Genomic DNA, 144,179 nt, shown 5'->3' on the forward strand with positions numbered 1-144,179 from the left:
CAAGCGAGTTCAGAAGCCAGTACACTACGCACTGCGCTACCTCACCCACATGATTAGCTTCACCCAATTGCAGGTTTTCTTAGTTTATCAACATGCAAATGAATATACTTAGCATTTTTACTAGCTCCTTCAAGTATGATTTATTGTTATTCGGCTCTTTCATGTTTTTCTCCATACTCTTAGGCATAGCAACAATTCGTTTGCATATACGAAAGTAGGAAAGTGATTAGAAAGATGTTAGGCGCGTGCCTTGATTAGTTAAATGATGTAACAATCAGCTCTATCGTGTTTCACGTGAACAAAATAAACTGAATATCAGTTTTCCACTATTGTGAGTCTCTGGCGAAAAGTTTTGTTCACGTCCGGAAAACTCCCTGTATTGCGAACCTTTTTTAAGATAATTTGCGAGTTAGTCGACAGCTCTTTTTTCACTTAAATATGAGTGGCCAAGAGGATACTAGTTTAGCGTAAAATAGCTTTAAAATTCTGGACGAAAAATTTCGGGTGGAAAAATTTCCACATGAAATTCGTGAGTCGTTATGAAATTCTTGAATCTTAAAGAAAAAGTAAAACTCTACGAAAATGGATTTAAGGTACATACAATCTCTTCAACTTAAACCCAAATTGATATTTTTATAATCTAAAAAAGAAATTACAAGAAATCCTTAATTGCCAAGTGTTTGCTCTGTCAAACATACAGAATTGCGGAAACCAATTTTTCCGTACTCTAATGTCTGATTTTATAAGTTATCTTAATTTCGATTTTTTTAACTTTTCCTATAATTGTAAACTGAATTCCAAGTAAAACGAAAGATGCAAAAAGGACTCCAATGTCCGATTGGATTTTATGCTATGTATAAAACACCAATTTATTTTCAATAGCAAATACTTACGTCTTTTCTCCATAAAACAAACTGTGGTTACCGTTTACTAATAAAATAGTTCCACTTTACCCAACGAATAATAAAAAAAAAAACACAAAATTTACAATATATATCTTATCATTTCTTTTTTTTTAATTCTAGCAAACAAATAACTATACATTTTTTTTTTAAATAAAAAAAAATAATTAAGAAAAGAAAAAATAAAAATAATAATTAATAAACAACTACTAAATCAAAAGTCGTTAAATAAAAAAAAGGAAACAATTTTTTTTTTGTTTTAATAAAAATATATAGAACATCATTTTGGTCACTAAAACAAATGACTTATAATCGAAATTTTTTTTTTGTATTTGTATGTATATGTGTGTGTTTGTGTTTATGTGTGTGTGAGTGAGTTGAAGATAAAACTATTCCGTTTAAATATTTTATGAAAATAATGGACTGATTAAACTGACAATAAAAATAATTACTTTTTTTTAAATTCTATTATCTTTTTTTTTGTTTGTTTTGTTTCTGCAAATAAAAATATTACAATGCACATAATATAAATATAAAATTTTAATGTAGCTACAATTAATGGAATTTTATTTTTTTTTTTTTTATTTTTTAATTTAATTTTTTTTCTTCTTACAATTTAATTATTACTTTTTTTTGTTATTTTATTTTTGTAAACAACGACAACGACGACACGATGACGTTTTAATTTTTTATTTTGTTGTTGCTTATGAAATGGAATTGTTCATGTGTGTGAATTTAAAACTGCAATAAACTCTTGCGGTGGTATAAGTTAAATATACAGAAAAATGGGAAAAAATAATTTATGCATAATTTAGGTTTTTTTTTTAATATATATTTTTTTTTATACATATATAATATTATATATATAATATATATAATATTTACTGAGGAAAAAAAAAACAAAGCCTATATTCAAATGGACTTTATTATTATTAAAATAACTTTAAGTTAAGTTTGCTTAGCCTTTGATAGGACAGCTTCAGATTTGGAAGATTGTATCCGCTTTTCACAATACAGACTGCCAATTGGCTTGGACAGTGAAGCGGCCAGACTTTTTGTAAAAGTTAATTGACCGATATAGCTTACAGCCGCAGTCGTCGTGGGGTTGGGGGGGTTATTGGTCGTGTTCGAGCTTGTAATAGGTGTCGACGCTGTTGACGATGGTTGACTTTGACTCTGATTTTGGCCAATCACAATTGCAGTTATTTGTGATGAAGGATCACCTGTCGTCGTCGTCGTTGTCATTATTGTTGGACATGTCGATGTCGGTGTCGGTGTGGTCGAGTGAGGAGCCTCTTTTTTTCTTCGATCAGTAATAGGAAACTTATTTTTTGTACAACTCAAATCCAATTCGAGGGTATAAAAGCGACCTCTGGTGAATTTTTTATTTTCATTTTCAATAACAACTGCAGGCTGTTTGGTTAGGATACAGCTGCAATTGTTATCAATTGTTTTATTATTGCTGGCAGTGTTATTTGTTGTTGTTGTTATTGTTGTTGAACTGTTTAAAAAATCATTTTTTAAAACAGCAGTTTTCGGACTTATTAAACTAGATTCATAAATATTATTAGTTTTACTGTTTGCGGCATGATCGTTATTTAACGGTAACGGTGTGGTGTTTATCGTAGTAGTATTTCGGCTATTGGAAGGGTTTATTGATGATGTGATGGTTGTTGAGGATGAATTTGTTGTTGTTGTTTGATTTTCTGACGGCGATAATTTTGAGCTAAGTGATTCAATTAAATTCTCACAGCTGGTCTCATAGACACTTTCAAGGGGTGGGGATTTTATGTTTGGCTTGTAGGATGGAAACCAGCCGCCGCCGCCGCCGGAATTTGTTGGAATCACAGGTGGTGTCTGAGCAGTTGGTGTTACACTCGGAGACGATTGTTGTTGTTGTTGTGGTGGGGTAGTGTTGTTAGTATCATTCAGAGATGATGGTTGGGAGGAGGAGGATATTTCTTCACCAGGTTCAGTTATTTGCCTTAATGGCTTCGGAGGTGATTCTTTCAACTTTCGAGCTATAATATCACTTGGCTCAACGTTAAAACTTTCAAAATTCAAGTCTAAAAAGAGCTCTTGCAAGAAGCGTCTAGCATTCATGCGATAAGTACTACGTCCTAGGAATTTACAAACTTCAGAATACAGACAAATATCCTGAAAGGATTCTGGTTGTTTTTGTTTCAGTTCGAGTAGAGCAAATTTCGATTGCTTACTACTCACTGGATTAGCTAATCGCAAGACATTATATAAAATCACTGTTGTAAGATGATCTGGCATACTATCTTCACTGTGAATGCTTTCAGGTGAGTTAAATGATACTTCAGAGAGTTGAATCGATGAGCTTGGATAGGATTTAAGCTTCTTATTAAATAAGCAGTTATCACTGCATTTATTTGGCTTATTGTTGTTCGTACGGGAGCAACGTAAGCAATTACTGCGATTATGTTTGCCAATCCATTTTGAACGTTTACTCACTGAGGAAACGTCGGAGAAATTGCTTATTACAGAACTTTGGTCACACTCGTTGATGGAGTCATTGAAAAATTGCTGTTTAACTCCCATTAAATTGGCATCTACTAAATCTTGATCTTGTATGTCACGCGAAACGTATGTGGTAGTCATGTTACGCGTTGGAAAAAGATCAAGAATGTGTTTTGGAAGGCAAATTCCTAAAAAAAACAAAAATTCCATCATTTAAAAAATCGTTGCTTAAAAACTTTTATGAAACCTTTACCTGAGTAACAAGGGCCTTTTGAGTCATTTTGTAAGAGGAACTTTGGTGCTGCCAATGTTGGTAAAGGAACTTGAAGATCTTCAACAGTGAATTGTCTAGAAAAAAAAAAAAAAACGTTTGAATACATTTTAAATCTTTCCTTGGATTCTGATTAAAATAACTTACGAATAAACATTAAGCGAAGTATGACGGTCCAAACTTCTAACTTTAATCTTACGATGCAAATCACTAATTGAAGATTTTCTTTGACGAAATGTTGCATAAATTTCATTGCGATCTATTATTTCGGCAATTTCATCGGCTGCCGATTCGGATAGAACTGGTCGACAATGCCGTCGGAGGGTTCTTAATTTTGCATAACCCTCAAAATCCAAATGGCTTATGGGTGTTTGTAAATATGATGTGCCAATAATTGACGTTCGTCGAAGAGGAAGAGTTAGTCTGGACGGGATATCAGCGAGGTTAGACATTGAAGGAATCGGACTTAATTGGATTTGTTGGAAATCTCTGCAAAAAAACAGAATTGTATTTTTCTATCGTGTCAGTTTTTATTGATTAAAAAACATACCCAACAGTAGTTCGAGCTGGTACCGATTCACAACTGCTTACACCAGATGTATTCGAGTCAGTACATGAATTACGACGTATCCTATGATGATGTAAATGTGTACCAGCTATTAAACTTATAACATCAGTTGTCTTCGATTCAGATAATGATCGAGTGTGTTTGCCAGGACGAGTGAATGTTGGTTCGATCATTGTTTTTGATTGTGTAACGCTTCCTACAATCTGAAAAAAAAAATTGTTTAAATATTGATTTGGTATGAAAAGCATGAAAAATATAACTTACCTCATCTTTACTATCACCTTTACTTTCACCTGTTGTTGTTGTATCATCAGCTAATAATAAATTCCAATCACTTCTTGTGTAATATGATCCTTCAATTTGATCATCTAAACTTGGATAATTATATGAAGGAACATCTTCGCAGGGATGCCGTACAGGTGTAAAATTATTTGATATCCAGTCTTCAGGTTGATAAACAGGCCATATTGTATTTCGATCGTGTCGAACACACAGCCAATCTAAGAGAAATTAATGTCAGAAATTGTAATAATTGTAATATGTTATTGATATTGTAATGGACAACTCAAAGCGACTAAAACAGACAGAAAAGCACTAAAGCTGAAGCTATGTAATTAAAGAGCATCGTGGAAGTTTTTGAGTGTCTTGGACCATCTCTATAATTCAACAATTTCTGCGTTTGAGAGGAAATCAACGAACCATTTGGAATTAGAAGTGGGACTTAAAAAAGAATGAAATTCGATTCCCTTATTATTTGCCCTATTCATCGATGATTTAGAAGGGGTTTTACAAGGTGTGTGTGACCGTGTTTCTATGGGTCTTTTAATAAACACTCATGGAGACCGAAATGAAACGTGAAAATTTGGAATTTGAATTTGAAGCTGAAAACATTAAAGTCGTTAATGATAACACCGAGCATGGTGTGCGCATATCTAGAAACTTGATTTCGAAAAATTATATGGTTGATAAGTTGGCCAGATCCAAACACGCTTTGAACGCAAAATAGAAGATTATAAATCGAAATATCGTATTATATCACGGGGTATCTAACCGACCTCTAATCACCAGTTTTAAAACAGAAATATTTTCCGGACAGGAATGATTTGGAAGATATCTATGTGAACTATGCAACCTTACACTACAAGAAAATGCGCTCAATTTTGTTGGAAAGTTTCCTGTTTTGGTAGAAACTAGAAGGTTTACATTTGGACAAAACTATTTTAATGAAGAGGAAAGCGTAATTGTTTAAAATGAAGGTATGGGTTGGGAAGCGGGAGCCATGTTAAAGAAATGATAAAATTATTTAAACTTGTATGAAATAAAATCATTTGAAATCCTAACAAAAAATTTGTTTGTTTAGGTACCACCGAAATGAAGCTTTTTTAATATATAACAGTCAGGGTAGTTAGAGCTGAATTCATAGCCGTTACCAAAGTCGAGGTTTTTCTCAAGTGAATGTTTTGCTACTTCAGTTGCCCGTAACGCCAGTGAACTAAGGGTGATTTTGTTCACTAGAAGTTGAACATAACTTGGGGATTTTTATCTTCAACTTCTGAATTTTGTTTTGTTCACTCAAAGTTGACGTTTTCAACTTTCGATTTCAAACTCGAGAGTTGATAAACTTTCGGTTTTCTCAACTTCCGGAAGAAGTAGAAGTTTGCCAACCAAACTTGAGATTTTGCTTCGAAATTAATTTTTTTCTGTCAAAATTTAATTTTGCTGTTATTGTGAAAACAAAATTAATGTTCCAAAGTAACGAAGTTTCGAAAAAATAAGCCTATTTTTTGAAGAGGAATCGATACAAAATGTTGCATCGCTAATTTAAGAGCAAATTCATAAACATTTTTTATAAACAAAACAAAAACCAAAACAATTTTTAAAAAATTGAGAGAATTGCATTATATATTTTCTTATGTATTTTAATAAAAAAAAACTTTAAATAAGAACATTCTATTCACGAAAATATACAAGTATACAATATTTTCTGGTGGTATTTATCTTGCAATAAGGAATTTTTCAGGTTTTCTTTTAATGATTTTTTGATAAAAATTTCTGCTTAAGATTACTGTCGACGAGGCGGACGCTAGAATGTTTTCCACTTCCATCCAATTACATTTACTTTAGTTCAGTTATCATTACGCATTTTATATTTCTTTATAAATTAACCATGAATTCGAATGACGAAATTGATTTGATTTGGATTTTAGACTTTTGAAAAATTCGTCATTTTGAACACCAGCAATGCAAAATAATACACAAACTTTAATAAAATTCGAACCAATGACGTAAAACATTCAAAATATGATTTTAAGCTGTCAATATTTTTGTTTGTTATCACAAATATCCCAGGGATATTTTAAAAACTAAAAGTTAGCCAACTTTTGTTTTTTAAACTCGAGAGTTAAGAAAAAAATAGTGAACAAAATAGATTCTAAGGCAAAACATTTGTTTTGCTGCTTTTTTTGTTTAAAGAATACAAATTTAACTTACTTAATTTAAATAAACAATTAGCTCCAGCTGTTGTACATCCTATTAATCCAAGTACACTAAACGCTGTCGCTCGAATTGAATAAACTTCTGCTTTCGTTGCCAAGTATATAATTTTTTCATATATTCTGTAAATAAGTCAAATGAAGATTAATTATAAAAAAATATAATTAAAAAAATCATACCTTGGGAAAGACTCTAAAAACAATTCAATACCATTTGAATGTGTCGAAACATGCCCCAATGCCCATAATGCTGATTTCAATTCAAGACAATCATTTTCGTCATTCATTTTTGCTTTGTTTAAACAATCCACTAATCCCGGTAAATCAGCAAAATTTTGCAATGCCACTATACCCTGACTAGTCTGTGCCAGTTGTCCATATAAATGCGGTTGAATATAAGGTGGAATAACAATGGGTCTAGTTGAGCAATTCCTTCGACTATAATAGCCATCTTCGTTTTTGATGTGTAATGTTAAACTGGAATGCGTATCAGCTTCAACCAGAAGAACATATCTGTGAGAGCAAACAAAAAATATAGAAAATGTTTCAAGTTGAGTTTGAAATCTTCTTACCTTTTATTGTAACCATTCTTCCAAAATTCAACTTCTTCTTTGATTTTCGCCTTACGGTGATTCAGTCCACGATAAATTGAATAAAAACGTGACATAAGAAGACGTCCTACATCACCGAGTGGCTTAAAATTTGGCCAAATGCTAACAAGTTCTTCCAAATAATTCTAATAAGAAAAAAAAAAAAGTTTTATTTTAGATGTCCTGTTCGTCAGCAATATTAAAAAAAAAAAATACCTTTTCATAACATGCTTCATCAAGAGCATCAACAGCTGCTAAAACAATGCTTCGCTCTGAGTCTTTAGTCTGATTAATTAAAAGTGGTATACCCCACACTTCGAAATTTGGTATCCTAGCTCTAAGCAATACTAACAAAAATTGCGTTGAATAGAGACGACCACTTCGAGTTTTAGCCGATGTCAGTGCTTTTTCGAGAATTTTTCTCGTATAAGATTCGAGTCCATAGTCTAGGCCTGATACAATAAGTTTGACATAACAAACATGATCTGTACTCGAAACCAGAGTTGTCAATCTTTAAAAGAAAGAATACAATTTATTTCTTCTTTTTTTTTTTTAAATGTATCTAAAATTACTGTTCAAAAACTGCAGTATTTGTTAAAATACTAATTCCTTTCTCCTGGCGACACATTCGTCCAATAAAAAGAAAATACTGTTGGCACATTGTGTTATTCATATGCTGAGGGCTAAAGAGGCAGTCATGAGCTCTATTTGATGTTGTTATTGCTAGCAAGTGTTGACTTATATCCGAAAACAAATCCGTTAGCTGCCGCATGCTTTCCAACTAAATTATAAAAAATATTACAAAATAGAGGTTTCTAAGAGCAGATCAGTTAAACAAGAAACCTCATTGCTAGCTAGAAGCCAATCAATTAAATCGAGACCGGCTGTAACATAGGCTGGAACTGTTCTACCGTGCGCTAAGTCTTGATGTGAGAATCGATTGCTACTTGGCTTAAAGTAATGTACAATTCTCTTGAGAAATCTAGTTTTACTATCGTCAAGTTTTCCAATTGCATCCGTCTGACAGAAAATTCTTGGTTAAACATGAACCTTATATTCAAAATTTAGTAAGTCTTACTCTTAAAATAGTTGTAACTATTTCCCAATCCCAAGAATTACCATCAGCCAATACTAATACATTGGAATCCTTAGCTAATCGATTAAATTCACGCATATTTTCAAAAAATTGACGAAATTTTTTCTTCTTTAAGCGAAAACTTGAACGTCTCATGGTAGTTGTTGGAAGTGAATGAGATTCATCAGTTCCAGTTCCACCACCGCTAATACTTGACGATACGGAATCTAATCGACGCCTTTCGGAATTATCTTCGGCAAGTGCAGCAGCATTTCCGGTAGTTGTAGTTACTTCATAGTTGTTAATGTCTCGCTTGAAAAGTCGTGTATTTATAAGAGCTTTAAAGTAAGATTAAAAAATAAAAACTTTGAACGTTCAAAAATTTAAATCAAAAAACCTCCTCCTTGGATAATGCTATCGAGAAACAAACTACATGACACAGGTCGGTTACGCAGCATTTGATGATAGTTTTGTAGAGCTGATATTGAGGCTGTGGCTTGATGGTTGCCCTGCGTTGCATGTGTAACAAGTGTTGGTAGCGCTGGATATGTACTACATATATCGGCAGGTAAATGAGTATGCATTAGATGAAGGATTTTTCCTAAAATCATAAATATATTATTATAAAATTACTTTTATATGAATTTGAAAAAACTTACCAATTAAAACTGTTGCACGAACCGAAATGAAAGTATCACTTGATACTATAACTTCGACAAGTGCATTTAGTAAACCTGTTTCCAAGAAGCAATATAATAGTAAAGCTAGGTGCTGTTCACATATATTGGGGGCACGACTTGCAAGACTAGGTAGTATTGAACGTCCTTCCATTGCAACAAATCCATTGCTTAGTAACCAGGTATCCTAGTAAAAGTTATAATTTATTATTTAAAATGAAATTGAAGATGATCTATCTAAACGTTTTGTTTACCTGAAAATCTGAAGGATCTACCGCTGATAGAGCTACCGAATATTCATCAGTCCAAATGGGTTGCGGAAGACCCAAAAGTTCGTATAGCAAATCCAAAATTGCTTTCTGCAATGGAAGAATTTTTTATTTAATTTCTAATTGGACAAAAAAAAAAACAAAGTGCGTTTTCAAGAGAGGTGAGGTAACAATAACGGTTACTTTATATTGGAAAACTGAAGTATATATACAATTATATAAAGTACACCATCAACTTCAAACATCAACTGATACCTCCTAGCGGGCTTTATAAAAGTTTCATAAAGTTTTACGTAACACTAACACGTAAATTTAACCCCGAGTTAACTTTACTGTTTTCTTAACTTAACTCTAGATCAAGTTCTACTCTCTAATGTCGTTTTCCAAAATTATGGGAGTGAATCACTCCTTTTTCGTGCAATTTTGGAATTTGTTCACGAAGAATTTGGCAAGTGGAGTGATTTGACGTTTGCTTTGCATGTGTTTGTAATACGAAATAATGAATAAAATAATAACTCAATCTTTTAAATTCACTTTTAGTGATTTTTTACAATACTTTATTGAATTTTTTTTGTAAATAAATATAATTTCCTTCACAAAAAAAAGTTAAACAACCACCCAACAATTTGACAAGCAGTCCATGAAGTCAAATGTAGAAGTATTGGTAATCACTCCGTCACTCCTTCAAAATGTTGGGAGTGAAGAATTCACTCCAAAAATTCACTCCTTTTTCAATTTTGGAATTTGAAATCACTCCTTTTGGAGTGATTATATAGCTAGGAGTGTCACTCCTTGAATTTTGGAAAACGACATAAGTTTTCAAGCATTTCCGCATCCCTTGTTTTATTTGCTTCTTGAGTTAATTGGAATTAACTTAATTTGCAAGCTTAGTTCAGCTCTCAAAAACTGACCATATTCGTCTTTTATTTGTATAAACAAGTTTGAACAACGTAAAACAAAACAAACACAAATAACTTTACGGCAAATTGAACACTTTTGGATCAACTGTATCCCAGGAAGGAGAAGCGATTATGTTCCAGAACCACGATCTGACAATAGGCTCAGTCAATTTACTCTAATTTGAGGTTCAGAAATTTCAAAACACCTTCCTCTCAAGATTAATATAGAAAGTATAACAAATCATTTAGTCCACTAAGGAGGGATGAAATTTAGTAGACCCCAAATTGACTGAACAGCATAACTGTGCAAAGAGCCCTTAGTGCTTAAAGCAGCACTTACGGTAAAGCAGAACTGAGTAGAACTGGACGACCACAAGTAAGTAACTACATCATGTCAAAAATGCATTTAGTTACTGGGGATGCCTCTCAAAAATGAAGAATGAAAAAATAAGTGATCTTCAAACTTAAGAGGAATTCGATTGCAGGCTGAAGTTCTTAAGATAAGGATTATGTGTTTTAAATCGAAAACCAAGAGATACACTCGAAGCATTTAGTTGTCTCTGCCACGCAAAATAAAAACTTGGATATTTATTTCGTAGTTTTTAAAACCAAAATTGTCAAAACGATAACCCTCAACGTGATCGTCATACACTTGCTCTCTGTAAATCAATCACTGTCGTCATCGTTATTTGTCTTCTGTAGTTGTCCGTCATGTCTTATTATTTCTTCTTCTACTTTCTAAATTGCATACTTTTGTATAATTAGTAAAATAAAACAATACCAACAAAACATAAATGGTTTGCATTTGGTCTATCACAAAAAGCACTGAGATATAAAAGGGCACCACATTCTAAGCTCCGTTATTTTATGTTTTATGAAATTGTGATATTTTAAGTTTTGTGTCTCAGACACCACCAAACGAGACCTTTTGTTCAATGAAAAATATAGCGACGCCTTTAACTTTACAAGGTCAAGGAATAAATGATGGTAACCCAAGGATATCGAAAAATTAGGCGCGATAAATCATCACCAAAGCAACAAAACTTTTGATTTCGAAAAATGTTTACGACAAGGGTATCGCCTTGTTCATGGGTTATTGTGTGCCTTTTGTCCACTTAATTGCTGGCTTATGCTGAGAGTAATGACATCATCGATAAAATTGAGCCCTTCGTAATGCCTTACAATTTTTTTTCAGTTTATGATCGTCAACTTGGATTTCATTTTAGTTAACATAGAACATTTTTAATGTAGTACTCCGTGGTACAATCGGGTCTGAATTCGATTCCCAGCTTCCAACATCTAAAATAAAAATATTTTTGCCAGGGTTACTGCCTCTTGCGAGGAATTGACAAATAAATTGTTATGAAAAAGTGCATCTCTGTTTAGCACCTCGGACTCAGCGGTAAATTGTAGGTCACTCTAATTCTTGTAAATTAATTACACGCACATATGGAGAGTTGTTAGTTACTAAGCCTGACTCTTTCGTCGCATGTATGACATGTCGTGCCAGAAAGTGTTTTTATTTTTTATATCGTTTTATTACTTTTTTCAAACAAGTTTTTGTTATGTTAAGTTATGTTTATTTTTCTTGTTTGATTTTAAGCTTTGAAATACCATTTAACTTAAGCCAAACATATTCGGGGTTATTTCTATTATTTTGTTGGCCTTATTTCTTTTTTTAAATCGAAATAAAGCCAAATTTGTGTAAATTCGTTTTGAAAGACGAAATAAGACCAAATTTGAAATTTGGTGTTATTTCATTTGGCATTATTTTATATCACCGTCAAAAACTTCACTCTATCTGAATACAAGTTCTAATAATTTCCACAGTTCTTAGTCAACTATTTTCTACCAACAGTTTTATGCCAGAATTTGGCTGTTTTAATTTCTATAACTTTCTTCTAAATCTTCTCACAGGGATTAACAAATTATTGCGAACTTACCCTAACTTCTAATTGATTTAAATACAAAACATCAACTATAGCTTTTAGTCCTGAAGGGTTGCTGGGATTGCAAAATTCCAAAGTTCCAGCCCAACTGCGTAGAACAGAAAGCAATGCCAGTCGACTGCTTGTGTATCTTAATTCACGAGCATCTCTAAAAAATTCAAAAACAAAAAATAATTAATAAATGATCTTTTAATCAGTATTCTACTTAATACTTACTTATTTTTATCCATTATACCCAATCGATAGGTAAAATCGCAATATGGTGCCGCCAAACAATCTAATCGAATACCAGAAATATTTCTTGTATTTGGCCATTCAAGCAAATGCAACAAAACGCCACATAAGCTTTCAGCTATTCGTGGATTGTGACATTCCAATACATTTCTGGTAATTGCACCAACACCACCGCATACAACCATTAATGTCGGATTTAAAACACCGAATTCACATAGCGTCGCAAGGCAAGCCCTTAGCATATTGTCGCTATCTTCGATGCCATTATTCGCCAATGATACCAAACAGCGAACAATGACAGGACTCACATCTTCTGGTGATATAGCGAGAATTTTTCGAACCTAAAATAAAAGTTATTTGAAAATCAATTTATTGAGAAATAAAGAGTTTTAAGGGTTCTTACCAATTTAAGGCCCTGAACTCGTTCGTCGTCATTTCTCAAAAGTACATCAATACTCCGGCAAACCAAATACGGCAATTGCAACGAATTAAATATTTTAATGTCCTTTGGCGTTAATAATACATATCGGATAGCTCGCAGACCAGCTGCTCTAACTTGTGTAAATGAGTGTATAAGTGACACACTTAAACTAAAAAAGATAAACAAATTATTAAAAAATGTTGTTTTATTTTGAGAAAAAATAATAATTACCAATATAAAAATTCTTCTGTTGTAAAACCCAATTGTGATATTTTATTCTCTTGAAAGAGCGTTGCAAATCCATTAAGAAGAAACAAACGTTTAGCGTCTCTTGTTTCTTTAATGCACAACGATTCATAAATTTCAAATGCATTTTCTGCTGGAGATTTTTGTGGATCCAAACGAAAATAGTCTTCTGGTTCCGTCGAAACTGTAAGAAAATTGAGAATGTTAAACGGGATTCAAGAATAATATTGATTGTTGTTGATCGTTTCTGAACGATGTGGGTGATGGTAAGGTTTGAGGGAAGATGGTAATTCAAGGGCCAACTGCGTTGAAATGTGAATTACTGCTGGACAGCGTCATTTTGATACTAAAATTAAATTAAATTTTTTGAGATGGCCTGATAGCGTTTGGTTCCAGAACTATTTGGGGTCTACTACGTAATACGAAGAGAGCGGCAAGTAAATTATATTGATGTTAATTAATTATTATAGTCACGACAAAGAACGATTTTGATAAGGACAATCCCATTAAACGCAAAAGAACATTTTTTGAGTCATTCTGCCGGGAGACGCAATAATGATATTTAAACGAAAATGATAGTTAAACATTAGACATGGACTGAATGATTTCAGCCTTGACAAATTCAAACGCAACGATCGATTGAGGAATTATGGACGAACATTGTCTACCGAAAACCACATCAAAATGCATCTTGGTATTTGAATCCTAAAGAGTGGTAGTCGCAAGGGGAAAGATAACAAACTTCTTGTCATAATGGTTGGAATCTGTAAGTTGAATTTACTAAACTAAGGTACAATCAAGGGCACTTCAGAAGATCTTTTAAAAACTGGTCACGAAGAGACTGTCACAGATAACCCACGTCAACGAACTATCTTTTAAACTTGCCAAAGAACTTATAGCTGACGAAATCCTTCCAGATACTCAATGGGAGAATTTTACAGTTTGCCTCAAAGGAGTGTTCAAATTAGATGTTAGTATTTACTTAGTTTTAATTAAGAAGCTGTTGATTTTACTTCGAATGTATTAAAACTTTATAACCAACATTACTATCGACGTGATAGTAAAATTGTTTATTTAAATGGGAAGACAATGATGTTTACAATTTGGTCGGAATTCACCAACGAATAGAAACTCGATTTAGTAAGCTGATCTACAATAAGGGGGACTCTTTCCACTGTCCGAAATTAAAAGGTTTAAATCTTCAAACCAACGCATATAAAATGCTTGTGACTATTTTGTGTGATCGTCTTACACTTTTTGAAAACAAACTGATCGAGACCTAATTTGGTAAATCACCCATCGATCAATTTCTTAACACTCCGACAAATTTGGAGAAAAATGAAATCAATATACTAAACCTTTACCTTATTAATTTTTAAGGCTTCTATGATAGCATAAGGTTGAAGAATTGTCTAAGTCACCGAGAAGTATTCTAATTCAGAAAGAATGATAAAGGTGAAAAGTGTTCTCCTAAGACTAGAAGTTCGAAGATGAAGAAAAACTACCGAAAAACATGTGATCAAGATATCACTTATAATTTCGATGTGAATCTCTGTTTCGATATCAGATGAATGTCAGTTATAGAAATCCTTAGAAATACCCTCCATTTTTTTTTTTTTTTTTTTTTTTCAGGATAATACCTGCTAAATAAACAAACACGGCTGCAACAGCTTGTATGATCTAATATATAATATTATTTTTTTCATTTCACTTCATTTTTTTATTTAGCAAATTAAGCTATTTACAAAACTATTTTAAATATAATAATAATAAATAAATAAATTATAGAATTTCCATAAATGGGATCCCAGGGTATAACAATTGATCTACATTGATCCAATTATAATGGTAACTTGACTGTCAGCCCAACAATCTAACCTAATCTATTCTGTGTCGATGTGTGATCATAAGTAAGACAATTTTTAGAAGGTCAGTTATTAAGAACTTAAAAATATTGCTCATACCTACTGTCTGACCGATGGGTTTTTTCTTAGTCAACAAAAACTTTGTTAGTAATATTCTTGGAATTGTCATTTCTTAAGTGGATTGGTCACATGATTTTTCAAAAGGTAAAAAAGTTGATTTGCAAACATTTAAATGAGAAAATGAAATCTATTGCCGTTGAGTCATTCAGACTCAAATAACTAAAAAACCCATGGCGCAAAACAAGACTTAAAAGCAATTCACTTCTCAAAGTGAAGCTTTGCTAGAAGGCTCCTGGTACTCTTGTAGAAATGCGAGTTGCAAAATTTTCTAAAATGACCTTCATTCCAGGCTTTTGACTGCAATTGAATTGATAAATTGTGGAAATTATTTAAATGTTTTTTTTTTGTTTTTAGAGAAAAATCTACAAAATCTACAAGGCAATAGATTTGGCAGAAGAAAACAAAAAAAAACTACAAACTAGGCCAAAACACTATTAACAATTCAATTGACTAAAACAACAATAACAAAAACCAGAACAAAATAAACTATTAAAAATTGCAAGTGCATACAGTATAACTGCGGAGAAAGAAAGGAAGTAGATTATAAACACGGAAAAATAAAAACAACCCATCAACCGTTCCGAAACTATACCGACACCGCCAACATAGTCATTCAAATGCTACAATACCATGCCACATAATTTTACGGAGCATGTCTTTATTTCTTCTTCCTTCATATTTTTACCATAATAATACTAGATACTCTCTACGTCACCGTCATCGTAGTCATTGTCATCGTTAAAAACTACAACAACTTTGCCGATAATGTTCCAATTTAACTAACCAATTTTTATATTTTTTCCACCTTCGTCACTGGTTTTTGGCAATTATAAACATTTTTTTTTTAAAGAAACTCATCATCATCATGATTGTCATGAGTCACACGGGGGAGAATGAATGTTTGCGTAATTGCAGAAAAATAAAAAACAAACAAATGCAATTCAAGTCAAGGGATTCCTCCAGTTCCAAACCAAGGAACCAAATTGTCTATCTTAAACAAAGCAATAAAATGCGTGTTAAACAAAATAACAACACCCAAATAAAACGACTTGGAAAGGATTCCCACTAAAACAGGGGCCCTATCTACACGCAAATTTCAAAGAGTTTATCACTGTCGTCGATGTCGCATTGTCGTCGTCATGATCCTAAATACAAACAAATCCTAAACTAAAGAAAGCATAAATTTCTATTTCGATCTGTATTTAGTCTAAAAATAAATTGATACAAACAAATCACGGGTTGTTTTTTAGATGAAAATAAAATAATATAAATTTAGTCCAGTCAAATTAGCTTAAAAAAGGCCAAATAGCCAAATTAATTAGGTAAAAGCTGAAAGTTGATGGAGACCTTAATTAAAAAGGCATACTATTGAGTATAGTAAAAGTCCTGACCTCTACCTCCAAGGCCGAATCGGCAATTTTGACAAAAAAAAGCGCCATTTCAGTTTTTCCAACATATCTTTGTTATTTGCAATACGATCGTAAAGATCTAAAGCTTAGAAAATTCTCTACAAAAAAAATCTTATTAATTTTTTTCATATCTTAAGTAAACGCAAAAATATTGTCACTTGATAGTAGAAAATCCCGCCATAGGACGACCCACCATCTTCGTTATATCAGTTGGGAGTTATATTTTCTTAAAAAGACAGTATCTAAAGAAACAGTTTGCACATGGGTTGCCTGGCGACATCCTGTCAAGATAAAATTCAATTTAAAAGTTTATGTATTCAGGAATATAAGAATTTTGTCGTTTTAGTAGGGTAAACTGAGGTGAATTTAGAAAAAGGTCAAAAAGCTATTTTCTTAATAAAAAAGTGATAGAAAAAAGATTGATACTGAAATCGATAGATATTGTTAATAAAGTCACACATACAAATAAAAGTTGTAAAGATTCTGAGTTCAAATATATGCTATTTTTCAGGAGAGCGGTTCAAAGTTTTTTGATTATGTTTTGGTTATAACTTTTTTCTTACTTTATAGATTGCTGAGCTGAATACAGGGCTACCTTTGCGCCTCCAAAGAGGCGTTTTTTCTCTTTTTTTCACCCTTTTCCCTCCTCTTTTTAAAAACTGTCGAAAAATCCCTCTTTTTGAAATTTTGGTTCCTCTTTTTCCTCTTTTTTAAAATAATGTACGTTTGATTAAGAAAAATGGACATTTTTTGGAAAATCAAACTGACTTATACCACTTACAATTGTAAAAAAAAAAATATAGGTACGTAGGTAACTGTTGTTTAGTGCTGATTTGATTAAATAAGGTTATTTTTGATAAATTTTGTGTTGTTTCTTGAAGAAATTACGCACAGGTTATATTATTCGTATTACGTTCATACAATTTTAATTTTAAGAAATTGTGTTAAAAGGTTTGTGTTGCGGTTCGGGAAAGTCGCAAATAAGATATTTCGTGTGACTGTCGTACTTAACTTATCTATTTTCACATATTTTTGTTTGGGCCTCTTTTTTTTATCAAATTCCTCTTTTTTGGCCTCTTTTTAAAAATCTACAATCAGAAATCAGAATTTTTTATAAGCTTGCAACCTTTCGAGATATTCCCGTTATAAGACCTCAATAATATTTGCTACTTTTTAAGCATTTCCCGAGTATCTGTATCACCGAAACTATAGCTGCTAGAAAAAAAACTACGGGCAGATTTTTAAATCAGCGATGCCAAATTCTTTAAAATCAGTTTAGAAACATCATAAACAAATAAAAGGCTCAAATATTTTTCAGTAGAAAAGGAAATAATATGTTTCTTGTAAACTTATTCAAACTCTTGCAACGGAAATTTTTTTGGTCGGTGCTTGTTCTTTTTTTTTTCAGGGTTTAACTCTATTATTTTTAATCCATCATTGTAAAAGTATTTGTAGTTGATTTCGTAATGTTTATCACAAAGGTCAAGGGTATTTGGAACAGCAGAACAAGTTGGAACACTTGTTTAATTTTTTGTTTATTTTTTTAAGAACATTGCCTTTTTTGAAAGATTATTTACTTGTATCCATGGCGTAAATTAATTTGAAATCACTCGTTCTCAAGTCAGCTTATAGTTTTATCTCAGTAAAATTATATTTTTAACATTGTTTTTCGAACATTTAACGTTTGTACTTACTAATTTCATGGGATTTTCTTGGAAGATCATGTATTTTTCTTGCCCTAAATGCCAAAATTATTTTTTTTTTCAATAAACTTTATCGCTGAGTTAGGTCAGGAACAAATGTGTGCAAAGTTCCACCCAGACCCAGACATAAACATAGTAAGGGCTATTTTTTTCACTATTGCTCAACTTAAAGCAAACTCTCGAGTTTGCCAACTTGAGAGTTGACTATAACTCGAGAGTTAAAACGCAAGTTGTAATTTCTTTCTATTCACTAATTATTTTCTCAACTCTCCAGTTGAAGATCTAAAGGCTTGGCCACACCGAAGGGTATGCGGTAGCGGTACGGGTAGAGGTAACGGTACTTGTATGAAAAAAATTCCGAACTGACATATCAACGTTCAGATGTGGAATTTTTTTCATACAAATATCGTTACCGCTACTCGTACCTCTACCGCATACCCTCCGGTGTGGCCAAGCCTTAAAGTTGGCCAACTTCAAGTTTGAAAAATATCCCTGGGAAATTTATGAAATATGAAACAAAAACTGTCATTTATTTAAATTAAAATTTGAATCTGTCATATCGAAAGCATATTTTTATATTCTATTTTATGTTTAATTTTTCGATTTTTGTTTGCTTTTTCGATTTTTGTTTGCTTTGGAATATTAACTCGTTAACACAATAACTGCCAACAAAATTTTGACAGAAAAATTAAAAAAAAATCTGAAGCAAACTCTCTAGTTGGGTCGGCAAACTTCTACTTTTAAGGGAAGTTGAGAAAACGGAAGTTGATCAACTCTCGAGTTTAAAATCGAAAGTTGAAAACGTCAACTTGGAGTGAATAAAAGCGAATTCGGAAGTTGAGGATAAAAATTCTCAAGTTATGTTCAACTCCGAGTGAAAAAAATTGTATATACTTATTCCTATTTTAAACTGTTCGGTAATAGGAAGCCAATTTTAATGAGTTTCCTTTCTCCGTACACTACTGTTTGGAACTATGCAACTGCTACAAATTTTCTTTATATAATATTTTTTTTTTTAAATATTTATACAAATTTATAAATACCTATTTAAACAAAATAAATAATTCATTTCTTCACTTCATTTCTCCTCCGAATACAACCCACATCAACCAGCCGGCAGATGTTGGAGCTTGGTCCATTTTCTTCACTCGGAGTTGAACATAACTTGAGAATTTTTAATATACAAATTCTCAAGTTTTGTTCAACTCCGAGTGAAGAAAATGGACCAAAAAGGGCTCAAGAGTCACTGCCGAGCTTCAATGTGGTAATGTACCAGTTTAAAAGGCAACGAACATTGGAAAATTCCTAGGTGAGAAAAACAAACTTCTGTGGACTGTTGAGTACGTTCTAAAAAATAAAGACCGTTTTGGTTTTATACAAATGCATTGCGCAGATATGGAATTTATCCCTTCGACCCCAAAGCGGTCGACCATATAAAATGCATCCATAATAACTTTCTCTAATGTGCCTACCAACCAGTTATTAGAATGCACATCAAACGCCACAAAACGTTCATTTTAAAACCGTTCTTAAAGTTGTATCGGAAGCACCGAAAAAATTGAGCCCATTGAAGAGCCAGAACCATAAATGATATAGGCCCGTTTCCTATTTGGTTTATAAATACATAATATGTATAGAACACTTTTGTTAACCTTGAAGGTTCCATATTTTTGTTATTTAAATTAGGTAGTTGTAAAAGAGTTTTTATCTTAATAATAAAAGAAAATTGTAAAAATTTATGTTGTTCGGAATTAGGCACCTAGTGTTCGGCTTCTGGTGAAAACGACATGCCTTCGGTTTTTATTTTTTTATAAGAAAACCTTTGTACTCATTGACAAAATTTTATTTTTTTATAATAAAGTATTCTTACACCTTTCTCCATTAAATAATTTTTTACAGCGCTTTTACTTTTGAATTTCTGTTAACTGTTCGGATATTGGTACATCTACCCTACGAGATTAACCAAAACATCTACTATTAGTAGACTACCACCTCCAATGAGACAGGGCTATCGTTGTACTAAATCTCTCTATGTCGTGACTATCGTTATGTATCGTTGTTTTGTTTTGTAATACGAAATAGGGCCCCTGGGCTAAAAGGCCAGGGCCCCCAAAGAACTAGCTGCGCTACTGATCAAATAACTTATATTTTTATTAAAAATCGGTTGGAAATTCACGAAGCAAGAGTATTTGTAATGTTTGAAGGTTTAAAAAAAAAACGTTTTTTGTCTCTAAATCCAAATTTTGGAAATATTTTGAAAAACAAGATACCTATGCAGTTTTATAATATGGAGGGCTAAGAACTGAAGTGATCCAAGTCATAAAATGTGAATTCGGTGATATAACAAGTTAAAGTAAATACGTTTCCATTGAATCTTATGGTGAATATTTTTTTTCCAACAAAAGACAATTTGAATCGAAATACTTTTGGATCAAACTAATGAAAGATGTTAGTAGAGTCAAACCTTGCGCAAATTTTGGCAATTCATAATTCATGGATCTTTACTTTTTTTTTATAATTAACGCGCACTAAGGGGAGTTAAATACCCTTAATATGTTAAACACAGTGCGAGCTTCAGGAAAATAGGGAGGGATATAAAACGAGAAGCCGATGCACATTAGTTTTAAAGCTCTGGACAATAAAATGGCAGGGAAAAAAAAGGCGGGTAATATATTTCACATTCTTGTGGTGCGGCTAAAGAAAGAATCTCTGTATTTGACGGTACGTCCGAAATTGGTCTCAAGGGTAAACTGATGACCATTCCTAGAAGCGCTAGTATTACGGTTAAATTTTTTCATCTGAACATTGTTTATAAAAATAGCGATAAAACAACGAGAAACATGACATATTACGTCGGTGGTCTAGGGACGCAATTGTCTCAGTTATCGATCTATCATCTATCAATTTAAAAATCACGTTTTTGTATTCTGACCAAGAAACTCAAATACGTTATCGAAGCACCTGCCCAGATGTGACAATGGTATTTAAGTTTTGGTCGAATGTAAGCTTTATAGATTACAGCTAGATCAGAAGATGAGAAGAATTTCTTGCATCTTCGGAGAAAACCTAAACATTTCGCAGCGTTTTTGGCGACATCGAATATATGTGTTCATTCCACAAAAGGTGGTTTGTTACACTCATACCGAGAATGGAAAGTTTCTCAGTTTCCTCGATGCAAGTGCTACTCATTGATAGTGGCATGGGTGGAAGGTTCCGTTTTAATGATAGTAAGCAGCATTGTGTTTTTGATGCATTAAATTCTACACAATTTCTTATTTCCCATTGAACAATGCTGTCAAGATCAGAATTTAATGAGCTTATCATATTTTGTAGTTGAAGTTCCACATCCGAAAGACTTGTTGTGTAAATCCTCAAACGAATATGAAAAACTGAGGGTACTATCATCAGCGAGACAATTAGAAGTTTCAGAAAGCAGATCATTAATGAAAATGAGGAAGAGAGTCGGAGACAAAACGGAGCCCTGGGGCACACCAGCGTTTATTTTGTGGGTTTCACACTTGAAACGATCCAATACGACTTGTATTGAACGGCCCGAAAGGTAATTTCTAATCCAATAAAGAAGAGAATCATCGATACCAAATGCATGCATTTTCGATAAGAGAGCTTGATGCCAAACTCTATCAAATGCCTTTGAAATATCAAGCGCAATAATCTTACTTTCAAATCTTTCAAATCTACTATGTTCAATAGTATGCCTTAATTTATGTGTCCATCAATTTTTATCTTTTACCTAATTAATTTAGCTATTTTTTGCTAATTTGACTGGACTAATGCGGCAGTGGGCTAGAAACAAATAAAAATAAAAAAAAAAATAAGAAAATGTTTACACCCTGCGCGTCCTTCAATGATATTGTGCTGTGCTCGCCACCAAACCAAAACCAAACGACACCATCATCACCACCGTCGTCGTCGTCACCGTCACTTATTTTTTTTTTTTTTTGACCATCCTACGCACTTCACTTCGATTTCAAACAACACAAATAATATTTTTTTTTTGTGTGATTTTGCAATTATACAAAAGAATTAATTCATTTTACATTTTTTGTTGAGGGGGGACACAAAAATATTACCAATTTTTTCTAGGTTTATTTTTTTTTTATGGAGAATTTATGTTTACCTTTGGCACGAAACTTCCTTTTGCCTATTCGCCAGCTAGAAGCCATTTTCACTCTTGTCCTCACTCAAGAGTGTGTTGAAAAAAGTTGTAAAAAATAAATTTTATTTATTTTTTATAATATTTGGATTCTTTTTGTGATGATGATTGGAGGAAGAAAAAAAAAACTAGTAAATCGACGACGACGAAGAAGAGATTTCTTCGCATTCGCATTGCGGGGTTGTATCACACACAAAATAAAATATAAATTTTTTTGGGGGCACACTTTTATTTTTTTTTTTTTTTGGGTTGCGTTTCGAGACGCGTTTTTATTTTGTATTATTCTTTTATTATAATAAAATTATTTGAAAGAAAAAACACTTTTATATATTTAGTAAAATATTTATTTATTATTGAGTTTATATTTTAGTGCGTTATACCGAAAAATTTCCATTTTAATTTTTTTTTTTATTACGAAAAAGATTTTTGGTTGGTTCTTTTTTTTTTTTTTTTTGCTTTTTACTTGCTTCTTATCATTTACTTTTAAATTGACATTTATCCGCCATTTTCTTTGAGGTTTTTATTTTTTTTTTTTTTCTTGTGTGTTGGAGTAGAAGTGTAGAAGATGAGACATGAGAGAGAAAAAAAGAGAAGGCCGGCTTTGGCATTGCCATCGTTTTAATAGAAAATGGAATTTAATTGATCTAGTACATTCTATGTTTTTTGGTTGAGTAGGGGAATCGTATGTGAATCGCTTTTGAATTGAAAAATGAATCATATGGGAACTTAAGAAAAAAACCCCAACAAAGGTAGAAGTACAACAATAGCCCCGTTCCATTGGAACTGGTAGTTTACTCATGAGTAGATCTAGTACTAGAATTTAAACATGATCTTCTACTCGAGGAGATATGAATGTGTAGTTGTTGTACTAGATTTCTACTCACGAGTAAACTACCACCTCCAATGGAACAGGGCTAATGACCACTGAAATATTATGTACGTATAAGAAGCACTTCTTTTCCACTCAAAAGGGATAGACACTCGGGAAAAAACTCATGTCGTTTTCTACTGACGAGATTCAGAATGAGATTTGTGAATCTGACAGCTGAAGGGGGGTGGGGGGTGGGGGTGAGTAGAGGAAATAGTGGAAAAATCTCAGATTTAATGATCTATTTGCGGCTTGAGATTCAAAAAAAATGAATCTGAGATTGAAAACTCTGAATCTGGATTTTTATCAAGATTCACGCATTCAAACACACGCACTTTCACCTTAGAGGATATAATATATGGAGTGCTTGTTCCAATACCTAATACTTTGTAACGCCATATGCATGGATAGGGGTCGCTGCCTTCGTTTTTCAGTGCGAGTCCGGTTCCGCAGCTGTAAATAAACACGCTTGTTTATGACAGCCATCAAATGAAAATAAAATGGAGGCATGCACTCATCGAAAAACTTAAAGAAACTAGAGCCCCCTATAAAAGCTTCACGGAACTAACAGCACAAGCACTCCATATATTATATCCTCTAAGACTTTCACACACACTCCTCTGTTTGACATTTGTCTGAACATTTGTTGTTGCTTTATTTTTTTTTTTCGTACACAATTACAAAACTAGATTTCATATTTGCATTGGAAAATCTGAGATTTTACACAAAAATCTCAAAAGTCAATAGAAAACGACATGATGTCATACAGTTACAGAACATGCACCCCTATCGTGAGTTTCACGTGAACAAGATTCCACCCGAAAAAATTGAATTTCACTATTTCACCCCTATTGTGAGTTCCGGGCGAAAAGTTTTCCACGTTCGGACATCTCCTCGTATTTTCAATTTTTTAAAGTAATTTGTCAGGTATTAGACAGCTTTTTTCTCACTAAAACCTAGTTTATCGAAAAATGTATAGATTAATTCAATTCGGGTGAAACTCATGATAGCTTTTTAAATTCCGGGCGAGCAAAGATATTCCGGGCGGAAAACATTCCACGTGGAACTCACAATAGGGCTGATTATTTTGTTTGTGGTTGTGTTTTCAACCAAAACTACCGACTTTTGGTTTACAAGCTTCACTTCATCTACATTGTGAAGAAAAGTAAACACACTTGTTTTCACAATACTTTCCCTAAAATCTGTATTTATGAAGATCTCTTTTCAAAAGCTACTGTGGTTTGTGTGTGCGTTTTTCTTCCAGATTTGTCAGTGCAGAGACACGATATTCTTTCAACAGCAATTTATCCTTTGCTAAACTCGTTGAGATCCCAATTAACAATTTCACTACTACAATGATCCTGAGAAGCTTCTCATCACGATAAGTTTTACACCTGTAAGACTCGTATAAGACTCATAAGAATCAAAAAAGCGACTTTTTTTCACTCCTTTTGAACAGCAAAGATGAAAAGAATTTAGTGTGCAAAGAAGTGTACTGTAATGGCGTTTTTAATTGACAATCTGGAAGCAAAAAAAAGCAATCTGAATGAGTTCAATTGGGCAAAACTGACAGTTCTGATTCTGAAAAAAAATAGAATTTCTCTTCTGGTTTTAAAAACAGAATCAGAAGCAGAATCACCTCACACATTCACATTCTCCATGTTTGCAGCACAAAAACAAATGAAATTTATCGCGAATACACATATATGTCACACATGTCAAACTCAACCAATACATTCACACAAAACTTCCGAATCGAAGAACAATTCCGGATTGCCAATTAAAAACGCCATAAGACTCCGGTAAGTATTCTCATCAAGAACCGAAATTGGTTTTCGCTTCTACAAGGCTACCACAGAATACTTACTGCTATACTGCTATTCAATACGATATACGAGGAGGATTTATATTAGGGGTATTCACGAAACCGCGTTAACGTGGTAAAGGCTTGGCCACACTGGAGGGTATGCGGTAGCGGTACGGGTAGCGGTGAGGGTACTTGTATGAAAAAAATTCCAAACTGACACATCAACGTTCAGGTGTGGAATTTTTTTAGTACAAATATCGTTACCGCTATACCGTATACCCTCCGGTGTGGCCAAGCCTTAAAATGGTTAATCTATTAAATGAGCTGTCAAAAGGGTATTAAGTGTTTTCAGTTTCTAGCTCAAAATAGACCCCCAAATAAATCGCTTTCGAGTACATTTACACAACTTGATTTAAAGGGCGTTTTTGAAACGTGTATGGAAATCTTTTCCATTTTGCGATGTGTTAAAGTTTACGCGGTTTCATGAATATCCCTAATATGTTCTTCTTCCCTTCCATTTATATAGAGATGTCGGGACCTCGGGACATCCTCGTTTTTTTTCTTTTTTTTTCTGAAGCAGTACTGGGATGATTAAGGTCTTTGACAGGGCATCGCATCTTCGCCGTTTAGCAGTTTGGAAAAGTATAGTCCTTTAAATTTTCTGATATTACCCCTGCCAAAGCATCCCTTGATAGAATCGATCGCTTGTTTACCGTGTCTCTTTTTCAGTCTTAAAATTCAGTGTTTCTTTCTCCTTTTTTGAATGTAGATCTGACGGGTTTTTCTGTCTCAGCAGTTTTGTGACCGAATTACGTCAGCTATAAAATGGTATCATTTGATATAACAAACATGTATACAAACATACCCATACAAGAAACTATCAACATAATAAAAGAAAACCTCCATTCTACAGCAAAACTTAACAACGCACAAATAGAAGAATTAATATCATTGCTACATATAATCTTAAAACAAAATTACTTTACATTTAACAACAAATACTACACTCAAGAAGAAGGCCTAGCCATGGGTTCACCATTGAGCGGCCTAATAGCAGATTTTTATTTAAACAATTTTGAAAACAAGTACATATTATCAACACAAAACCCACAAAAATCAAAAATAATAACATATAATAGATATGTAGATGACACTTTCATTATATTTGACGGCACAGTAAGACAATTAGAAATTTTAAAGAAATACGTAAACAACATCAACAACAAAATTCAATTTACTTCCGAAGTTGAAGCCAATGACGAAATAAATTTTCTGGACTTAAACATTAAAAAGAACAACAACAAATTAAAATACAAAGTATACAGAAAACCCACCACCACCGACATCACTATCCACAAAGAATCACATCACCCGCAAACACAAAAAATGGCAGCATACCATGCATTTGTAAATCGACTTCTAACCATACCAATGGAAGAAGCAGATTACATAGACGAAGTACACACAATAAAATACATTGCAACAACAAATGGTTATGATCCGAATATGATCGACCAAATAATAGAAAAGAAAAAAGCAAAAATAAGAAAAATGAAAAACAAAAACAATTACAGCATCACATCACCAACAGAGCCACCCAAATACATTTCAATACAGTATACAAATATGCTACCACAAATTATTAAAAATACTTTTAAAAAACAAAAAATAACAATATCATTTAAAACTAATAACCATTTAACAAAACTTCTCCAACCAAAAACAAATAATGACAAAAAAACAAGCACAGGTGTATACAAATTAAAATGCGATGATTGCACCAAACACTACATTGGACAAACGGGGAGAACATTTCTTGACAGGTTCAACGAACATAAACCAAAACATAACACAAAATCTAACTTTGCCCTACACTTGATGGAAGCTAATCACAATTATACCGATTTCGACTCTAACCTCACCCCCCTTCACCGCTGCGAAAAAGGTAGATTACTTGATGCACTCGAAGAATTTGAAATCTACAAATCTAACAAGAAGAAAGAAGACGACCTACTCAACGACAAGTTGACATTGAAAACAAATTCACTATTCGACACATTACTCAAACATACCAACAGATAAAATGAGACAACCACACTTTACTTCTCTAAAACAATTACACATTACACTTAAACACAACCAAATATAAAGCTTAACGAAGTCAACAACAACAACAACATGGAAAAGAGACAAACAACATAAATCAGTTTGGAAGCCCGAAGATGGAATGTTAATTCCGAAACGCGTTGCCATAATTTTAAAATTAAGTTGTATTAAAAGACTGAGTTATAATAAAATAACCTTTTTAAATATTTAATTTATTTCATTTTATTTTATTTATTTATTTCATTTGACTTTGGCTCTTGTTGGCCTTGTCTTTCTTTTCCTTTTCTCATTTTTCACCACGATTCTCGTTCGACTTTGTGTTCATACACAAAAAGTTGCAAGTGTGTGAGTGCAAGCCCGATTTTCGCGGTCTGAGGTCGGAGTTTCTTTGTTGAACTCAGTTTTCTTGCTTGAAGGGTAAGTAAAAAAGACCGTCAATACGTAAACGTATAATCGTAATTCGTCCCTAGTTCTTGCCTGCAGCATGGTCAGTCTCAGTACCCAGCTAACAATGTTGGTGGCATAAAGCTTTACAGAAGCAACAGTTACATCTGTAAAGCTTTTTAGAAGCAAAATTGTTAGTCGGGTATGGGTCACTTTAATCAGTTATAGGATTTCTCGCAAGTTCCAAAGCTAGTTTTCCGGAGCAGGCTGCGGCGGACTCTTCAGATTTAAAACGTTAAGGGTTATCTTCGTGCGTTCACTTCGTTTGACAGCATATATGCTATGAGTACGTATGCGTAACTTAACTATTTGAATAAGATCGATTTGATTGCAAGTTCGATTATAGGGCACACCCAAGTGCCTTTGTAAATTGCGAGACAAAGAAATTCACTGCTGCTACGAACCATGTTCTTCTTAGCTACGTTGTTAATAAGTCTACTTTAAATTTTAAGCATTACAATCACACAAAAGAACCTTTACTTTACCGTTCTAAGGTAAGAAGCCCGTTGAAATATAATTCAATTGTTGTTTTGTTCTGTTTAGTTTTTTTTTTTTGGGGCTTCACTTTTTAAATTTAAAAATTACCGCATTATTTCTTCGGCTTCGTTTTTTCGTGTTGATGCCAAATTTTTTCAACACTTCGTATCGGCATTAATTGTTTTTGACTGTTTCACGATCGAATCGCTGGATGATCAATTAATGAATTCTTATTTTATTTACAGATTTTAACTTTTACCTATTAATATAATAATTCAACAGTTTTAATAAAAAAAGAAATGAATTGATATCTGTTTCGTTTACGTTACAATTATTTGCTGTGGCTAAAATCAGCTTGGCTTAGGTTTAATTACGTTTGTGGTGTGGATGTCTCGCCTTCCTTGATTTTTGTGATGGTTTATCAGACAAGGACGTTGTTTTTTTTTTGCTAGACCATCCTAGATGAGTACTTTATAATATCATTGATAAAGTGATACATAACATTAAATTAAATAAAAACCAAAAAATCATTTCATAATTATTATTGCTTTGTAAATTGAAACACTAGTTCTGCTTTATTTGGCATTTTGCTAGAAATATTAGTTTGTTTAGAAATGAAAGGAAAAAAATTCTATGCATTTAACTATTTTTTTGTTTGTTTTTTTGTTTAATATTAAGAAGGTTATCGAAACTAATATGCCAATTTGTTTTTTACTTTTTTTTTTTTGTTCGTTTATGAAAAGGTGAGTGTTTGTTTTTTGTTTTAGTTTTAATTATAAATTTGTTTTGCATATTCCTAATTTTTTTGTTTTAAAGATTCAATTAAAATTAATTTAACGATGGTACTTTCGAGCCACTCCAATTCACATCAATATTTGGCCATTTGGTCTGCAAACACGTTAACATCGGATTCGAAACGCAAACCGATTTTAAATCACATTCTAACATAACTGCTGAACCCCTATTAAAACGCACCTAAAATTATGCAATACAAATATTTAATTAATTTAAAAAAAAATTACAATTAAGTTTTGTAGAACTTACTTTATTGCCCTCGTTTGATCCAGGGATTCCATTATAATGCAACAAATCAAATGTATCTGGTGTGGAACGCTTTTCGAGCGGGAAAAACTCATCCATAAATGCATTTAAAAGTATGATGCCTAAATTCTCGGGATCTAGCTTTTTCACCATTATTTCGACGCTACAAGATTATTTTAATTAATTTTTACTTAATTCCGATTTTTTTGTATAAATCTTACTATTCTGGTTCACTGACTAGATCTAACGACGCCAAGACATCTTGAAGAACTGGCGCTGGAATAAAATTATTCCCTTCTGGGTCATAAGATTTAAATACTCTTCGAGCTATTTCTGAAGAAGTTTCTGGTGAAACTAATCTCTTTTCATGGCTAAACAATACTAAAATTCATAAAAAAAAAATGGTTACAAGTATTCTATAGAAAATACTCTGTTTCAAAACTTACCAGTAAGATGTGTTTCTGAACCCATTACCCAAACGGGATTTTTAGGGTTTTTATAAAAAGATCCGACAGTGCAATAGCGCATTTGTTCCATGAGAGTAATAAAACCAATTTCACTTTGCTCACTAATACCACGTAGTTCTAACAAATTAAATGGAGTTTATAATTAATTCATGTTACATTTAAAGCAAAAATTAAAAACTTACTTAGCCCACCAATATCTTCTTCGTGATCCCAAACGTGAGCAACAGCTTGACCGGTTAACATGAGATTAATAAGCCCTTGGGATCCATAACCATATGTATTATGTATGAGAGGTTCTGATGTGTCGGAAAGCTCTGAAGTAACATTTTCGAAACCCTAGATTTCCATTATAAAATTCATATAATGTAAATTTTATTCTTTTCAATAACAATCGTGTAATTTACCTTGGTTAAGAGGACACTATACATAAAAAGTAAAACACCATAATCGGCTGTTAAAGTCCGAAAATTTTCGGAGAGATATTTGGATACATCATCTATATTATCTAGGTTAATCACTGAGAGGCTGTTGTGGAAGTCTTCTGGTAGCCTTTCGTGCTCCTATTAATTAAAAATTTTAAATTGTGGTCAGTTTTAATAAAGAAACGAAATGCTTTAAAACGTGTGGTTGTGCGTCCAGCACCCAAATATGGTTTACAATGTAGGAATATATGAGAGTAAATTAACGGCAGCTGAAATAAATATGCTTTATATGACAGCAGACCTTGATCGATTTAGGTATACGCATATCCGATGAAACCAATAACTATGTTAAAAATACCATCTCCCAAAAATAGAACAGAACCGACTCAGTTGGTATTGCCCTGTTCAAAAAGGCAATTTCATACAACTTTTCAGTACTAAGTAAAAAAGAAAGGTACAATCAAATACGAAAACACCAGAATTCAGTTGGGTTCACAAATGGAATAATACAAAACAGGGAAGTTGCATCGCTTTCTATCATAGTAAGAGTGACGCGCTTCGAATTATTAATGCGATTTATTCAATTACATTTATGTTGTTTTGTCTTGTTGCGGAGCTTTTAAATAAGCAAAGACAAATAAATAAAAGAAACAAATTCCAAATCATACAAATATTGAAATCATTAAAAATCTCGTATCAAACCTTAATTTTAAGATTTGAACACTCAGAGCCAGTTTAAGTTGACCAGTTTAGATGTCGAATTTCTTAAAACAAAACGATTAGAAAGCGATCTTGCGAATTTTGTCATAAGCAGTATGCCGAATATGATTTATTGTACAAAAATCGCTTTGAAATCAATTTTTTTAAAGGGAATTCGACATAAAAGTAAGTTTTTACGCAAGGTCTGTCTTCTTATGTATATATGATTTCTCTAAGATCGTTTGAATCACTCCAAGCAACAAACAGGGTGTATTGATAGTTTTAGTCAGAGTTCGTCGTAATCGTCGACTTTTATTTTCAATTGGATTATCACTGAGAGAAACCACATATATTTAGGTTTAGGTCCGTGATTTATTTTTATAAAATCATTTTTTAGGTCTTTGGTTGACTTTTGGTTTTCCAAAAAAACTTTAATTTTTTTCTCTTACCGATTTTTTTTTGTTTGGAAACACATCGTCGGCACAAAGCCAAAACCACGAATCTACATAATTGTAGTTTTGAGAAAAACGGCTTCAAAGTTTTGGAAACTCATGCAAACTAATTGAAACTTGAGCAAGGACATTGATAGTTTAGGCTGCAAGGCAACAGATGGAGGATTGGGGTCCCCGTTGTGAATAGAGGGACCGATAATAAGTTGAAAGACGTATAAAATGAAAAAGTCCAAAAATACAGATTCTCGGTTTTGGCTTTGTGCGACTACCTTAATAAGAATAGCAAGCTCATCGTTTTTGGTGATCTTTAGCCAAGTAATTTTTATCATCGATGTCGTTTTAAAAAATCCCAAAGATCGACAGTTGTTGAAATTTAACCAAAAGATTCACTTTAGTGTTTTCTTTGCTACATTTTTTAAAGCGCCAATTTTAACTACTACGACTTTGATGATAAGACTGAATATTTTCATACACGTCTAACGACTTCTGTAGAAGTTGCTTTGATGAGGAAGAAGAAGAAGAAACAATCCAACATCTTCTCTGCTCATGTCCTACCCTTTCCAGTAGACGTAAAAAATGCTTGGAAAAATATTTCTTAGAAGATACAAGTAAAATAATTAATACTGACATCTTCAACCTTCACCGCTTCATCAAAAGCTTCATCTGGTTTAATTAGTGAGGAATTTCCTTGCAAAATCATGGTATCACAACGGACCAATAAGTGGTCTAAGTGTGTTAGTCGTTTTCCTGACAGCCATTTTAACCTAACCTATACACGTCCTTGTCATTCAGCTAGGACATTCTCTTCATTCTTGAAAAGAAATTAATGTGAGAAAAAGATCAGGTACTAACTTTTAGTTAACGCCAAGTACCAGGGTGGTTTATTACTTATTTAGAGAAATTGGCCGTTAAAGTTTAATAAAAACAAATTGAATAAGTGTCTGCTTTTAATAAATCGGATTTGATTGTAGAAATGTTTTAAAATAGGTATCATCTGACTAAAAAAATGCAATAAAATCATATTTTTGCTCCCTTACTTTGAGTTTCAACTATGATTTCAATGAAAACTGGACAGATAGTTAATTTAGTAGTTCACCCAAAAAAATAGTTTATATTTATAAATGCCGGTAAATCATTTCCCTCCAAGGTCATGAAAAGGTTAGTTAGGGGCTTTGTGATCAAGGGGCACGGTAGTGCCCAGCCAAGTTCTCTAGCAACTTTGGCACTACACCCTTATTTACAGGAAACAACTCAGGCCATTTTCGACCCCCCTCTAACTTCCACACCAAATATGCCAGACATTTCAAACTCGCTACATTTGTTGAGCTGGCTGAACCCAAATTCCTCACAAAATTTCAGCTTCTTACGATGAGTAGTTTCTGAGATATAGGACTTCAAAAATAGCGAAAACCGTAACTGACTCATTGACTCACTGACAGATCATCAAAATTATGGAGAACTTCCCGTTATCGTAGAAACTTGAAATTTTACATGGTGATAGGACTTGTGGTGTATACAAAGGAAAAAATCGAAAATTTGAGATTTTCAATTCAGGGGGCGTGGTAGCCGCCCATTTTCGCCGAGTTTTCATCAATTATTATAGAGCACTTCTCACTATCGTAGAATCTTGAAATTTAGTAGAATGGTAGAGATGGTAGTTTATATTAAGGAAAAAATTTAAAATTTGAGAATTTTCGCCAGGGGGCGTGGTAACCGCCCATTTTCGCTTAATTTACATCAAATATTTAAGAGCACTTCTGATTATCGTAGAATCTTGAAACTTGGTAAAATGGTAGATCTGGTAGTTATTACAAAAGAAAAAATTTAAAATTTGAGAATTTTAGACAAGGGGCGTGGTAACCGCCCATTTTGTCGGAATTTTCATCAATTATAGAGATTTTAATTTCTACAGCAAAATCTTGCAAAAAGAAGTGAAATCACAACAAAAACATTACTGTTAAAAAAAGAGCCAAGTTCTCCTATGTTGAAATTATGCTAGCACAAAAAGTACTGAAATGTAAAAGTGTACAAAGTTCTAAAGCTTGGCTTTAAATTTGTATAAATAAAATTTTGGTTGTTTACTTGGCAATTTTTCAAATAACTTTAAAAATCGGTAATTTAAAGTTAAATTGCCAAGGGAACAACCAAAATTTTATTTATACAAATTTAAAGCCAAGCTTTAGAACTTTGTACACTTTTACATTTCAGTACTTTTTGTGCTAGCATAATTTCAACATAGGAGAACTTGGCTCTTTTTTTAACAGTAATGTTTTTGTTGTGATTCAACTTACGAAAAGAAGAAACAAAATATTGAATAAACTAACATTTTTGTAATCATCGAAATAGTGATCTTCAGTGAATAAGAGTATTCAGAAAAAAAGATTAATTATTAAAATTAGCATCTTCACAGAACAGTTTTATTTTTCAATTTCAAACTTGTATCAAGACAAATGTTATTTACAAATCAACTTATGACTCATCTTTATTATAAAAAACCTACAACAATTCCCCCTTTTTACAGTGCGCCGAGTAAATAATAAAACAAAAAATATGCTAACTTCTAAGTACATGTGTACTTCCATCTACGAATTAAATTAAAACTTCTTACCATTTAAATAAACAAATATTACAAGTGTAAAAAAGTAGCAATTTGTACCTATTACATTATTACTACATAATCGAACTTAGAAACAAAACGTTGATCTATTTAAAAACACAATCTTCCTCACCACAACAATCAATAGCTTCTTTATAGAACAGTTAAAAGTGGACTAAAAATTTTTCAGTGATACAATTTTTCAATTTTATCATTTTCCCTTTTTTGCATTATAATAAACAAAAACTATTATGGTAATTTAATACTTACAGCTTCCGGTGCATCATCTGTATCTGCCGATGTATTTACATTGCCATCATCATCAACGGGTGCTGCTGCCGGTGTTACTGAAGAAGAAGAAGATTCCATCGCTTCAACAGCCTCCTCATGCAAACTAACAATTCGAAATTTTGTTTCTTTACACTTCTCAAGAATATTACATAGAGCTTGTATAAGAACTTGTTTGCATTTGTCATGAGTCAACTAGAAAATATGAATAAAACAAAACAAAAACAAAAAAAAAAAATTATTAATAACCAACAACATTATTCAATCAATTGTGATAATTATTACATCTTTCAGACAATGATTGGGGGTATCCATGAGAATTTTCAATAAATAAGCTTGCACTGGGGCGATGACAGCACAGGGCCCTCCCTGTCGCTGAACGAGAGCAGACGGTTCCACCTCACTGAACTCGAAGCCTGTAATTAATAAAGGTGGATTGAATTTTTTTTTTGTATATTGTATATATTTTGAGAATGATGTCAATAGCCGAAAAGGTATAAGTTAACGATTTTTCTTCTGTGATTGAGAAGTTAGTAGAACACACATTTTGTGTCATTTGGAAATGTGATTGAAATCAAAGCAATTGCATAACTTTTTGATAGACATTCTAAATAATTACAATAAAGTGTTTCTTATAAGAGTTGTAATGCAATAAATTAGTTTAATTTATATATACAAAATAAGAAAAAATCGAATAGCGTTGGGGTGGGTTAGTTTGGGGAACAAACCTTGTGACCATCGCCGAAATACATCCAATCGGATATTTTCACCCCATAACAGATTGCGAAATTGTTTTAATTCATGTTCATCATCTTTTGTTGAGGCACTTGAACTCTCACCCATATTTTTTTAATTCGGTTTTTTTTTAAATTGGTTTGTATATTATTTATATCCAATTTAACAAATTATTTTAATTGGGTTTTCTTCTCTAGCAAAGCAAATTGACAATTTTTTTGACAAGTGTGCAGTGCAGTTTTTTTTTTATATGTGTAGTGTAGTTGAAAAAGAAATGCCAAAATTCAGTTTTTAAACAGGGATGGTTTGGAGTGAATATGCGATGTTATGGGGGAGACAGAATGAAAATGGGTGCGTTCACGTACGCATTGGAGAGGCTATCCAATACTATGTTTCCACCCACCCTAAATCCGAGATTTAGCGAGGTAGATTTTAGAATAAATCTCGAAGTGTTTTCACTAGTCAAATCAGATTTATTTTGACATTTCCAAGATTTGTTTTGACGTCGTTGGCGTTATGACATTTTACAAATCTCAAAAGAAATTTATCAAAACTAAAACTTTTCGCATTACTTTTTAAAACTTTTCGTAATTTTTATTTAAAAATGAATTCGTAATTATTGTTATCAGATCATTTGTTAAATTTACAAAGCAATGTTGTTGTGAATTTTTTTTTACCAAATCTCCATCAAGAGTTCTTCTTCTTGTCGCCACGACTTTCTGTTTCGTTTCTTGGTCAGCATCTGCAATTTTTAAATTATTATTTCATTTTCATAATTTATAAATTAATTTTGTATGAGGATTTACCTATATTTACTAACAATCTTTCCGTCCGGCTGTGTTTAATAAATTTTAATTCAATTTCGATTGTCAAAAATTAGGCATGTTCCTTTCATTATTAGAGCATGGAATCATTCAGCCAAGTAGATTTAGAGGAGCTTTATTTTAAATCTACTTTTTAGGAGATTTAAATTTGTATGGTAAATCCCGGGATTTAGAAGTAGATTTAGCTCTAAATCTCAAAAAAGTGGATTTAGGTGTAGGTGGAAACATAGTACAAGAGAGATATTTTTCTCTAACTCAATAGGGGTATTCACGATCCGGTGTAACAAAAAAGTGTAAAAATGCAAAATTTTGTTTTCTACTACTACAACTACAATAGACAAATTTTGCACCATTGTATTTTCTTTTTGCAATAGGGTTGCCCAACTAACATTTCAGCTTCGGTTAAGGTATTACAAAAGCTACATTTCAGCTTCTTTTAAGCTTTAATAAGGTTGTTGGGCATGGAAAAAGGAGAACGTTATACAAGTTTGACTCTCTATAAGGATCTTAAACGAAGCTTTACCGAAGCTTTAAAATTTGACAGATAGCTTCGGAACAGCTTGTATAGCTCTTTAATACATGTCTTATCGAAATTAAAAAAGAAAAAAACAACTACAAAAACAAAAAAGAATTCTTTTTTAGCAGGTTTTAAATCATGAATTTTATCTTTTGACCTGATATTATATATAACATTCCATTAGTATTTAGTATATCTATTAATAATAGTTTGAAAAGTATATAACTTTTTTACCACACCCAGGAATCGAACTTCGTATCTGTTTGGTAGTAGTCCATCACTCTACCCACTCGGCCATCCTAGTATAAGCCTGGTACGCTGCTCGCGCTAAATTTTAGCTGAGATAAAATTCCCATACAAGTTATCGATAACTTGTATGGGATCCATTTTATCTCGGCTAAAAATTTTCGATAATTTGTATGGGAGCTAAAATTTAGCGCGAGCAGCGTACCAGGCTATATTCATTAATGAAATCCAAAACTTAATCAGTTCAAATAGCAGAAATGTCAAAGAAAAAAATGTCCGAGCTAAATTATTCAATGTCAAAACCAAAAAGTGTTCGAGCTAGATTATTCAATATCAAAACCAAAAATCAAATAAAAACTTGGTAATTTCTGTAAAGCCTCTATAAATTCACTAAGCAAGCTTATCCGAAAAACAAGCTTTCTTCGTTTAAGTTTCTTTAACAGTATTTAAACAACTTATTAGAAGTTATTAAACAAGTCCGAGCTTCTATAAGCGATTAAATTCTGAAACAAGCTCAATACAAGCTGTATACAAAGCAGAACCTGCGAGATCTCAATTTATAGAAGCTGTTGTGCTAGTTGGGTGGGGTATAGCAAAAGTGTAAAAGTGTAAAAAAATTTTAGTCTGTATATTTGGTTGTTTTATTTTAAGAAAATGTTACACTTTTGCACTTTTACAACGATACAAGACCATTTGCATCGGATCGTGAATACCCCTAGTATAAAAGGAGATATGGCGTTTTTGGGCCATGAGCGTACATTAATGAGACTAGTCTCAAAATGAAGCTGAAGGTTAGTATATTCAATCTTTGAATTTTTTTTCAAATCGTAAGTCAGGGTCTTGAGATACAGGGCTCCAAAGTTCGTTCTGATAACCCTTACTTATCCCTTTTATATGCAAATATCATGAGAACTACAAGTGGTATATTGATGTTTTTGATGTCAAATGAAAGGTTGTTTTAATGCCTTTTAAACAATATAAAATACATATTACACAAAACAAAGAAACGGCGAACAAATAAAGAAAAGTAAAATGTTATTTAAAAAAATCGAGTTTTGTTCAAAATATTTATTTATTTTCAATTTAAATATGCTTGCAATCAACACGCAGGTATAGTTATAAAACTGTTTGAATTTTTTAGAATGCGGATTAGAAGCTTGTTTATTTGACCAAATTATGTTAGAGAGACACAAAAACTATAATTACTTGTGATGAACTCTGGGCTACACTCACTTGTTTACATAAACTAGATTACAAAATACATACTAAAGAAGATTTTCGATAAATCCACTCTTGTCCCAGTTTTAGTTTAAAATATATTTCTTGGAGCTTTTTGAAACTATAATAAACTTATAAGTTCTTTGAAATTAATTAAAATGTTATTAAATACAATAAACCAATGTTCTAATAAAATTGTTCTTTACAATAACAACATCTTATTCGTTCCTTTTCTATAAGTGATCTACAAAGTTTTTTGAAATGTGTATTAACCGATTGGTTTTCCCCACATGACATAATTTGGTCAGATAAACAAAATTCTAAACCGGTTCTAATCGCATTCTACAAAATTAAAACAGTTTTATAACTACACATGCGTACGTGTCGATCGCAAGCATATTTAATTTGAAAATAAATGCCATTAATTTCGAACATGAATCGATTTTTTTTCTTCGTTCTGTGTAATATATATTTTATATTGTTTAAAAGGTTAGTCTTTAACTACATAGTACTTAAAAACCTTTCATTTGACATCAATATTTCTCTTGTAGCTCTCATGATATTTGCATGTAAAAGGGACAAGTAAGGGTTATTAGAACGAACTTTGGAGCCTTGCATCTCAAGACCCTGACTTACGATTTGAAAAAAAAATCATAGATTGAATATACTAACCTCCAGCTTCATTTTGAGACTAGTCTCATTAATGTACGCTCATGGCCCAGGTCCCATATAATTTTGCCCCATCTCTTTTATCATTCATACAAATTTTCTTACACTAAAATAACCAAATTACCAGACCACCCTTTTGGCGTTGTGCCGACGACATTTCGAATTAAGCGCGTCAGCAGCGTACTACCTGTCTAAAAATTCCCCGCTAAAGGCTTGGTCACACCGAAGGGTACATGCGGTAGCGGTACGGGTAATTGTATGAAAAAAAAAACTCCACATCTGAACGTTGATGTATCAGTTTGGAATTTTTTTTCATACAAGTACCCGTACCGCTACCGCATGTACCCTTCGGTGTGGCCAAGCCTTTAGCGGGGAATTTTTAGCCAGGTAGTACGCTGCTGACGCGCTTAATTCGAAATGTCGTCAGCACAACGCCAAAAGGGTGGTCTGGATATTTGGTTGTTTTAGTGTAAGAAAATGTTACACTTTTGCACTTTACCAACGATACAAAACCATTCGCATCGTATCGTGAATACGCCTACTATTTCAAGCATATTTGGTTGAGTTCCTCATTTTTTTATTCACATGGATTTTAATTTTCCCGTTTTTCCCACACATTCCTTCTACTGTCCGACGTGTGGATGACTCTTTTTCTATGTTTTTTTTTTTTAAATCCCTCTGCTTCTAATTTCAATAACATCCCTGTAATATTTTTTAACAAAATAAGTACAAAACAAACATCAAAAAACTTGACAAGATACGTCAAATTTTTTCTTTGTTGTGACACTTTTCGTTTACATACATATTTCTTATTTTGCTTTGCAAATTTCCTATGCAACTGAAGTAAAAAAAAAAATTAAAAGTGATAAAATCAGAAAATAATTCTAAAAAGGAATAGGGGGGTTCACATTGACCAACTTACCGGACAGACCCATTGTCATTTGGCCTGATGGCTGAATTATATTTTTCGTTCACACTCATCAGACAATTTTCATCAAAACCCATTTTTCATCTTATTTTTAATGTATCTTTCACCTATTCTGCTCTCAAATTCAAGAGAATGGATTATCACTGTCTGCCGGACAGACATGTCGTTCAATTGACTAACATGTTCGTCCGACCACCAAAAAATCAAAATTTTTTGAAAACCATCCGGCAAACCGGACAGGTCGTCGGATGGGTGTTCACACTATCAAAACAGCATCAGATCAGACCAAACGGCGGCTGGTCTGTCCGGTAAGTTAGTCAATGTGAACCCCCCTAATTGCATTCAAAGATAAAATGTATTTGTTGCAAATTAACTTTAAATAAAAAATGACAAATTCAAATCTTTTCAATTAAAAGAAAAACAAAAAAATTAATCATCAAATGGCTGAGTATCAATTATTTGATGAAACAAATGGATATCGGTTAGTTTTCATGATGAATCAAATTAATCTAATAATGAATTATTGAATAACAAATAATAAAACTTTTTTTGCTTTTATTAATTTTTATTCTTGGAACCTTGAAGCTATTCGTATTGTCGATTGCGTTTGCTTGTCGCTTTATATGTTCTAACAACAATCGCAGTTTTTGCCTATTGGAATGCCTTTTATACACATCCATTGGTCTATCCACCAAACTTATCAGGCAAATACAAAAACTACAAAATAATAATTTAGCCCAGTTGGAATAAACATTTCAAATGGAACAAATTTAATCGTGAAATGTTTGTTTCATAGAACGGTAGAGGGTCACTGGGAACTTAAAATTAGTTTTTCGGGAAAGAAGAGCTTGAGCCTAAGTAGAAATTTTTTTTCTACAAAGGAGAATGGGCAAATTGGTATGGAATGTGGACGTTCTGCTATGTTATTTAGATTGTCTGAATTTTATAACTTTAAGGTGTTTGAAGATCTTTACCTTTGATTTCCAACCAATAGAACCGAAAATATTGGCTTTTTAAAACAACAATTTCGAGCCTCTTTTGATAGTTTTTTCTTCAATTTTTTGTTGTTAGTTTGAATCGTTTGAAAACTCAAAAAAAAAATCTCCAAGTTGTTGGCTGTAAAAGCTAATATTTTGACTTCTAATGATCGCATATTCAAGATTGAGGTTTTCAGACATAGAAAAAATGACAGAGCATCATATTTCATACTTAAAAAATAAAAAATATAATTCAATTTGTCCTTCGCATATTGCACGATGCATTAAAAACATTAATATTGCAATATCTTTCATTTTAAATGCAATACGACAAAACGGACATAGTAAAAGTTTTTCCTACATTATAGTTCTTTCAATTTCTACCAATTTCATTAATGGCCGCCTAACGTTCAAAAAGCCCATTCTTCTTTTGTCTTTACAAATTTTTTTCTCAATGACTCATATTTTTTTTCGAGTTAATTTGAAAATACTTTTCTCTTACTGAGCTTAAGATGGTACTTTGAGTATAGATTTTAACAACTTAACTGTCCCCATAGAAACTTATAAAACCTGTCTACGTTCATCATTATTCTCATCATCAACTCTACGTCCAATGAAGCACATTGGATTTAATTTTTTAATAAATTAATTAATTTTTTCCCTTGCCGCCAGCTTCCCATGAATTATATATGATACATACACATTTTTTCATAAAACAGAATTTACTGTCTCGATAAAAACTCTTTCAAAATCATCTCTACGTCCCAGTACTTAAAAAAAAAACCAGTATACAAATTGTATGTAATGCAATTGAAGGGTCCAGGGGAAAAACAACATAATTCCATTCCAACTCATTTCGAGAAAAACGCATTTTAAAATTTCGTTCTTCATACAACTTATTACTAAAAGCACACAATTTATTTATTATTTCAGCAAGGCTTAAATTTGTTTTATAAAAGTAAGGATGCCATCAGATAGTGCTCAGTAAATACTACAAGACCTCATTATTAGTTTATTTTTGACAACAAGTGAACATGTCCCCTGGACCCTTCAATTGCAATTGCTTTCTTACCTGAGTACACCAATTAATCAGTTTGAAGTTTGGAATTTTATAACTTTTTAATGGTTCCAAAGAGGCTAGATTTAATTAAACGCTGAACAAATGAACATAATAATATTTTCTAACTAGAAACTTGAACGAAATAGTTTTGTATCCGTATAATTTGGACATGGACAGTGAAGATTTCAGTTCCGGAAGTTATACCATATATTGAAGATTTTGAATGAACACACAGTCAGCAACACTGAAAGTATGTATAAAAAAGACATTAAAAATCTCTTCTAGTGATAGCGAATATCAACCGTCTGCAATCGAATCAGACTCTTTTTATTAGCTAACTGAAAGTGAAGACGATTTTCTTCTTAGAATCCAAGTAATTAAAATTCAACAGGAATATAAAAATAATAAATATACTCACAGGCTGTGATTTACCATGGGATTACAAAAACACAAAGACAAAGGTATCCGGATACCTTAAGATAGACACGTGAATGCATCCATATCTTATAGAAAATTAAACTGTCTTTCTTTTTGACACACATAATGTTCTTTTTAAAGTTATACTTTCAGTTTGACAGTACTCCAAAATATTATTTTTTCAGCTTTTACTTGGGAATTTTTTTTTTAATAAAAAAAAGTATTCATTCTATAGGAAAAAAGAAAGATAATTTAATTTTATGTCAGAAACGTCTTTGCAAATTTTCTGTAAGATGAGTCAATCTCGAGATATTGATCAAAATGAGCAAGCCACATAAGCAAAACACATAATCAAGCATTTTCTAATTATTCTGGATTCAAATCTTGATGCCTCTACAACTTCCTAGTTTTTTTTTCAATCGATGGTGTTTTATTTGTCTTATTATATAATAATTGTATATCGTATTAAAAAAAAAGTTCCTCCAACTTCCTCCAAAATAAAAAAAGAAATCAAAGATTTTTTTATGATATATGTAACTATTTTTGATTAAATATTTCCAATTTTTTTTGTAATATGTATTTAATTCAACTTTAATATGTATTTCCTTAAAAGTTTTGAAATTTAGCTGGGTTCTTTCCTCTTTCATTACGTTGTTCATTATTCGAAAAAACTTTTTCTGGCGTAGCTTTCCAACTTGTCAAAAACAAGCTGGAACTAAAAACTTGACGAAATTTTTTTTTTTTAAACTAATGCTTTTATTCAAAAATTAGATTTCTTGTTTTCCGTACAAAGAATTTAAAATTTTGAATGCAAAAATCAGAGAATGTTGAAAAAAGGGACAATTACGGGACGTACTACAAAATACGGGACACTTATTCGTCCCGGGTTTCTTAAATAAACAACCCGGGACAAGCTATAAAAATACGGGACAGTCGCGGTTAAACCGGGACGGATGATCACCGTAGTTCTAATATACTTACTTTCTTTAACATTCCACTTACCGATTTTAGGATAGTGTCTTTTGTTTATAAAATTTCGGGAATTTTCAAAAACAAACATCGCAGCTAGATTTTTCATACTCAAAAACATAAGAAAACACTCCCATATTGCGTTGATCTTAAAATCTAAACTCAAAAGAGTTTATAACGTTTAAGCTCAGTTAGGATATAGTATTTTCAAATTAACTCGAAAAATGTGATTTTCCCGAGATAGTGATTTTAAGATCCCAGTGACCTCCACTACCGTTCTATGAAAAAAAAATTTCACCATTAAACTTTGCCATTTCAGCTTAATTTTTTGTACATCCCGACTGGGCTAATTTGTATTTATGTACTATATTAATCTCATGATTTGTTATATAGATGTCCCCGAATGGTGGTACAAACGAGCATTTTACTATGCAAACAATATCCACGAAACAACCAACATATCACATGATTTTCGAATCTATCAATTGAATCATTTCAAGAATTCTTCCTCAAAGAATTCATTGCACTATGATGTGAGGGATCCTGCTGAGTATGATGAGAATATCTATCAACCGAAAGAAACGACTGCTGTAAAGCGTCTTGTTTGCTATTACACTGTCCCGACTCCATTGAAACAGATGGATGCTTTGCGTTTGTCTGGAGTAGATGGATACCTTTGTACGCACATTAACATTGGCATTGCAGATGTTCAAAATAACTCCATAATCCTGACTGATGATTTGCGAGCTGCTTTGAATGAAAGCCATAGTCTTCGCTCAAAAAACCCCAATATTAAAATACTTCTTTGGGTTGGAGGTGCTGATTCGAATGGATTCGTTGAAATGGTTCGCAATCATGCCAATCGAAAGATATTTATACAATCGTTGAAGAAAATCTTAAGCAATCATTCATTGGATGGAGTCGATTTGGATTGGGAATTTCCAACAGCTTACAATAGAGAACGGCAACACTTTTCACAATTGTTGCGGGAAATTCGTCAAGAGTATATTCGGGAAAAGAAGAATTATCTACTGACTGTGGCTTTGGCTGCGGCAGAGGGAATTGCTTTGTTTGCTTATGATGCTAGAGAAATTAATTTGTATGCGGATTTTGCTAATATAATGACGTATGATTATCATTTTTATGCAAGGAGTACTCCATTTACTGGTAAGTATCGTTGAAAGTTTTTGATGTTGTATGGAAGATTAATATAATTTTAAAAAAAGTAAATATTTTGGATTCTAAAGTCAATCGAGTGTGGTCGATGCAATCGATGGATGGCAGCACCTAATTTGGTTCAATTGAAGATAGTCTGCTCGATTGAATCAAATTAGTGCTACAGGTCTTTAAATAGATCGTGTTAACCATTGTTTCAAGTAACGTCCTGATACACCCGTATTTATTCGCATGCATATTAAAATAAATACAGTTTCTTGAAAGACGTTAGAACAACAATAAACATTCCTAACCGTTTTGAATCAAAAACAAGTGCATAAAATCCTATTCCAAAAAAAAAATTTAAATAGTCATATTGAGTATAACTGAATGCTGTTCAAAACAAACATTTTCTGATTAAACACCAAAATGATATAGTTTACTAATCGAAGCAGTCCAAAACAGGCTCATTAAACAAAGAGGTAAGCTACAGATAGTACAAAGCCAACCCAACTGAGGAAAATCTTAAATAAATGAAAAAGGCTAGAAAACGCACCAATTCAACGTCCATATTCTACAAACCAAAATTTTGCATGATTTTTTTGCTATTTCATTTGTTAGAGTTTGGCATCGAAAATGCTTGCTGTTAATGAATCTCTTCTTAGAAATTTACTTTCAAATCGTTCAATTCAAGTTGTTTTAATGGATTCAAGTCTGAAATCTAAAACGCTTGTGTGACCTAGGACTCTGTTTTGTCTCCAACTCTCTTAATGATAGTTTTCATATTCGCCAAAAACTCTGTGAAATGCTTAGGTTTTAGGTACTTAGGTTTATGAATCATACATTTATCCAAAGCTCGAGTATTATTCCTATATCTAGGCAGGTTCTCATAAGACCTACTTCAGCTATTTGAACAGAATCCAAAATAGAGATTTAAATATGAAAGATGATACTTCCATTACAGATACAATCAAATCTATTGAGCACCACCGGAATCTATCCCTGTCCTTATTTTAAAGATATATTTTTTTTTTAATTTTCAAATGATATAGTTAGCTGCATTCCTCCCCTGTAATAATTCAACCGTAATAATTGTTCCTCAAGAATGATCATTAGTTTACGCATGATTTCGGACCGATTTCGGACGTACCGCCAAGTACAGAAATTCTTTCTATAGTCGTACTACGACAAAATTAATTTATTTTGAAATTTCCAAAGCTTCCAAATGAATGACCAAACAAAAAAAAAAATTTATGTGAAGCATTGTCTTACTGAAGTATAAGTTAATTGAAGAATGTGTAAAGATGAACATAAATGTTGGGATTCTGTTCGTATTATTTGTAATTCATAAACGACTAAGTTTATATTTCATAAAAGTTAAAATTAAAAAAAAAAATTGTTTTATTTTTCATTTTTAATAGGCTTAAATGCACCGTTATTCGCTCGCTACAAAGAACACTCCGTCTTGGGAACCTTAAACATTAATTATTCTGTAAATTTTTGGCTAAGAAGTGGACTCGATAGACAAAAATTAGTAGTTGGATTACCAACATATGGACATTCCTTTACGTATGTAATCTAATTTAGAAGTGAACTTACAAAAACTTAATACTAAACCCATATTTGCTTTCTTTTACTTCTAGTTTAGTTAATCCCTTCAACAATGGCATAGAGAGCCCGTCTAGTGGAATTGGTGGTGTTGGCAGTATGGGCTTTGCATCTTTTTCAGAAATATGCTGGTTCAAGCAAAATAATGTATTCCTTACAACAGTATTTGATGAAGTCACATGTTCCCCATACATTTATGGTGGAACTGAATGGATATCATTTGAAAACGAGAAAAGCGTTGCTTGCAAAACAAAATATATTACAGAAAACGATTTAGGTGGGGCCATGATTTTCTCCCTCAACACCGATGATTATGGTGGATTTTGTGATCCTAATATGGAACCAAGTGATCAGTCATCAATAAAAGGGAATAATTTGAAGTTTCCTTTGGTTCAAACGGTGAAGGCGGTACTTTTTGATGGGAAATAGAAAATGATATTAATTTTTGGAAATAAATCAATTTGTTATGCTATGGGTATGCTGTGTTGTGTATATAAATATATGTTATGTTTTAAATAATGTATTTTGAGTTATGGATATAAATAAAAGTGAAATTATTTCTAGTCTAGTTTATTGTTTTATCTCTAAATATTCCTTATTTTCATTTTCAACATCATGCAAAAGAGCAAAGATTGCTATTACATAATATTTTAGACCTTTTCTCATTTCATTGAGAATTTAATTCAAATTGCAGCCGGGTTCAATTCCATTTATACGAGTTGAAAAAATTAAAGGCTCAAAACAAAATCCGAATCTTTGTTAAAAATATTCGTACCTGAGACATGAAAAAGTAATTTGAAGCTTTATATTTTAAGATCTTAAGACGAAACATGTGATGTAAAATCCGCAATTTAAATGAGTACTGTTAAAAAAAAATGCTTAAGAAACTGAATTTTGAACGGAAAACGATCTTTTGTTTTTGATTAACGATCAGCCCTATTGTTATTTCCGATTCAATTGCTAAAGTACTCCAAAAACTTCTATCTTTCCATGACTAAGGGTTGTTCCTGAAATTGTCAACAAAAAACGATTTGTTTAAATGAACTTTCGTGGGAATCGAATAGCAGAATAGGACTATTTCAATAGTCAATGAAAATTGAAGGTAGATTTTTAAAACATGAATAAATTCTCTATGAGGGTTGGATACCGTTTATTTTTTTTTCACATTAGAAATGGTAGTTCTTTTGTTTTATTCGATTGAATTTATAATAATTTTTTTTTAACGTTTTCTTCACAATTTTATTTTCTCAGATTTGTTTAGATTTTTATTCTAGAGAAGGTTTAATATAACTTAAAAAAAAACATCTATCTTTCGATGGCAATGCATTGCTTCCTTTCGTTTTTGGAATTAAAAAAAAACCTATTAAAATCTAATTTTAATTGCCATTTGAATGCTTCTAATCAAAGAGTTCACGTGAATCGGATAACATAATAGGGCTGCTAGATTGAAGAAACTATATCTTTTTCTACAAGTAAACTTCGATTTAGGGCCGGTTTGTTCACACTCGATTATCTTTTAATCAAGGATTATTCCATACAAAAATCCTTGATACAGTGGAATCTCGCTAACTTGAACACATACGAAACCAGGCCTGTTCAAGTTATTGGATTGTTCAAGTTACTGGAAGATATAAAAAAGTCTTCGTTTTGTATGAATTCAATTTGTTATTATAAATTAATGTAAATGACACACAACACGATTACAAAAGTAGTATCCTATATTGAGGAAATTCAAACTTCTGTTGAAATACAATTTATTTGTTCAACTTAAAGAGCTTCGAATATTTAAAATATTCAACTTATAGAGTCAGCAATAAAAAAGTTCAGCAAAATAGGATGTTCAAGTTATTGGATTGTTCAAGTTATGGTATGTTCAAGTTAGCGAAAGTCTACTGTATATACATATGTACCAGAATTGGAGGGAAACCGACGAAGTTATGAATACCAGAGTTATATGCGACAGAGTTATGTGCGTCAAAGTTATAAAAACCAAAGTTATGAAAGACCGAAGTTATCAAAGTTATGAAAAACCTCAGCTATGAACACCAAAGTTATGAAAAGTAGTTTTTGGGTTGGCAACCATTGAGAGGAACGATATACGAGAGGAATATACCAAAAAAACTAGAGCGTGTAGGTTGAGTCATGATAAGAAAAAAATTGTATGGAACGGGGGTGCCTATTCCACCCCCTTTAGCCGGGAGGGGCAATTTTCTAAAAAAATGACTTAATTTGGAAAAAAAAAATATAAAAAAATCAACGGTTATATCAACACCAACGTACTGCATCTATACCCGTGCTGTAGTAAAAAAAATCGGAGCATTGCGGCCCCGTTCCGAAGTAATTTTCTTTAGTTACTCCAGTAAATAACTCATACGCCTCAGTGACCCTCTAGTAAATCATTCATTAAAGTTTGTTTTTTTTTTATATACATTATGTAGGTAAGTTTTAGAAAGTTGATTGATATTACTTTTTCATTGTCAATAGAGCTAAGACCTGCAGAAAAATTATATAGTGCCATTAAAAATAATTGATTTTCCTTTTGCTTTCATTGCATTGATTGGTTCAAAATAAAAAAGCAATCATTAAAAAAAAACACCAAAATTAATTCCTCCATACAAAACACCTTCATTTTCATACCTATGGTTTTCATAACGAATTTTAAACGGTATTACCAAAATTAAATAAATGTACCTACAATTTTGAGTACACTTATGTGAAATACTAATTCCACATCCTTCCAGCCTGAATATTTAGATGGACTCTCTCTCTGTCTCCTCTTTTTTTTTTAAAGCGGTGGCGTAGGTATACAAAGCAAATCGACACATTATGGGCGAATTTGGAGAAATATATGTGCTGATTGTGAAATTTTGTATCCTAATGCGTATTCTGTGTTCTTTATATAGACTTTAAGTACCAAGCTTGCCCGCAATCGGGCACTTATACATACATAATGTACCTACACATAACAAAATGGGCCATTCAAGACGTCTTTCACTCTTCACTTTTAAAAGTTAATGATGCGTCTTGGGTTATTTGGTACTTAAAACCTTTAATCTTCTTTTTCTTTATTTTTTTATTTTCGGTAATTTTATCAATTCAACCAAGGGACACTGACCTACAAAAACAGCATAAAAAGTCCATTAAGCTAATAATAATTACAGAAAAATGAAGATGTTTTAACGGTTTAATGGTGCAGAAAGGAGAATAAAAGAAATGCAACTGGTTTAAGGAACAACATGATTCCTGTCACTCCTGAAACCATTTTACACGAGGTTTCGTACATAATAAAATGTTGTGTTCAATTGGTAACTCAGTACTTATCTCAGTATAATTTTGCACGGGAAACAGCAAAAAATGATTGCTAAGGATAAACAAAAGTTTTTTTTATTTGTAGGGAACAGAGACAATTTTTTTTTTTTTCTAAACTTATACTTTTTTAACCCTTCAACAAGAATAAAGGAATATTAATAATAAATAAAAGTAGGTAATCGTTTATTTTTATTTACAGCATAAAATATTTACTCAGTAAAATATTGAGTACCAATAAAACACAGCAAAAGATGATGAAATCTTAAAAATAATTTAAATTCATTAAGAAGCACCGATAAATTCGCTAACCGATTGTTTTTCGATTGATTTAAAAAAAAATCTTAATGTTAGCCAAAATTTTTGTTTTAATACGCATCCTGGCCATTCTTTTTATATCTTATGTTTTCAAGTTCAAAATAACTTGTTTTTCCTCTACACAGTACAGACCATATCAAAGTCATAATAAAAAGGTATTGCAAATATTTTTTACAACTATAACAATCGTTTTAAAGCTTCTAAATTTAAACGATCCTGAAAATATTTATTCACAAGTCAAGATCGATCATTATCGATTTCTAGAACACCCTTTGTTTGTAAATTAATTCCAAATAATGTACCACGGTTTGGGTGCGCATCTCTGACTAACCAAATTCTTTTTTTAAATCCCTATACGTTATACCTACATATTTTACAAAAAAAAAATTAAAACCAATAAAGTGTTAATGTCGAAATTCACATCGATTAGTCATTCAAAAGCGCCAACGAGCAACAACACACACGCCTTTTATGCACTTAAAGAGAGTTAATATCAACCCAAGAGACGAGACGTTCGTTGCTATCTGATAAAAACAGCTTCACAATTACAACGTAATACTTTTTTAATGTTTTCATTGCAACAGGTTTGATAAAGAATTTTTAAGTTTCTCTTTTAATCAAACCCATTCATTATCCAGAACCGATATAGAATAAGAAATTCTTACTCTTCTTTAAATTCAAAAATTTTTATCAGAAGACTATCAGAGAAAAGAGGGTCGTATATCGTATTGAAAACTTACTATGGCTCAGATTCAGAAATCAAGTGAAAAAAAGCATAACCAAAATCACACTCTGAGAGTAAACATTAATAAAATCAGTGTTGTCGCCTTAGATATAAAAAAAAACTTTATGCAAACGAGTGATAACACTTATCTGTACTGTACACATATTTTTTTATAGTATTTTTTAAAGATAAGTTTTTAAAGGGTGTATGTTTTATGAGTGTAAAATATGCAAGGCGAGGGTATTGTGAGTAAAATTTTATTATTCTAAATGAAATCATCATAACTTTTCATGTTTAGTTAATTTTTTAAAACAAATAGACTGGGTAAACAATCAACATTAAATTTAATTAATTTTATTAAACTAACAATATTAATTTTTTATTTATTTTTGTTTTCGATTAATTTGACCCAAAATATTTCTCTAACCTCTGAAAAAATCGTCATATATTTTTTGGGTTAGAATGATCTCTTGATGCGAAGTATTTTTCATATTTTACATAAAAAAATTGTTGATTTTTATTCACACTTTGCTTGTTTTAAAGATTTATTAAACTATTTCATTTAAGAGCAACTAGCAAAATAAAAAACTACTTTTGCCCAGTTAGTAAAAATAAGCAATTTTTTAAAGTAAAATCTTAAAGAAAAAAAAATTGTATTTCTCTATACATTTATACAGTTATAACTACTATGTTAAGCCAAATTTTGTCCTTCTCAGTAAAGCTTACCATTTACGAGTTCTATTTTTTAAAATTGACTAATATTATAACTAATAGATCGTATGAAAATATTAGTATTTAAAAAAAAAGGAAAAAATCCTTGTTTTTTCTGGTTTTTTTTTTTGTTTTCGTTTGTTTTAGTTTTTATTTAATTTACACAAATCTGACAAGAATTTGTATATTAATGTTAAAATTATGTATGAAACAGTTATTTTTAGCCAAAAGAAAATAAAGATGAATAACATTTTTTTTTATACAAAATATTTTTCATTTGCAATTTTCAAACGCATTTTTTTTTTAATTACATTTTTGGATTTTTCAGAAAACAAGACACTAAGTTTTTTTTTCAAATTTTGCTTTACGTATAGTTATAAAAAACTTATCCAACGATTTTTTTTTTTCAAAAAATGCATGAAATCAAATTCCGGCCTTATTTTGTGAATTTTTTTATCTTTTCTTTTGTGTCATTCATAAAATAACACTTCTAATTTAATTTTATAAGAAACTAAGTCAGAACATAAAAAAATTATAGAAAAAATTGGCATTTAAATGCTTTTAACCTACAAAACAAGTATGCAATTTAATTTATAATTTGTAGAAAAATAAATTTCAAAATTTTTAGCCGTTTTTTCAAGTTTTTTTTTTAATTAATGAAAAATATCATGAAAAAAAAAAAATAAAAAAAATGGAGTTCTATTAAAAAGAAAATTATAAATCGCCAAAAAAAATTGAAGAATTCGATTTTTTTTTACGAATTCTTAATTATGATCATAGGTACTATGATAATAATAGTTAGTTTCTGCATTTTTAAGGAAAAATTAAACAATAAACTTATTTGTAAAAAAATAAATTGTAGTAGATTCAAAAATAAAGTCTTTCGCTCAAGAAAAAATTTTTAGTTTGTTTTCAAAAGGTAAGAAGATTTCAGTTTTTAAATTTTTGAAAATTCTATTTTCTGGTGTTTGTCGAAGATGAATAATGTTTTCGACTACGAAACAGTCTGTACGTGACGGCATTTTTTTTTTTTGTGTACGTGACGGTGGAATGCACTTTTAAGCTTATAAAGAATTATGACGCATGTTTTTTTTTTTTCAATTACTTCAGTACATATTCTAAAAGTTGAACTTTAAAAATGTCAAATTTTAAACAAAGTTTGAGAAAAAAAATATAATTAAAAGCTCAAATCTTTAAATTCATATCTCTCACTGAAACACCTTATATGTTGCATTGCATAGTACTCTAGTAAGTTAGTTATCATAATTGGACGTTAATGTTTTTTTTTTTATCATTCAACAATTAATGTAGTGCGTATTAATAAAAGTACTGATAGCATAGTGAGAGTATTAAAAAAAGGGGCATCACTGATGGCAGAGAGGCAAAAAAACAAAACACCTGTAGATCGTCGTCGTAGGTTCGGTTGTCGTCGTCGTTGTTGCCGTATGGTACGTGTCTTAATGAACAAAATACCTGTTAGCGGTAGTCACACGAGTTTAAATGCAACGAAATAACTAATAATCCGCGTTTAAAGAGCGTAGGTACAAGTTTGCAATATCAGTTTGATTCGATATTTCGCAGCGCGTAGTATTAAGACCTCTGTAGTAGAGTTTTGTACGTGGTAAACTTTTTAATATTATTTTATCGTTTTAATAATTTATTTAGAATTTTTATTTATAGAAAAAAAAAAAACGATAATTTTTAATTAATCTGTGACGTTGATATTAAAGTTGAAATTAACTTTTTTACGCGCCCATATAATTCACAGATAAAAATAATTAGTGCGAATATCAACCAGTTTTTTTTAATTTTTATATGAATTTTATAATGTTAATTATATTTTATATCCATAATGTATATGTTTTGGCCTCGTTGGGCTAAAATATGTAATTTTTTGCTTTTATGCGTGATTAAAAAAAAAATAAAAAAAAAAAATAGTTATAAGGAAAACGAAAACATGTGTGTGACTCTGTGCGACTAAAACGACAGAAAAAAAAAAATTGGTTCATATGAAAATCAGTTTTAAGTTTATTTTTGTTTTGCTATCGTGAATTTGATAAAGCGCGAAATGTGCAGTGAATCGGAGCCAGTTGTTTTGTTTGTTGTTTGTCATTCAAGCTCTGTTTTGTTGTACTATTATAACTTGCTATTACTTCCTGTTCGAAGTTTAACTCAACATGAAAACTAAAAGTGTCTATTGTAATAGATTTAACGGGCGGGAAAAATCAAATTATGCCCTTAACTAAGTTTCATCCAATGTTTCAATATTTGGGGATTTTTTTTTTTTTTCATTTAAAACAGTCTTTGTATTCATAAACTTGAATATTGTCTTCACTTAAGATCGTTTGGTTTAATTTTTTAAGACAGAATAAATTTATTGGTAACACATACATTATAGCCACATACTTAGATAGGTATAGGTTATCATGATTATTTTGATGGAAACACTTGTATAACCGTTATAAACAATAACTTCCGGTAGAAAACTGATTGCAAAGTAGAATATATGACTAAGATATAAATATGGAAGAATAAATGATTGGCAATTGAAAAATATTCTTGTACAAAAACAAAACAAAAATATGAAGAATTATTTGAAAAGTAAATAAAGAACACTTGAAGCATGCATTTAATTAAATTTTAATTAGTACCTACTTAAAATGCTATTCAAATTGTTTTTCCTTTAACGATTACAATGGAAAATCACCCTGAAACTTTTGTTTAAACCTTTAAAATGTAGGTAAAATAGTTGTGAAATTCTAAAAAATTATCCGTCAAATTTTAGAGATAATCCAATAAGAAAATGTACCTATCTATTTTTTTTTTTTTTTTGAGATTCATTAAAAATGTTTAAAAAGCAAAAAAAATTAGATAATGAAAAATAATTAGTGAAACAGTTAAAAATGAAAAGAAAATCTTTTTTCAAACAAAAAGTATGATAATGGAGTTAAATGCTAAATATAATTGGGTTGAAAAAATAGTATTATTTGTACTTTTAAGCATTTTAATGTTGTTGCCGAGATGAAAAAAAAAAACGATAAAATAGAGTTTCACTTCAAGTTTGACGTAAATTTAGAATAGGTTTGCCAAGTAAAATTTTTTTTTCAATAGCAATTTTATCTATCAATTCATACTAATTTTAGTACCTCAAGACAGAGGTACCTTTGAACAATATTTGGTTTTGAGGATTACATGAAGATTTTTGTTAAAAGTGTCCTAAGTTACCCCTCTCCCCTACTACTTTACAATGCTTGTATTTTACTCTTAAAATCGTTTAAGTTTGGTTTGCAAAATTTGTGAAATGTTGAATTTAATTCTACAATTTTCAAAAATCAAAAACAGTTTTACCAACTTTTTATGATTGAAAATTTAACCTTTTTTCGAATTAATGTTCTTCGAAGAAAAAAATATAAAATATATTTTTGAGATTATCGAAAAAAATGACCAAAATAATTCGTTAAGAAGTAACTAGAAAGTATGAATAAATCCGTTTACGTATCCCCTTCATCTTCTTTTTTCAAATTTCAAGTGAGGCCATGGTTGATGGTTTTTTTTCTGTGTCGATTACCTATTTCTTAAAAATGGCGTACCTATCAATTTTGTTTTTGAAAAATACCGATGTTGCCGTATTGTTAAATGATAATAATTACTTTTTTTAAATGGCTTATTTAAAAAATAAAAATACAAATTTTCTATAGGTAATACAAGAAATCAAAATGGCATACATAGTTTGGTGGTCTTTTAATATCATTTTAATTTAAGAAATTTAAAAAAAAAATTTTTGAAATTAAATACTTTCGTAACCAAATTTTAATTTTAATAAAAAAAAAAACAATACAATCTAAACAAGTTAAAGTATTAGTCGTGTTTTATTTTCCCCGTGATTCAGATGATCTGATTTGGATTATACAATGAAATTAAAACACGGCTATTACATTAGCCCAAAAAATTAAGGGAACAAAAAAAAAATCGTGATTTTTTTAGTGATATTCGATAGTCTGTATCTCAGTAAAAAATGATCGCATCATGACAAAATAAAAAGCGTGTAAAAGCTCTATTCTTCTAGTTTTAGGATTAAATGTTAAAATATTTTCTTTCTAACGGTAAAATAGCTAAATCGTTGAAACTGTTAAAAAACAAAAATTTTCCAATTTTTGTTTGTTTTTACTTTTCTCTTAAGAAAGTGGGAACATTTTTTCGGAAAAAATGATTATTATTTTTAGAAAGGCTATTTATTTGGCTTTAAGATTAATTTTTTTTTCAAACTTCTACGATTTTTTTTAACTGCAATATAAGTCATCAAACCAAAAACCATACTTTTGACTTTGACTATCAATATCTCAACAACGGATCACTGTACAGAATATTCAAGGACACATTTAAAAACTTAATTCAATTTTCTACAAAGAAAGTTTGCTTTGTTAAACAAATTGTTTTCTTATTTTTTAGATTAATTTAGAAAAGCTACCAAAATAGGCATTTTTACGTTTTTTTAGAAAATTTACCGCTATTTAATTTCTATGGGTGATAAGATTGAACTGAGGCTTAATTATTGAAGCTTAATATACCTGAAATTAATATGCAAAGTTTCAGACTTATTCATCAAGCAATTTTTCTGTTGTGAGGGTTTGAATTTTTGAGATGAAGTAAAACACCATATTTCTGCAGGTCTAAATGACTTACTTCTTTGAACTTTTTTATGAGCAAAATCAAATTCTTTTGAGTTTATTTGAACATTTTATAGATAAATATCGTTTAAATTTAGAATAAACCAAGATACGACTTCAGTTGTTTGGATGTGCGTGTTAAAATTCCGTTAAATACTTCATAATTATTTCAATTAAAATATTTCTTTTTTGTTTACCATCAACCCAAGGATTATGCATCTCTGGGAGCAAGTTCCTATTTTATCAAAAATGCAGCAAGGCTTTTGACCGGTATAGTTTTTCGTTTGATTTTTGGTGGCCTTCTGTACAGTTTTGAAGTTTCTATTCTTCGAGATTGTGGGTTTTTTTTTATTTTTAAATAAAAATGTATTATGTTTTACGAGACAATTTTATAAAAATTGTGTTGTCTGGTTTTTGCTACAATTCTGCTTTATAAACGGATATAAAAATACATGTCTTCATGCAAATATAAATGTCGAGTATACAATTCATATTAATATGCAATTTCTTACAAGTATTTCAGACGGCGACAGTAGTCAGTTGAATCATTTTTAAATGCTAATTTAAAGAAACAATTAACACCGGCAGTGAAAGTGAAATAGCTACATTCAAAATTTTTGTCTAAATAATAAAATGCATTGTCGTTGTTCTTGATTATAAGGAAGCCTGATTATGAACTAAAAAAACAAACATTTTTGAATGACAGTGAAACACGTATAGTTGAAACAGTTTATCAATTTAAAAAAAAAAAAACAAACAATAGACATGCATCAGCATTCAACATTACAATATAAAATATCTACTTGTGAGTAAATAAGCAGGTATCAACGTAAATAGAAATAAAATATATGACTTGAAAAAAAAAAAAAAAAATAAATAAACAATCTAATGCGGGTGCCGGGTATATTTACATTCTTAAAAAAAAGATATGAGTACCTAATTTTGTTTTTGAAGAAAAAATTGAAAGGGTTAACACCCAGCAAAACAACGAGCTTGGAAAAGTTTAAAAATATATTGACTGGACAAATATTATTGACTACAAGAATATAATATTAATTCTGGACTTCATAGGTCAGGAATCAAATACTCTCTACTCTAATAATATTGTTAGCTTTTCATATTATAATGCTTTGCAATCAGCTACTGCCACTTCACAATAATTGTTATCTTTATTCGAGAAAAACGTGTTAATGTTTCTCTCTGTTTTCGTTTTATTTTCATATTTTTGTTTACATTAAACGAAGTCGAGTAAACAGAGTGTTTCTTCCATTTTAGTCTTATTGTGATTAGAGTAGGAATTCAGTTAAGATAAATAATTTTTCATACACTAAACGCTTATCATCTTTATTACGTCACAAATTCGTCTAGGAAAGTTTACAATCTCTTCAAATTTTAACAGTTCGTTTACGTCAGTTAGTTCGTTTTCGAAGTTAGAATATATATTTAGAAAAAAAACACCCTGTACCATAAACTTAAAGTTTTAAACATATCCAGTTAAAAAAATCTATTCCAATTTTTATTTTTTTTTTTTCAAATAAAAGGGCAAGAATTTAAAGAAGAAATAAATTTAAATAAAAAAACACAAGAATGAAATCGTCACTGTTGGCCTCAGTTTTGATTATCATTGCAACAGTCACAATCAGTTCAGTGTATGGACAATCTGGTTCCAATTATTTTTACAAAAATCGTCACGGAAATTCAAATAATGATGAAGATCTTAATGAAGGCGGAGGAGATGGAAATACAAGCATTAAGTTACTGGAAGAAAATAATTTGGTAAGTTAATTAATTAAAAATTTTTTGGTTAATATAACTATAGAGTGTGACAAAATGTAATTTATAGGTTAAGGGTTTTACATTTCCATCTACCAAGATTATCTCTAATCTACCCCTTACGATGCTCATATCTTAAGATTTCTACTACTTGTTCTTATTTATTAGATTTGGTTAGAATGTTGATTTTTTATAAAAAATACTAGAAACACATAAATTGAAAATAAGTAAATACAAATTTTACTAAAAAGAACTCTCACATTGTTTTGGTAATGAACAAAATTGCTTTGGACTTATTTTAATAGAAATAGAAGAGTTAAATTTAGCTTATATAATTTTGCCTTTATTAATCAAAATCTTAAAAAAAATTTCATTCGGCAATTCTCGGAAAATTGATTGAAAAAAATCAACTTTTAAATCAAAATTTTTTTTTTTTAAATTGCTTTCTATTTAAATTGATTAAAGGCTACAATAAAAATTTTAACAATATTTTTTGCTTGCGATGCAGTTAGTTTATGGTTTATTTAGGAACTGGAAAAAAAAGGGCCTAGAAATTAAATTTTGGGTTATTCCCTATATTCTTAAAATTTTTTTATTACCTACTAAAACTAACGTTAAGTACTTGTCGTATGACCAAAATGAAAATGGTTGTTTTTCTCAAAAACAGTACTGTGTTCTACTTTTGAGATAAAAAATAGTTTTTGAATAAGTAAGGGGCATTCCATGAAAAATAGTAACTTTTTATAATTAGAAAAAAGAGTAATATATGGCAGAAAACTCTTTATCAAGAGTTAACAAGTGTTTGCGAACTTAACTTCTAAATCGATATTCACCTAGCCAAACTATTCATCAAGTTTTAAGTAGTAAAAATAAACGTTCAATATAAGTTCGTTATTATATATATATATATTTTTTTCTTCGTAAAAATAAACGCTTAAAAGAAGTTGATTTAATGTCGCGTACATTACGCAACATACATATGTATTAGGGTGGGTCAAAAAAATGGAAATTCTTTTTTTTTATTTGGTACTTCAAAAACTCGATTGCTAGACACCTCTAGAATATACTCACCAAATATGAGCTCTTTATCTTAATGGGAAGGTCCTCCGCTTTTCAATTTTCCATTTTTACATCAAGCTTCTCCTAAAAAAAAAATAATTATTTTATTAATTGACTTTTTAGCCATTTTTTTTACATATTCTTGTACACTTTGTTTCCTACAAGAATATGTCATGCGCGTTTGATTATTATAATTTTTCAATTTGTTACAAAATTAAGAACAAAAAACGAATTTTTAAAGATTTTCTTGCTTTTAGGACCTCAAATATCTACTAAACGGTTAGATAATTCAACAAAGTGTATTTAACCTTTTTTGTAGAGCGTTAAATTTTCTACAAGAATATGTAAAAAAATTGGCCAAAAAGTCAATTAATAAAAAAATTATTTTTTTTTAGTAGAAGCTTGATCTAAAAATGGAAAATTGAAAAGTGGAGGACCTTCCCATTAAGATAAAGAGCTCATATTTGGTGAGTATATTCTAGAGGTGTCTAGCAATCTAGCAAAATTTCGATTTTTTTGACCCACCCTAATATGTATCTAATTTATGGTAACTTTATTTGTTAAACTGCGACTTGTGGACGCTTCATTACATAGAAGGGATAATCTTAAATTATTTCTAAGTGTTCAAATCGATCTAAAGACTGTTACTGCACTTAAAATCTATTTCAAACACCAAAAAACATGCAAAAATTTCATATACGTGGAAAGCACCATTAACTGTAGTTGGGATACAACTTGTTTGCCAAAGAGCCTACAAAAATATCAATAAAGTTCTATACTTCTACTGTTACTGTACGAGTATGTAGTTTGCTTACAATAAGGAACGAAATTTAATCAGTAGTTTTGCTTTATAGAATTAGGACAACAAATGCAATTTGGCTTGGTTTCGTGTCAATTCATTTCAATAAGGCGAATTTGATTACCTATATTTTTAAAACAAAACGTGGCAACGAAGTTATTTATTCGCTGCTGTATATAGTTAAAGATTAAAAAGGTACTTTCGAGCTGAAATAAAACTTGTATGCATCCACACTATGTTGGTTTAAATATTATTTGCTGTCTATAGCACTCCCTTTAATTCTCATTTTTAGTTGTAGATTGTAGGTACAATAATAATTATGTGTCAAAAAAAATTATATTTTGATGCTAGAGTGCAAAAAGATTGATAAAAAACTTTTGCAAATTATTTAGTGCTTGATAAGCTGTGTCTAAACACACCTTTCTTTGAGTAAAGGTAATTAACAAACGAGAATGTTTTGACTATTAACCCTCTGTCGGCACACGGGTGCGAATTTGGCAGGACAAAAATAAAAAGTGGTCACAAAAAAGTGTCTTTATAAGGGTGAAAATACTTTTTTTTGGAATTGTGAATACAATATTTGAATTCCTCGGAAAATTCTACATCAATTTCATATATAATTCTCTATAAAATAGGGAGACCGAAAAAAGTTCTAGCGACATGAAAAAGTATAAACCAAATTCGCAAAAGAGGTGTGCCTACAGAGGGTTAATTTTAGAGGCGTAGTCAACAGTTTAAGTTATTAGTCTGAAGATGATGAGGTTGAAATTCGCCAAAGCCAAAAGTATCGCTAAGGTAGTGTCATTTTGTACATGCCGGGAAACCGACGAAGTTACGAATACCAGAGTTACGGGCGACAGAGTTACGAGCATCAAAGTTACGCGAAACCGAAGTTACGAAAAACTAGAGTTACGAATTCGTAAGTTATGTTAAGCTATGACATGTGATTTTTGGGTTGGCAACAATTGCGAGGAACGATATGGAATTATGGAAATACAAACAAGAGATTAACATTTTTCTCATTGTTCAGAACTAAATGAGTAAAGCGAAAATGGGTGTTATTTAATCTTGTAAAATTTTGATTGGATAGGTATAGATATACATATATGGTTTTGTTTTTGTGAGAAGATCGCAAAAACGTTGAAATAGAAAAAAAACATAAGTATACTTATGTAAGTTTGGGGGACATAATTGAAATTAACTTCTTATTTGTCCAACTAATATTGCACCTACGTATCGATATTCTCTTATTTATGTTTCCATAATTCCATATCGTTCCTCGCAATTGTTGCCAACCCAAAAATCACATGTCATAGCTTAACATAACTTTAGAATTCGTAACTCTAGTTTTTCGTAACTTCGGTTTCGCGTAACTTTGACGGCCGTAACTCTGTCGCGCGTAACTCTGTTATTCGTAACTCCGTTACCATTTCTGTACATGCCATATCTTGCAAAGCATAAGGTTCACGCACTTTAAAAATCAGGATTTTTAGAAAGGGGAATGCCCAAAAATATATTTAAGAAAATGCATTGTTATAGTGCACTTTACTTTTGGAATTAGCTCACTAGGCTCTGCAAGAATTTCACGTCCCAAGTAAAGACCCACCCAAGATAGCAATATTTTTATGTTATCAACCGGATGCACATAATGACTATGTGGGTACTTAGTCCATCATGTACCTATATAGATTTTGTATCTATCTACCGAATTTAATTTTAATCTTTAATTTTAGTTCAGCAATTTTTTAAAAGTTCACTTTTTTCCATTTCAAATATTAGGGGTATTCAACTAAACGCGGAAAACCCATAGAAACCGTAGAATTTTCTATCGGTAGAAATGAGCTTTCAAAAATTGTATGGGAAAAATATTCTGCAAATCATAGAATTTTTTCTCACAAATTTGAAGCAGAAACCGTAGAAAAAAAAAATCTGATAAACTTTGGGTGTGTTCAATCACCTATCGGATAGGCTATCTGGGATACCCGTATCTGGAATATGTTTTGGAACGTTGTTGTTTTCCTGCGATTTGCTCCCTTTTTGGAGACAAATTACATAGGAATTATTATTCTTTTTGATATGTATGTATATTTTAAACCTGATTTAGATAGAAACACATATTATTATCATTTGACAATCATAAAATTGATACTCGTTCATATAAAATTAATTTGTAAAATACCTAAATGTTTTTCGAGGTCTTTTTTGTTTATTTCTTATGGAAACTACATTGAACGTGAACGGCAAATCGAAAAAAAATCTTTATCATTTTGAGGTTTCAGCTCCAAGAGGTAGATGGCGTGGAAAGCTATTTCCCAATTCACAATATGCGAGGCAGTCGACAGTTCTTTTTCTCACTTAAATTCAGCCTTTAAAATTCCCAGAGAACAAAATCTTTCGTGTGGAAAAATTCCACGTGAACAAAATTGAACTTTATATTGTGGCAACCCTATTCCTTGACAAGATATTGCTTGACAAGCCATGTGCAAAATGTTTCTGTGGACACTATTGACACTATATAAATATTGCTTCAAACTGGTAAACCTACCGATGAGAAAAAGTTGTCCTTTGGCGGGATCTTACACTATGATTATTTGATTTGTTTAATTCTTTTGTATCTTTTTATTTACTTTAAAAAAGACATGTAGCGGAAAAGTTTACAAATACCAATTCATTGAGTAAAATTGAAAAGTCTTACTCAATAAGAAATGAATCCATTCTTCATAATATTCAATAGAATTTCCTAGGAAATGGCGAAGATAGCATCTGTATTTAACTTTAGAACGAAGAACATGTCACGCATAGAAATTCAATATGAACAAAAGAGAAAAAATTAGCAAACAACTTTTGAGATGCACTTCTGTTTTTATGCCCGTCGCAGTCAGTATTGAAAAAAGTAAAAACGAAAACCACTTTCAATATCACTCAACTTTAACTGACATCTATGTAAACAGTAGTCGTGGGTTTGGCTATACTTACTTCTACAGTAAATACCTACATTGAGTATGCAAATATTAATATTTGCATTTTTAAATAGTAAAGTTCATGATGCAGAAGCCTAAGCAAAGGTTATTAACATTTTAGTTAATTATAAAACCAAAAATCATGAGTTTTTAGAAGTGAGATTTTTAAGCAGAAAAGTCTAACCTAAATACATTTTAAAATATTATACCTACTTGGATTTAATACAAAATAATGGGAGTCATGTTTAGTGAAGCTTATCTATCATTCAATGATGCGTGACAAAACAATGTTTAGATATTTTTTGTTTAAAATTTACCATACGTTGGCTGGTGACAACTTAAAATGACTCAAATGTTTGACTGGATATTTTGCTTAGATATGAGCTTAGATTGAATAAAAGAAATTGTACATCCATACAATTCATCGCTGTTCTATCCAATTAATTAATTTGTTGGAAAATGTATTTACTTTATCTAATTGATTTTATCAACAAAAATGCACTTGCACACGGGTTATATGTACTGTTACTGAAGGTGAACTTTTTGATGATTCATTTGAAACCTACGTCGATTGGAGACATTCAAGAAATACTTGTTTCCAAATGGGAATTTAAAAAAAGAAAAAATGACAAATGGTCGGATCTGATTCATTTAAACTGTATCTCAAATAAACATAATAATTTTCTTCTTGAAAATATGGACACTTAGGATATTATGTACCTCTTAAGAGGCACGTAACTTAAATGCAGTACCATCTTTTATTGATGGCAAATAGTTTTTATTAATTTCTTTCACGACATAAAATAATGTCGTGAAAATTACACCAATTAGTAGAACGACTGAACTGATTTTTATGATCTTCTGTTTGGTAGATTCGTCTCCCCTTCCGCACCGACAAAATTCTTCGGGCATTGGAAAGTAAAATTAAAATCTGTTTACAGGTGCTGGTAATAGAAGTAGATGGCCTTGTGTGAATAATTATTGTCCTTTCTTAGATAGTTGCTACGTTGCAAGATAGATGATGTTGAATGACTCGTTCAGCGTAAAAAATTTCACAATTCAAATTAAAAGTGTAGGTCCATAATTTCTTCAGATTTTTGTATCCAACAAATTTGTTTGCCCTTATTGATCAGCTTAGCTTAGCATGCCATTGCAATATCGAAAGACCCCAAAAATTACCATATTTTTACTTGCGATATAGGTACTATAGGGCAAGTTTAGGATTCGTAAAAAAAAAAATCGAACTCGAGATAACAATTTTACGTGACATTACGATGATGGAGAATGCCAAAAAAGTGGGTCCGGCAATTTTGTCTGTCTGTCTGTGTGTCTGTCTTTAGGCTGGAGCCTAAACGAATGAAGTGATTTTCTTCAAACTTTTCAAAAACGGCTCTAACGATATTGATTAAATTTTTTGTGTGTAGTATTACACATAAAAGCCAACTTTTGAAATAAAAAAAATATTTTTTGTACCGTTATAAACGGTACCTGCCATAGAACTGTTTTTTTGGTTTCTAAATATCTCGTACAAGACTCACCCGATTTCAACGAAATTTTCTATACAAAAGCATTTAAGTAGAAATAATATTAAAATTAAAGAAAATGTTTTGGATTCTTAAAAAATATTTCAAATTTTAAAGTAAAATCAATTTTTTGAAAACGGGTTCACGAAAAATTTTGAAATTTCGTTTTTTTTTGTGTAAATTAATTATTTCTTCAAAATGGCATACCAATTTTTTTTTGAAAAATGTTAGAAAATTTGTATACATACAAAATTATTTTTTTTTAAAAACGACTCCAACGATTTTCGAATTTTTTTTTCTAAAAATACAAAATAAATATACAAGAAATAAAATGGCATACTTCGTTTTTTTGTATAAGATCATTTAAAACAGTGTTTTATTAATTATAAAAACAGATTTTATTTTTTTACACTACTAACTTATGAAATTTCTTCAAAATATCAAATTTTAAATTTCTTGAATAAAACGCTGAACATTAGAGTTACTTTAAGCATAAGAGCAAGTACGTGCGACCTCAGTCGTGCAATTTATTTTTTTTTCTGGACCAGGTCAAGGAAGGAAGGGTGATAGGTCAGCAAGCTGAACAAATTGAGTTTATGTCATTAAGCGATAGTATGAAACAACAGGTCCGAAATGTATCATTGTTCCATAATTTTAAACAGCTTTTTGACTTATATTTGGAGGGCTTAGATCTGAAGTGAACCAAGTTACAAAATGTCAACTCGGAGTTAAAGTTAATACGTTTCTATTGAATGTTATGGTGAATATATTTTTTGAACAAATGACAATTTGAATTAAACTATCAAACAATTTGAGTCAAACCTTGCACAGATTTTGGCACTATATTTCTTACTTTTTTTTACTTTGTCCGTTTCAACTATGAAACCTCCATTTTACTTCCTGCGCTACAAATTCCTCATTGATTTATGCTTTGGTTCTATTTCTAAAGTGATCTTTTGGACAATCAAAAAAACAACCTTTAACCCAAACTAGGTATTTGGTTCTCATTTATATGATTTATGAAACTTTCATAACAAGTATTTTGTGTATACGTTCATATACCGTGTTATTATGTTGTAGTGGTTACAATATTTTAAATATTCTTTTAATCTATTCAATGAGAACGGATGGGTTTTATGTGTTATTTCTAAAACAATTAGGTAGATTATTTTTCACTTAACAAAAAAAGCACTCATACGCCATACACCGTTTTTTTTTTTGTTTTTCTTTTTTTTTTTCAGTCAAACAAGAATTCAACTTCAGAGTGATGATATAAATGATTAAGTTGTTTATATATTTTTGTTTATAATTGCAAGATACGGGTTAAATAAAAAAAAAATACTTAAGACCCTTTACACTACTAACATACATGCATAAATAACAAATTTTCATCTGACTGAGAAAAGGTAAAATATCTTTTCATAAAAATTCAATTTAACAATTTTAGAAAAAAGTAACACAAGGTTCTATTTATAAACTATTCTTACAACAGTTATTCTAAGTTATTTTAAATTGTTCATTTCCTCCAAGAACTTTTATTTCCGGTAGTCTATTTTAATTTTTGTATTTCTTGTTATGCATACGTTAATGCAGAATAATTAAACTTCCACTTGCATTATTTCTTCTTAACTATTCTTAACAACTTTAGGCCTATCCAATCTGTTTATTATTATTTAAATGCCTATGCATTAATTTGTCTCGCATTTAACCTCGAAAAGGTCATCAAACTTAATAAATTCTTGGTAAAATAAAACATGATATTTATGTATAAATCTTATTTATTTTTATTTAAAAACCTTGAAAATGCACCACACGTGAGAATGTGAATGACAATATTCACACTCTGGATTAAAGCTTAAGAGCATTATTTGCAAAACAAGTTTCGAGTTGTTTATGTACACAATGTACGTAGGTTCATAGGTACTTATAACAGTCACCGCAAAAAGAAATACAACAACACTTAATTTTTTCGATTTTTCTCTTGCGGTTATTAATAAAACATGATTTTTTAAGATAATCCCGGCTTTTGATGAGTCGATTTCATGCAGCAAAGTTTTGTGACAAAAATCGATGCGTGAAAAACTGACTTCAGGTCTTACTTCTATATAGTTTAAATTAAAAATTATAGTTTTCGTGAACAACTCTTTGCCCAAGGAATAGAATAGGGCGAAGGTAAAATGCATTTTTCACTTGAAATTGTTTTCACGGGGAAAAAACAATAAGACTAATTAAAATTATTCAGCCCTATTGTAAGTTTATGTGCAATTTTTTTCCAACCGAAATATTTTGTCCGTCTAGAATTTCAAAAGCTTCGGCCAGTTTAACCCGAAAGAAATTAATATTCCCTTCTAAAATGTTTTGTTGTTCCCCGCCAAAATTTAAGTGAAAATAAATCTTTTGAGTATCTGGCATTCCAACAAAAATAAAATGCACGACTGGGTCGCACGAACTTGCTCTTAGAGTTCAAGTTGCTTAAATTTTTAAGACTTTTTATATAGAAATTTGGAAAATGTAGGAAAAATAGGTACAAAAAAAAAAAATAAATAAAATAAAATTCTTAAAAAAAAAAAATAAAACAAAATCGGAAATCAAATTGCCTTCCAAAACAAGTATGCAGTTTTTATTGATATATTATTAAGATGCATTTTTACAAAAAAAAAATTTTAAAATCGTTAGAGCCGTTTTTTTTTTTTAAACTAATTTTTTGTAAATAATTTGTTTGGAAAAAATGTTTTAAAATAAAATTATTATGCCATTTTGTAGAAATCACTAATCAACATCTTAAAACAAAATTGCAAAAAAATTCAATGTCCCTTTTTCGAAAATTTGATTTTTCAAAAAAAAAAAAAATTTTTCAAAATTTTATTAGAAAACCAAAAATTATTTTTTTTTTTAATTTTGTTTTTGGCTTATATTAAAATTCTTTACAAAAAGTTTCGTTGAAATCGAATAAGAACTTTCGGAGATAATCGGATTCGAAAAAAAAAAACGGTTCTATGGCAGGTACAGTTAATAATGATTTTCAATTTTTTTTTTATTCGAATATAGACCTTTTCTTTAAACTTACATTTGAATTTTTTAAACAAAATCGTTGCAACCGTTTTTGAGCAATTTCATTTTTTATCCAAAAAAATTAATTCCAAAAATACCTCTGGAAAGTCACCAAATAATGCTACATACCAAGTTTGACATCAATCGGTTCATCCGTTTAGGCTGTAGCTTCGTTTACAGACTGACAGACGGACTTCCGGGACCCACTTTTTTGGCATTCTCTACCATCGTTATGTCATGGAAAAATACTATCGCAACTTTTTTTTTTTGTACGAATGCATAACTTGATATTATGTATAGTACCTATATCGCAAGTAAAAAATAAGTTAAAGAATAGGGGTAATTTTTCAGACGGAATTTATAATAAGTTGGAATCTTAAGTTCATGTGAAACTCACAATAAGGCTCATGGCTCACATATAGCATTTAATGAATGGGATGGTTGAGACTGTTATCATTTTTTCAGACATTACTGTAAATGTTTCTAGATATAAGATACCTATGACGGTAACAACAATTCTTTCTTAACTAATCAAAATAAGTACAAGTTATTTTTATAAAAATGCATGCACATATGCAGATGTATGCGAACTTAGTTATATTTTTTATTCTCTTCATAAATACAACTTTTTTCTAGGCAAGACTTAGGTATACAAAAATATAATCTACATATGACAGCCATAATAAGATGATAAATTATTGAATTGTGGTTACACTAGGTGAATGCATTATTAGTTGGGAAATCCTGAGTAACAACTTACAAGATTATTCAAGGTAAATCATAAGTTTAGTATTCTCATCAGGGATTTAAAATTAAAACTTCTACAAGTTTGTTATTTATAAAATACATGCATTTATTAAGAACCTAATAAGCAGATTTCTTACTGAAGATCATGTTAATAACTTTTATCATCTGAAAATTAATTCAAGCTCATACTACTACATACTACGTTGTTAAATAAATCTGGGAAGGGATTCCCGATAAAAATGTATGAGTTTTAATTGCATTAATTAATTAATGTGATCTTCATTCTAAACTTATGTGCTTACAGCTTATTTGAATAATAATTTAAATAGTAATCTGGGCTAAGCATTAAATAATAGTCGACAGTGCACTTTGCGATAAAAGCATGAAATTTGTGATGTTCTCTCTAGGTACAACGTATTTAAGTCGAATTTTAAGGTTTTCCATTTAGATTTGGTCCTTAAAACTATTGGCGCAAAATTTCAAACAATTTAATAAAATTCTAACGTGATTTTATTAAGTTACTTAGTTAGAAAAAAGTCTGCTTTTTAACTTAGTAATTAAATGAACAATTAATTTAAAGCCATTATTTCGATTTCTAAGTAAAACTTTTTAGTCATTTCAAAATAAGACCTGGAAAATCTGTGAAATAGACTGAATTTGGCAAAATTAAGGCTTATCACGAATAGCGGCTGTCTAACCGGGAAATAGCTAGAGGATTAGATAGGTCCAATGGTGTGATTGATAATAACACTGGTTGGCAACGAAAATGGAGCTTGAACCAAACCATATTTTTATAAAGGACTTTTGTGTGCTGATTCCGAATCTGAAGTCAAAATTTCACTGACACGTCAAGTTTTCGAAATATTTAAATATTAACAGGTCAAACACGCGTTTTTGTGGTACTTTTGGAGTTGAATTTCATCACCGTTAAATTTTTTTTCGCAAAACTACATTATGCAATATTCAAAAGCCATATTTTATCGTCTTAAATACGTTTATTTTTATTTTCAAAATTATTTTTTTAAAAAGATATTTGGTATAGAAAGGTATGATATCGCAAAATCTTGGTGGTTAAGGTAACATATGGTTTTTGAAGCAGATTTGAAGTAAATTTCAGTTTTCGACTCCTGATTCGGTTTAAAAAAATAGCAAAATATTACGGAAAAATAATATTTTAAGATCAAATGTCAAAAAAAAATTTCATTTAAAATTAAGTTTTTGGGACTTTATAGCTAAAATTGTGATGAGCAGAGCTCAAAAACTAGACGTGATGAAAAAAATCTGTAAACTGTTTTGAATTCAGCACACTCAAGTTTATTAAAATTTCCTTACAGAGTTCTTGCTCCCGACTTTTTTTGTTTTTTTGCCGACCAGTGTAATTTTATTAACAAATGTGACAAGTATGTTTACCTTTAATGATCAGGAAGGAAGCCTTTGGTCGACGAGAGCCCCAAAAGTAACATTAAGGTCCAATTTATTCACTCTCCATTATATTTAAAGGCCCCATTAAAAATAAAAAATCTGTCAAATCACATACAAATTTTAAAATTTCCCGTTTTTAATGGAGACTTTAAATTTAATGGAGTGTGAATAAATTGGGCCTAAAAGTAGTATTTTTCGTGAGAATTTGAAAGAAAGAGAAGTTTTCGTAAAAATGGACTTGGAAGTGGGAGTACGATGAGTGCAGCAAATAATGAAGGTGGACTTAAGGGGCCAGTTATAGCTATCATTGGAAAATTTTTGAATGGCTATTTGACTATCTTGCTTTTTGATTAGAAATGCCAATTATGTGTTGATCGATTGGAAATCACACAAAGAATTTTTTTGAGAAAAAAAAGTTTAATTAATAGTTTAATAGTTCTTTTTGGCTATAAATGTGTTTTTCTTTTTCACGGACGGAAATTCATTTCCCTGAACAGCTGGTTTATAACATCAAAAAATAGAACGAATCGTTCCACGGATTTGTGTTTCAATTTCACACAGTTTCACTGATACATTTCTGACAGATAAAATTTATCGGCTGGATTTAAACCAGAAAAACTGAAATTTTCAATGATAAGAATTTTCAATGACAGAAATTTTCAATGATTGCTATAAACGACCTGTCAAAAAAATTCCCATGATTGGTTTCAATGCTGAAAACCAATGATAGCTATGCATAACTGGGCCCCTAAGCCATTCCTGCGAAAATAAATGAGGAAACCTGCACTCTTGCCAATAGATAAACTTCTTGTCTGCCTTTGTTTAGGTGAAAAGCATAAATTGTGGGATAAAAAACGGATAACCGAACGTAAAGTTTTCTCCATTCTTGACCTCAAACCTATGTTTTTTACTGAATCAAAGGCGGGCAAGTTTATCACAGTAAGGGAAAAGTGAAATACAATTTTCAGGAGTGGAATATTGTTCATAAAATGTATTCAAACATTCCACATTAGTTTACCTACGCCTTAGCATATCGTTAAAAGCTTCTCTTTTTTTTTTAGTAAAAACCTTTGTTCGTGCAAGTCAATCCCTGAACGTGATTATTTTATTTACTTTTGTTAATTGTAAAAATATATTTAAAAATATAAAAGAAGAATGAAGTAAAAATTAAACCTACCTACATACATATGTACTTGTATTCACAGAGATACATCCAAAGCTTCAGAGTCACGTTCAAATGAAGTGACGTCCCGGCTCCAGGCAATCGCCTTGAACAGATATTGTGACATTGAAACAATTTATTGTTACATTTAAGCAACGCCTTTATGTCGCCACCGGAAAGGGTTTGCTTCGCGAAATCAATCGACTACGTTGTAAAAACTTTAATTGGAACTTGATTTATTAAAATAGGATGCTAGATCCTTGGACCTTAACAAATCGATTAATCATTTAAATTATTTTAATGCCAATTAATTGACACCAGAGTACAACTGCTATTAAGGTGATATAGTCCTTCTTTCCAATTTTATATAAAAAAAACTTAAGTGGTCACTGTGGCGTATGCGTAACATTTTTTTTTCAAAAATTTAAAGTTTAAAAATAAATTTACATCAAATTCTTTTAGGAATTAAAAATAATCTATAATTTAGTGTATCTGAAATTCTCACAAACTCCTTACAAACGGATTTCGTCCAGTTTTTTTTCGACTACAAGGAATCCAATCTATTGACTTATTTCATAGTTTTTAACCTAAATTTATTTATATAACTATAAAATGAAGAGTTATTTTTTTTTTCTCTTTTTGTGTTGATGCCATTTCTTATCAATGAGTCATAAATAATGATAAAACAATCAAAACATACAAATATGTAGGAACGATAATATTTTTTTTATCTTAGGTCAATATGCAATTTATTTCGTCACATAAACAAACTAAACACTTGGAACTTCGAAGGCCAAGATGGTTATCTATTAATAATAAATTGCTTACTGAATTTTAATAAGTAAAACTAACGTGTGGTAAAAAATAAGCACATAAAAAGCTATTAGATAGTCAATCAAGCTGTATGCGATAGTAATGTACAATGAGTAACATTTAAAAAAAATCCATTGATAGGTTTTTTTTATTTTATTTATAAATTCCCGCATTGCCTATATTTTATTTGTTTTATACAGGTGAATCATTGTATTAATACGACTTGAAATCAGGATTTTACGATAAGATTAACCTTAAGATAAGGTGGAGTTATGTTGTAATACAATTGGTGATAAGAATACGTAAATTGACGTAAATTTCAATTGACTTAAATATTTGAATATCCAAGGTCATACAATAAACCCAATATTTGAAAAGAGGTTATAAATGTTGTTTATATTATTTAGGTCAGGGTTTATGGGGTTCTTTTAAAATATCAATCAGGAATTTTGTAAAGTAACTATTACGAAAAACGATCGACCAAAATCGTTTTGACAAAAAATACAACTGCTTATCATGTCTTTAGAAAGAGGTTAGGATTGTTTTACGAAATTAAAGAGGAAAGATTGATGTATTCCCTATTTTTAAAGAGTCAATAATTCAATTTGAATTTATTTTAATTTCTAAAAAAGTTTAATAGATAAAACTTATATCTTAAGTTCTATCGATTTTCATCGATTTTTAACGAAAAAAGAATTAACGTCATTATGTTTTTAATTTTATAACCTACTTGTCTTTAAAATTGATTAATTAATTGATAACACAAGCTACTGAAATTAATCATTTTAACATAAGTCAATTAATCTGTTTTTTAATTATTTTTTTTTTTTTCAGATACCACTCGAATTTTTGGAACGACTAGATAATGTTGAAGATATGAGTGAATTTATCAACAAATTCGTCACAACAGATGAGTTAGATCCACAAATTGGCATACAACGTAAGAATTTTTTTTATTAAATTTTTTAATTGTTATTTACAAAAATATTGGAAACTCCTTTTATATGAATCATAATATTGCTATTAATTAAATACTATATTTTTGCCCTTAACATCGTGGGTATGTTGCAAACAATGTTTGCAAAATTTAATTTCACTCTATAGCATTCTTTAATTAAATAAATTTTCTTATCACGGCAATCTCGTCGCTAGCCAGGTTGGCTAAGTGCATCAAAAGTGAGACAATTTTAACGCCATTAATGCTGACTAAGCATGCAAACAGAAATTACTATAAAATTTCGAAATTTCCTTGACATTGAAACGTAGGTTCTACCCTCAGGTGTAGTAATTTTAACAGAATGACTAGTTAATGTTATTATAATACAAAAAAAAGTCCCTAGTTTATGTAATGTATTAACAAACAAGTTTTCTGTTCTAAGAAATTTATTTACCCACATTTAAATCTTGAAAGCAGTTACTATATAATTATTAATTAGGGTTGTAGTTTTAATCTATTTTTTTTATTTAAATAAAGTACCCATTGGACTATGACGCCTCACGACAGAGATGCTGAGTTGAAATATAGCCTCCACAACCTACATATTTCTTTTAGGGGTACTTCCGAGGAATGAATGAAGGCTTCAAGATAATGATCATTATGACGTACACTGCAGAGCAAAAAAAAGGGGAAAAAAGGCTTAAATTGATTTTTCCTCGACAAAGACTCCCTTACAGCTATGAATTTCGTGATTGTTTCTTGTAGTATATTGTTTCAGCAGCCATGTGATATATTCCATAGTGCAGATTCCGATGAAGGGCATTGATCCCGGACCAGGTCCTCCCAAAAAAAATCTATTGGGTTTATATCCTGTGATTTCAGAGGCTATATCATGACTTGAAAGATTTCTTTGTCTTTTCTAAGGGTTAGTATCCTTTTGAAATACGAATAGTTTGCCAACCAATCTTAGTCTAGAAATCAAAACATTTTCTTCCAATATCGCCTTATACGCCTGTTTGTTCATTTTTTTCCCACTCCACTCAAAGAGAAACATCACCATACCATAACAAAACCGCTTAAATGCTGAGGCAGCAAATACCTCGAACTAGGATTCATCATAAAACTCTGATAAAGTCTTCCTTTGTCCCACTTTAAGCTCCAGACATTAAATGAAATGAATTGCTTTTGTTGGACTCAAACTTCTGGCCTGCTCTGTAAGTCACTTCCATCCTTGCAAATTTATAAAAAGCACATATCTCTAGGTGAAAATAAATGGGTTTTATGTTTAATGGCAATTTCTGCAGACCAACAGCCCTAAAACCCCCAGCCAGCGACATGACATGAAAGGTTGCAAGTCACTAGGTGTTGCTCTATTCAAATTGGCGCCATAAACTTATTAATTTGTATTTAAATTGAATGCAATTATAACTCCCAAGCAGTTCTTGGTTAATCCTTATTAAAACAAAATCCTTACTTTTACAAAAAATATAACATTTTCTTTTTATTTTATTATAATAACTTAACCAAATATACCAAGTTGTCTGGGTAAAAAATAAATTAATATAAAAAAAATAATAATCAATTTTTGTTTGTTAAAAAAGTCTTAATCTACGTCCGATTTTCCGCTTCTCCTTCTGTGAGTTTGTTGTTGTAGTTTTTGTAGAACTAGTAGAACCATTTTTATTTTCTTCAGCAGCCAGTCTTTTATGTGTAGCAACTTCATCAAATTCCGACATGAGATTTCTTTTTGACAATGCACTATATGAATGTAGATTTTTATAAATTATTAATGCAAATTGAACATCATTATCATCTAATCGAATTCTATAAGAAATTTGTATTTTTGTTTCACGATCCCAGCTTCCATTTGCATTTAAAGTGCTAGACAGACGGAAATTCTTGTGTTCAGGTTGTAAACAAGATCTAAGAATTCCAATTGCTTCGAAATACTTTAATTCGCTGTATTGGACTTGGGAAGATGTAGTTGCTGCAGTTGAAACGTATGTTGAGTCAGGAGTTTCAAAACAATTTCGTGATGATCGAGGAACAATTAATTTAACATTAGTTTCTTTTTTATCGAAATAATCTTCTACATTTAGCATTGGCGGTGAAATGCTTCGATTAAGATCTTGATCGAGCTTAACTCGTTTTGCACTTGATGGTGGAGTTATAGATCCACGGCGATCTTTTGTTGTTGTAAATTCTACAACATCCGTAGACATTGATACATCCTCTTCAATTGAGTTGGTTTTTTCGAGATCAAATGAACTGTTATTTAAATTTTTATCACTTTGAGTTGGTAAGGATTTTCTGTTAGAGAAAATTTCGATAAAAATGGGTAATAAAAAAGAAGAAAATTGAAGCTTACGTTTCCATATGTGTAGATTTACATTCAAAAGGTTCGCATGGTTCAGCATTTTCAAAAAAGAGATGATCATACTGCGAACATACTTCGTACCTGTAGGTAAAAAGAATTTAATTTTATAACAAAAATTTTATATTCGACTTAAAAGTAACTAGTTCAAAGCCTGTAAGTGTTCAATTTTTTTTTTGTACTATGTTGAATGATGAGAAGATCGCTTGGAACACAATTTCATATGAAGTTGCCAACAAAATTTTATTTTTTTCCTTTATTAAGTTAGTTCTAAGCGACGTGAAAGCATATAATTGGACACGAATCTAGTTTTACCGCAGTTAAATTTCTATTGTTTAATAAAATCGATATCAAATGGAAAACCCTCCTTTTTTAAATTAAAGTTAACTCATAATAACCAAATTTAAAAATAGTTTTTATTTTTTATTTGATTTTTATTGTTTCTGTGCAACGATTCATAAAATTAGGTGAAACTTGACGCACCTGTTATTGACGCATACAAAATTTCAGATAAATTTTTTACTGCTGGGTTCTTTTTAGCTTTCATTTTTTTTTGTTAAAATTAAAATCTCAGTTATTTTATTTGAAGTCATTCAACTTTTAATAAAGTATTTTTGTTTAATTCAATAAAAATATAATTTAATTATTGATTAAAACAATGATTAAACAAGACATAAAAACACAGTTTGATAATCAAGTTAAAGTTCGAAATGAAGTTAATTAAATTTCAACTTTATTGGAATTGCATTGTCAAATCAATTAAACAATAATATTGCTTTTTATGTATTCTTTTTTTTTGTCTCAGGTGATTAGAGTTTTGTTGCTCAACACACAACACACTGTGTGTTTACGATGAGTTAGTTAAGAAAAAAAGTACATATTAAGAGGCAGTAAGATTTTTTATGAGATGAAAAATGCGAAGATGCTCCGTATTGCATAAGAAGAATAAATGAGTGTGGTTAAATATTTTACAATTAATAAATACATTATCCACTTGCTTTATATAAAATTGCTGATATGAAAAAAGGCAAATAAATTATTTGTGTAATTAACTTTAAACAACATGGCTAATTAAGCTATCACTTTTTTTTTTTATTCGAGATGATTTTATTGACCAATTTTTAGTTTTAGAAATATGTTTTCCAACGCAAATTATTTTATTACTTCAGAGTTCAAATCATTAAATACTCATTCAATTTAAAGTAATCAGAATGCAGTTAATACAATTCGAATGAAATGAAATTCAGTGGCCAGTTTTAGTAGCATGCTTCTTGATTGAGTGGTGCTAGTAAGAAAGTATGCTGTTTTTTTCTCATTTATCAACAGTGTGAAGAAAATAGTAAACATGTGAAATATTGCAAGGCTAGCTCCCATTTCCAAGCGATTACATAGCACCAAGGAGACACAGAAACGCTTATTTGTGTCACTAAACGTCTGATTCTAGAAATATCTTTTCATAGAATTGACTGATAATCTTGATACCATAGTTGGACAAGGTGCAAAGAATTTCAGTTATTGTTTCACGGTCAATACCAATACCAGAGATAACATCGTGCAATTCTTGGGCATAGAATTGTGGCAGGGAAGTCAAAAGGGCAATAATAATAATAACATCTTCGAATTCGCCACCCACTTCCGAATTTAAATCCAAAATCAAATCCTTACCGTAGGAGGTCTTAAAGGACTCGGTAATTTAGAACCTTTGGTCAGTACCCCGACATCACTGATCGACGGTGGGTGGACGCTTTTGGTGCTTTTTTGCGTTAAAAATAATTTGACGAAAAGACTTGAAATTTGGTACACTGAAGGATACTACTGTGGAGAATACGAAAAAGCTGCCAACTTTTTTGTTTTCAAAATGGCGGCTCTTTAAATAAATAGAATTTTCTTTTTCAAAACAGTATATAAGCTAGAGATTTGGCTAAATTTATGTCAAAAAGGTGTTAGATTCTGAATTAAGGCATAACAGTGAGGTCATAGATTTTTCTTACTTCGGATTTGAATTTAGAATATTATCTATTAGAAAAGCATATTTTTGATTTGTTTTATTTAACATTCTAATTTTTATTCAAAAATCGCCCTTATTCAAAAAAATCCATGAAATGGCATTTTTCGGGCCTTGCTTTCAAAATGTTTAGATTTTTTATTTTGAAAAATTTGCTGTCATATTGCATTATGGAGGCTTTTGACCACGCATATCTAAAATTGTAATTTTTTTGCAATGGCATTATTTTTCTTTTTTATAACTTACCTCAAATAGTCATGAATTTTAGTATTTCCTTTGATGCTTCTTCCAAACCATTCAAGTACACCATTTTGTGCGATGAAAAACTTAAAGAAATTACTATGAGATGTGAAGAGCTCCAAATATTTGGCCAAAGCATTTTTAACTTCTGTTGGATCTTAAACACAAAAAATGAAATATTTTACTATTTTTATTTAATTTCATAAGAATTTTTATCATTCAAATGTCTAATACAATTAATTATTAAAATAATTTTTTCATTGCAACCTTATGTTTGTAAACAAAATAGATATGAACAAACTAGGGGAATATAATGATACTAAATTTACATATTTTAATTTTTTTTTGTAAAGGCTAAATACTGCAATTATATATTGCGAACAGGTCAGCCTGATAATTTACAATTTTTGCTTATTAATGTGTTGAAATAGTTAAGGTTGGTTAGTATATTTAAGATAGTCATATAAGCAGCAATTTATTTTTATACAAAAACAAGTTTTAAATGTTCCAATTTCTCTTAAATAATTGTTTTGTTTACTCTTTTTTTTTATTTTCAGATAAGATTGGAGGAAATTCAAATGTAGAAAGAGGTATAAATCTTTACTTAGTTCACAAAAACATTATAAATACTAATTGATTTTTTTTTGTATAGCTGCTTTAAACATAGCTAAAGCTGCAGGTTGTATTCCTGATAGTACAGTTGTACCTTTGGAACCATTGAATCCATCAAATGATCCATCAATTTTATACTTTCCTAAATGCACGAGAGTAAAACGCTGCAATGGATGCTGTTCGTCACCTTTATTATCATGCCAACCAGTTGAAACAGAAACAATTGACTTTACGGTAATTTATATTGTCTAAATCTTCTTGAAATCTTATTGAATCAAATTTTCTTTTTGTTTTTTTTTTTTTCTAGATATTCAAATTACAATATACAGGAAAAAGTCGAATGCCGCTCAGAGAACAGGAACATGTTTTAGTTGAACAACATAAAAAATGTAAATGTGATTGTCGTATTAGAAAAGAGGTAGGTCACATAAACTCAAAATGTTTTAACTTTCAATATCAACTGAGCTTGAAGAACTATTTATATCAACTCAGCTTGAAGATCTGTTTAAAGCTCTTTTTTTAATTTTTTTTAAGTGCATAATAGCCTGTTTTCACTACAGCCTAAATGAAATAACTCAGCACGAATTTCAAATTTAAAAAATTACTATACGACATTCGAAATGAGATAGTTTGCGAATTAGGTACCTAATTTGGCTCTAATGAAAACAGGATCTTTTTGGTAATTTATCAACGGAATTTTGGAACTGGATTTTTTTTTTTAATCTTTCATACAAAACTAAAGAAAAATTGAGTCCAAAAACTCGATGTCTTCAATCTTGCTCGCGCTGATCATTTTTGCAAACTGTTAGAATCGACTCTAAAATATATATTGATTAAAAGTTAGCACAGTTTAAGCTTAAAAAAGCCAGATCCAAAGATCCTTTGTTTATTTTATATCATAATTCGATGCAGTAACTCCTTAAACAAATCTCAAGTTTCAATAGACAATTGCAAAAGATATTGTCTAGATTCGGATTTTTTTTTAACCAAATCACACATTTACTTCAGCCAAAGCGAAGGAAATAAAAAACGTTCTTGCTCTCATTTTAAAAAGTACCTACTAAAGATTTTTAAAGATTCGTAAAAGAATATTTTTAATTAAATTAAACTAAAAAATATAAAATTTGTATTTAAAATTACAAAAACATCTCTTTAAGTTATTTCGACCTTTTTTTATGCTGTTCATCAAAATGAATGAAAATCTTCTTGTTTTTGAGAAAAACAACCTTTTTCTATTTTGGTCGTATGGCAAATACCGTTAGGCTTGTCCCTCAGAACAAAAATTTCTATTTTACCTTTAAGGAATCTCTAAAAACTATTAAGTTTTAAGTCAATGGCTTCAGTGGAATAGGCTGGAGCTCGAGACAGAGATAGACAGACGGACAGACAGAATTGCGAGCCCCACTTTTTTCGCATTTTTTACTATCGTAATGTCATGTCTATTTGTTATCTCGGTTTCGATATTTTTTACGAATTCTAAACTAGCCCTATAATACCCAAGTAAAAAGTGTCTAACTTAACGCCTAGAGATCTGTTTTTGTTTCGGTGTTGCAAATTTTGACTGAACCTTTTCAAACAAGCCGCTGTTCATCCATGACAAAAAAAACGGGCATTGTCTATGGGTGCGAGGTCAAATGACGGTTTTTCCTTGCGTGGATTGAATTACAAATTCGCAATTGAAAAAAAAAAGTTAACATTACGCAGTTGCTGTATGCTAAGGAAATTGACTTAACCTAAACTGTGTTCTATTAGCTGTTAGATTCTAATTAGAGAGTCGATTGATTTCATTCCGTAAAGTAGCTAAACACAAATAAAAATGTATGACTATGATTTATTTATTAGCATAAAATTCAAATTTTTATATTAATGATTCCCTTTTTGGTAACAAAAACAATTAATTGAACAAAATAAAAAAAAATTATTTTATTTAATAATCTTTTTCTTTTCTTAGGATTGTAATTCATATCAAGTATATGATGCGTCACAATGTAAATGTAATTGTACAAACTACAACGCCAGAGATAAATGTTTATTGGTAAGAGTTTTTTGTTTAAATAAATTGCATTTTAACACAAAAAATACTTCTTATTAATTTAGGAAGAAGATAAAATCTGGGATTATGAAACATGTAAATGTAGATGTCGGGAAAACCAACAATGTACAACAGGTACATACTTTGATGATCACCTTTGCAAATGTACTGAGGTAATAACCTTATAATTGATTAACTTTCCAAATCGACTTTTTCTATTAACTTCTATTTAGATGAAAATGTATTGAGTATAATGTATTTTTTTTTAATGTAAAATGTTGTAGTGTGTTCTCATGTATTTTCATTTCTTTATTGTTTACTTTTATTTATAGATAGACAATTTAGAACTTTTTTAATCAATCAATCGACACACACATCCACCTATACACAAATACCATCTGCTTATTTGTAATAAATTTAAGAAAAAATAAATAAACAAAGTAAACAAAAAAAAAACATCCTATTTTAGTGTGTAAAACTATTGTGTAAAAAAAAGAAATACTATTTTGTGTGAGTACATTATCTGTTTTGTAGTTATTTATATTATATGTATTACATATTTTTTTTTGTTGTACAAAAATATCCAAATTGAATGGGAGCTTTTATTGCTATTATGCTTTTATGGTCTATATTATTCTTATTATGTTTTTGTTACTAATAAATGCGCTGGCTTAATGGTTATGAATAGAAGTTAATATTAACAATATTATTTATATACAAAAAACAATGCATAATGATAATTTTATGCATGCATACCTTTTACTGAATTTCTTGTTTCATCCATGTGTTTTTTATTCTTTTCTGCTATCTAGGTAATTGGAGGTAGTTCCTCCAAAACACTCTTTGACAGGAGGCGGTTTATTGTTAAAGCAGTACCAGTTGATCAGAGCAATAAAACAATATATGATACTGATGGAAAATAATAAAAATAAATAAAGTTTATTAGTTACATAAATAAATAAAACAAAAAATTAGTGCAGCTTTCGAAATACGTTTAAATTAATTTAAAAAAAAAATAAACTAATGCGAAATTTTTAGATTTAGTAAATTGTGTAAATAAATGTTAATAAAATTATGTATCATCACAGTCCCCTTCAAGTTTTCAGTTGTTTTATTCTAAATAATACCTAGCCAAACAAAATAGGTTTGTATAATTGAAAGTTAATGTTAAATTAAATGTTTAAAATTTTAGAATATCAACACCCTTTCCTGTACATCTTAAAAGGTAAGAAAGGAATGCAAACAAGAGATATAAACAGATATTATCATTAAAGCAATAATCCGAGACCAAATCACATAGTGCTGACGATAAATTCTGTAAAACGATTTCAAGTTGCTCTAGCTGAAATGATACACCATACGCTCTGTTTTTTTCTCAACATTATCTTTAATAAGAAAATTAGGTTTGACTTTTACTAGGCGTGTTTTATTGGTAACTCAGTACTTAGCTCAGTAAAATTTTGCCCGAGAAACAACTTAATGATTGCTAACAAAAGTTTTTTATTTGTTGGTTTACAGAGACATTTTTTTTTCTAAAGGATTATTAATAATAAATAAAAGTAATTGTTTGTTTTTGTTAACAGCATAATATGTTTACTTAGTAAAATACTGAGTACCAATAAAACAAGGCTACTGTAAGCAAAGGCAAAAGCAAAATGAGGCAGTTTATGGTTAGACAATAAGTTAAGCTAAGACTGTTGCTACCAATGCACAGTGGGACGACCCATAGCAATAAATAAAAAAATCGAATATTATTGCGGTACTTTTGAGTGATTTGAGTATGTCATCCTAAATATATTTAGGTTCTTCTAACTGCATCAAAATTATTTGCATTTTCAAATTAGTGCAAAAGTTATAGAGCGCCAAACATTGTCTAGTTTATTTATTTTTTCGAGCTGAAAAATCAAGTTGTAATATGTATTACTCCCAAAATTTTTTGTGCGATAAAAAATTAATTTAATAATTGATAATAACACTCATCAAGGTATATTAATTAATATTTAACTACATACAAATTTTTGTTTTGTTGTTTTTTTTTTTTTATTCGTGTTGGTAGAAATTTTTTTACTTTGACTAAGATTTTCTTTTTTACACCTAAACGGCTCTCTGGGGTTTTTATGGTTTTATACCCAGGAAAGCGTCCTCTAAATGAACCAAGAAAAAAATCTTGCGTTTTTTTAGGTTCAACCCCCTATAACAAAAATGGCCAAAATTTAAGAACTTGGCTGGATAGTGCGTAAACAAGAAAATTTGATAGCTTGTCTTTGAAAATTCAACAACTTCTTGGCTTAGTTGATTCAACAGAAGAGGTAGAAGCTCAGATACAGGAAGTTACTAAATTTTATTGCATCAAGGTTAAGTAGAAGTGGGAGCAGTCTTCTAGAAGACTCAATCGCGTTCATGAGCGCTAACGAATAATGGCTGAATTCTAATCTGAATATAACTAAAGCTATACTTTATTTCGTAAGTGATAACATCAGTTTAAAGCAAAAAAATGCTCCCTAAACCAATATTATTTATAACATTTTACCGGTTTAATAAAAAATGATGGGATTTAAGTTTATAAAAATGCAAAAATTCTTAGCAGTTGTCAAATTTGCGGTCAAAAAGTTCACATATATTAAATTATGATCGAGATATTATGCAAATATTTATCAACAAATTATACAGATCTTAGTTTTCCCCTAGAATTTAACCCGGACGAATTAAGTAATACCTTTGAAATCGACACTGAATAAAAAGTTTTGTTTCTTTTTATAATGTTTTAATATCTATGCTATTGTTAGTTATATTTTACATAAATTAAAATTAACTAAAAGATGGGAAAAAATACTAATAAAAAGAAAATCCTAAAAAAAAGTTCGCTGCTCAAGTCTTTTAATTAAATAAAAATGAATTTCTTTGCTATAATATATTCATTAATCTGGTTTTCATGTTTAATTCAGGTGTAAATAGACGTTTTAATGCATATTTGCGTACCTAGTTTCAGTCACTTAAGGGGGGAAATCCCTCTGGACGACACCTTTTTAAATATTTTTTTATGAAAAACTGAAAGCACTTATTGAAATTTGGAAAAAGACAAGATATTACTGACATTATTAAGTATTGAAAAAAATTTTTTTGAAATGAAAAAATAACAAAATGGCGGCTCTGGAGCCTTTCAAAGTTGACGCCTCTAGTTTACGCCGTGCAATGCACAGGTCCAGGAAATAATCTAAAATCAAAAAGGAAATTTTTTTCCGTTAGATGATATTAGTACGCATTGCATGAACCTAAATTTATATTTTTTAAATGAAAAATAAAAATTAGAAATCAAAAAAACGAAAAAAACGATGTTTTTTTTACAAAGAAGTAGTTAAAAAAAATATTTACTGTACAAATTTTATTCAACTTTTAGGTTCATGTTGTGGCCAATAAGTTAAGGAGTAATTTGCTTCAAATTTCAAGTCGATAGCTTCATTAGTTTTTGAGTTATATTGCACGGCGCGGAAAAAAACTAGTTTCGAAAAAATTGCGTTTAAAGTTTTCGTTTTCGTACTATGGTAGGTTCGGAACGCATTGGTTTCGGGACTATCTAGGCACTTTTGAGGCTTCATTTAAGGCTGACCACTGAAAATAGTTTCTTCGGTTGATAAATAAATTTACTACGCAAAAAAAAAAATAATGCAAAAATAAAAAATTCCAGAGGGATTTCCCCCCTTAAACACAAGATATTAGAAATCCCGATTTTTCCATACATTCGTTACACTGTGCAACGGTTCGCTCCAACTTCATTTGATCAGTAATAATCAGGGATAGGATGTTGTGGAATTTGCCTTTTTTTCTTGCTTAATCGGACGACATTATAGATTAAATACAAACACGTTTCACGTCCCCCTCGTGCCAAATATATGTATTTTATTTTGCCTTTTTTTTGCCTTTTCTTTCGTTATTGCCTTTTTTGCCTTTTCTCTTGTTATTGCCTTTTTTTTGTCTTTTTCTATGTTTATTTATCTTTTTAGCGTCTTAAAGGTAATGTCTACACACAAAACACTCAAATATACAAACAAAAGCTAACTTACTCAGTATATTACTTACTCAATATATCTATTCTATATTAAAAAATTCACTAATTACCCCAAACAAACAAAATTCGAATAAAAAGATCTACCTATGCAACTTGTTTGTCTGCTATTGCTACCATTTATTGTCTTCTACGTTCTATTGCGCGGCCGACAACCGACACGTATCAGAGTTCAAAAACTAACTTACTCAATTTACAATACTCCATTGAAGAAGTTCTCCAGATTTTGGACATAATCCAGAGAGGTTTGGAAGCTGCGAAAGGGGCAGTCGCAAAAGATGTTTTTGAGAAATACAGATCAATTTTTTTGGCAAATAAGGGACTCGAAGGAGTTGAACAAATAAATTGCGTAATACATTGGAACACAAATCCAGGGGTCGAACTACGGCATACGTACGTTAACGTATTGACGCTTTATGTCTCTATCATTTTCTTCTAATTAAATAGAGAAAGCAATAGTCAAAACGGTAACGAACTTATGCCGTAGTTCGACTCTAGAGCACCCGGCAAATGTTGAAGTGGGCGATGTCGAGTTATTTAATTGGGGTCCAGTCGTCTCTACAGATGTAGAGAGATATTTTAGCTCCTTTAGGCTAAGCGCACACATGCGATTTTGATCGCGCGATTATTCAGTCGCAAATTAGATGACAAGAATTTCAATGACTGTAGACACAATTTTCAATTTTTTAATCGCGGGAATCATGTGTGTTCAGAGGCATTGAAATCCATGTGATCCATTTTTGCGACTGAATAATCGCGCGACTAAAATCGCATGTGTGCGCCTAGCCTTGGAGCACTCTTAAGCCTGTTACGCTGCTCGCGCTAAATTTTAGCTCCCATACAAATTATCGAAAAATTTTAGCCGAGCTAAAATGAGTCCCATACAAATTATCGATAACTTGTATGGAAATTTTATCTTGGCTAAAATTAAGCGCGAGCAGCGTACCAGGCTTTAAGGGACAAACGCAGGCGCTTGTTAACTGAAAATTTAAAAAAAAAAACTCATGATTGTTCAAAATTACTGCAATTAATTTTTATATTTCATTCTTTTCTCAAAAAAATGCCTTTTTATGCCTTTTTGGGAGTTTTATTTTTATTAAAGAAAATAAAAGTATTTCTTATTTTGCGGATAAAAGCATTAAAAATATTTTTTAGAAGTTATTAGCTGCGTTCCTTTGGAAATATTTATCTACTGCTTAGTACTTAAAAATACTTTTGCTATACTGAAAAAGTAGTTCAAAGCAGTAGATAAATATTTTCAAAGGAACGCAGCCATTAACAGAACCTATTATAAAAGTAGTTCTAAAAACTCCTGCCAATGCCACACGGCCGGATCACTAATTTACTTGAAAGAGTTATGATCCTCTCGATATCGAGATCATAAAAGCGCAGAAGGGTATTTTAAAATTTCTCTTTTTGATCAAATGGATAAAAAAAAAAAATATGAGAAACTATTAATCTTTTGATATTGGTGAACTTAAGAAACTATTAACTTTTTAAGATTCAATGAGTTTAAATTTTGCAGCTGCTTTCTTTCTAATGACCATGATTATAAACTACCCATTGGATTCAATGATCTTGAAAGACTCACAGGGATACTAAACAGCTGATAACAACAAGCTCTTATCTTTACATCTTTATTAAATTACAAATTGCTTAACATATTTAATACAGCTATTATACTTAAATGAAAAGTCTAATTTATGAGTTCGTTTCAGTAAAATAATATTTTATATTTGTTGCGATCAGAGTTGTAATTTTGGATGCAGTTTTAAGATCGTTTTTATTTAGATGAGATATTTTTACAATCATCTGATTAACTTAATATAAATATACTTACCAAAAGTATTTGGTGAAAAACTTATTAAAAAATATAAACAAATTTAATTTTGTTTGTTAAAAAATAGAAGTTTCACAAATATCATTCGTTTTTTTTTTTTGTAAGAGCGCATTCAGCTGTTTAAAAATTCAAAGCGTGTAAAATGAATGAGTCCAAAGAAAAAGTGGACCGACGCATTCAGCAAAGTGTTCCTACTCGAGGGAAAAAAAAAATCAATAGCACATTTCAATTAATTCAAAACTTCAAAAAAAAAAAAATCACCTAGATTCACACGAGTGAACTTACGTCAAAAATCGACTCGTGAAAAGTTGGCATACGAATTTCAGCCGATTTGTGAACAGATTCAGCTAGAAAATCACACTCTGTACATATTTTTATTTAATGCACAGAAAAAAAAAAATGAAAAATACAGAGATAAAAAAATGTCAGCTAAAACTTAGATGTATCTAGCCTTCAATATTGTTCAAGTAGGTAATAAATCGGGTATATGCGAAAGCTATCTACAACGAATGCCTTTTTAAAAAAAATACAAATTGCTACAACGCCAATTTAATAAAAATTACTTAACCGTCGTTTAAATATTGGTCCAACAAATATTTGAACCTATGGTTAAGAAGTTTTTAATTTATAAAATCTATACTAGTTCACCGAAATTTGTGAGTTAAGGCCAGTTGTACAAATATTTGATCCGTGGTTCAGCAAATTTGATCTTCTGAGGGCCAGTTGTACAAACGTGGTTCAGCCTCGGATCAGGATTTTAACTCGCTGATTTCGGTGGATTAGCAGTAGATCAACTTTGGTTCAAGGATGGATTTAGCTATTTCAACCTATATGGATCCAGTGCTAAAAATCAATTTTACCACCGAATTCAGAATATAAAAGTTGTTGAATCACGGATTAAATATTTTTACAACTGGCCCTCAGTGCTAGTTGTACAAACGCGGATCAGCCTTGGTTCAGGAATTTAACTCACCGATTTCGGCGGATTAGCTGCGGGTCAACTTTGGTTCAAGCATGGATGTGGCTATTTTTACATACATAAACATTAAACCAGTGCTAAACCTCAGCTTTATTACCGATTTTATAAACCCTACTAAAAATTTTGCTTCTATAATGCTTTACAGAAGCAATAATTGCATCTGTAAAGCTTTATAGAACCAAAATTGTTTGTCGGGAGATAAAAGTTGCTGATCCACGGATTAAATATTTGTACAACTGGCCCTTAACATAGTAAACGAACTGTCAAATACATATAAAATTTTGACACATTTATTACTTTATTAGTTTTACAAAGAGTTTACAACGTTTCATGAATACCCCTAGTATAAAACTGAAGTTCAGCCATCGTTCAATGTTCATTTATGTCAAAACAGCCAACTACATGCTTGAATCGAAGTCTAAAGGCTTGGCCACACCGGAGGGTACGCGGTAGAGGTACAGGTAACGGTACGGGTACTTGTATGGAAAAAATTCCAAACTGACACATCAACGTTCGGGTGTGGAATTTTTTTAATACAAATATCGTTGCCGCTACCCGTACCGCTACCGCGTACCCTCCGGTGTGGCCAAGCCTTAAATAATGCTACCCTACTAACAATTTTGCTTCTATAATGCTTTACAGAAGCAACAATTGCATCTTTAAAGTTTTATAGAACCAAAGTTGTTTGTCGGTTAGTTCACCGAATCCGGTGAGTTTAAAACGTGAACCAAGACTGAACCAAGACTGAACCACGTTTGTACAACACTGGTCTAAAAAGATTGTTGAACGCAGTACGCAACTGGTCTAAATTTCATTGAATGCTTCATTTCTTTTATTCGCTGACCGCTTCCATTCAAATGTCAAAACCGGAGTTCACGCTGATTTGACATATGCGTCCCTTTTTTTGAATTTTAAAATTTCAAACATTTATCAGCCAACAGAAGAAAAAAAGGAGTTTTAAGATTTTCCTACAAAGTTTTTTATTTTATTTTATTGTTTTTTAAATATAAATGCAATTTTTGTTAAATGTTTTTCTGAAAATTTGTTATTGTCGTTCAAATAAGATTTGATTAAGTTATATTTTGTTGGTATTTTTTTTTGTTTGTTTCTTATTTATTTTAATTATGTCGGCGGATAGTGATTGTGTCCGTGTTGCAATCCGCATTCGGCCGCTAGTAAAAACTGAAATTGAGCGCGGCTGCCAATCAACAATTGAAAGAATACCCGGCCAGCCCCAATTAACTGTTAATAAAACCGATGGATTTACATTTAATTATGTTTTCGATCCAAATGATTCTCAGGATGTTTTGTATAAGGATGCTGTTTATGAAATGACTGATAAGCTGTTTAAAGGTTTGTACATTAATCATCAGGCATCTAGTACTTTGCAAATTTCTTGTGCCTCACATAATTATACTAAAAATAAAATATTTTGTAGGTATCTAGCTTACCGACGGGCGGTTATACAAAAAAAAAATTTGTTCCTTGCAGAATGATTTCTTAAATTGATTTTCGCTACCAAGAGTACAAAAGAGATAAATTCTAGTTTAAATGAATTAATTGAAGGATTTGTATAATATTCAAAGTCTTTCCAAATAATCTAGGTACCCTAATTTAAAAAGAAGAGAGAAGAAATCAATTGGTGTTGATTTAATTAAACTAAACTATTTTATTGGATAATTTTATTGAATAACAAACCAAATCCATAACAATTACCAATTCCGACCCTCATATTTTAATATTTTATTTATAAGCAATCAGAAGAATGAAGTAGATATAATGTTGGGATTAGAAAGGGTGTTTTCATAGAACCATTTCACTTTTTCAAAAAAAAAAAAAAAACAAACGAACCTTCAATTACCTTATACCTCAATTTAATGATACATTTTATACAGTGTTCCTGATATATGTTTCCAAAAAATGCTCCTTAACCATTTCACTTTTTCAAAAAAAAAAAAAATTACCTACTATATTCTTACACCTACCTATAAACTGATATTCTTTCGTTGTCTTACATTCATTTTCTCTAAGGACCTACTTTTAAAGTTAGATCTACAACCACATAAAATCCTTCAATATTACGCCATATCGATCCAGAGTTCTTGAGATTAATTACACTGGTCGGCAAAAAAAAAACAAAAAAAGTCGGGAGCAAGAACTTAGTTAGTCGGTTTTAATTCACTTTAGTCAATTCTATCACATCTAGTTTTTGAGCTATACTCATATCATAACTATTTTCGATATAAAGTCTCAAAAACTAATTTTCAATTAAGTTCTTTTTGTTGTTTAGTCTAAAATATATATATTTTTCCGTAACATTTTGCTTTTTTAAGTCCAAATGAGAAGACGCAAACTGGATTTTGGTTCAAAAAACCATTCATTACTTAAAAAAAAAAAAAACAATAAAGATCTTTGAGAAGTTTTAATATAGCATTTTGAGATTGTATAAGTTGTTCTGCAAAAAAATTAACTGTGATGTAATTCGGCGTCAAATGTACACAAAAAACGCGTTTTTGACCTGTTAATATTCAAATATTTCAAAAACGTGACGTGCCAGTGTAATTTTGACTTCGAATTCGGACTCAGCACACAAAAATCCTTTAGGTTTTGGTTTATGCTCTATTTCCGTTGCCGACCAGTGTTATTATTTTTTTCTTGAATGATGAACAGGGGGATTTTTATTCAAATAACACTATACAACTGACCAACTTTTGTTGAAATTCAAGAATGCTAAATAAATTATATTAAACCTTAAAGTTTTGTTTGGCAACTGAAGGCTACAATGTTGTCTGATGTAATTTTTTACAAGGTAAAAAAAAAACTTGAAAATTGTTAAATATTTCAGACGATGTCGTGGTCATCAAGGCGCCGCACAGTGCGGCGACTAGTGGAAAAAAATCAAAAAAAAAGAATTTGCCAAAAATGTGAAGCAAGTATGCCAAATTCAAGGTAATAAAGTCTGAATGAATAAATCGACAGTTAATTTATGATAAAGTTCAATTTTCTGTTGTCAGAGATCCTCAGAAGATCAATAAAAAAAAAACAAACAATTAGAGTAAGATTTGTAGTTACCGGTTAAAAGACCATTTACTGAAGAAAAAAGGAACATATTATATTTTTTTTGCTAGGTTCACATTCAGGAGAGAAAATATAATTATTCTAACTGCATATTTTTTTTTCTACATGTAAATTTAATTTTTTTTTGAGAGTCCAAATTAAAGCTTCTTTGTTCGTGGTAAGTACTAATTTTGATAAGCCATATATTTTGAGAGGGGTCAGATGGGAAAAAAGTGTTTTTATTTAAAGAAAGAAAACAATTATATCTTTAAAAAAAAGTAAGTTTTGTCTGCAGAAACTTGCGCTTTCTCTTGCAACAAGTGTTTGTTTACGAGTATTTTTTACATAATGTGTTCAGCTAGGGAGCTCTTTGATGTTTGTTTTTCCAACCCAACAGCCCGATTGCGGGGTGTTTTGCAGTTAATGAAGTCAAAACTAAATATTCAATCAAATTTAGAGCCTGAAAATCAAGAAATCTTAGCAAAACACTTGTTTTTTTAATTTTTTTCCCGAATTCCCCTACATACAAGTTCCTGGACCGAATCATGTATACAAAAGTAGGCGTGGCAGGGGGCGAATAGGGTCGACACTATTTTGTACTTTTGAACTCGCCTAGATAATCAAATTTCTTCAATTTTATTCAAATTGTGCAAGCCGTTTTCTAGATATAAATATGCACACTCAGAAGTGGGCGTGGCAGGGGGCGTGGAAATTTCGCTAAAGTTTGTAAAACGTTTTGTTATTACACTTAAAAACAATTTTTTTTTCCAAACTCAACTTTTTTTTAAAAATTTGATCTCCATACAATCAACGCACTGTGCGCCGGTCTCAATATGCGACTGCGAATCTGTGAGAAATTTTCAAGCAATTAATACGAACAGTATGAAAACCACAAATTTAGCACTGTTGAGCTTTGCAATTGTATTAAACAAAAGATTTCTTTAAAATTTGATAGATAGTATTTGAAGACATTTTTAAAAAATTATTACAATAAATTCTAGTGAACTATGGAAAACAGAATTGGACAAATCCAAAAACAAATGTGACATTCCCTTCTTTTGAAAAATAAACCATTTTTTTAAACTAAAAAAAAAAAATGGTGGTAAAATATAAAAAATTAAAAATTAGATGATGTAGCGTTTTTTTGATGAATCTCCAGAGGAGTTTTTGGAATTAATTTTTTTAACCAAAAATAAAGTTTCCTGTCATATACCGATTTTGGAAAAATTAAATTTTCTCAAAACCGCTCGTACGATTTAAAAATAAAATAAAATCTTAGTTTTATTCAGGGTATTTCTTTTAATGATTTTTTTTTTTTTTTTTTTGAAAATCATTTGTTAACGGTACCTGTGAACCTGTGATAGAAACTGTTTATTTTAATCAATTTTTCTTCGAGACTGCTAATTCGATTTTAACGAAATTTTTTATACAAAAGCATTTTTATATAACGTTAATACATACAGTGCTGTTTAAAACATATGCAACTGTTTCAACTTACTATTTGATATTCATTTTCTGAACGTTACTGCTCATAAAAGAAATATGCAATTTATGAGGGGAAACGCTCTAGGGGTATATTTTGTATCTCTCAACTTAAAAAAAAAAAAAATAATTCTTTAATGGGTTTTTAAAAATAAAATAACAAAAAATCATTAAATTTGTCTGTGCAAAACTGATGTAACTTTGTATATCAAAAAACATGTTGGACCAAGTCGCACCTTTATAGAAAAACAACCGTTATTTAGTTCAAACGAAAGTGTTAAGTTATTAAAACTTAATAAAGATACAACTACAATTTAAAGTCATGAATTTGACAATCATCTAAAAAAATTACAGGCCATAAAACACCTACTTCCATACAAAAACAGTTGAAACAGTTGCATATGTTTTGCACAGCACTGTACGTATAAGCCAAAAATAAAATTTTGAAAAAACATCAAGAAAAAAGTATATATTTGGCTGTCTTGGGATTCTAACCCTGCATATCTGGTGCAAAAGACAAATCGTTCAACGGTTTTACATGGTTTATATGACTTGATTTTTAAGATGGAATTTCAATCTATACCACACTCCTAAAAATGTCAATGTCCTCGATTGCGATTCTCTATCGCTTGTTTCAAACTCTCGTTTGCACGCTTGGCTTAGGCAAAACGTGAGAAAGATGCACGCTTTATCGTGCGTGCAGCGTCGGCGGCGTTCATCGATTTATTAGACGTTATGGCGTCAAAAACTTTGTTTTTTCTTCTTCATAATTTACATTTATCTTTTAGTTTATGGTTAGTTAGAGCAAAAAAAAAGTTACGTAAGTGCCACCTCCAGACATTTATAAAAACCAGTATTCAATTTTTGTTTGCTTAAGGAGTTAGGGCACTCTTGGTGCCTATTTTACTTACTTACTTACTTACCAGCGCCGTAAGGCGGCTACAATCCGCTGTGGATTTGGGCCTCAACCAACTAGCTTCGCCAGCCAGCTCTATCCTTAGCTCGTTGCTTCCAGTTGCGCACGCCAAGTTGATTGAGGTCCCCTTCTACTTGGTTGCGCCACCTCAGACGAGGTCTTCCTCTACTGCGCCGTCCCTCTGGGTTGGAGTCGAAAACTTTCCGGGCTGGAGCATTGTTGTCCATGCGCTCCACGTGACCTAGCCATCTCAGGCGCTGCACCTTCACTCTCTTGGCTAGGTTAGCGTCCTTGTACAACCCGTAAAGCTCGTTGTTGTATCTTCTTCTCTAATCAATACACACGGGACCAAAAATCGCACGAAGAACTTTTCTCTCGAAACAATCCAAGATGTTTTCATCCGCCTTCGTTAAAGTCCATGCTTCTGCACCATATATCTGGGATGATAAGGGTCTTGTATAGAGACACCTTAGTTACTCGAGAGAGGGCTTTGCTGGTCAATTGCCTTCTCAAACCAACCTATTTTAGAATTGTTAAAAACAAACTTCTTAAGTATATTATCAGGCAAACACTAAACTGAAATTACAAAATATCATACAAAAGTACCTTTTACACAATGGTGTCTCTAAAGTGAATCTTTGTACGGCCCTTCTAAACAAAATAGCTCAACGACATGCAGCATAGCTCAAGGAGTTTTGAAAATTTTCACTTTAATTTAGTACAACTCCTGAAAACATAATTTCGGAAAGAATTAATTGTTTTTTTTTTTCAATTAGAAAAAGTGGACTAACTTCTTAGTATCCTTAATAGCTGGAATTATTACGATCTTGTTCAGGGTTTCCATAATTCTTAGAGATAGGGCTTTACTGCCTAAATCCTTCTTAGTTCAACGGAACGGATAAGCAAGAGCGATTCTCCGCTTTTTCTTTGAACTGATGTTATTGTTCAAGGTTATAGTGGAACCGAAATAAACAAACTTTAACAACGACAAAAAAATGTATTCAAATAGTAGACCTGAATTGCCTCTTAATTAAACAAAAAAATGTATTTTTTGTTTCATTTTCAGGCTACAATGTAACTATTTTAGCCTATGGCCAGACTGGATCCGGAAAAACCTATACAATGGGTACAACTTTTGATGGAAATCCAAACGAGAACATGGGTGTCATTCCAAGAGCTATGACTGATATTTTTCAAACCATCGAAAAGAAATCAAAAGAATTTGATTTTAAAGTTACGTGTTCTTTCATGGAACTCTATCAGGAGCAATTATTTGATTTGCTATCATCGGCATCAAGAGAACAATCAATTATTGATATGCGTGAAGATCGCAATGGCATAATAATGCCCGGATTAACAGAACAAAAAGTAACCACTGCCAAAGAGACTACTGATTGCTTGATGCGTGGTTCATCTGGTCGTGCTGTTGCTTCGACAGCTATGAATGAACAATCAAGTCGTTCTCATGCTATATTTACTTTAACTATTCAATCAAGTAGCAAAAATGAAGTGTAAGTTTTCTTCTATAAAGTTCATCAAATTAAATTATTCAATATTTTGTTACTTTACAGGAAAAATGTCTTTTCATCAAAGTTTCATTTGGTCGATTTGGCTGGATCAGAACGATCAAAGAAAACCAAAGCTACTGGTGATCGATTTAAAGAAGGTGTTAAAATCAATCAGGGTCTTTTGGCTCTTGGCAATGTTATATCCGCTTTAGGAAGTAAGAGGGTTGAGAATACTTTTTTGTAATATTTATTTATGTATTCAATTTCAGCTAATCAAGGCTCTGGATATGTTGGCTATCGTGATTCTAAACTAACAAGACTGCTCCAGGACTCATTGGGTGGTAACTCAGTTACTCTCATGATTGCCTGTGTTAGTCCAGCTGATTATAATGTTGGTGAAACACTAAGCACTCTGCGTTATGCAGATCGTGCTCGAAAAATTAAAAACAAGCCGATTGTTAACCAAGATCCACATGCTGCTGAAATTAATCATCTTAAAGGAATTATTCAGAAACTTCGCATGGAGATTTTGAATAAGAGTTGTGGGGTAATGAGTAGTTCGATGGAGGGTAGTAGTAGTTTTGAAGGATTCAAAAAGGATACAACGTCGATTCCTTACAATGAATTGATGGAAAAATACCGTCAACTGCAGGTGCAGTTTCAAAATACACTACATGATGTAGCCGATAATGAAATGCGAGCTCATATTGCCGAAGCTGCTTATGATAAACTCAAACTCAAGACTGAAGAAGTTACACAACAAGTTATTGAATTGTCTGATGAAATGAAAGAAGACAATTGTCCTCCAGAATTTGTAGATCATGTTAAAAAGCTTGGAAGTATACGAAAGTTAATTGAAGATCTTGGTATTGAATTCCAAAAATCTCATGATGAAATAGAAGATAACAAAAGAAATCGATCTATATTGCCATTAGAATCTGATTCAGAGCAATGCAATGAGCAGAGTGAAGTTATGCAACAGCATACTGAAGCATTCACATCCAAACAAATAGATTTGAATGATCAATTGCGTCGCATAAATCGTGAATTAACTTTAAAAGAAGAACTTCATCAACGTGTAGCTGTGAATTTAACAAAATTCTATACTCTAGATGAGAATATCGAAGAAAAGTACAAAGATTGTGAAAACAAAATTAAAGCTTTGGAAGCTGAAAAATCTGATTTGGTAGAAAAATTGAAACACGTCAAAGAAAATGTGTCAGCAAAACTTGCCGAAGAGAGACGTAAACGGCTACAAGCTCTTGAACAAGAAATAACCGATATGAAACGTAAAAATGTTCAACAAGCTAAACTGCTGAAAGTACGTGAAAAAGAATCGGAAAAAATTAAAAATCTTCAAAATGATATTCAGGCAATGAAAGAGAGTAAAGTCAAACTTATACGAGCTATGCGTACAGAGAGTGAAAACTTTAGGCAATTTAAGTTGAGCAGAGAGAAGGAAGTGATGCAACTTAAGAATAAAGATCGTAAAATGCAAAATGAAATGGCACGGAAAGAATCATTGCATAATAAACAGAGAAATGTATTGAAACGTAAATGTGAAGAAGCATTGGCTATTAATAAGAGGTAAGTTAAATATCTTTTAAATATTGATATTATCTAGGTCCAGTCCATCGAAAAAAGCTTTCGAATTAGAAGGTCACAAGATGTGACTTCAAAATCTAGAACCGGACACGCAGTTCTAGAGAATTGATAGTAAACCGAGTAAAAGTTTTTATAGTAGTCCTTGGACTTTTATTCCGAAAGTTCGTTAGGTGGTCGATTTTCGCAGGCTAATAGATTATGAAATTGATGTATTTAAGTGTAGACTTTTGATTTTTGAGTTGATCAAGGAATTTTCAAGAAAAAAGAACGAAAATAAGGTTTTTGGTTAGTGATGATTGAAATAAAAAAAAAGAAGTTTAGGACTAACATCTTTTATCTGGGTGCATACTTTCATAATCATTCATCAGAGATCAAAGGTCAAACGTCTCGACTAAAAAAAACCCTTAAAAGTACCGTTATCTTGGTAAGCACTTGCCTACTTATGCTTTTCTTTTCTCTTTCAGTAAACACAGAAATAGCACATATTTAAAGTGCATTCCTTCATTCCTTATTATTTAATTAAGAAGTGTTTGAAAAAGAGATGGCAGAAAATTTAAATGAAAGGAAAAAGAGAATTATTTTTGATCTTCACAGTCCCCCTAGAAAATATTTAGAAATATGTTAGAGTTAAGAAAAGATTGGGAAGCAAAATTTAAAAAATCAATCGATCTTTAGACCGTTATCAAAGAAAGTGTGGTAGACCACAAAGAATATGCCATACGTAAGCTGAAAGTTTTCCAAAGAGGTGACAGGTTTTTTTTTTTTTCTTTAAAAAATCGTGGGCAACCAACAGAGCAATAATTTGACAGTACTCAATTTACTGGAAATTGTAATTTAAGCTAAGCAAAGTTTTTTTTTACCATTTTAAGAATGTGTGCTGTTCTTTGCCCACATGAAATAAGGTCATTTCTTCAAAATATAATTTTTACTTGCTTTGTGGGGCAATTATTAGTTTCATGTCGAAAAAAACTATCTGTGCTACTGTCTGTGGTTTAACCATCTTAGCTGTCGCCCTCGAGTTTTTGTTATTTGTATTGTTAAGGGTACTTTTCATTTGTTAACAATTATTTTTAAAGACCCTTTATTTTGTTGCTTTTTTTGTCGACACATTTTCGTTTCAAACAGATTTTTAGTTTAACATAACCTCTGTTCCTATGGTTTAATTCTTATCTTAAATTTATCTACTATTATAGATTAAAAGATGCATTAGAACGTCAAAAAGTTGCTCAATCTCAGCGAAATAAAAACAAACCCAACACAAATGCTAGCAAATTGGAACAAATAACATCTCGAGTTGATGAAGAATTAGATATTATTGGCTCACTAATTGATGCTGAAATTTCCCTCGAACAACTAATGGAAGATCGTACTATTATTTCATGTCGCATCAAAGCACTAACCGATGCCAATGATACAAGCAATAAAGAAGAACTTGCTGAATTGGATGAAGCTCTTCAACTTCGTAATGCACAAATAACTGATTTGCAACAGAAAGTCGTATCAACAGACATTGAATCACGAATTAAAAACATTACTGAAACTATTCAAAGTTTACCCGAAGCTAGAGCAATTTTAAAGCATCTCTTTACAGCTCTATCAGATATTCGTCGAGATTTTTCATCTAAATTACAAGAACAAAAGACAGCACGTGAATCGGCTGAAGAAAAACTTGAACTCAATGAAAAACAAATGCAACAGTTTATCAAAGAACACGAAGAGCAGGTGGTGAGATCAGAAAGTGTTTATGAGGGTAAAATTGCTGTTCTATTGCGTGAATTGCATAATGCTTCTAAAATTAATCATGGCCAAACAACTCAAGAATTAGAGGAACGTTTTAAGATTCAAGAAGAAGCTCTAAATAAAATTGAAGATCTTCGAGAAGAACTTGAAATGTATCGCGAGCTTTGTAATGAACTTGAACAGAAAATGTCTAATAAAGGCAATAAAAAGAAAATTGTTAAAAAAATTGTAAGTTCATTATTTTAATATAAAGAAATCATATTTTTAAAAATATATTTTAATTTTAGGAAGAAGAATTTGATACCATCGAAGAATTATCATCGTCGGATGAGGAAGTTTTTGATAAGGATGATCCAGAAAATGATCCAGATTGGAAAAAAACACCACACGTTAAACGTATCCATAGGAGTCGTAATAGTGTAAATTTAAATTTAATTTTTTTGATAAATATTCTTCGAATGACTTATCCTTATCTTATTTTAGAAAGATAAATCGGTAGAATTGCAAGAATCAATGGTGAAATCACTAAATGGTACAAAACGATCCTCAGATGGAACAATTAAATGTTATTGCAAAAGTGGTTGCAAAGGAAGATGTGGATGCAAATCAAATCAAGCATATTGTTCATCGAAATGCAAATGCGGCGATGCTTGCGTCAATCGAAAAATGCCAGACTCAAACGATAGTGATTCCTTTGAAGAGAAGGAAAACATTAAAACTGAGAAAATTGAAGATGATTTATCGGAGACAATAACTCTCAGTAAACCGACTGATCTTACAAGCATCTTACAAACACCCAAGATGGCTAGGTAAGGAATTTTTTCAAACGATAATTTTTGTTAAATTTAATTCCGAATCGAGGAATTGTTTTTTTGTTGATCAAATTTTATTTTATTTTTTTTAATTTTTTTAGGTTATCTGAACTGACCTTTAATGTACCATCGGCGAAAAAGAAATTTTTTAACTAATTTATAGTCAATGCATATGGATAAAGTGTGCAAACAAATAAAATAATATTAAATTGAATAAATTTATTTTCATATTAACTGTCCATTTTAAATTCATAATCTTGTTTACCTTTTTGTATAAAGTACTCCTTTTCTTAATAGAATTTTTGTATCACATTGATTTAGTTTATAAAAAAAACTCATTATTCACTATCTTTTCACAAATGCTAATACATATTCCCTTGACACCAAAAATTAAAAAGTGATTTGAATTGAAAGTTAAATTCATGAATTGGAACAAAGAAATGAGTTCTGAATAGTATTCCAAACATTCCTAATACTTAAATATAACTGTTCCAAAAAAGGGTGAAATTGTCTTACATTTATCGAAACTAAAGCAATTAAATTAACGAAAAATGTAAATATATAATGTCTAGAGCGGTTTATCTGATATTCAAAGTCATGTCTCATAGACAAAAAAAAAACCAAAAGTCAAATCATCAATTTCATTTTCTAACTCAAATCTGTATTCATCGATTCCTGAATCACCAGCTTACAATATTGACATAGCACCATTAATTTTCTCGCAAACCACAATCAACGATTCAACTTGAAATTTCAAAATTGCATTGATTAAAAGATAAAAATATCTGGAAGGAATTAGGCTTAGGTAAGTAAGATTTATTTGCAACACTCATACTTATCATGTAGATTCAGATTGATTTAAAAAAGTTAAAAGTAATATAAATTTTTAAAATTTTGTATGCAATAAGCGCTTTTATTCTTCAGATAGTATTTTTTATTCATGATTGAATTTTTTTGAATTCAATTTTTTTTAAGTTTTGAGCTTAGCTTTGATATTTAGCTTTCTTTACCAGTAAATTTTTGGTAATTTAAAGATTTTCTGTAACTTATAGAAGCTCCAAAAAGTGTTTTCTTTTCAACTACTTGCACCAATACTTTAATTTTTTCATTGAAGAATAACGTGAAGCGTTTGGTTTTGCTTTATGAGAAGCACACCATCGTCCGAGAGTCTAGAATAGCATAGAGACGAGATATGCGCTAGTTATATATACATATGTAATATGGCATATCCCATAGCACAAAAGGGCGCGTATCGGAAATCCGACATTTTTTTTTTAAATCCCGTCTCTTGAAATAATGTTTTCAGCCTTCTTGATCCCTTTTGCTAAGCCAAAAACTTCGTCGTTTTTCTTGTTTTCTAATAAATAATGGTCTAAAAGTAATGGAATTCAATTGAACGCGTCCAAGACTAAAGCTATGACTTTGTGGAGAACACAAAAGTATGATGTCTTTCCCTCATCACTCAACATAGACAATGTTCCTATTGAGTTCGTAGACAAAGCAAAGAATCTTGGAATATACTTTAATCAGAATCTGAATTGGAAAGATCATATCAATCATATCCGTTTTGGGTCCCCTTTTATTTGTGATATATTTAAATGACCTGTCTATGTGTATCAAAAATTGTGAATTTCATTTTTTCGCTGATGACGCACAACTAATATATAGGTTCAATAAGACTAACCATGCTTTTGCAGTAGAACAAATGAATGCTGACTTAAATAATATTTGTAGATGGTCTAAAAGTAATGGAATTCAATTGAACGCGTCCAAGACTAAAGCTATGACTTTGTGGAGAACACAAAAGTATGATGTCTTTCCCTCATCACTCAACATAGACAATGTTCCTATTGAGTTCGTAGACAAAGCAAAGAATCTTGGAATATACTTTAATCAGAATCTGAATTGGAAAGATCATATCAATAGCATAGTATCAAAAATATATTGTATTCTTCGAGGTTTGAGTCCTACCAAAATGTACTTGCCTATAGCCGTAAAACTAAAATTAATCAAGACCTTTGTATTGCCTATTGTATCTATTTTCAAATTTAGATGCTGAATCACTATCGAAGTTAAATGTCGCCTATAATAGTTGCGCAAGATATGTTTTCAATTTGAGTAGATTTGACCACGTTTCTACTTATGCTAAGCAAATAAATGGTTGCTCACTGATAGCTCTGTTAAAATTTAGAACAGTACTTGCACTACAAAAAATTATTTCAACAAAAACTCCAAACTATCTGTTTTCAAAAATTAAATTTAATAACTCTCAAAGAAGCCATGCAATAGTTCCACCTAGATATCAATCTTTGGCCAGGAGTCGACAGTTTTTTGTTTATGCAATTCACCTTTGGAATAATCTCCCTCAAAATCTAAGGAGAGTAAGTTCTAGTGGAACATATAAAAACTTAATATTTCAACATTTCGCTACTGATTAATAATATATACAATGACTCGAGTACATGCAATTTTGTTATTTTTTAACTTTTTTGTTTAGTGTTTTTTTTTTAGATTAAATACTTGTTTTATATGGTTACTTTAACTTCTTATTTGTAAATTTAAATTTTCAAACCAATTGTTTTCCTGTACAAGAGAAAAGAATGTAATTCTTATTTATGTATGGAGTTAAATTATTAATAAATAAATAAATAAATAAATAAAAAAATCAGTATTTTGAAGAAAAAAATACGAACTAACTTTTTTTTCAAAACTTAAATCTAATTTAATACTAATAGATTTTCAAAATTCAATGCTCTTATTTGGCCTTAAAAAAAACAGAAAACCGGGTGCAAAAATATCTTAAAAAAGTAGGTAGTTTTGTTTTTTGTTTTTTATTTTTTCGAAAACGACAAGACATTTTTGCATCCGGTTTTCTGTTTTTGAGTCAAAACTAATGAGTATTAAGTTTTGAAAACAAAATTAGCAATTAAATAATTACATAAAATCAAAAAAAAAAAAAAATAAATCGATTTTTTTTTAGTTTTTGAGCTTGAAAATAAATTCGACAAAAAAGTACCAAAAAAACCCGTTTCTGACCTTTTAATATTCAAGTATTTCAAAAACGTTGAGTGCCAGTAAAATTTTGACTACAAACACCAATTTAGCACAGAAAAATCTTAGGAAAAGTATGCTTTGGTTCTAGATCTACTTTCGTTGCCGACCGTGATAATCGTTCGTGCAACTCAATAGGGATGTCTAGTAAAATAGAACTCGTATTTCTTTCCGTGATGTAAGTTTAATTTTACTAAATATTCTCCTTTACTATCACAAAATATCAAATAAATAGCTCATTTTATCCTTTTAGTTACAACATAAATCAACAATAATTTAAAACAAGTTAACATTTCACTAAACCAAAGGGCATTGGTAAGAGGTTCCATCCTTGCAGCAATATTCCTTACCAGCTGCCAAGTTAGTATTGATCCAAGAATCCTTGCAGTTTTTAATAAAGAGAAAAGCCCTTTCCTTATGTATATCACGGCCAAGTGTTGCACACAAAACAGTTGCAGAGTTAGGAAGATGTCCAACGATCTTTTCAAACAAAAAAATAAATTGTTTTATAAAATATTCTTTAGTTTAGAGATAATTTTAAAACTCACCGATTCTAAACATTTGGTTTGACATTGTTTTTGTCCAATCATATTACATGGGAATACTTTGTTGATATCTTGAATCATAGCTGCATCTCCTTTGGGTTGTTCATCGGATCCTTTTGTAAACTGGCTTGTAAGAAATACTCCACATGTGCATGGGGTAGTTGTGTTAGTATTTTTAACTTCGGTAGGCACAGCATTGGCTTTGGAAGGCACAGCTTTGGTAGTAGTTGTTTCAATTTTCTCATTTGATTTCTTTATTGTTGAACATTCCACAAGAGCAAGGCAAGTTGCTAAAACGAATAATCCTTTCAAGAAAACTACAAATAATAAAAATTAGAAAATAATTTAATAGAAAAGATGTTTTTGCTTATTGCACCCTCACCCATGTTGTTTTGAGTTACTACAACTGAATATGTTACTAACCATCATTATTTGCGCTTTTAAACAATTCAAAGCTTCTGCTGGAATTAACTTCATTTTTTGCTGAATGGCGAGGTAGACATAAACATAAACAAAAATATCCGCTATATTTGCATTTTGTTCAACACCTTCTGGCATTGACATGGTGCTTGGATTTCTGGGTGACATAATAAAGGTGAAACTTTGAAATAAACTGAATGAAAAAATTAACGCAGAGTAAGCTTAAATTATTGTATGACGTAGATAAAGTGTCTGAGCATTAAAAAATCACTATAAGCATAGGTCAGCGACTGGGTCTCAAGTCTCAACAGATGTTAACTAAAGAGGAAAAAACGATTGTGGCGCAAGATGTTGCTCGAATAGCAATTTTTTTTATCTATGATTTTAATTAAAAATCTTTAGTTACACGCAACTACCCTGCAGTCAAAAAGAACTTATTGACTTATTGATAGTTTTCGAAAAAATTTTAAATTTTGGCTTTCTCCCAAACGACCCTTTCAATTGCGATTTTTGTATGCGAAAACTTTTATATAATTTAAATAGGCACTGATTTGGGATGTTGTAAGCAAATCACCGCAAACATTTTCGGATTTATTTTTTCAGTTTTTGGCTTATATTTTCCTAAAAAAAACACAAAAATGAAGATATTTCTTGTAAAACTACCATCCAATCGGAATCGGGCTTTCGACGAAAGTAATTCTTTCTTTTGTACAAAATGTTCGAATTTCTTCGAGGGGTTGATATCTTTTATGAAAACATTTTCTCAACCAATCTTTGACCGATTTTCGTAAAATATTCTTCGTTGGATATGGAAATAAATATATATACATATTTTAAAAAATCTATTTTTTCCTAAAATCGATGTAAAAATTGTGAAAATGTTGAAAAATATTTTTTTTGTTACGAAAAATGTTAATTTTCTCAAAAACGGCTCTAATAATTGTGATAAAAAAACCTGCGGACTTAAGTAAATTATGACCAATTTTCAAGATAAATGTTTTGGGCAATAACACTGGTCGACAATGAAAATAGAGCTAGAACCAAACCATACTTTTGTAAAGAATTTTTGTGTGCTTTTTTCTCAAAGATATTGGAAAAAGAGTTTTATGATATTTCCAAATCATATAGACCGAGAGCAGGGAGCATATTTTGGCAGTTTTGATATAACCGAAATTCGAGTATGCACATATCTAGATATGCACCACAGTATGTCAACGGAAAAAGTCTGGCAGTGATCTTTTTCAGCTTTCCCTTGCCAGACGCATCCAAAGTGCAGCAAAAAATCAACTTTTGGCGTTTTGGTATAACCGAATAAATGATACACCAAAAAATCATAAAAATCCCCTGATTTCGAAACTGTGGGTACCGCAAGTTTCTTTTTCAGCTTTTGCTTTGAGTGCATTTTTCCAATAAAAAACCTAATTACTTATTTTCTGTTAGGTATAACCGAATGATGGTAACAAATTAATATTCTATGTCTATTCCAGGTCTAGAAAATATAATTTTTAGCCAGCTATTTTTCAGCCTTCCCTCTGCCAGACGCATCCAAAGTGCAGTCAAAAATCAACTTTTGGCGTTTTGCTAAGTATAAACCGAATAAATAGGTCTGTTTGGGTTCTTTTTGCACAAAAATATGAAACCTGTCAAATTTTAAGGAGTGGGGATGAAATTCTCTCAGAGAAAGAAAAATTGTGTAAAAGTACCCAAACGCTTTTGGCACAAATTTTCTGCTACTTTTTCTACAACAACAAAAATGTAAACAACAACACCAATTGAAAAAAAAATAAAGAAAGGAAAAATATCAAAACATTTTGTTTTGTTTTACAAACACTTTTTTTTATTCATTTTTTCATAAATCATTTATAAAATAAAGCACTTCTCAACCATTAAAACACAAAACATAAAAATAAAAACACAAAACATAGCCACATCGCCATGTTTGTACTTTGTTTTGTTCATTAAAAAATGTAAACACAAATTAAAAAAAAAAAGAAATGAATAATATTAAAAAAAACTTTGTTTTATTTTTGAAACACTTTTTTTATTATTTTGTTCAAAAAATATTAATTTGTTTTGAGCATTATATCACTAAAACGAAATAAATAAAAAAAAACAAAAAAAAAATCCACGCCACCATGTTTGTAGTTTGTTTTCTTTGTTGTGCGACAAACAAATAAAAAAAAACAGAGAAAGCACTACCTTTTGACAGATTTCAGATTTTTGTTCGATGAAATTTTTTGGGCAGAAATTCGCAAGAAGGGGAAATTTTTTCTCTCTCGCGGCCATCTTTTTTGTGAAAAAATGTACAATTTCAGAGTACCCAAACAGGAATTGGGTTAAAAAAGTTGAAAAAAGTTGAAATATTTCTGTTTTAGGCAGTACCCAAACAGACCTAATGATACACCAAAAAATCATAAAAAATCCCCTTATTTCAAAAATGTGGGTACCAGAAGTTTTTTTTCAGCTTTCGCCCCGCCAGACCGCTTTGAAGCATTTTGAAATGCATTTTTCTAATAAAAAACCTAATAGCTTATTTTCTGTTGGGTATAACCGTATGATGGTAACAAATAAAAATTCTATGTCTATTCCTGGTTTAGAAAATATAAGTTTAAGCCAGATATTTTTCAGCCTTCCCTCTGCCAGACGCCCTTAAAGGTTTCCCAAACAGTTTTTTCCATACAAAAAACACCTAGTTTCTGTTTTTTTCTTATAAAATTGAAATAATATTTTTTTGTTTAGAGTAACCATATGATGGCCAATTATTAACTTTCTCTGCCTTTTCCTGATTTAGAAAATATAAGTTTAAGCCAGTTTTGTTTCAGCCTACCCTCTGCCAGACGCCCTAAAAGGTATCTCAATAGTACGGGAAAGTTAGATTTTGCTATATGGGGGTCTGGGAAAAAATCCGAAATGCATTTTGACTTCAGGGCTCGAAAGGCATAAAGACACGAGTCTTAAACCACATTTTGTACAATCGCAACAAGAGTCATTTGTCCGCCATTTTTTTTTTTTTTTTTAATAAAAATTTTGTTTTTCACATAACTCGCGTATTTTTGAACCTACAGAAAAACAATGTATGACAAACTTGAAATAATTTAATTTTCTACAATATATGTTAAATAACATTTTTCGATTATCCCTTTGGTTTAAAAGTTAGGGTGTTTTTTTCTTATTTTTGTCATATCTCTTTTACTTGAGCAATTTTTTTTTAATTTGTTCGTAGTAAAAGTTGTAGATCTTTTTATTACCTTCATTTGTTACAATATTGGTTTTTCGATTTGACATACCGTTTTCGATCTGTAGGCAAAAAACTTCAAAAAAATTGCAATTTTTTGTATAGGGACAAACAAAATGACTCTTGGTGCGGTTGTACAAAATGTGGTTTTAGACTCTTTCGATCCCTGGGTTTATGCTCTTTCGAGCCCTTAAGTTAAAATGCATTTCGGATTTTTTCCCAGACCCCCATATAGCAAAATCTAACTTTCCCGTACTCTTGAGATACCTTTTAGGGCGTCTGGCAGAGGGTAGGCTGAAACAAAACTGGCTTAAACTTATATTTTCTAAATCAGGAAAAGGCAGAGAAAGTTAATAATTGGCCATCATATGGTTACTCTAAACAAAAAAATATTATTTCAATTTTATAAGAAAAAAACAGAAACTAGGTGTTTTTTGTATGGAAAAAACTGTTTGGGAAACCTTTAAGGGCGTCTGGCAGAGGGAAGGCTGAAAAATATCTGGCTTAAACTTATATTTTCTAAACCAGGAATAGACATAGAATTTTTATTTGTTACCATCATACGGTTATACCCAACAGAAAATAAGCTATTAGGTTTTTTATTAGAAAAATGCATTTCAAAATGCTTCAAAGCGGTCTGGCGGGGCGAAAGCTGAAAAAAAACTTCTGGTACCCACATTTTTGAAATAAGGGGATTTTTTATGATTTTTTGGTGTATCATTTATTCGGTTTATACTTAGCAAAACGCCAAAAGTTGATTTTTGACTGCACTTTGGATGCGTCTGGCAGAGGGAAGGCTGAAAAATAGCTGGCTAAAAATTATATTTTCTAGACCTGGAATAGACATAGAATATTAATTTGTTACCATCATTCGGTTATACCTAACAGAAAATAAGTAATTAGGTTTTTTATTAGAAAAATGCACTCAAAGCAAAAGCTGAAAAAGAAACTTGCGGTACCCACAGTTTCGAAATCAGGGGATTTTTTATGATTTTTTGGTGTATCATTTATTCGGTTATACCAAAACGCCAAAAGTTGATTTTTTGCTGCACTTTGGATGCGTCTGGCAAGGGAAAGCTGAAAAAGATCACTGCCAGACTTTTTCCGTTGACATACTGTGGTGCATATCTAGATATGTGCATACTCGAATTTCGGTTATATCAAAACTGCCAAAATATGCTGCCGGCTCTTAGACTAATAGTAGGTACATTATCATAATTAATGGTTTTTTTGATCGAAATTCCAATTTGCGACTTCTAATTTGGATTTTAAAAAGCAGCATATTAAGTAAAAATGTATTTTTTGGTTAAAAATCAAAAAGAAGTTCATTGAAATTGAGACTATAGGGAAAATGGTGATGAGTATAGCTAAAAAAATGGACGTGATAGAACAAAACTGTAAATAGTAGCTGCGTTCCTTTGGAAATATTTATCTACTTTTTAGTACTTAAAGCTGCTTTGAACCACAGTACACATAATAAGGTAATATATTCCGAACGTTGTCAAAATTTGTTTGTCAAAAATGGGCACCAATCTGTCAGGTCGGCCTTTAATTTTTATATTTCAGTAAACAGGAAATTAGTTTTTGTTTTAATTTATAAAATGTCATTTAAAAATATTATAAATTGAAAAATAACAAATTTTCTTCGTGTTTCATCGCGGCAAATGGTAAATAATTGTTTAAAAATTAGTGGTGTGCGTGGTTTATCGGTTTTTGTGCATTTTTCGTCGGTATTTTAAACAATTAAGAATTCGGTAGCTGAAATTGGTCGCCAAAGTGTCATGTTTTGACAATCTGGCGACCGATGTCAGTTCGGAATATATTACCTTTTTATGTGTACTGTGGCTTTGAACTACTTTTTCAGTATAGCAAAGTAGTTCAAAGTAGTTTTAAGTACTAAAAAGTAGATAAATATTTCCAAAGGAACGCAGCTAGTTTTGAATTCAGCGCACTAAAGTCAATTATGGGGTTTTTGTTTGGTACAAAAATCATTTATTTTTTGATTTAGAGCTGTCAAAAAATTGATTTTTTCAATTTTTGCCTTCGTTTGGCCAAACAAAATTGATTTATTTTTTGATCTTAGATCAGTTTTCCAGATCTGGGTTTTTCGGCAGATTTACCCCTCGTTTACTAACACTAATATGCATCATTATTGACAGCCATCAGTTTGATAATAATTTGTTTCGGTTTCAAGAAAGAATTAAAATAGTTTTGAAATTCAAATGAAAGTAATTTTGAGTGAATTATTCGTCTAGCTCATCTTTGGATAAAAAAAAATCTACGGTCGGCAACGTTTAACAACTGCGATTGCTGTTCTGATTCACAGACACAAATACACACCAATACTATAAAAAATAAAAATCAATTTGAAAACGTATTCGTTTCGTAACGAAAAAAATCAATTTATAGATCAAAATACAAATTTAAAAAACGAAAACCCTATTAAAATCACCTCACAAAGTTCTTGCTCCCGACTTTTTTTTATTTTTGTCGACCAGTGTTATCAACAGTAAACGAAAATTTATTTTATAAAAATGTCTAAAAGTGTTCCTTCTTTTTGGACATTATTACATATCTTCGGACATAAAGCTAATTTCCATTGTACCCGTGACACAATCTGCTGGTATCGATAGAATGGTACTGAATTTTACCACCCGTTTTAATATACAGGGTGTCCCAAAAGTAATGGATCAAACGAAATATGCTGATAGGCCAACTTAAGGGCTCTCAGAATTTGGTAACTTGTTCATCCCAAATCCTTACGGTTTTCGATTTAATGCAGTTTTTCTGAAATATCGAAAAATCCCGACTTTGCAACAGTATTTTGCTTCCTCCGCTCATAATTGATTTTTGTTTTTTACAATTCATTCACTAAAACATTGCCTAATAATAAGAAATAATTAATTAATTAAAATATTTTTTATTTCATAAGCCATTTTGTTACAAATTAATTAACAGTTCCATGTTTTATGAAAACTCAATTTCTCACTTTTAATTCAGAACAACACCCTGAAAAAAGTTTTTATGGTGTGACACAGGTTTATTATTTTGAAAATTTACCGTGTTATTGCAGTTTTCAAAAATGTATAAAAGTTTCCAAAGATGAAATTAGAACGAAAGATACTACAATTTGAATGCAAAAAAACAAAGGTTTTCAGAGAAAAATAACAAACAAAAATCGAGGCTTTTATTCAAAAAGAAATAAACAAACAACAGTCGAGAAAAGTGTTATTTTTCTTTGTTATTTTTCTCTGAAAAGCCCTGTTTTGTTGCTTTTAAATTGTAATATCTTTAGTTCTAATTTCAACTTTGGAAATTTGTATTCATTTTTGAAAACTGCAATAACACGGTAAGTTTTCAAAATAATAAACCTGTGTCACACCATAAAAACTTTTTTCAGGGTGTTGTTCTGAATTAAAAGTGAGAAATTGAGTTTTCATAAAACATGGAACTGTTAATTAATTTGTAACAAAATGGCTTATGAAATAAAAAATATTTTAATTAATTAATTAATTCTTATTATTAGGCAATGTTTTAGTGAATGAATTGTAAAAAACAAAAATCAATTATGAGCGGAGGAAGCAAAATACTGTTGCAAAGTCGGGATTTTTCGATATTTCAGAAAAACTGCATTAAATCGAAAACCGTAAGGATTTGGGATGAATAAGTTACCAAATTCTGAGAGCCCTTAAGTTGGCCTATCAGCATATTTCGTTTGATCCATTACTTTTGGGACACCCTGTATATATATCGTCAAATTCGACTCGATATCAATAACCATCGTATTTTCCCAAACATGGTAGAAATAAAATCGTAGACCACATTATCGATACTTTCTTTCTGAGTTTGACAAAAAAAGTATTTTTTAGAAACAAAAGTAAAAATAAAACTTCGGGAAGCTTATTATTTCATGAACTCTTAAATATTCATCTCAAAGTTTTAAAACAAACAGAGCTTTGAATTGTCAAAGCATTTGTGACAGCAGCGACAGCGATAACAACAACAATCTAGAATTTAGTATTTATTTGTCGGCTCATTTGCAAATAACATGGCCAAGAAATTCAATCTAAAAGGCTATGAAGCCCTCAAGACTTCTTTGGCCGAAGTAGCCGGTGCAAATGAAATAAATGTGTATTTTAGCGGCAGTAAAAGTGATGCAGGTGTTTCTTGGTGCCCGGATTGTGTTACAGGTTGGTTATCGAAAATTTCTCAATTAGTTAATATTAATTAAACGCTATATAACTTTAGCCGAACCACACGTATTGGCTGCAGTTGACAAATTCGCTAAAGATTCTGTTTTTATGTATGTCGATGTTGGGGATAGACCTTTGTAAGTTTTTTAAATTCTTTTTTAACTTCTTGGGCCTTATCTAAATTGCATTTTTGTTTTTAATTTTCATTTAGTTGGAAAGACATGAAAAATCCATTTAGAACAGATAAAGACATACACATTCAAGTCATTCCAACACTAATTCGTTGGAAGGCACAACAACGTTTGGAGGGAGATCAATGTGAGAAGAGTGATCTATTGGAAATGTTTTTTACTGATGACTGAGTTACTGATTAGTCAAACAATAAAATACTAACTATTTTTTACTGTCAACTATTTTTAACTTTTATTCAATGGTTTCAAATCTATTTTGAAGGAAGATAACGTATGAATTTGAAAGGTAGAATTTGGAAACATAGGTAAAAATTTTTTCTTTATCTTGGAAAATATCGCACATGATGGATTTATAATTTTCAAATCAGGGCGATTAACTTATCTTTAATTTGATATCAATATCCTGATTATGAAGAAAAAATACAAATTATTGTTGTTGAAATCGAAACATTTGGAATAATTTTGTATGCAAATTATTAAAACATATCGTTGCCGTTCAACGAAAACTCCCTAAGTCCATTTTTGGCAAAAATGAGATAGATACGCCATGTTTATTCAAATAACTTAATCTACGATTTGTGAATGGCTAGGTTCTATTACTACCAAACTAAACAGAATGAAAATTCCCTAAATTCAATTTATTAAAAATATTTGCCAATTATCTCAAAACACAAAAAATGGGAGTTTTTACTGAACGGCAACGATATTATTTTTATAAGAGAAAAACACTATGGTTAGCAAAACTTGAAATTATGCTTTGGCTGCGAGAAGCATTTGTTACTTTATCTCGCATCAACCAACAATTTCGAGTGATATATTTTTTTCGTTTTTGTTTCTGATTTTCTATTAAATTGAAGCGTTCACTATGGTGTAAATATTTATTGTGGGACATTTTTTGTATCGAAAAACAAAAATCACGAAAAAAGTTAATTTTTAATACTGCAAAAACTCATTTCTTGAAATTAAAAATTGACGGAGGAGGAGCACTAGTTATGTTTTAGAAACTAACTTTTTACATACAAAAATAGATCGATACCAATTTTAGAAATCGATTTCTGAAAAACCAGTATTTTGGGTTATGACAGTGTTCAAGTAAATGAGCGGTATGTATTTTAATAATACTTGCAGACTTAATTAAGAAATCAGTTAAAACATAATTATTCTTCATATACACTGTAGTTTAGAGAGCAAAGGCTATTTAAAAAATATTATTTAACAAAGTTATAATTTAAAATTTAGACGTGTTATTGTTGGGATCGGGTCAAAATTCTGGCTTCAAAATTTTGCTTTTCAAAATTCTGCTTTTTTAACGAAAATTCTGTTTTTCAAAATTTTGCTTTTCAAAATTCTGCTTTTCAAAATTCTGCTTTTTAAAATTCTGCTTTTCAAAATTCTGAACAAAAAAATTCTGCCAATTCTGTTTTTTTTTTATAGCATATGCTCTGACTAAAGAAAAATACTCCTCATCAATGTAATTCAACATTGATACTCTCCTAAATTTTTTTGTTTAAGTGTCGCAAATATTTTTTAAAATGCATGGACTGACTTTCTTTCAAATAAAATCTATAACTTATTGGAACTGATGTTGTTTGACACAAGATATTCCTTTTCTTATTAAAATTTTTGAATATTCATCTTTATTTGATAAATTTAAAAATTTTAAATTATTTTCGGAAATGTTTAGTATTAAAAACCTTTTCTTAATATTTCCAAATCTATTCATTTATAAAACAAAAATTAATATGCATTCAAAGAATGACAAATTATTTAAGTAAGTAATCAAATAAGCAGATAATTTTTCAAGAAGATGATTTTACTGAATTTTGCAAAAAATTAAAAAAGGGTTTGGAAAATTTTAAAAAGCGCGCGCTTTTTAACATTTTCCAAACCCTTTTTTAATTTTTTGCAGAATTTTGAAAAACAGAATAATGAAAAGCAGAATTTTGAAAAACAGAATTTTGTAAAACAGAATTTTGAAAAGCAGAATTTTGAAAGCAGAATTTTGTAAAGCAGAATTTTGAAAGCAGAATTTTGACAAAAGAATTTTGACCCCGGCAGAATTTTGACCCCAACCCGTTATTGTTCTTTGAATAGTATCTAAATATTTAATGTGTATGTTTTCAAGAGATTCGTATAATGTTGTCATCATTATTAGATAGAGAACTGTTGACAAGGCCTATGAGGTGTTTAATATCTAGTGTATCCAAATATCTGGGACATAAGAAAAAAATAGTCATTCTTCTTAAAGTGGAAATGGTTATGAAATAATTGTTTTCACATGAAAACATGAGCCACAAGTAAGTTGCAGTAATTTAGTTTATCCTTGATGATTGCTGCCACGAATCAACCTTTAAAGTAGGACAAAAACTATTCTTATAGCTCGTGGTTGTATCTCTCCTTCACTCTTTTTTAATGCACACAGGATCCCCAAGAAACTATTAGTTTCACAAGGTTCAATGCAAGCTATTCTTTTGGCTTCTATAGGAAGAAGGACAGGTCTTATACAAATCACTTTGGAGCAATCACAGATATTGCTTAGGACTTTCCTCCACAGGTAATCCGCAAGCTAATAGCTTGTCACACGCAGGTAATCCGCAAGCTAATAGCGTAAAATGGCTTTACTCACTACAGAGGCTTTAACCAATGCAAAAACCGGATCACTTGCGTTAGATGTTATAATAAGGCCTAAGAGAGGTTGTTATAAGATGTTGAATTAATTAATAAAAAAAAAATTATTTGTTTTGCTTCATTAAAGTTAATTTCTTAATTAAAGCGCATCTTTTATATTTTTGAATATATATTTATTTTTTGTCGTATATATTTGAGGTCTCAATTGCCTCATCTTTAGGGTCAATAAAATTTTATTTAAAAAGATGAACAATTCGATAAGAAGTTTTATCAACATTTAATTTAAAATAATTGAAAAATCAAAAATTAATTTCAAATGAAATGAACTTTAATGAAGCATAATGGGGACTTTTTACGAGTCGATTTTTGCCCTGCGGCGAAGCTTTTCGACTCGTGTGAATATAAGTCGCTGGCGACTAAAGTGACAATCCCTATAGAAAAATCCTAGTCGAACAACATATCGTGCGGCTAAAATCGACTCGTGAAAAGTGGCTATAACAAATAATAACCTGTTTTCACTAGAGCCCAAATAAAGTTTGTCAAAGTAATTTTGACTGATTTTGAAGAATTCCGGATCAAAAATTTGTTAGATTATGCTGAATTAACCGTTTTACCCTTAAGCACCGTTACATCTTTTGGAAAAGATCATAATAAAAAAGTAAAGAAAAATTATTTTGTTGAAAAATAATTTTTTTTGAATAAATTTTTGGAAATAAATATTCTGAAAGTTTAGTGTTGAAATCTACTTCCGAAATTTTGGATCTACTTCACTTTTTTTTCAAATTTGCTTCGAAATTTTGAAACTGAAGTCCGAACCCTGGTCTGAACTGACCTCATTTGCGAAATTATCTCACTTGGGCTCTAGTGAAAACAGTCTATAAGGTAATAAATAAACAATTAAAAAGTTCCACATAAAAAATGTTCAAAATAATAATATACAAAAGATTTTATTGCATTTTATTTTATTATTTTTGTTTTCATCAATTTTTGGAAGTGCCTTATTGGCAACACTCCGTCGTTGGATGGGAAGAGGTGGGGGAGGAAATTTTTCGATACGAGAGGAATTCATGATAAGGCCAGATTTCGCATGGAATTTTTTTGTTTAAGCAATTAAAAAGTACAATGGGCAGTGGATAATTTAAAATTCTACTTGCATCTAAATAATTTATAAAATATATTTTGTAAATATTTTCTAAAAAATTTTGGAAATCAAAGGCTGAATACAGCCAAACTGAAAATGAATCCACTACAAGAACTGCAATAATTCAACTCTTTTAGCAAAAACAACAACCATTTTAAAACTTGACAGAACACAGCTGTTCGCTAATTTTCCTGTAAACAAAAATGGAAAATAACTCGAAATCAGAAACTTTATTGCATCCAAAAATTGATGAATTATACAAAATAATCAAATGCATTTCTCAATCAAATAATTTAAATTACATAAAACAAAACGGAACTTTTAATTGGCAAAGTATAGCAGAGCTGTTATTTGGCAATGGAAACATTACCAAAGATGGTAAACATGAAAGCATTAAGCTTATTTGATTTGATTCTATTTTGTCTTTTCTTTTTGAAGACCCAATCTATCCCAAGACATACGATGAATACTTACCATATGTCCAATTACTCCAACCAGTCTTCCAACAAAGTCATTCAGTTCTCGAACGATTAACTGACAATACCGACTGGCTCCCAAAACTGCAATGGCTAGGCCAACAATCTCGTCTGCCTTACATTTTACATGAATATAAGAATCCCTCGTCTGAAACAACTGTTGTCGAAAATGTATTATTTCTGACAGCAGCTCTGGAATACGCTTTGGGGAATGTCTACCAGACAATTGCCAAAAAGTCTCCACCGCATCTTTTAAGAGATCTTCTTGACACTAAAGAACTGAGAGACGTCCTTGGAACATGCTCGGTAAGGAGAAGGAAGTTAACTTTTATTTATTTACTTTATTGACGTTTATCAGATTTTCTTTCTTAAAATTCTTATGGGATCAGCAGAATCCATCAATCTCAGGAACATTGTCTGGCATGGTTTTCCTCTTCCTCATGAGATTCCTCCCTCCTTTGTTTCTATTCTTCTTGTTGTCAGTGCTAGTTTATCTGAACTAATTGAAGACCTTTCTCTTGTATCAAGACCACAAGTAAAGAATTTTTCTAGATTCTTGACAAAGATTCATTCTCCACCAATTGGCTACGCTCTTGTAGATAATTATCTTCTCGTTACCCAAACAGTTGATAACTCTCCCTGGACTGGGGAATGGAAAATCTATTGGAAGCAAGTCTATCAACATTATGAACAATCCAACTATTGGCGTTGTGTCATGTTGATTCTTCCCCAAATCGAACTTGTGCTCCGTAAAATATACGGCGAAGCTAACAAGTTCGATATTACAGCTAAACTAAATGAATACTATATAACGATGAATAGTATTTTTGAGTTCTCGGAAGATAATCGACTGCTTGATTCCTATATGACCAAAGGAACACTTCATTTCCTTTATGACATCTTCATTTCTCCATTTGGTATGAGAATTCGAGATAAAGTTAGTCATGGAGAGGTTGATTTGAATTGTTTGGATGGAAAACTTTGCTCGATATTGCTTTATGCTGGTTTGAATCTTTTAAATAAAAATGAATTTCCTCTAGATGGTTATCAAAGTAAATTTCATTTGAATAGTTTGGTTTATGAGGCAGTAAATGCATCGAAGAGATTTGTATTAGAATTGATGAAAATGAGAACTCCAAGTAGTTTTGGATTAGAATTTAAATGGAATTGGGAAGTTATGGAAACTCTTCAAGAACTTGTTCTCACAGAATGTGTTGAGATATTTCATCGATCGAAAAAAGAACCAGAAATTATGATGAATCTTATGAAAATTGCACAATTGATTGTGCAGATTTGTCAAAATTATCAAATATCGTTTGAGGAACGATTTGGAATGTTTTTTAGACATGAACCGCGTTCGAGAGCGAGGAAAACATTAGACAAAATGGTGGAAACTTTGGGTGTAATTGGAGAAATTCTAGGGAGCATTGTTTGTTATTTAATCAGAATTATCAACGAGAGATGTTTCGAAAACAGATTTGATGATTGTCAAAAGTAAGCTATTTAAATAAAATATTAGCTTGAATTTATGTGTTATTGTTTTTATTTTTTTAGATTTTGTAAACAGACTTTAACAATTGTGGAGAATCTTGCGCGATATTCGGATAGAGAAAGTAATGAATGGTTGAAGGCTTTGGATTGTTGTAATAAGTTTCATAAAATTGGTTCGGATTTTAATTCTAAGTTTAAATAAAATTGACATTGTAGTTATGTAATATTATGTATATAAAAGATAATTCAGTTTTTTTGTTTTATATAAATGTTACAATAGAATATATTTTGTAAAAAAACAAAACAATAAATGTAATCTTTCTTTTTTACTTCTGATGAGTCAAGAAAGTAACTGATTTTCAGTTCAAAGCATAGCAAAAAAAAAAAACACCTTGTTGTAAAAAACAGCCTCACGGAACCGATAACGCCTTATTATTTCAAAAAAATAACTGGATCCTAGACACCATCATGAGAATTATTCAAGGATGCTTCTAAAAAATTTGAAGATTTCAATAAACAAGTTTGAAGTCAAGAAAAAACAGTTAAGTTGAGTCCAGAGAAAGACTTAAAATAAAAGAAGAGACTTCTAGAATTAGGCACATGAATCAAATTTTTTACTTTCGATTTAAATCTTTTGATTAATCAAAACCAATTCTTTTTCTTACTTATTTTAATTAATTAAGGAACAAAAGAAAAATTTGTATTTTAGTGTAAGAGCCCACAGCAAATTTTGGGAGTGGAACTATAACCAAAATGTGAGTATGCAGTTTTGTAGCCTTATGCGTTCGAATAATGAATTCAAAAGTCTGGCAGCTTTAAATCGCGGGTTTATATTGTTTTCAGGGAGTTGAAAAATGTGAGTTTTCCAATTCATTTAAGTAGGCTAAATTCGCACTATTTCAAATTCTGTATACAGGAACTTATTTTTGTTTGTTATTTTGAATTCAAAACTCTCCAAGAAGAGAGCTGATATGGTTAGTTAAAAAACCCTATATCTTGATTTCTATTTGTCGCATCAGGGGCTTAGGGGAAATGACAGAGCACCAGTATCCTTATTTAGCCTACTCACATTAATTGGAAAACTCGCGTTTTTTAATCCCCCGAAAACCATTATACAGCCGCGATTTAAAACTGCCAGACTTTTGAATTCGTCCACTCCCAAAATTTGCTGTGGGCTCTCGGTCTACTTGGGTGACAGGTTTTTTTTTAGGGAGAAAGATCGTTGTGCAACAAGAACCAAAATACCTTGTTCAAATAATGATTTAAAAAAACTAATTAAAATATTTCGATCGTCATTCGAATCAAGAATACAAAAAAAAAAATCGTACATCAAGGGGCACGGTAGTGCCCAGCCAAGTTCTCTAGCAACTTTGGCACTACACCCTTATTTACAGGAAACAACTCAGGCCATTTTCGACCCCCCTCTAACTTCCACACCAAAGATGCTAGAAATTTCAAACTCACTACATTTGTTGAGCTCGTAAAAACCAAACTCCTCACAAAATTTCAGCCTCCTACGATGAGTAGTTTCTGAGATATAGGGCTTCAAAAATCGCAAAAACCGTAACTGACTCACTGACTCACTGACTCACTGACAGATCATCAAAATTATGGAGAACTTCCCGATATCGTAGAAACTTGAAATTTTACACGGTGATAAGACTTGTGGTGTATACAAAGGAAAAAATCGAAAATTTGAGATTTTCAATTCAGGGGGCGTGGCATCCGCCCATTTCCGCTGAATTTTCATCATATATTATAGAGCACTTCTGATTATCGTAGAATCTTGAAATTTGGTAGAATAGTAGAGCTGGTAGTTAATACAAAGGAAAAAATTTAAAACTTGAGAATTTCAGCCAGGGGGCGTGGCAACCGCCCATTTCCGCTGAATTTTCATAAATTATTATAGAGCACTTCTGAATGTCGTAGAATCTTGAAATTTGGTAGAATAGTAGAGCTAGTAGTTTATACAAAGGAAACAATTTAAAACTTGAGAATTTCAGCCAGGGGGCGTGGCAACCGCCCATTTCCGCTGAATTTTCATAAATTATTATAGAGCACTTCTGAATGTCGTAGAATCTTGAAATTTGGTAGAATGGTAGAGCTGGTAGTTTGTACAAAGGAAAAAATTTAAAATTTGAGAATTTCAGCCAGGGGGCGTGGCAACCGCCCATTTCCGCTGAATTTTCATAAATTATTATAGAGCACTTCTGATTGTCGTAGAATCTTGAAATTTGGTAGAATAGTAGAGCTGGTAGTTTATGCAAAGGAATAAATTTAAAATTTGAGAATTTCAGCCAGGGGGCGTGGCAACCGCCCATTTCCGCTGAATTTTCATAAATTATTATAGAGCACTTCTGATTGTCGTAGAATCTTGAAATTTGGTAGAATAGTAGAGCTGGTAGTTCATACAAAGGAAAAAATTTAAAACCTGAGAATTTCAGCCAGGGGGCGTGGCAACCGCCCATTTCCGCTGAGTTTTCATAAATTATTATAGAGCACTTCGGATTGTCGTAGAATCTTGAAATTTGGTAGAATGGTAGAGCTGGTAGTTTATACAAAGGAAAAAATTTTAAATTTGAGAATTTCAGCCAGGGGGCGTGGCAACCGGCATTCCCGCTGAATTTTCATCAAATATTATAGAGCACTTCTGATTGTCGTAGAATCTTGAAATTTGGTAGAATGGTGGAGCTGGTAGTTTACACAAAGGAAAAAATTTAAAGTTTGAGAATTTCAGGCAGGGGGCGTGGCAACCACCCATTTTCACTGAATTTTCATCAAATATAGAGATTTTATATTCTACAGCCATACCTTGCAAAAAGTAGTGAAATCACAACAAAAACATTACTGTTAAAAAAAGAGCCAAGTTCTCTTATATTGAAATTATGCTGGCACAAAAAGTACTGAGATGTAAAAGTGTACCAAGTTCTAAAGTTTGGGTTCAAATTCGTATCAATAAAATTTTGGTTGTTTACTTGGCAATTTTTGAAATAACTTTAAAAATCGATAATTAAGAAAAATTGTCAAGAGAACAATCAAAATTTTATTGATACGAATTTGAACCCAAACTTTAGAACTTGGTACACTTTTACATCTCAGTACTTTTTGTGCCAGCATAATTTCAATATAAGAGAACTTGGCTCTTTTTTTAACAGTAATGTTTTTGTTGTGATACGCATATCAGGAATGAAATTGTGTTTTTTTCAATTAAACTGAAATTTAATTGGATTTTAAGGGTGATGGTCATACATAAGACGCAAAATAAAAACAATTTCACTATATTGCTAGAAGTTCTCGATGGTAAGTTGGCCAAGCGTTCTCTCTCTCAGATAATTTCTTTGAAAAGAATGACAAGGGTTGCCAACTGCCTTTTATCTTCTGCATTATACAGGCTCCAATTGAGTGGTTTGATGCATCAGTAAAAAGACCAAGTTCTGCTGCGTAGCTTGGATGGACAAGAAGAGTTGCGGAAGATAAAGCGGCTTTACAACTCTTGAAGACTTCTTCTAACTCTGGTGTCCATGGAACTGGTTGAGATCCTTTGAGTTGAGGATTGCTGATGGCATTGTGAAGTGGAGCTTGAATCTCAGATGCTTTTGGGATGAATCTTCGGTAGAAATCTAGCATTCCAAGAAAACGACGAAGGCCTTTTGCTGTTTTCGGGAGCGGGTAGTCTTCAATAGTCTTAACACGTTCTTTGGGAGGTTTGATTCCTTCAGAATTTACCGTGTATCCAAGGAACTTTACTTCTGAAGCAACAAAAACGCACTTTGATGGATTTATGACCATACCATAATTTGAAAGTCGTTCAAAAATTAGGCGCAAGTGGTTCATATGTTCTTCTGTGGTCTTGGAATAAACCAGAATATCGTCTACATATGTGAAGCAAAAGTCCAGTCCAAATAGAATTTCATCCATCAAACGTTGGAAGGTGTTTCCAGCATTCCTCAGTCCAAAAGTCATAAACATAAACTCGTAGGAACCAAATGGAGTTGTAATGGCTGTTTTGCATACGTCATCAGGGTTAATGGGAATTTGTTGATATGCCTTCAACAAATCAATAGTTGAAAACACATTGCTTCCATTGATGTTGTAAGTGAAATCATGGATATGACGAGAAGAGTACTTATCTGGAATCGTTCGGGCATTCAATGCACGATAATCTCCACAGGGACGCCAACCATTATCGCCTTTAGGTGCTAGATGAAGTGGTGAACACCATGGGCTATCTGAAGGTCGGATAGTTCCAGCAAGTAACATGTCAGCAAATTCCTTCTTGGCAATCTTTAGTTTTTCTGGAGCCAATCGACGAGGGCGACACTGTATTGGAGGGCCTGGTGTTGTGCGGATATGATGCACAGTTTTGTGCTTAATAACTCTAGGCAAACCAGCAGGACGAGTAATTTCTTGAAATTCAGTCAATAAAGCAGTGCATGGCGATGAAATTTGAATTGTTTTCACACTGTTGTGCTGAATTGAAGTGGTTTTTCCAGTTGATTGAAGTCCAGTGTATGTGTCGATTAGGCGTTTCGATTGACAGTCAGGTAGCAAATGATAGTGGGCAAGGAAGTCTGACCCTATTATAGGAATGCTTACGTCAGCTACAACGAATCTCCAAATGAAACTTCGTCGTAATCCCAAATTCAAATCGAGGTGCAGAAATCCATACGTTTTTATAACGGTATCATTTGCAGCGCTTAGGTCGTAATTAGTGGAAGGACGTCGTTTTGGTAAAAGCCGGGTTGGAAAGCAGGAAAGGTCAGATCCGGTATCGATGAGGAATTGATGTTTTGAATTCTGGTCGGTTACAAAGAGACGGCTTCCAGGAACATTGCAGTCATTCGCCGTCATTATAGACTGCTGTTTAAGTTTCCCTGAAAACTGCAAGGTTTATTACACTTACGTGCATTGTGCTGGTATCTGGAGTGATACCAACAATATCCTTCTCTCTTCGCAGACTTAGAACTGCTTCTTGAATTTTGTCTTCCTCGGGCCTTGGAGCGATTTCGAAAAGTTCTATTCGAAGATAGCTCGGCAACTTGTCTTGTGAGAGTGCCAATGGCTTCGAAAAGGGCTTGTGAATTTTGGTTCTGTTCATTATTTGATGTCGCATGAACAGCAAAAGGAATTGGTGGTGGAGAAACTTCAACGATTTTATCAGCAAGCTCAGAAAGCTGATCAGGAGAAAGATCTGATCTCGATGTAAGGATTGCTTGAACGTTCGATGGTAAACGTCGCAACCAAAGTTGTCGCAACAAATTGTCTTGCAGAACTGATGGACCAGCAAGAGAACGAAGGTGACGAAGAAATTGTGAAGGTTTTCGATCACCAAGTTCTTCATCACTGATGAGTTGTCGGACACGTTGCTCTTCTGATGCTGATAAGCGTTCAATGAGCTTCTTTTTTAGAACAGTGAAGGGGTTTTGTTCTGGAATCGAGGTTATGATATCCTCTACTTCGGAAGCCACACGAGTATCCAGCTGTGAAACAACATAATGAAATTTAGTGGTTTCATTTGATATGTCCGAGATAATAAATTGGGACTCAGCTTGAGAAAACCATAAGCTGGGCCGTTCGGCCCAAAACGGTGGAAGTTTCACTGCCACACGGTTGATTGTTGGTTGTGTTGGAGGTCTTGCGTTTTGTTGTTGATTCTGCAGAAGTCGAGAATTTTCTTCTCGTAGAGCAGCAAGTTCAGCTTCCTGTTCTGCATTCATTTTATATTTGAATTCTTGTTAAAGATTGGTAGGTACTTATTCTAAGTCGGGGTCACCAATTTGGAAATAAAAGATATTTTATTTCTTATGAAATTATACAATAGGTCTTTATTGATTTGATTATAAACAAGAATTGATTATTGAAAAATATGAAAATTGAAAACTAATAATTTGATGAAACGATCGAGATATTAATTTAAAGTAAAACGTAAACAAAGTAGTAACAAGTAATAAAAAGTAAATGTAGTGGCTATCGCCACACGTTCACAGTTAATGAAAGCGTAGCAGAGTCGAAAGGCAGGAATTGTATCTTAAACGATTGACTTCGTATTCCATAATAAGGTCACTAGTTTTGAAAATGTTTTTCTGTTCTTGAATTGGTTAAATTGGTAGAATTTAAAACTAAATACACTCCTGCTCAAATTTAACGCACATCATATTTATTTTACAGAAAATTCCTACTATTACTTTGTCTCACAGTATCGTGGTTATTTTCTCAAATAAGACAGGAGTGATCTTAAATTGAAAGTATGGAGTAAAATGTTTGTGGTGAAGATTTGGAGAGATATGCTGAAGTCTATCTGTCAACCCGCTAACCTTTTAGAGATGAGTCATAAATTTTCATGAAGTAAACTCTGCTTTACAACAAATACGGAGTTAGTGAGCTCTCCTAGACCTACTTTAAATAGCCAAAAATACTTGACTGATATCCTCGAACACCATGCGGTTCCAATCACCCCTAGATTTGGTCCACAGTTCAGTCTGATGCACGATAATGCATGCTAGAGTGGTTTGAAAATATCTTCAAGATTAAAATATGCCACCCTTGAATTGACCACACAGATATTCGGATTTGAATTCAATAGAACATGTCTAGGAAATGTTGAAAAAAGTGCATTTGCGGCCGAAATCCACCTCCAAGCATTCTTGATCCACAGAAAATTGGAGTGAACGAAAAGTTACAATAAAACCTTTAAATGTTAATTCGTGGAATGAATAGACTCCAAGTTGTCATAAGCGCTAGAGGAGACAATGCCAAGTATTGAATAAAATTATTGGAAAGAACTGTCACGTGCTTCCATTTTAAAAAATTTTTTTTCTTAAAAAACAAAAATTATTTTAATATCAGTTTTCAGACCTTAAATTGCTAAATTTGGTTCATCTTTTTTTTGGTTGATAATTCTGTTGCAGTTTAGCATTTTTCTGACTTGCTTAATAATAACCAAACACAAAAAAATACAACAAATAATTTAAAAGCCATTTTAAATAAGATGTAGGTTTATGACTAAAGAAGAAAAAAGTGTGCGTTACTTTTGAGCAGGAGTGTATGAACCGAAATTGAAACAGTCGTTTTTAATCCGTATAAATTCAATTTTTGTTTCCCTTTTCGAATTCGACCGAGTATAACAACAGCTGTCGTAGGTACGTACTTATATTGTACCGACATAGAATTTGACATGAGGTTTTCATTTGTGTCTCTTCAAAATGGTATTTTTTTTAAGGGGAAGTGCAATAGAGGAAAGTAAAGATTTGAAAGTTTCCATAAAAATACGTAGAATGATCGGATATTTTATACAGGGTGTCCCACAGTCACCGCCCCAAACGAAAACCATGGATTCCTGAGGTCATTTAAAGTCGAAAAACTTAAGAGGTAATTTTCTCGTTTTCGTCCCGTTTTCGAGTTACCACGGTTTTTATGATTTTTGTTCTCTTTTCCCTTATCTAGCTTTATCTTTGCCAAACTACGTTTGATTTGAAAAATTTTTTTTAAAACCAATCAAGAATTTATTACAGTTTTAGTTTGTCTCAAAACTTTTTTTTCTGCGGACAACCGTTTCTCCACAATTTTGCATCACACACAATTTTCTTCGTTTTTTAAGTTGTTTTTTTCACTTTCATATCATTTAAGTCAAAAAAACACGTTAATAAGTATTAATTTTTTGTGCTTTTTATTAAAGCCCAGTTTATTTTCATAAAAAAAAATAAGTTTTATTTCATAAAAAAGGCTACTGAAATTAATTTAAAAAAATAAACAAACTGAGTGAATTAAAAAAAAAAATAATTTTTAAATAAAAAATTAATTTAAATGAATTAAAAACTTTTCCTGAGCTTTATTTATTTGTTCTTTTCTTAACCACAATAGCTCAGAACAAAAATCATAAAAACCGTGGTAACTCGAAAACGGGACGAAAACGAGAAAATTACCTCTTAAGTTTATCGACTTAAAATGACCTCAGGAATCCATGGTTTTCGTTTGAGGCGGTGACTGTGGGACACCCTGTATTTTTTTTTTAAGGAAAATGTATATGAGGGAGTTTTTTGTAGTGAAAATTTTCCTTCAATCGAGATACAGGAGTTCTTCATTCATTACCTAAGGTTACAATCAATAAATTTTTGATTCTCAAAACCATAGCATAAAATAAATCTTATGAGACGAAATGAACTACTAGGTGCGAACAAACAACACATTTTTGGTGTCAAAAATCATCTACATCTACAACAAATAGAACATACAGTTCTATGTGTCCACTGTGGCGAATACGTAATTTTTTTTAATAAATATTTGTTTATTTGCATAAAAAACGCATAATTGCAATCTGTACACGTACAGGATACAAATTCTTTATGAGTTTCCCTACGTTTTGAAGTCCTTTTTTCCATTCAGTTTTTATAATGAATTAGAATATTGTGTTTATTTCCATTTCTATTTTAACAGAAAGAATATCTACATAATATGTAACTGGCAATGTTCTAGTGGTAAAATGGGTTTGTTAACTTTTACGTCAATATAATTATTTATTTATTATTTAAGCGTTGTACTCTCAAATTTATCCAGATATGGTTTTATCTTTAAATTAAAACTGTTTTCAAACATGAATCACCTCGTGTTGCTTAAATCTCGTAGTTAACAATTATTAAAAAAAAAAAAAACAACTACATATATTATTTTTTTGTTCGCAGACATGTTAAAAATGTCAACGACCCTCAATTAAAATTGCTTAAATAACTTAAATAAATACTCTCTTACTACACTTGATCTAGATACTCACCATAATTTCATATAATATGTATGTAAAGCACGCTTTTTACCATCAATTTTGTTTTATAAATATAAATGTTGACATTTAAGTATATCAATAGACTTTCACTTTTACTTCTGTGATTCTGTGGAGATAAATATAAAAAAAACCATTCAAATATTTAACGAAATAAAATGTCTGGTTAACCTTTTTCATTTGTAAAAGAATTAGTGTTAAGGTCTTTTTGCGCTGAAATACTCAGGCCAAAGCCAAAGTCTTCAATGTAATACAATATTATGCATTATTGTTACTAAATTTAACATGCCATTAAATCACTCTGAATACAATCAACACTCCCAGAACAAACAACTACTTTAACCCTTACCCTCCACTCCCTTAATCATCACAAAAAATTTAATGCGGAACTGCGTCAAACCATTTTGCACTTTCCAACATTTCTATTGTTGTGCTACAAGTATATTTTTAGATGATCTATTCAAAAACAGAACAAACGAAAAAAACTAACTTCCAAACCCGACCGGATCTACGCTACGTAACCCTTTCTGCGGTTGTCAACCCAAAGCAGGTGGTGGCGTATCGGCTCTGTAAATGTAGATGGCTTGACTCCACCCGTGTTCTTTTAATGAATAGATATACACCATCATTTTAAATCCATCAGCATATTTTTTTATGGGAGTTCCATGACACAGAATCAGAGCATTTTAGCTTGGTGCGATGGTAAGCGCATCCTCAAGCTTTATTGGCAACCTCATGTTCATAAATTTTAATCTCTCGTAATTAAGCGATGTTGGAATAAAAAAACGAACATGGGATCACATCATGTAGTTTAGCAAATGTAACATAAATCCACTAGCAGACTAGATTGCTACTAGTCTGAGCCATATAGATTCTAGATTCGGATTGCCAGAGGTTCTCTACTACAAACTAATATTGTTGTTGTTTATTTCCCATCAGACAGGCCTCATAAATATTGTGGGAGCAATGTTTTTTTTGACATGGTTGTTCTGTTGTTACACGAAAGTAAATTCTGGGATGTACGGATGTACATTATCCGCGCACAGCCCTCCATAAAGGTTGGAGGTTCGTATATAGTTGGTAACTATACTTTATTGATCGGTTGAGTGGCTTTAAGTAGCAGCTAAACAGTAGTAGCTTTTCTGTCTATAGGTACTTGCATTAGGCAGGGAGAGAGTAATTTTTATACCAATATCGGATCATAACAAGTGTTTGTTGAGGTTCAGTTTAAGTCGACATTTCAACGAAGTTGGTAGTTCTAGTAAAGTCTCGAGTTTCACCTATAATCTCAATTATTGGATTGTATAAAAAATTATAAACTAGCTTTTTTGGATATATTTTTCTTTTAAGTGGTGAGTAATTTATTAACGCTAAATTTCTGCTTTCAAAAAATTATTACAATTTAACGCCGAAAAGAAATGTGGAAAATTTGAAACAAACAAGAAATGAGGTTTTTTCGTTACCTACTGGAGTGTGTTTTATCTGAGAAAGTTTGGTTTTTTAATCAAAAAATCTCTCCTTTTGTGAGTCTTTTAACAGTGATCTATTTGAATTTCTATGATGCATGTTATAGTGCGTATATAACTATAGCAAGCATAGGTTTCAGATCTCTAGCATTCTGACTCCAATTGTTCGGAATTAAGCACTCTTAAATTTTCTTATTCGTTATAATAGACTGTTGTTTAAAATGTTACTTCAAGAAAGAAATGCAAAAGCAGGGCCGGATTAGCCTCAAGGCAAACTAGGCAACTGCCTAGGGGCCCCACCTCAGCTAGGGGCCCCTCGCCCTGACAACGAACATGATTTCTCTCTCCAGTTTTATAATGAAACCGTAATTCCGACTTATTACGAGTCGATTTTCGCCGTGAGGCGAAGCTTTTCGGCGTCAGTCGAGTTGTGTGAACGTAAGCCGCACGCGACTCAAGTGACAATCCCCATACTAGAGTCCTATTCGACTTTAGCCTGTCTCACGGCTAAAATCGACTCGTGAAAAGTCGGCATATTAATATTTTCTAATAACTTATCGTTAATCGAAATTATCTGTGAAAAATCAAGTTGCTATAATTTTTTTGTTGAAATATCACTGCAATATTTATTATAGTTGAATCGTTTATTTCAGAAACGACATAAGTCCATGAGCATAAACTTTTCAGGAGCAACAAAAAACTGTTTTTACTTAAAATTCCACAACACTTCAAATTTAGAGTATGCCGAGTTATAATCTAGCCTAAGATGCATAAAGAAACCTTTAAAATATAAACTTTTTTTTTAGGTCTTTGCGGGTTTTTAAGCCTTTAAAGTCGGTGGACTTATGTCGTTTCTGAAATAAACGAAATTTTTGTGGTAAAACTTTTGTTTTTATTTAGCTATAGTTTTTGAACCATACTTTCAATAATAAATTAAACAGCAGTAGATAGAGTAAATCTTTACCTTTTTATAGATGTATAACTTAAAGGCTTGCGTGTCATGATGTTTGCCAAAAAAATTTAAAACTGGTAAAATGTCATATTATTCAAGAGTTAAAAATGCTGCCACCACCAGAAATCTGGCTATAACTTTTGAATCCTGAGTACAATTTTAATGAATTTAATAGATATACCTTTTTATAGATATATAACAAAAGGGGGTGCGTGTCAAGATTGCTGCCAAAATAATTTAAAACTGGTAAAAAGTCATGTATTTAACAGTCAAAAATGTTGTCACCGGGTGAAAATTTTCCATATATTTTGAACCCCTTTCTTTCAGTTTTCGTATTTTGGGGGGTCAGACATACTTAATTTTTTTTTCAGAAGATGAATAACTATACATAAATGAGAAATTTCCAAAAAAAAAAATTTTTGGAAAAAGTGGACTTATGCTGTTTCTGAAATAAACGATTCAGTTATTTCAAAACTTTTAGTCTACATTTATAAAATGACATGATAGGACACAGATTATAGCCGATAAGTCTTTAGTAAGTTACCTACACAAATTTCTAACTTAACTTAAAAAGAGCTTATGATATTGAAAAACCATCGGAAAAAAGCCAAAGAATTACTGTGCCTAGGGGCCCATGACATGGTTAATCCGGCACTGTGCAAAAGTGCCGCTCAGATCCTCTGAAAGTCTTCAAAATCAAGTTATTCAGCACATATAAAACAGAAAGGGTACCGCAGCAATTTTTCGAAACTTATAATTTTTGAGTCTCATATAGGCTATATGAACATAAAAGTTGAAATAAAAATTTTGGCAGTTTTATTTAAGTCTGTTCTATGTGACCGAATTTAGAGATGTCCCATTAAATTTTTGAAAAATTTTATTTTAAAATGCACTCTGATAGCGCTCCTACCCAACAAAAGTTTAATGTGTTTTATTTGTAAGTAGAGATTGCAATCCCGGGATGATTTTCCGATCCCGGGATTTCGTGATTTAAAAAATATTTTCAAACTCAATTTGGGAGGCAAAAAAAAAAGTTTTATGCATTAATTTTTATTATTTACAACGGACAAAGAACAAAAAAAAAAAAATATTCTTCATAAAAACAAACAAAACAAGTAAAACAAAAACAATATAGCTTTAAACAAAAACTAAAAAATTTCAATACTCGTTAGAGGGATGGACATTAAATATTTATGTGCCTGCTCTAAGTATTTTCCTCTTATCCCGTCTTCAAAAAGCAGCATCCCTCTTTTGATAGCTTAATTAATAGCCCAGTCGGGATGTACAAAAAATTAAGCTGAAATGGAAATAATTAGATTGTGCAATTTTTTTTCATAGGATGATAGAGGGGATTACTGGGAGCTTAAAACCAGTTTTTCGGGAAAATCGACCTTGTGCTTAAGCCGCCATTTTGGATTAAAGGTAAAACACGTTTTAGTGAATAACTCGGCCATTTTTGATTTTTGACAAAAATTATATGTGTAAAACTTGTAGAAAATTTTATTTTCTATAACTTTTGTCTTAATAAATTTTTCTATATGACCTATGTTTTTCGAGTTAATTTGAAAAAACTATACCCCTACTCAGCTCAAACTTTATACCCGCTTTGATTATAGATTTTAAGATCAACGCAATATGGGAGTGTTTTTATATGTTTTTGGGGATGATAAACCTAGCTGCAATGTTAGTTTTTGCAAATTCATGAAATTTTATAAACAAAAGGAACTATCTCAAAATCGGTAAGTGTTGTTTTAAACTAAAATAGTAAATATTATAATTGATGTTTAGCAAGACAAGCAAGTTTTTGAATTTTTCAAATCGGTTCATTAATGCCTGAGATATGACCAATTGTTTATAACTCACTCTCTCTTTTAAGCTTTTATTATAAACAATTGGTCTTATCTCAGGCATTAATGAACCGATTTGAAAAATTCAAAAACTTGCTTGTCTTGCTAAACATCAATTATAATATTTACTATTTTAGTTTAAAACGACACTTACCGATTTTGAGATAGTTCCTTTTGTTTATAAAATTTCATGAATTTTCAAAAACTTACATTGCAGCTAGGTTTATCATCCCCAAAAACATATAAAAACAATCCCATATTGCGTTGATCTTAAAATCTATAATCAAAGCGGGTATAAAGTCTGAGCTGAGTAGGGGTATAGTTTTTTCAAATTAACTCGAAAAATATAGGTCATATAGAAAAATTTATTAGGACAAAAGTTATAGAAAATAAAATTTTCTACAAGTTTTACACATATAATTTTTGTCAAAAATCAAAAATGGCCGAGTTATTCACTAAAACGTGTTTTACCTTTAATCCAAGATGGCGCACAGTGTGTCGAGCCCATACAAAAGTTTATCATAAATACTTGCAGCTAAGTTTTTGGAGTTTTAATATCTTTTTTTGTGTTTTTATGGCAGGAATAGAAAAAAAAATTACAAATTAACAAATTAAACAACCTATTACTTTTTTTTTAGTATAATTTATGATATTAACATTATTGAAGAAGCCACTTGTGAGCAAAATTAATTTTTTTTTTTATATATAAACAAAAATATACTTTTCGTAAGGTTTTTGGTATGCTGAACTCGAATCCTAACTCAGAAAAATTCTATCATATCACGTTTTTGAAATATTCCCGTTAGAAAATCTGAAATGTCGTTTTTTAACAGTTTTTGAGGTTATGTTCTTGAACGTGGTGATTTATTTTAAATAAATTTGTGACAGTTTCTAAAAGAACTAAATGTTTTCTTTTAAAGCTCGTTTAAATCTTTTCAATATCTTTTTTCTACCTTGAGAAATCTTAAGTTGAAGTCAACTTGTTTTGTTTATCTTCTCTATACAAAAAAATCGTATGTTTATTTGCGTTTCATAGCAAATCTCGAGTAGTTTTTTGTCAATCGCTTTCAAATTTTGAAATAACGTTTTATTTGCATTTTCGTAAATTCTTATATCGGCGAGGTTGGTAAATACGCTATAATACACAGTAGAGCGTGGCCGGGTCAAGTAATTATATTAAAAATCTAGTATGCAGAAAAATATAATTTTTTTCTTGTTGAAAACAATATTTAAAATATTTTTAATTACATAAACAGCTTTTTGTTACTTGTGTATGGCTAAAAATTATTAAAAACATCGATTTTTTCATTTTTGTGATCCCCTTGAAGATGTTTCTCAAAAAATGAATTATTTTGAGTACTTGACTCGTAGCACATAAATGTGAATATCTCTGGTAATCGCAAACAGAAGCAGACCAAACTTTGCCAATATTAAGTATAGGCCTATGGCAAAATAATATAAAAAAATTATCGATATGATTTAATAAGTATTTTTTTAAATTAAGTTTAAAAATTAATTTTTTTTTTTTTTGGCCATTTATCAAAGAAATTTTAATAACTCATATATAATTTTATAAATTTAATTTTTTTTTGTTATACGTTTTACAACAACACTCAAATAAACAAAATAACATTAACAAAATTTTTCAAACAATTACCAAACTTGAAATATATACTCTCAAAGATTCCCATAAATTCCTCAAAATATTTTCGATTTCCGAGGTACTCATGTTTCGGAGCTTATTTTGAATACATAACCTGGGTTATTTTGTAAGATAAATATGTTTTCATATGAGTTGACACTTCTAAATTATATTTTAATAGCAAAAATATTAATTTTTAACAAAAAAAAAAGTGATTTATCATAAGGGGACGACACACTGTGTGGCGGCTTAAGCACAAGGTCGATTTTCCCGAAAAACTGGTTTTAAGCTCCCAGTAATCCCCTCTATCATCCTATGAAAAAAAATTGCACGATCTAATTTTTTCCATTTGAAATGTTTAATTCTACTGGGCTATAAAGTCGTTTCATTAGCCGCTCTTATATTTTGGTGGGGTTCTGAGACTATTTTTTACTTCATTTTCTAATTTTTCTTTTAAAGAAAGTTTCTCTTCGCAGCTTGATGGAACAGCAACAGGTTCAGTTTCATAAATATAGTCATCGTTGACAGCACCCACACGTTTTAAAATTGATGTAATTTGCTTTATTAATTTTGTTGGGACTTAAAAAAAAAAATTTCTCACTTCTGGGCTTGAGTTTTCGAAAATTACTTTTGAGTTCTGTATGTGAGCAAGAACACCAGATAATTCTGTTCACCGCCGCAAGCTCAAGCGATTAATAAAAGCTGTCCTCAGTTTGTTAAAGTTTTCGACTCTAACTGCTTAAAAAGAAATTTAAGAGTACCATCAGCTGTACAAAAGTTAGAACCAGAACGGCAAAGAGATTCAACTGTTTATTTATTGGAGCAAGTACTTCAATTATCTCAGTTAAGCCATAACTACCATGACATAAAAAGTGAAAAAGTTGGAAACTTACAAAAGTAAACAAAATTTATTTTATTGTAGCGCTATTTGTTTTTGGAAAAAACTACAAAAATTGTTTTTTTTTTTTTTTACCAAAAAATAAGCTTTTAGCATCATTATTTTTCATTTTGTGGAGGGAAAAACTGTCACAAAATGAGTTTGAAAATTTTCACTTTTCAACTTTTTCACTTTTTAGGTCATTGTATGGCTTTATTAAATCAAAATCTGTTTCTTCAAACCTCATAGGGTGATTGAGATCGATAAGCGATTTTTAAATGCTCTGTTTTAAAAGTGCAAAGCGTTCAATCATCGTAAGAAGGCTATTTCACAATCAACTAGTAAGGAAAGTTCTTTCCATTTCTACATATTTTTTTTGCAGAGTTGTGTCATTTTTTGCATGCGAATATTTAGCCACCAATCCCGAAAATCCCGGGATTGGAGAGCTATAATCACGGGATTTTCGGGATCAAAAAATGGACCGGGATCCCGAGTCCCGGGATTGCAATCTCTATTTGTAAGCCATCAGGGCTATCGAACTATGTATAATAAAAGGCACAGTCAACAAAATGCAAAAGCTTGTTTTTCTCAAAACGGTTCTAATGATTTTGATAAAAAAAAAAAATATAAAATGTGGCAAGGTCTTACTTAAAAAAATATTTTTTGTATATTAACAGCACTTGCTATAAATTACTTAAAGGGAAATTTTAATACAAAAGTGTTCCAAAAGCCGTAACATTAAATGTCTTTCAACTTTCAAAATCTTATTGTTGAGTTTTTTTTTCAAAAATCAAAAACGGATTTATAATTTTTTTTTTTAATTTTGTTTTTATATTATGTCGAATAATAATATCATAAAAATAGCATAACAATTTTTTTTTAAGTTTTGAAAATTTTTAATTAAAAAAAAAAAAACGAGTACATATTTTAAAAAATATGGTAGGTACCTTATTTTCAACAAAACAAAATCTAAAATTTTTAAATGGCATACTCAAAACTTAATTTCATTTAAAAAGTTTTTTTTCTTTATTTTGAAAACAATTATATAATAGGTAGGGGAAAGTGGCCCAAAATGGCACCCCAAGGTAAAATGGCCCCCTTGCTAGAAATCGTAGAATCGAAAATAATTAGAAAATTTTATGAACGCGATTCTTTAGTTTATCTGGCAAAACCAACATATACGAAATTTCAGCAACTTCAAGCCATTATTTGAAATTTTACAGTTCAAACTGTCTCTATCCACCTTAAAAAGTTGTGAAATTTTGTGAAATTTTGTTTGCAAAAAAAAAATAGTATAAAAAACATTGTATTTTGGAAAAAGAAGTTAATGTGTGTACGCATGAAGTATTTCTTATTAATTTACTGAAATAAGTTAGTTTAAAACGATTTTAAATTTTTTGGTGTAAAAATTAAATTGAAAAAACTCAAAATGGGCAAAATGGCCTACTTAGTGCTCGGGTAAAATGGCATACCTATTTCACATGTCATTTAAAATTTTTTTTTTCACATTTTTATTTTTTAAAGTGAAAATAGTTCCTATTTATGAACGATGTACAGAGAGGAAGTCCTGGACTGAGGAAAGCCCTTGATTTCGTCAAAAACCTGGAAAAAAGCATCCAAAACATTCAAAGTTGCAAAAATTACAAAAACGAGACGAGCAACCAATATTAACTGGGTTTTGAATGACTCGATGAAAGATCTGGGGGGATTAAGCACTACTTGTTCCAAGAAAATGGAAAAGAAGCCCTTTGACTCAATTTTGCATTTAAAATCACGTATGTTTGGACAGTGTGCCATTTTAATCGGGTAAATTTGATCAGTGAAATTTGTATACGTCTTGAAAATTAACAAAATTAAATACTTTTTGGAACTTTTTTAACTCTCAAATGAAAAAAATGTGAGAGTAATATATTAAACTTTGAAAAGTATATAGCATTTAAGTTTGAATGCTACTGTTTTTCGAGATATAGGACATTTTCCTTAGGGGGGCCATTTTAGGCCACCTTCCCCTACCTATTCCTTTCTTTCATTTATTCTAAAGTCAATGATAATGATAAAATTAAATTTAAGTTTTTGTTTTATTAAAAATGCTATAAAAACGTTGAAAACTTTTACCGTAAGAGCAAGTACGTGCGAATCATTCCTGCATTTTATTTTTTACAGTTACATTTTTGATGGGATTTTGCAATTTTTTTGCAAGACACTATCGCAGAATTTCAAATAAATAGTATTTTTGCATCATTGAGTTGCTAGTGTGGATGGATACAACGGCCATTTACTAGAAAATCTCAATTTTTCTATATTTCCTTTCTCTTAGGGCAAGTATTGGTTTATCAAAGTAGTTTTCGTCATGCCGTCCATTTGAACATCGAGCTCTGTCCAAAAAAAAATTGACAGTACCATTTTTATGGGAAATCTTTTTCAATTCAGTGGGACCTACCCTTCAAGCAAACAGGTCCGACCTCGGTCCGAATCCGCTCCGCCTGAGGAGGAGCTGAGTCCGACTTCGGATCAGAAACTGGTCCGAAGGCGGCTCAAATTAGTATGGAAATTATAATCACCGCGAAGTCGATTGCATGTGTATTGGTGTGGTGAAAATCTCCATTCCGAGAAAACGGAGGCGAAGGCGGACCTGAGTCGGAGCAGCGAAAACCTACCAGAAAGAGGAATAAAAAAGGGATGACGTTTCGCATTTGCGACCAAAAAAAGAACAAGATTTATTTTTTTTTTTTCACTGAAACTGTTTTATTTTTTAATTTTATTTTGGCAAACGAAATTTTCACAATAAATACAATATAAAATACAATACATTTTTTTCATTTTATTTCATTTGATGCTGCTGCTGTTGTTGGTGTTTTTTTTTTAGATACCCAATCGCATGTTTCACCTTCTGGATTTTTCTTCATCATTAGAGATTACATCTACAACACAAGCAGAAACAACACTTTAATCCAAACACTTTGAGCGATATATACAACATACCTTTTTTGTTTTCCATATTGTTTATAAATTTAATATAATTGTTTAAGTTAATAATCTAACATTATACAAACAACGACACGAGACACGACGCGACCAAACACTTCAACAAAAAATAACAAAATGACGCTTTGGCTCTTGTTGGCCTTGTCTTTCTTTTCCTTTTCTCATTTTTCACCACGATTCTTGTTCGTCTTTTGTGTTCATACACAAAAAGTTGCAAGTGTGTGAGTGCAACCCCGATTTTCGCGGTCTGAGGTCGGAGTTTCTTTGTTGAACTCAGTTTTCTTGCTTGAAGGGTAACACCTAACGACTGCCAAAAGCATACATGACAAAAATAATATTCCCCTGAAATAGGTACACAAATGCGTTTTTAGTTTTTCTCAAAAAATTCGGAAAATTCAAAATATGGAGATGCCGTTTTTTTATGAAAATTGATTTATTTTTTGATTTTTCTCGTATATTTCGTCAAAGAGTGATAAAATTCTATTCAAAATTTAGAGACAGAAATTTCTTATCATTTTTAAGGATAAAAGTAGAGAATAAGAGTTTATATGTTCATTGTTCAACAAAAATTATTTAAGTTTCGTTACAGCAAATTGGCCCAGAGTAAGAAATCTCAAATTTTATAATTTGTTTTTTTTTATTTTTATACCTACACGAGCGGATCAGTAGTGTAAAGCAGATACGATAATCCTCTACGATAGTGGTCTTTAATGTTTTATAATAATACAGTAAAATAAGGAGAAAAAAGGGGTAAATCTCGGAATGAATGTTATAGTAGAAATTTTTTTTGCTTAATATCTTCCTTTTGCCATTCTATAACATATCTCAAAAGTCTAGAAAAATCTCATGTCCGCTTGTCGCGATTTCAAGGTCAAATCACGAAATGGAGATTTTCAAAATTAGCAAAAATAGGCTATGGTATTATATACACATTATGATACATGATTTCAAGGTATTTTTTAATGCTGATTCCAAAAAATCTAAAATCAAGGCAATCTGACGTCTCTGTTGATGTGGATTAGTGATTTCTACAAAATGGCATACCAATTTTAATTTAAACATTTTTTTTTAAGAAAATCTGTTTTCGGCCGATGATTTCTAAACACCCTGTAAAACAATTTTCTTGAAATTCAGTGTTGTAACAGCCCTGGAAATTTCCTTCAAATTAAAAAAAAAATTGTACCGCTACCTCAATCCGTTCAGTTATGATTTTTGCAACGAGATAAGTCATTTTGGACAACCGTGCCACAGTGGGAAAAAAGTGGAAAAAACTCATTGGTGTGATAGCTGGATTTTTTTTATATGTTGGAAGTTTTTCTTACAGTAATTATGTTGTAGAATCAGGATGTGAAAGCATTTCTTTCAAAAAAAATTTCTAGATTTAGAAATTTGTATTCAAAGTTGAAAAATTATGAAAACTGATGTAAATACGAGTATTTTTTAAATGGTATAAAATCAGTAAAATTTGAACTTTTCAAAAAAAATTTTTTTGTAAATATATAATATATAAATGGACGGTTTTCAACGTTTTGTGCAATTTATTTAAACTTTTCTGGGGTTTACGAATATTAGATTCACAGCCGTTTGCTGAATCGAAACTTAAGCATTTATGTTCTAAATAAACTCTTATGTAGCAGTTTACGCAGACGAAAAAGTAGAGAATAGGAGCTTATGTTCAACTTAAATTATTTAAGTTTCGTTTCAGCAAATGGCCCTCAGAGCACAAAAAAACTAAAATAAAGATATGACTAAAATTAAAACCTACAAATTGTTTCTTAAATTTCTTCCTAAGTCTTAAACAATAATTAAGCTTGCAAGAAAATCTTATTTTGGTTCCCTTGCTTTTAATAATCTTGCCTGAAAATTTCATTAAAATCGGTTAAGTGGTTAAGGTTTAATTGAGTTTTTTTCTAGTTCCCCATACAACGTGAATAACGGTTTCTATTAGAACTATTTTCCTTCTTTCAAGACCTGTTTAAATCTTTTCGATATCTTTTTTATTTCCCGAGATATCTTAAAATGTAGTAAGTGGGTTCGGCTTCATATATTATAAAGGAGATAATGACGGTATAATTTATATGGTAGATATACCATGCCAAACAACTTGTGGCGATTCATGAAATTCATAAAATCCACTTAGTTTTAAAATCATTTTCAAATATTATTTTACTTTAAGAACAAATTTTATATTAATCACCTATTCTGTGCAAAGTTTGTTTATCGAATGTAAACAAACTTTTTGATATAAATAGTGCTTAAAAAATAAAAATAAATCAGTTCTGTTTAAGAATTCAAAGAAGTAGTTTCCTTTCATCCGAAGCTACTACATTGGTGACCCCGAGTAAACACTCTAATAGGTATCCCCCGACCAACGGTAAGGTACCACACTCAATTAACAAGGTATCCCCCGACCCACGGTAAGGTGCCTCACACAAAACATTCACACACAGTTAAGAAGGTATCCCCCGACCAACGGTAAGGTGCCATCATTAACCCATACGACAGTTGACACCAACACAATGCCTGACACCGTAGACAAGGTCCAAGAAGAGGTTATTGGCAGAGTTTCCATCAAAGTGCCACCATTCTGGAAGCGGAGCCCTGACCTGTGGTTCCTCCAGCTTGAAGCCCAGTTCCACACCAGTGCAATCACATCTGATGTCACAAAGTATTTCACTCTTGTTGGAAACCTTGAAGCAGATGTCCTGACCGAAGTTCGAGATGTAGTCACCAGCCCTCCTGCTACAGAAAAATACAATGGTCTGAAGAATCGACTTCTAGCAGCGTTTCAAGAATCTGAGCAGAAAAGACTCCAGACCCTTCTCAGTGGCATTACTCTCGATGGAAGACGACCAACTCAGCTGCTTTCTAAGATGAGAGAGCTTGCGTCATCCACTATTTCTGAAGACATCCTCAGAACCTTATGGATGAAGCAGCTCCCGAACACCACCCAGTCCATCCTGTCGTGTAGTGCCAACCAAGAACTCAAGACTTTGGCAGAAATGGCAGATAAAATTTCTGACGTTTATTCCAATTCAGATGTTGCTTCTGTCTCAAAGCCCTCCAATGTTTCTGAAATTTCTGAGTTAAAAAATCAGATTGCTTCTCTTCAAAAGGATATTGAGCAACTTAAAGTATCCAGAAGCCGAAGCAATTCACGTTCCAAAAATTTTATCCGGAATAAATCAAAGTCAAGAAATCAAAAAATGTGCTACTACCACCGTCGATTTGGCAAACAAGCAAGAAAGTGCCAAGAACCTTGCCAGTTTCAGACGGGAAACTAATTTGCGGACAGCAATCAGCGACTAGCCAGCCCGCAGACACCATAAGTCGCCTTTATGTCAATGAGAAATCTTCAAATAAATGTTTTCTCGTTGACACTGGAGCCACAATTTCCGTCATTCCACCATCAAGCATAGAAAAGCGGAACAATCAATCGAACCGTGTTCTCTATGCAGCAAATGGCACTGAAATTCCAACTTATGGAGAGCGTTTGATGTCCCTCAACCTTGGTCTTCGAAGAAACTTCACCTGGCCTTTCATCATTGCCCAAGTCACCGAGCCAATCATTGGTTCCGATTTCCTGTCCTTTTTCGATCTATTAGTTGATGTCAAAAATAAGAAACTAATTGATCGAAAAACAAGTCTTCAAACACATGGCTTTGGCGCAACAACATCTTCAAGTGCAGCAAACATCCAAACAATAAATCCGTCCTCATTCATTTACGATTTATTGAATGAATTTCAAGACATCACCAAGACGAATCTGTTGGCTAAAACCAAGCACAATGTGACACACCACATCCAAACAAAAGGACCTCCTGTGTTTTCAAAAGCAAGGCGTCTATCTCCAGAACAGCTAAAGACAGCCAAACAAGAATTTGAGTTCATGATCAACCAAGGGATTTGTCGACCATCAAAGAGCAGCTGGGCGAGTCCTCTTCACATGGTCAAGAAAAAAAATGGTGACTGGCGTCCATGTGGCGACTATAGAAGACTCAATGCGATAACCATCTCAGATCGCTATCCCATGCCTCCCATTGGAGATTTTGCTCATCATCTGAAGGGTAAGAAAGTCTTCAGCGTCATAGATCTGACTCGTGCCTACCATCAGATCCCTGTAGAACCAGAAGATATCCCAAAAACAGCTATCATCACTCCTTTTGGACTGTTCGAGTTCATGGTGATGACTTTTGGTCTGTGCAACGCTGCACAAACTTTTCAACGATTCGTTCATGAAGTGACCAGGGGCCTTGATTTCTGTTTTCCTTACATTGATGACTTCCTAATCGCATCAAATTCATCTGAAGAGCACCACCAACATCTGAAACAGCTTTTCCAACGTTTTCGAGAATTTGGTCTTACCATCAATCCTTCCAAATGCACTTTCCAGTCATCATCCGTAAGCTTCTTGGGTTATCTTGTCACTGAAGAAGGACTCAAACCATTGCCATCCAAAGTTGAAAACATCATGTCATTCAAAAAACCATCAACAGTCCAAGAGCTCCGAAGATTTTTGGGCATGCTTAACTTCTACAGACGTTTTATTCCAAATGCTGCTCAAATCCAAGCTCCACTTCATGCATATCCATGTGGCAACAAGAAAAATGATAACACACCTATCAATTGGACGGCCGAACTAGAAAATGCTTTCCAAGCCTGTAAAGAAGCTCTAGCCAACTCAACTCTCCTAGCACATCCAGATTCTGACGCTCCATTGTCAATCATGACAGATGCATCCGATACTGCTTCAGGCGCAGTTGTTCAACAGCTTGTCTCTAACCATTGGCAACCTCTTGGCTTCTTCTCAAAAAAGTTTTCACCTACACAAAGCAAATATAGTGCCTATGACCGAGAGCTGCTAAGTGCTTACATGGCAATCAAGCATTTCCAGCATATGGTGGAAGGAAGAAAGTTCGTTCTCTACACTGACCACAAACCTCTTACTTTCGCTTTTCAACAAAAGCCAGAGAAATCAAGCCCCCGTCAACTTAGACATTTGGACTTCATCGGACAGTTTACAACTGATATAGTTCACATCAGCGGCAAAGACAACGTAGTCGCTGATGCTTTATCCAGACTTAACGCCATTTCTTCACCATCCTCAATCGATTACAATGATGTGTCTCATAAGCAACAAACCGATGAAGAACTCAAGAACCTCCTCAACTCTACTTCTTCGTCTCTTCAGTTGAAGCAAATCACTCTACCAGATACAAATCACCAAATCTTTTGTGATATTTCAACAGGCAAAGCACGACCATACATTCCATCAGATCTACGACGTCAAGTTTTCAATACAATCCACAACATGTCACATCCCAGTGTTAAGAAAACTACCCAGATGATTAAAGAACGATACATATGGCCTGACTTGAAGAAGGATTGTCGCAAATGGTCTCAAACGTGCCTAAGCTGCCAAAAAAGCAAGATTCAACATCATATCCGATCTCCAATTGCAAATTTTTCACCTCCCGAAGAAAGATTTCATCATGTTCATCTTGATCTTATTGGACCCTTACCATACTCAGCCGGAAACTCGTATGCCCTAACCTGTATTGATCGTTTCACAAGATGGCCAGAAGTTATTCCAATACCAGACATCACCGCCGAAACAGTGGCAACAGCTTTTCTTTCTGGATGGATTTCCAGGTTTGGAATCCCTAAAGAAATCGTGACGGACCAAGGAAGACAGTTTGAATCCTCTCTTTTCAATGAACTGTCAAAACTTCTGGGCATCAAGAGACACCGTTCATCGCCTTATCATCCCCAGGCAAATGGAATGATAGAACGATTCCACCGGACTCTGAAGGCAGCAATCAAATGCCATGAAACAGAAGATTGGGTTGCCAAACTCCCAATTGTTCTGCTCGGCCTAAGATCATCCCTGCAAGAAGACTTTAAAGCAACTTTAGCTGAACTTGTCTATGGAACAACATTGAGACTCCCAGGCGATATGTTTATTGCACCTAACTCTTCATCAAGCCATGATTTTCTCAACAAATTTCGAGATATTATGCAAAATATTAAGCCTATTCAACCGGAACGTCATGGTTCAACCAAAATTTTCATCGATAAGAACCTTCAACATTCAACTCATGTTTTTGTTCGTAACGATGCGGTCAAAAAACCACTACAACAACCTTATGATGGCCCATATCTAAATCAAAAACAAGCAAATACTTCACACTGGAAATCAAAGGACATCAGAAAAACATCTCCATTGATCGCCTCAAACCAGCATTTCTTTTAAATGATCAACACCAAATCCAAGAAAGAAATTTAACACCTACTCCACCTCAGATGCCAATCACTCAGACTACAAGAAGCGGTAGACGTGTCCATATTCCAGACAGATATCGTTGTCACTAGAGGGCGAGTACTGTGGCGATTCATGAAATTCATAAAATCCACTTAGTTTTAAAATCATTTTCAAATATTATTTTACTTTAAGAACAAATTTTATATTAATCACCTATTCTGTGCAAAGTTTGTTTATCGAATGTAAACAAACTTTTTGATATAAATAGTGCTTAAAAAATAAAAATAAATCAGTTCTGTTTAAGAATTCAAAGAAGTAGTTTCCTTTCATCCGAAGCTACTACAAACTCAAGATATCTCAGGCAGTAAAAAAGATATCGAAAAGATTTAAACAGGTCTTGAAAGAAGGAAATCAGTTATTATATAAACCGTTACTAAATATGTTGAGACAATTTTACTTATATAAAAGAATAAAGTCCGAAATAGTCAAGAAAAAACTTTTTTTTGCATTTTCTAACGGTAATATTTCAAAAACAGGAGCTGATTAATTTTTTATGACTTCGGATTCGATTTCAAAACATTGAAAACCTTCAGAAAAGTATATTTTGGTTACTGCAAGTCACGTTTTCTTCGTTAAATTTCATACAAAAGTACTAGTTTTCGACTTTTTTCAACTTAAATAGCCATTTTTCACTTTAGTGGGCGGAAATTACTGGTGTTGATTTATCTTCTTATTTCCTATTATTCCTGAAAATTTCATCAAAAACGGTCCAGTAGTTTAGATTTTACGGAGTTTTTTCCACTCTCCCATACAAGGTTCCGCACTGTGCGTGCGCCCCCTGATCCTGAGTAGAAAATCAGAAATTTTAAGTATTTTTGTTTTTCAAAACTATGCGACCATGATGTTTGACATAATTCCCTGAAAAAAATCTCAAATTTTCGGTTATTTGTGTTTGTAGAATATCACTCATCACTGGAAGTGCTCAATAATTTTGATGATCTGTCAGTAAATGAGTTACTCAGTCAGTTAAGGTTTTTTCGCCATATTTTATATATAAATTAGATAAAGTAATAACGGATTCACGGTTTTTGAGGTTCTCTATCAGAAACTACTCATGCTAAGAAGCTAAAATTTTGTAGTGTAGTTGTTTTTGTCTAGATTAGTCTTTCTGTGTTAAAGAAGCTGAAATTGTTGGAAGAGGGTCGAAAATGAAACATACTTCTTGTTAAGGCACTGCAGTGTATTTTTAATATTTTATTTATTTATTTATTTACAGTAAATCGAAGAATTTCATTGAAACAGTTTTCTTGCATTTTCGGGTATGTTAGTGCGAAAACTGCTCATCATCCTCTGGATGATGGGACACCAAACCTTAGCATTGTATGTCCCACAAGATGTCGAAATACTCGAAGGATATGACTTTGAAGAATCACCTGAATACTATCAATCAGATAGTGCGTACTATGAAGCACGAAGTCTAGCAGCAGCCGGCGGAAATCTTGGCCAATCGAAATCAATTCGTAATCGACGTTCAACTGCAGCATATGATGCAGCAAAAGTTTCTACGAGTAGTAAATCAAAGAAAAAAGACATTGAACAAAATGTTGATAGTGAAAAAATCGAAGTAATTGACAAAACCAATTCTGCTGCAGGACATCATCCATTACCTAAAGCTGAAAAGCAAGTTATGGAACCTAATTATTATCGAAAAGATTCATGGAATGATTACTCGTGGAATATTAAACGTGACGATGATGATTCAATTTCGGATGCTACCAATGATGGTTTCAGAAGACGACAACCACGAGTTAATTTTGTAACTCAACCCAAAAAAGTTGATATCGATCCGAAAGATCGAACTATTGTAAAAGTTTCTCCGCCACAATTGAAACCACATTATGATGACTATGAACCATATAAATACGAAATGTACCCATCGAGGTCATATGATCAATACCTTCGACGTTATGATAGGTAAAAATCAAGCTTCTTTAAACCTTTCAAACTTCTAAAGCTTAACTTTGTTTTCCAGATACGATGACCAATACGATCGTGATCCATATAATTACGAAGAACACTATTTATTCCGTCGTCATTATGATCCTTACGATAGTTACAGTCCTCGTGTACCAAACTACCCAGAAGCTTACTATAACTATCCCGATAGAAGATTCGATGTCCCAGAACCACGCGAATACGGATCACTTTATAATAACGAAATCTATGATCGTCCAAGTTATGATAACCATCGCAATAGGCGTATTGTTTACTATGCTCATTTACCAGAAATAGTTCGAACTCCACCTGGTGGTGATTATAGCAATCATTACGATAGGGGGCGTTTTGATAGTAGAAGAAACTCTGAAGTTTCTGTACCAATAGCTTATAAGGTAGCTAAAGAGTCTGACCCACAAGATGCATATGGATTTGTTAAGCGTGAGAAGAAGGATCATAGAAATTCTGCAACAGTTGCGCCAAGTAAATCGCCAAGAGAGTAGTAGGAATAGTAATTTGGTTTGTCCTAAAGATGTTTAATTCTATAAACTTTTTTTCTTATTTAAATTAAACTTAAAAGTAAAAATTATAATTTATATTTTATAATTTTTAATAAGAATAAGTTTTAACTATACATATTTGTTTTTTTCAAAGCCAATTTGTGTTAGGTTTTTAAAAGAAAAATCTTTTTTTAAGATTTTTGAGAAATATTAAATTCTTGTAAGTGGATTTTAAACAAAATGAATTTACCAATTAAAAATTAAAATAAAACAAATAAATAAACAGAATTTTGGTGTCCTTTGTAGTTTTTTTTTTTTGTACGTCTGAAAAACTAGAACAGCCTTGGAACAATCACGTCGTTTTCTTTTCGGTTTGACTTAAGAATTAATTCTCTTTTAATCATTAAAACTTCCAACTGTGGAGCCTTCCAGCTTTTTGAAGTCACAAATCATACTCATGGTCATTCCTTAACAAAAAGTGATGTAATCTAGAAAACCAGTGCCGGATTAGCCTCAAGGCAAACTAGGCAGCTGCCTAGGGGCCCCACTTCAGCTAGGGGCCCCTCGCCCCGACTACGAACAAACAAAATTTCTTGGAGTTGTACCTTCAATAAAAAACAGCATTACATTTGTATTTGTAAAAATAAGAAAAAAGAAGAATAAAAAAACGTTTGCAAATCATTAAACATTAGCCCCGTTCCATTGGAGGTGGTAGTTTACTAATGAGTTGATCTAGTACTATAATTACCACATGATCTTCTACTTCTACCACTGATCTTCTATTTTTTTTTTTTTTTTTTTTTTATAATGAGCGCGCACTAAAGGGGTTTTGGGTACCCTTAATATACATGTGTTTATAATAAATTATGACTCCCATCCCATCCTGAAGGGCCCAACCCAGCGATGCCAGATTGAGAAATTTTTTCCTGTTTTTTTTTTCGGTATTTTTGATTAGGGAAAAATGTCAGTCAGCTCAAAATATAACACGTTTAAATACCAAGACAAATACTGGTCTATTCGAATATTATTCCAACGACATCGAACCAGAGTTTAGTAACGAGATGGTGCCATTAAAGCTCTTCATGTTGCAATCAGATAATATGTCAGAAAAATCTGAGATTGTGCATGCAGAGAAGTTAGAAGTTAATATAGGCACCGTTACAAATTTATTCATAATGAATTACCCCAAATAAAAACATAACTTCGAAAACAGCCAAAATGACGTTTTTTGGCATTTTCTAACGGTAATATTTCAAAAACGGATGCCAATAAAAAAATTTTGACTTCAGATTCGAGTTCAACACATCCAACACTACTAGGAAAGTATATTTTGGTTCTTGTGGCAAAAACCTTGTTGACCAGTGTTATCAATTAAAAAAAAAAACTAAACCACCCACACGCGTTTTGAACGCGTTGCAAACGCTTTTAGGACGCGTTTTGGATGCGTTTTAAACGCGTTTCGGACGCGTTTCAGATCTGTTTTCCCAGCAAACGCAGAACTACAGAAAAAACCGGTGAAATATGTACGTAAAAGAAGTACTTCTTTTCCACTGAAAAAAGATAGGAGCTCGGGAAAAAAATCAGTTGTATACTTTCTGTATATAAGAATACGTGAAGCAGCTATCTCTTTCTTGCATGCAAGATGAAATAAATTTCCCCTCCATTAATAGTACAGACAAATGTACTTCAAAAGTGCATCAGCGAAGCACTTCTGGAAGTGGTCCTGATGTACATTTTCCAGTACTTTTTTACCTACAGAAAAAGCACTGAAACTTGTACTTTTAAAGTACTTATTTGGAGCACTTTCATGGGTTTATATCCGTACTGCTAAAATCCATATTTTAATTTCATCTGAAAATAAAAAATCTCCAAAACAAACAAACAATTCTTTTAAACTATTATTTAATATTTTATTGGAAAAACACAAAATAGTTTTTTTTTTTTTTTTTTTTGAAAACAAAATACACTTAAAAAAAAGATCCTTGGGCACGCGACGTGGCCTGGCCAGTTGAAAAAAATGAAAAAGAAAAAAATACTCTGCGTCTGCAGTCTGCACTTTGGTGGTAGTTTTTGTATCTTGTTTTGATTTTTTTTTTTAAATGCTCAAGGCTGAAGCTGCTGTAAACTCAGTCAATGATGTCTGGAATTGATCGCCACTAAAAGACAGAAAAATCAACAACTTTATAATTTATCAATTTTATAATCAGCATACCTTTATTTTCCAAACCAATTGGTGGTTGTTTTTGTATCATTTTTGTATTACTTTTTTTTCTAAATGCACAAGGCTGAGGCTGTGCATTTTGATGGTGGAAATAAATTTTTGTGGCGTGCCGAAGAATTTGTGTGGTAGATATTGTTTAGAGAAAATAGTTTTCACAAATAACAAATAGCGTTTCGGACGCGTTTCGGACGCGCTTCAGATGTGTTTGCAAGCGTTTCGGACGCGTTTCAGACGCGTTTTGGACGCGTTTTGGACGCGTTTCGGACGCGTTTCAGACGCGTTTTGGACGCGTTTTGGGCGCTTTTTGGGCGCGTTTCAGATGCGTTTTGGACGCGTTTCAGACGTGTTTCAGAAGAGTTTCATACGCGTTTTGGACGCGTTTCAGACGCGTTTTGGACGCGTTTCAGACGCGTTTTGGCCGCGTTTCGGACCCGTTTCAGACGCGTTTTGGACGCGTTTCAGTTGCGTTTTGGGCGCGTTTCAGATGCGTTTTGGGCGCGTTTCAGATGCGTTTTGGACGCGTTTCAGACGCGTTTTGGCCGCGTTTCGGACCCGTTTCAGACGCTTTTTGGACGCGTTTCAGTTGCGTTTTGGGCGCGTTTCAGATGCGTTTTGGGCGCGTTTCAGATGCGTTTTGGACGCATTTCAGACGCGTTTTGGACGCGTTTCAGACGTGTTTCAGACGCGTTTCAAACGCTTTTTGGACGCGTTTC

The 144,179-nt window shown here is 31.6% G+C and overlaps 11 protein-coding genes and 1 long non-coding RNA gene across 16 annotated transcripts; 6 read left to right on the top strand and 6 right to left on the bottom strand.

Annotated features, from left to right (window-relative positions):
- Positions 1-1,811: 1,811 nt before the first annotated feature.
- LOC129910084 (rapamycin-insensitive companion of mTOR) lies at positions 1,812-22,774 on the bottom strand. The gene is made up of 20 exons (XM_055987345.1): positions 22,313-22,774; positions 13,063-13,261; positions 12,814-13,000; positions 12,393-12,751; positions 12,171-12,324; positions 9,314-9,418; positions 9,042-9,246; positions 8,780-8,983; positions 8,386-8,720; positions 8,151-8,327; positions 7,880-8,088; positions 7,524-7,818; positions 7,290-7,453; positions 6,898-7,230; positions 6,716-6,840; positions 4,490-4,725; positions 4,208-4,428; positions 3,805-4,146; positions 3,640-3,734; positions 1,812-3,574 (listed from the first exon to the last, which is right to left on the bottom strand). Exons 1-20 carry the CDS (start codon positions 22,356-22,358, stop codon positions 1,851-1,853), a joined length of 5,715 nt encoding a protein of 1,904 aa, XP_055843320.1. The 5' UTR covers positions 22,359-22,774; the 3' UTR covers positions 1,812-1,850.
- A 6,024-nt stretch (positions 22,775-28,798) lies between these two features.
- On the bottom strand, positions 28,799-34,994 carry LOC129910090 (ubiquitin carboxyl-terminal hydrolase MINDY-3 homolog). The gene is made up of 9 exons (XM_055987352.1): positions 34,744-34,994; positions 34,301-34,431; positions 33,998-34,210; positions 29,963-30,118; positions 29,741-29,894; positions 29,538-29,675; positions 29,313-29,472; positions 29,095-29,254; positions 28,799-29,025 (listed from the first exon to the last, which is right to left on the bottom strand). The coding sequence occupies exons 1-9, from the start codon at positions 34,856-34,858 to the stop codon at positions 28,879-28,881; spliced, it is 1,374 nt and encodes a 457-aa protein (XP_055843327.1). The 5' UTR covers positions 34,859-34,994; the 3' UTR covers positions 28,799-28,878.
- A 4,498-nt stretch (positions 34,995-39,492) lies between these two features.
- Positions 39,493-45,906, top strand: LOC129910089 (chitinase-3-like protein 1). The gene is made up of 5 exons (XM_055987351.1): positions 39,493-39,633; positions 39,738-39,856; positions 42,969-43,742; positions 45,152-45,299; positions 45,374-45,906. Exons 1-5 carry the CDS (start codon positions 39,593-39,595, stop codon positions 45,765-45,767), a joined length of 1,476 nt encoding a protein of 491 aa, XP_055843326.1. The 5' UTR covers positions 39,493-39,592; the 3' UTR covers positions 45,768-45,906.
- A 5,936-nt stretch (positions 45,907-51,842) lies between these two features.
- On the top strand, positions 51,843-79,502 carry LOC129910095 (platelet-derived growth factor subunit A). Of its 5 annotated transcripts, XR_008771474.1 has the most exons (10): positions 51,879-52,011; positions 56,606-56,840; positions 71,208-71,313; positions 76,487-76,519; positions 76,582-76,775; positions 76,849-76,959; positions 78,493-78,576; positions 78,639-78,746; positions 78,906-79,083; positions 79,386-79,502. XR_008771474.1 is itself a non-coding variant. In XM_055987359.1 (9 exons), exons 2-9 carry the CDS (start codon positions 56,652-56,654, stop codon positions 79,494-79,496), a joined length of 936 nt encoding a protein of 311 aa, XP_055843334.1. In that variant the 5' UTR covers positions 51,843-51,934; positions 56,606-56,651; the 3' UTR covers positions 79,497-79,502. The 5 variants fall into 5 exon arrangements, 4 of the variants coding, with proteins under 4 accessions (XP_055843334.1, XP_055843332.1, XP_055843335.1 ...); XM_055987359.1 differs by lacking the exon at positions 78,906-79,083 and having other exon boundaries at positions 51,843-51,934; XM_055987357.1 differs by lacking the exon at positions 78,906-79,083.
- LOC129910094 (uncharacterized) lies at positions 72,781-79,457 on the bottom strand. Its single transcript, XM_055987356.1, has 4 exons — positions 79,330-79,457; positions 75,936-76,086; positions 73,679-73,768; positions 72,781-73,620 (listed from the first exon to the last, which is right to left on the bottom strand). The coding sequence occupies exons 1-4, from the start codon at positions 79,355-79,357 to the stop codon at positions 72,903-72,905; spliced, it is 987 nt and encodes a 328-aa protein (XP_055843331.1). The 5' UTR covers positions 79,358-79,457; the 3' UTR covers positions 72,781-72,902.
- Positions 79,503-86,378: 6,876 nt separating the features above from the next.
- Positions 86,379-96,830, top strand: LOC129910086 (chromosome-associated kinesin KIF4). The gene is made up of 8 exons (XM_055987347.1): positions 86,379-86,808; positions 91,977-92,421; positions 92,482-92,633; positions 92,688-94,005; positions 95,217-95,991; positions 96,051-96,182; positions 96,247-96,572; positions 96,677-96,830. The coding sequence occupies exons 1-8, from the start codon at positions 86,580-86,582 to the stop codon at positions 96,729-96,731; spliced, it is 3,432 nt and encodes a 1,143-aa protein (XP_055843322.1). The 5' UTR covers positions 86,379-86,579; the 3' UTR covers positions 96,732-96,830.
- Positions 96,831-97,116: 286 nt separating this feature from the next.
- Positions 97,117-97,885, bottom strand: LOC129910099 (uncharacterized). The gene is made up of 2 exons (XR_008771475.1): positions 97,411-97,885; positions 97,117-97,360 (listed from the first exon to the last, which is right to left on the bottom strand). It is a non-coding gene; the product is annotated as an uncharacterized LOC129910099 (long non-coding RNA).
- A 1,905-nt stretch (positions 97,886-99,790) lies between these two features.
- On the bottom strand, positions 99,791-100,726 carry LOC129910096 (follicle cell protein 3C-1). Its single transcript, XM_055987361.1, has 3 exons — positions 100,554-100,726; positions 100,175-100,488; positions 99,791-100,106 (listed from the first exon to the last, which is right to left on the bottom strand). The coding sequence occupies exons 1-3, from the start codon at positions 100,555-100,557 to the stop codon at positions 99,924-99,926; spliced, it is 501 nt and encodes a 166-aa protein (XP_055843336.1). The 5' UTR covers positions 100,558-100,726; the 3' UTR covers positions 99,791-99,923.
- A 7,105-nt stretch (positions 100,727-107,831) lies between these two features.
- Positions 107,832-108,429, top strand: LOC129910098 (thioredoxin domain-containing protein 17-like). The gene is made up of 3 exons (XM_055987362.1): positions 107,832-108,016; positions 108,075-108,156; positions 108,231-108,429. Exons 1-3 carry the CDS (start codon positions 107,875-107,877, stop codon positions 108,379-108,381), a joined length of 375 nt encoding a protein of 124 aa, XP_055843337.1. The 5' UTR covers positions 107,832-107,874; the 3' UTR covers positions 108,382-108,429.
- A 3,657-nt stretch (positions 108,430-112,086) lies between these two features.
- LOC129910088 (endoplasmic reticulum membrane-associated RNA degradation protein-like) lies at positions 112,087-114,171 on the top strand. Its single transcript, XM_055987350.1, has 4 exons — positions 112,087-112,357; positions 112,418-112,761; positions 112,814-113,949; positions 114,010-114,171. Exons 1-4 carry the CDS (start codon positions 112,183-112,185, stop codon positions 114,146-114,148), a joined length of 1,794 nt encoding a protein of 597 aa, XP_055843325.1. The 5' UTR covers positions 112,087-112,182; the 3' UTR covers positions 114,149-114,171.
- Positions 114,172-118,796: 4,625 nt separating this feature from the next.
- LOC129909632 (uncharacterized) lies at positions 118,797-119,663 on the bottom strand. The gene has a single exon (XM_055986704.1). It carries the CDS (start codon positions 119,661-119,663, stop codon positions 118,797-118,799), a length of 867 nt encoding a protein of 288 aa, XP_055842679.1.
- Positions 119,664-139,848: 20,185 nt separating this feature from the next.
- LOC129910092 (uncharacterized) lies at positions 139,849-141,291 on the top strand. The gene is made up of 2 exons (XM_055987354.1): positions 139,849-140,724; positions 140,783-141,291. The coding sequence occupies exons 1-2, from the start codon at positions 140,072-140,074 to the stop codon at positions 141,246-141,248; spliced, it is 1,119 nt and encodes a 372-aa protein (XP_055843329.1). The 5' UTR covers positions 139,849-140,071; the 3' UTR covers positions 141,249-141,291.
- Positions 141,292-144,179: the final 2,888 nt, after the last annotated feature.

This window comes from Episyrphus balteatus, chromosome 2, assembly GCF_945859705.1.
Source record: "Episyrphus balteatus chromosome 2, idEpiBalt1.1, whole genome shotgun sequence".
Lineage (NCBI taxonomy): Eukaryota > Metazoa > Arthropoda > Insecta > Diptera > Syrphidae > Episyrphus > Episyrphus balteatus.

Coding starts and splice junctions, on each gene's coding strand:
- LOC129910095 (XM_055987359.1), top strand. CDS start 56,652: ATGAAATCGTCACTGTTGGCCTCAGTTTTGATTATCATTGCAACAGTC. Junction 76,776..76,848: donor CAGAAACAATTGACTTTACG/GTAATTTATATT, acceptor TTTTTTTTCTAG/ATATTCAAATTACAATATAC. Junction 78,577..78,638: donor CCAGAGATAAATGTTTATTG/GTAAGAGTTTTT, acceptor TTATTAATTTAG/GAAGAAGATAAAATCTGGGA.
- LOC129910098 (XM_055987362.1), top strand. CDS start 107,875: ATGGCCAAGAAATTCAATCTAAAAGGCTATGAAGCCCTCAAGACTTCT. Junction 108,017..108,074: donor GTGCCCGGATTGTGTTACAG/GTTGGTTATCGA, acceptor ATATAACTTTAG/CCGAACCACACGTATTGGCT. Junction 108,157..108,230: donor GATGTTGGGGATAGACCTTT/GTAAGTTTTTTA, acceptor ATTTTCATTTAG/TTGGAAAGACATGAAAAATC.
- LOC129910092 (XM_055987354.1), top strand. CDS start 140,072: ATGTTAGTGCGAAAACTGCTCATCATCCTCTGGATGATGGGACACCAA. Junction 140,725..140,782: donor TACCTTCGACGTTATGATAG/GTAAAAATCAAG, acceptor TTTGTTTTCCAG/ATACGATGACCAATACGATC.
- LOC129910094 (XM_055987356.1), bottom strand. CDS start 79,357: ATGGATGAAACAAGAAATTCAGTAAAAG. Junction 76,087..79,329: donor AACAAGAAATTCAGTAAAAG/GTATGCATGCAT, acceptor TTTGTGTTTAAG/ATCCAACAGAAGTTAAAAAT. Junction 73,621..73,678: donor AAATCTACACATATGGAAAC/GTAAGCTTCAAT, acceptor TTTCTCTAACAG/AAAATCCTTACCAACTCAAA.
- LOC129910096 (XM_055987361.1), bottom strand. Junction 100,107..100,174: donor AAACCAAATGTTTAGAATCG/GTGAGTTTTAAA, acceptor TTGTTTGAAAAG/ATCGTTGGACATCTTCCTAA.
- LOC129910084 (XM_055987345.1), bottom strand. CDS start 22,358: ATGGCTTCTAGCTGGCGAATAGGCAAAAGGAAGTTTCGTGCCAAAG. Junction 9,419..12,170: donor TAAATCAATTAGAAGTTAGG/GTAAGTTCGCAA, acceptor CTTCCATTGCAG/AAAGCAATTTTGGATTTGCT. Junction 4,429..4,489: donor AAGGTGATAGTAAAGATGAG/GTAAGTTATATT, acceptor TTTTTTTTTCAG/ATTGTAGGAAGCGTTACACA.
- LOC129910089 (XM_055987351.1), top strand. CDS start 39,593: ATGGCTGAGTATCAATTATTTGATGAAACAAATGGATATCG. Junction 39,857..42,968: donor CTATCCACCAAACTTATCAG/GCAAATACAAAA, acceptor TTTGTTATATAG/ATGTCCCCGAATGGTGGTAC. Junction 43,743..45,151: donor AAGGAGTACTCCATTTACTG/GTAAGTATCGTT, acceptor CATTTTTAATAG/GCTTAAATGCACCGTTATTC.
- LOC129910086 (XM_055987347.1), top strand. CDS start 86,580: ATGTCGGCGGATAGTGATTGTGTCCGTGTTGCAATCCGCATTCGGCCG. Junction 95,992..96,050: donor AGAAAATTGTTAAAAAAATT/GTAAGTTCATTA, acceptor TTTTAATTTTAG/GAAGAAGAATTTGATACCAT. Junction 96,573..96,676: donor CAAACACCCAAGATGGCTAG/GTAAGGAATTTT, acceptor TAATTTTTTTAG/GTTATCTGAACTGACCTTTA.
- LOC129910090 (XM_055987352.1), bottom strand. CDS start 34,858: ATGGGTGAGAGTTCAAGTGCCTCAACAAAAGATGATGAACATGAATTA. Junction 29,473..29,537: donor TTCAGAAACACATCTTACTG/GTAAGTTTTGAA, acceptor TATGAATTTTAG/TATTGTTTAGCCATGAAAAG. Junction 29,255..29,312: donor CTAGTCAGTGAACCAGAATA/GTAAGATTTATA, acceptor ATAATCTTGTAG/CGTCGAAATAATGGTGAAAA.
- LOC129910088 (XM_055987350.1), top strand. CDS start 112,183: ATGGAAAATAACTCGAAATCAGAAACTTTATTGCATCCAAAAATTGAT. Junction 112,358..112,417: donor TGGAAACATTACCAAAGATG/GTAAACATGAAA, acceptor TTCTTTTTGAAG/ACCCAATCTATCCCAAGACA. Junction 112,762..112,813: donor ACGTCCTTGGAACATGCTCG/GTAAGGAGAAGG, acceptor GACGTTTATCAG/ATTTTCTTTCTTAAAATTCT.
- LOC129909632 (XM_055986704.1), bottom strand. CDS start 119,663: ATGAATGCAGAACAGGAAGCTGAACTTGCTGCTCTACGAGAAGAAAAT.